The sequence below is a fragment of the Mustela nivalis genome, assembly GCF_964662115.1.
Source record: "Mustela nivalis genome assembly, chromosome: 11".
Lineage (NCBI taxonomy): Eukaryota > Metazoa > Chordata > Mammalia > Carnivora > Mustelidae > Mustela > Mustela nivalis.
In genome coordinates, this window is record NC_139030.1 from 44,952,587 (window position 1) to 45,096,765 (window position 144,179).

At 43.4% G+C, this 144,179-nt stretch overlaps 1 protein-coding gene and 2 long non-coding RNA genes across 8 annotated transcripts; 1 reads left to right on the forward strand and 2 right to left on the reverse strand.

Moving 5' to 3' along the window:
- Window positions 1–4,093: 4,093 nt before the first annotated feature.
- WIPF1 (WAS/WASL interacting protein family member 1) lies at window positions 4,094–120,794 on the forward strand. 6 transcript variants are annotated; one of them, XM_082689541.1, is made up of 9 exons: window positions 4,128–4,276; window positions 93,549–93,702; window positions 94,144–94,232; window positions 99,030–99,159; window positions 104,203–104,370; window positions 107,180–107,950; window positions 112,705–112,917; window positions 113,648–113,761; window positions 117,733–120,794. In XM_082689541.1, exons 3-9 carry the CDS (start codon window positions 94,182–94,184, stop codon window positions 117,786–117,788), a joined length of 1,503 nt encoding a protein of 500 aa, XP_082545667.1. In that variant the 5' UTR covers window positions 4,128–4,276; window positions 93,549–93,702; window positions 94,144–94,181; the 3' UTR covers window positions 117,789–120,794. The 6 variants fall into 6 exon arrangements, with proteins under 6 accessions (XP_082545664.1, XP_082545667.1, XP_082545662.1 ...); XM_082689539.1 differs by lacking the exon at window positions 4,128–4,276 and adding an exon at window positions 45,871–45,959; XM_082689540.1 differs by lacking the exon at window positions 4,128–4,276 and adding an exon at window positions 79,036–79,235.
- LOC309843800 lies at window positions 68,981–83,704 on the reverse strand. The gene is made up of 3 exons (XR_014300345.1): window positions 83,223–83,704; window positions 70,124–70,334; window positions 68,981–69,694 (listed from the first exon to the last, which is right to left on the reverse strand). It is a non-coding gene; the product is annotated as an uncharacterized lncRNA (long non-coding RNA).
- On the reverse strand, window positions 107,217–111,470 carry LOC309843801. Its single transcript, XR_014300346.1, has 2 exons — window positions 109,402–111,470; window positions 107,217–108,298 (listed from the first exon to the last, which is right to left on the reverse strand). It is a non-coding gene; the product is annotated as an uncharacterized lncRNA (long non-coding RNA).
- Window positions 120,795–144,179: the final 23,385 nt, after the last annotated feature.

A 144,179-nucleotide genomic window follows, 5' to 3' on the forward strand; every position in this document is an offset into this window, starting at 1 on the left:
TGGTCATGGTCGCAGAGTCCTGGGATCGAGCCCTGCACTGGGGAGACTGCTTCGCCCTCTATGCCTGCCTCTCTGCCTATTTGGGATCTCTGTCAAATAAATTAATTAAATCTTTAAAAAAAATGTGGATTATAAAAAACAAAACAAACAAACAAAACAAGCAGATTCATAAATATAGAAAACAAATTGGTGGTTGCCAGCAGGTAGAGAGGCAGGAGGACAGGCAAAATAGGTGAAGGGGATTGAGAGGTATACACTTTTCTAGTTTGAAAACAAGTGAAAGGGACGTAAAGTACAACCTAGGGAATGTAGTCGATAATATTGTAATAACTTCATATGGTGACAGATGATAAACATACTTATCATAATCATTTTGTAATGTGTATGTCAAATCACTATGTTATACACCTGAAGCTAATATAATATTCTATCTAACTATATTTCAATTAAAAAGAAAATAAAGTGGCACCTGCATGGCTCAGGCAGTTAAGAGTCTACCTTCAGCTCAGGTCATGATCTCAGGGTCTTGGGATCAAGCCCTGTGTGGGGCTCAGTGCTCAGCACAGAGTCTGTTTGTCCCTCTCCTCCCTTTCTAAACCTCCCCTCACTTGCACTCTCTCTCTCTCTCTCTCTCTCTCAAATAAATAAATAACTAAAATCCTCAAAAAATAGAAATAAATAAGATAAAAAATAATTTGTAAATTTGCTGTCCCATACTAAGATTTGAATTTCATCAGATTCAACACTTTTTAAAGTTTTTTTTTTTTTGGAATAAGTTATGATACAAATAATCAAAATATTCAGCTTTTAAGAGCTGAGTCCTTTCAGGTCTGGAAACCAGTAAATCCATTAGATATGTACTGACCACCCGCTGGGTGCAAGACTTTCTCCTCCCCATGCACACCCTGATTCTCAGTACCATCCCCTGGCCTGTCATGGAGCTTTTGTTCCACATAGCATTCCATTTCCTCCCTGCATTAATTCAGAAGTGAGAACCCAAAACATTCAAGGTAATGTAGAGCCTTTGACCAGATTTCAGGTCTACCTGAACCTCAAAAGTCCTCTACCAAAATAAAGATAATATTTTCTTCTTTTGATATTTGGCACCAAGGATGCTAGAGGCAAAAACCACTCAAACTATTCAAGCCATTCACACCAGCAGAAGCTCAGAGGCAGAATAAATACAGAGGTCAAGTCAAGAGATGGTGTGCATAATGTTGGAAGAAGGGTGTCAGTGTCAAAATTATCTGGGTTCACAAGCTGAGTGATCTTCAGCAGGTCTGCTGAGCTCTCCAAGTCACAGTTCCCTCATCTGTAATGGGGGGTGGGGGGGGAGACACAGAGCTATTTCCTAAAGTTGCTGTGAGAATTAAATGAGATTCTATATGTACAAGGACCTAATCTGGTCGCGGCATTCATTTATTAAGCAGCCATGAGTAATAAGGACGTGTCAGGTGCTGGCAACACTGTGGTGAACCAGGCAGACAGCTCCCTCGTGTGCCTCCCCCCTCCCCCAAATTGGGGCTACTGTCTCCGGGGGAAGACAAGCATTAAACAAGTACCTACAAACACAAATAATTGCTATACAAAGAGAAGTTCTAAGTCACCACAGCCTCGTTTAGAGTTCCCAAAATGGTAGCTTATGAAATGGTAAGCAAATATATATATTTCATTATATTCTGCTCTGGTAAACTTGTCTTTATTTCGTCATTCTCAACCTCCTTCTCTCTCTCTCTCCCTTCTCCTTATTTCCCAGTATCATGACAACATTTCTAGCCTACCTTCATATTCAAACTATTCAATGGACCATTTTTTCTTATTAACTCATTTATATCAAGTATACATGACTGAAACGATTTAGCATAGTACCTCAGCCTGCAACTAACTTCAGTATCATTTTAAGCTATAATTTGGCATCATCTGAGAGGCAGAGTATATCTGTGATAGAATTTTAGGTTGTCTTTTTTTTTTTTTTTAATTATAAGGTTTTTAAAACTTTTTCAGCTTCGGGGCGCCTGGGTGGCTCAGTGGGTTAAAGCCTCCGCCTTCCGCTCAGGTCGTGATACCAGAGTCCAGGGATAGAGCCCCACATCGGGCTCTCTGCTCAGCAGGGAGCCTGCTTCACCACCCGCCCCCCCCCCCATCGCCTGCCTCTCTGCCTACCTGTGATCTCTGTCAAATAAATAAATAGTCTTAAAAAAAAAAACTTTTCAGCTTCAAATTATCTAAAATTTATAATCAAGTTGCAAAAACAGTAAAAAATGTTTCCAGATACTCTTTACTCATCTTCCCCAAACGTTACCATTTTATATAATGGCAGCCCACTTACTGAAACTAGAAAACTACCATTAATAAAATATTATCCAGGTTTTGACTTTATTGAGAGAAGTGTTGGGATCTGAGGAGAGAGAGCCAGAGGCATTCTGTAGGACTGATCACTGATCTCATGGGTGATTTAAAACAGTGGACAATTCAGCTTTCCATTTATTTTGGGCTTCCAATGATGAAATGATGGGAGGGAGCATGTATATTACCTTTCTAATTTCCTCTTGTGTATATGAATGCTAAAACTTATGTGGATTTTTCAAAGACATAAACTCGAGAGTTCTTTTTCAGCAAGTATTTGATTCCTTAGAAGGTCCAAGGAACTCTGATGAACTTTGGGGAATCAAAGATCCAACCCTGTTCTGCCTACGTGACACTACGCCCCACATCTTTAGAGGGATTATCACATTTAATCTTTACAACAATCCTAGAAGATAAGATCTGCTGTTATGTCTGCCTGACTGAAGCAAAAAATAAGGCTCAGAGACCCAACCAGCAAGGAGACCAGGCAGCTCCTCACCTTAACTTCCGCACCACACTCTGGTAAGTGCTAGTGAAATGTTCTCAAGTCTGGAATAATATGTTGCTATATGAAATCACTTGTCCTTTTTTTTATATAAAACATAACATGGACATACTACCATAGAAATGGCTTAAAAAGAAGAGCAACTATATAACAAACCTTAAAAAGATGGGTACACTTAGGAACAAAGTTTGTCAATAGGAAGGGTTTACATCACACTTAACCTTTTTCCAGAAGTGCTGTTGTCCCTGTACCTCAGGATACAAATGTGCACAAGGGAATGGTATAGGCAGAGACGGCTTCAAGTCATGGGTGAACAATCTCCTCAGCCTAGAACATCAATACTCCAGCGCCCACATTCCCACCCTTTCTGATTTTATTCAAAGGGATAGACAGCCTTGGAATTTCAGCATATGATTAAGCGGTGATTGCCCTGATCATACCTTGTTGTTGTTTTCAAACGCACACGTTCTAGTATCTGTGTCGTCCTGGTGAGTGTTAACTTTTCTTTAGGTCCTGGGGCCTCTGAAAAGAGCTGGTCCGAGCCTGGTAATAAGAGCTAGCTTTGGCAAAGGAGTAGAACCTTCCCTTTCTCCAAATGTTTGCTGCGATCCTGCGGTATCTGAGGACGTGGGAGGCTGACAGATCCATCCCCACTAGAGGCAAGAACTACTCGAAGAACCCCGCCCGTTTTGTGGGGAGGAATGGCATCTCCCCGCGGGAAGGGCGGCCCCGTTGTCCCCACACTGTGGACGGGGGAGACAGACGCACATGCACGTGGGCTTCTGGGGGTTCCACTCCATCTTGAAGTTCATTTTTTAAATGAATTTGAACTTTAAAGTGTCTCAAAGCTCGACCCCCTCTTTTGAGAAAAGGGGCGAGAGCGATGGGGAAAGGCTTTCCCTCGGGTGAGGGGAGGAGGCGCCCCAGCGGCGGCAAGCGGCCGAGGATGCGGCGTCTGGGTTAGGGCCCTCGGGGGTACACACCGTCCAGATCCCGCTCGTCTGCAGACGCTCGTCCCGGACCCCACGGCCGCGTGCTTCACCGCGCAGGGGCGGGCACGGAGGAACCCACGAGCCCCGGCCCTCCGCTCTGCACTCTCGCCACGCGGCTCTGGGGGACCCGAGGCGGCGGGGCGCAGAGCCTCGCAGGCGGGCAGGCGGAGCGGGCGCGGCGCCCGGAGGAGAGGGCGAAGGGCCGGCGGCGGCCTCGCGGCGCGTCCACATGTGGCGGGGCCGCAGGGGCGGGGGGGGGGGGAGCCGAGGGGGAGGGTTTACATCTCCGCGAAGTTCCCGGATGGTCGCAGCCTCCCGGCGCTGAGCGCTTTTCCTGCCCGGCAGGCTCAGCCCTGCAGACCCGGGAGAAGTTTCCCAGAAAAAAATGCCCGGCGCGCCGCAGGGCCCTGGAGCCGCCCGGAGCCGCTGCGCGGTAAGGGACGCGCCGCCACCGCCGCCTCGGACCGACCGGGGCCCTGGGGGCTCGGGGCGGCGCCCGGGGAGACCCCCGCGGCCGCCGGGGACGCCGGGGAGGGGCAGGGCTGGACGGCGGGGTGGGGAGCGCCGCGCGGCAGCGGGCGGGGGCGCCCGGGGACGTCGGGGCTGCGTCGGCGGCGGGCGGTGGGCGCGGGCGCGCGGCCTCGGGAGGGGCGGAGTGGGGAGGAAGGGGCCGCCTCCCGCCTGGGCTCCGGCGACCCCGGGGCCGCCCGCGGGACCCGTTGCCGCCGTAGTTCCCCAGGCAGGGGCTGAGTTGGTATGTGCTGGAGCCGCATCTACGCCCCCCGGCTCGGGGTGCTTTTGGGCATCCGCGGGCCAGTTCATGCCCAGGAGCCGCCTCGCCTTCTTCGCCGGAGGAATCGAACCCATCCCGCGACTAGGCTCCCGCCTGTAGACTGAGGCTGCTCTGTGGTCGGTGTAGACGGCGCGCGTTAGCTGTGGTCATTGACTTTACAGGCACTTCCAACCCCTGTCAGCGCTCCCCGCCAACCCCGGGGCCTTTACCGAACTTTCCGGGCAGCCTCATTTCAGCCTCATTCCCACTACCTTTTTCTACTAACACATTTTTCTTTCCAAAAGAGAACTGTTGAAGAAAGTTGCAAGCGTAAAAGAAACCGGCTGACCCAGTCGAGGCGACCCAAATCTTCAACGGGTGCTTAGTTAGACTTTCAACTCTTGGAGAGTAACAAAGGGTGTGTCTGTGTCTCTAGTCTTCTGGTCCTGTGTTATCCCAGAGGAATATTCCCTCCTGGGCCCGGGTTCCTGGCCTTATCTCAGTTCTCCGGGAACCCTCTCAGGTTGTTAGCAGTGACTGGGTGGACTTAGTCCCTTTCTCTGAAAATTACGTGTCACTACTGTCCCCTGGATAGTTCCTGGATCCCACCCCCAGTCGCTGGCCCTGTATGGCCCCAGACTCTAGGCAGTGCAGCCGCGGAGCCCCAGGACATAGTCCCACCCTGGGTGGGTTTTCTTTTGCCAGTTTCCCCAGGCAATTTCAAAACAGTACTGTAGCTTCACTTTGAGTCATTGGCATATTTTTCCTCCTCAAAAATGCCTTCTCTTGTAACAGATAAAATAACTATAGCGACTACTGCCTTCCAGTGTTTTGTATCTTTACCTCTTTACCTGCTTGTCATCCCCATAAGGCTGTTTCTCAGGACCCAACCACTCCCCCGCCATCCTGCCCCTCCGTCTGTAGGAGCCCATTACCTGTTATGGAAGTGTGCAGACAAGACTCTGCAGGTGTTATTAATCATATTAGTCCCATCATCGTCTTGAGACCTACTCAACCCTGCCATCACTTTGGCTCCCTGGGAAGCTCTTCTGGGTTTGTGGGGCACGTGGGTGGCAGACTCTTGGTATCGGATCAGGTCTTGATCTGACCATCCTGAAGTCCTGAGTCCTCTGAGGGGTCCAGCCCTCTGAGGGGTTCCACACTGGGCTTGGAGCCCATTTATTTTTTATTTTTTATTTTATTTTATTTTTTTTAAAAGATTTTATTTATTCATTTGACAGACAGAGATCACAAGTAGGCAGAGAGGCAGGCAGAGAGAGAGGAGGAAGCAGGCTCCCTGCCGAGCAGAGAGCCCGATGCGGGGCTCGATCCCAGGATCCTGGGATCATGACCTGAGCCGAAAGCAGAGGCTTTAACCCACTGAGCCACCCAGGCGCCCCTATTTTTTATTTTTTAAAAAAGATTTTATTTATTTATTTGACAGAGCTCACAAGTAGGCAGAGAGGCAGGCAGAGAGAAGGAAGCAGGCTCCCTGCTGAGCAGAGAGGCCCATGTGGGGCTCTATCCTAGAGCCCTGGGATCATGACCTGAGCCGAAGGCAGAGGCTTTAACCCACTGAGCCACCCAGGTACCCCATGGAACCCATTTTAAAAACAAAATAATTGTTTTGGATTTGTGTGATGTAGAGCAAAGGGATTTATAAGCAAGTTAAGATCAAATTCTGGGACATTTACAATGAGATTACTTTGAACTAGAGAGATTCATGCCTTCCTCCATTTGTTCGTTCACTTCTTTTAAGACAATTAAATCTCTAGCGGGCATTCAACCACTTTCTTGTGTCATTAGGCATATCATAGAACTTGAGACTCGTTTAGCTCACCCAAGAAATGGGGTTGACAACATTTGCTTTTTGTGCATCACATGGTATGAGGATCAGATGGGGTGATGGAGTTCACAACAGCAAAAAGCACAGCACACAGCATCAGAGGGCTACCCAGACACCATGCAATGCGTAGCATCAGGATAAAAGACTGATAAAGAGCTGAAGGCCTGAGGGGGACGGTGGTGAATGAAGAGAATTTCGTCTGCTGGTATCTTTCAGATTGACTGTCTCAGGGGCGCTGGCCAGGGCTGAGCTTCCTTTTGTGGGAAGAGTTCATTCCTGAGTCTGGGTCACTGTCTGATATTTCAGGGTGTTCCTAACTATGGTTGTAATTTTAGAAAATAGATGGTTTCCGCAGAGTACACTAGGAGAACAAAACTAAAGAAAAGCACCTTTTATTTGTTACTATAATGCATTTGTCTTTAAGTATCTCGTATTCAGGATTTTATCTCCCAAAGCCATGGTCTTCCTTAAACCTGTGCTTCAATGAAGTCCACCAAATTCCATTATGATTTCCATACAGAGGTCTCTGCCAGTGTGGCCCAGCAGTCCACAATTAGGCCAAGTGTTGGAAGGTTGGTAGGCGTGGCCTTGAGATTAGCCAGGACCCACATCTGTGCAGCAGGTCTCCATTGGACTCCAGCCAGATACTCTTTTGGGATGGAGGGTGCTTGCTAGGGGTCACTGCTGTGCCTGTGCTGTGGCAGAGTGGGAGGCATTGCTGAGAAAGAGATGGGAGTTTGCCTCCTGAAAGCTTACCTCCTGGTAGAGGTAGGACAGGTTTCAAACAGTGGAATGCAAGGCAGAATGTGGCAAAGAAGCTAAAAAAGATATAGATCAAATGCAAGGAATTTAGAGGAGAGTCAAATTACTTCCAGCTGGAGGAAGTCAGTCCTTCACTCATTTGTCCATTTAACAAATATTTGTGAGGTGTGTACTAAGGGCCAGTCATAGGAGGAGAAATAGGCCCGTTCCCCTGGTTCTTCCTTCACTGCCTCAGTGAGGAACAGTTCCCGTTCCGGCTCCCTGTCGCAAGTGAATACTTTCTCCCTCAGCCTCACTGTATCACCCAGCCCAATATTTGGGTGGTTCCTCACCCCGTAGGGATTACTGTCAGGTCAGAAGAATTCTGGCTCTTGAATACTTTGGAATATTTAAAAACTCTGGTCACACCAAAGCCGTCATATACCATCAGTTAGTCGAGTAATGCTGATCTGTTTCTGTACACTTTGACTAATACTGAGGTCCACTGGTCCTTAGCCTTGGGTATGACTAGAAGCTTGTAAAGCCTTGATTCAGCAAATCTGTGTGAGCCCCAGAAGTCTGTTATTTGAGACCCCCCCCAAGTAAGACTGATGAGCTACCAGGTGCAGAGTCCCCTACAGGTGAAAGCATGGGTCAGGGAGTTGGGCAGAGCTTGCTTCCCGTCCCATTTCTGTCTTTTGCAAGTTCTTTTTTTTTTTTTTTTTTTTTTTAAATTTTTTATTTTATTTTTATTTTTGTCATAGAGAGAGAAGCGAGAGCAAGCACAGGCAGACAGAGTGGCAGACAGAGGCAGAGGGAGAAGCAGGCTCCCTGCCAAGCAAGGAGCCCGATGTGGGACTCGATCCCAGGACGCTGGGATCATGACCTGAGCCCAAGGCAGCCGCTCAACCAACTGAGCCACCAAGGCATCCCTTTTGCAAGTTCTTTAACCTCTGTTTCTTGGTCTTTAAAATGAGCGTAACTGCCTCTTCCTACAGGCTTGTTGTGAGAGTCTGATGATGTCATGGGTGTGGATGACTTAGCGGATTACCCAGGACAGTGCTGCTGCTTGGTATTTATGGGCCATTACTATTACTCTTAATCAGTGTTAGTATGTACAAAATACTGTTGTGTCTTTTCAAATGGACATGCAAGAAAAGAGTACATTTAGGAACAGCCTTTAGTAGAAATTAGCGTAGGACGATCCCTCAGTGGTCTGTCCTTGAGTGTTTCACCCCAGTCACCACATGTATCCTCTTAGCAGCGGGAGAAGGAGGACTCTCACAGAGAAGCATCTCAGCAATTGGGGGCGACCAGCCTGTGATCTGCTTACACAATCAGGCCTACTCTGCGGAAGGTATCAGGGCACATAAAGGGTAGAAAGGCAAAGACAAGACATACTATACCTTCTGCCGTGGCCCCTTGGCACCAGTAAGTGGCATTTGTGACAGTCATGGGGGCCATCACCAATGTGGGGGTGGCCAGTGGATGAGACCGCCTGCCCAGGCCAGGCTGCTTTGGTCACAGGCGTAACACAGGCGTAAGAGCATTTGGTGGGGGTGCCCCTGCTTTTGTGTTTTCCTGTGGCACAGGATCAGGAAACTGGGAAGCATGCTCGGCGTTACAGTCTTTAGATCAATCGTATACTTGCTGAGAAGTCAAAAGTAGGCTTTGCTAATACTCAGTAAAAGAGAAACTTAGCTAAAATAGACCGGAGACACAATTACCTACGATCTTCATCAGTTTAGAAACTTCAGGAAACATAGTTCATATTGTAAAAACATGTTGCTGTGGTGCTATAGAACATTTTAGCATTACTTACTATAGATCTATTTTTTCTGTCCTGGCAAGGCATCTTTCCAGTATATCACAGTTTCTTCTTTTTAATTTTCTTTTACCTCTTAGTTTTATTAAGGGAATCAAATGCTTCAAAGCTTTCTATAATCTGGCTTTTAAAAAAAATCTCTCCTTCCTTTCTTCCTCTCCACCTTCTTTCCATTATCCCTCCCTTTCGGCTTGCTTTCTTTAATGTTACTGTTTACTATGTGTCATTTAAGTGAATCATTCAGTAGCTACACAACCCTGTGAGGTAGGTTCTGCTTAGATATGTGGAACCGGAGGCTGAGAGAAGTTGGGTAACCTGCCCAAGGTCACACAGCTAGTGACAGAGTGTGTATTCAGACCTGTGCCATTCTGATTCCAAACTGCACTTTTGATCCTTAACTTCAACTTCACTGATTAGATACTATGTTGCATGTGCTGGGTTCCAGCTTCACTATCCTGTTCCATTCCCAGCTGTATGCTTTTGCATTGCCATTTCTTCTCCACGCTGCCCCTTTTCTTCACCTAATGTTGAATCCCACAACGTGGCCACAAATACTTGCTAAGAAGAAAAATAATCGACTTTGCGAGTGGTTAGTAAAAGGTGACTAAAAGGTGCAGGATACCAACCTCCCTGTAAACTACCACAGATTTCTTTGTATTTGGGGAATAAACAGGTCTCTCAGATAAGAGGTGTCTGCAAGAGAAAGGAAATGGTTAATAAAATGGAAAATTTAGAGCCATCTAGTTTCCTGGGCCAGTGGAATCTATTACGACTTAAAAGTTTATTTTCTATTTTCTTACATAGGCAAAACATACTCCATTTAATATACTTCTCTATAAGCTTACATTATTTAAATATATATATATTTTTCTTTCATGAGCAATACTTGATCACTTTAAGTATGTGTAATATGTACACCTTACCTCATTATAACAGCTAAACACAGTTGGTTATGTTTCTCCTATTCGTCTTCTACTTCCCACCCTCTACTTAACATATTTAAGACTGTGTTACATGGATATTGTTTGCATTTTCCTTGTTTTAACTTTCTGGTAATTCATGGACATACTATATTCTTATTTTTAATATTTTATTTTGACAAATCTCTACACCCAATGTGGGGCTCGAACTCACAACTCTGAGATCAAGAATCGCACACTCTTCAGCCAAGCACCCCACTACTACTACATTCTTAACAGCTGCATAGCATTCTGCTGTAGCGAGATATATGTAACATGACTGGTGCATTATTGGTTGCCCATAGTCACCCATTAGAGTTTGTATTGCCAGTTCAGTGACCATCAGCTCACCTGTTAGCTCTTGCTAATGATGCCCAAACAATCCATTGAGTCAAGTCAAAACAACCAATCATTCACTGACAGAATAAATATAGTCATTTAGTTGGCATTCACAGACCAAATGGGCAGTTGGTTAAATTTCTTGATTTTCGACCACTCGTATATCCCCAGCCCACTTCTGAAACCTTCCATGCCTTTTTCTGTAGACAAATGCAGGAGAGTATGTCTGTGGACTGAAGCCATTTAGGCCTGAGAAGGACCAAGAGAGAAATCTGGCCACATCTTAGAGTGATGCAGTGTTGAAATGTTGAACGTGTTACCAAGTAATATTTCAGGAAACTCTCCCATCCCCCAAGCAGAACAGATTTTTTTTTAATTAATTTATTTATTTTCAGAAAAACAGTATTCATTATTTTTTCACCACACCCAGTGCTCCATGCTATCCGTGCCCTCTATAATACCCACCACCTGGTACCCCAACCTCCCACCCCACCCCCGCCACTTCAAACCCTTCAGATTGTTTTTCAGAGTCCATAATCTCTCATGGTTCACCTCCCCTTCCAATTTACCCCAACTCCCTTCTCCTCTCTAACACCTCTTGTCCTCCATGATATTTGTTATGCTTCACAAATAAGTGAAACCATATGATAATTGACTCTCTCTGCTTGACTTATTTCACTCAGCATAATCTCTTCCAGTCCCGTCCATGTTGCTGCAAAAGTTGGGTATTCATCCTTTCTGATGGAGGCATAATACTCCATAGTGTTTATGGACCACATCTTCCTTATCCATTCGTCCATTGAAGGGCATCTTGGTTCTTTCCATAGTTTGGCGACCGTGGCCATTGCTGCTATAAACATTGGGGTACAGATGGCCCTTCTTTTCACGACATCTGTATCTTTGGGGTCAATACCCAGGAGTGCAATTGCAGGGTCATAGGGAAGTTCTATTTTTAATCAGAATGGATTTTGAAAGTAGAGAACCTTCAGACCTTGGAGAAGATCTTAAGAAAACATGTACCCTAGCTATTTTTTCTCTGAAAATGTAAACAGTGAGATCAGTGTCTTAACCACAGTAGTCTTGTGTTATGGGGATGGATATTTAGATAATGGAGACAGTCAGATCAGCCTGAGATAGAAGAGGGTAAAATGGGCCCCTGTCATAAGCAGCACATGTACGTGCTGAGGGAGGGACTTTCAGGAAGGACCCTGGTGATGCATTTGAGAGAGAAAGGGGTGGGGAGGGAGAATGAGAGAGGACTAGGCCTTATGCTTTCCCAGATCCCAGAAGGCAGGCTGAGGGACATTAAGAGATTTCAGCTGGTACTGAAATTTCTTTTTGGAGAGCATTGAAAAAGGCAAAGTAGTTGAAGGCTTCTTAAAACCTTTTTAAAAAGTAGTATAGCAATTTACTTTAAGCAGTGCCTATTCTTATGTACCAGAGCCAGAATTTACCATGCATGGGTTAAGAAATAACCCAAAGCATTGGTTTAAAAATCAGGTTTTGTGAGTAAAACCTCACCCTGTTCTTTTCCTTAGAGTTTTAGCACTGTTAAAAAAATAAAATAACAAACAAAAAACCCCTCACGTTTTATTTGAGATAGATTCAGAAATTAGATTATTGTTAAAATTGAGGCAAATCTTGGGGCGCCTGGGTGGCTCAGTGGGTTAAGCCGCTGTCTTCGGCTCAGGTCATGATCTCAGGGTCCTGGGATCGAGCCGAGCCCCGCATCGGGCTCTCTGCTCAGTGGGGAGCATGCTTCCCCCTCTCTCTCTGCCTGCCTCTCTGCCTACTTGTGATCTCTCTCTCTCTGTCAAATAAATAAATAAATAAAATCTTTAAAAAAAATAATTGAGGCAAATCTTGAGTGACGTTTTATAGGATATTGGAGTTAGAACCTCATTAATTAAACATCTTTCTCCCTTAATTTTCTCTTTTTTGATGAGGAACTGGGAGAAGTAAAGGGAAAACATTCTCAGTTGGTTAAAGGACCATATGATTGCCATTATGGTATTACTTTAACCACAAAATTCTTTTCTGTATAGAAGTTCTGTATGTATCATCTCTACTTTGCTGTGGTGAAACAGTATGTCTCCTAGAGTTAAGAAGAACCACCGGACCAAATGTTCAGTCTTTGTAATTCAGTCTTTGCTTCTTTGTTTTTGTCGAAAATGTGATTCTGTCACTTTTTAATAATTAAATTGCAGTTTTCATTTTGTTCAGATTATAAGAGTATTATGTGGTTGCTATAAAGAAGACAAAAAAGGTAGAGGTATATAAAGAGAAAGTTAATTTTTCTCTTACTGCTCTCGAATTCCAACTCCTCAAGGTCATCAATATTCTCAGTTCAGGACTGGCCCTTCCTCAACTTTCCTTTTGCTTATGTAACTATACACAAATACAAATGCCCATTTTTTTCCTATTAAAAAGAGAAACATACACATTAGGCCATAAGATTTTTTTGAAATGCAGTTGACATATAACATTGAGTAAGAGTTAGGATACGATGTGCTGATTTGATACAGTTGTGTCTTGTAATATGATGACGACCATAGCTGTAACACCTTCACCATGTTACACTATCAATTCTCTTTTATGGCAAGAACATTTAAGATTTCAAGTATATAATTTCAGGTACTATAATTCCGCTATTGTTAACTGTAATCACAAAGCTATACATTAGATGCCCAGAACTTACTCACCTGATTGTAAGTTTGTACCTTTGACCATCATCTCCCCATTTCCACCACCCCCAGCTCCTGGTAACAAGCACTCTGCTCTCTGTTACTACAAGTTTGGTTTTTTTAGATTCCACATATAAGCAAGATCACAACAGCATTTGTCTTTCTTAGTCTGACTTATTTCATTTAGCGTAATACTCTCAAGGTCCATCCTTATTGTCACAAATGGTAGGACATCCTTTTTCTTGACTGAATAATAAATCCTCCATTGTGTGTATACACCACATTGTGATCCATTCACCTGCCAATGGACAAGTAGCTTGTTTCTATAGCTTGACAATTGTGCATAATGCTGCTGGGAACATGGGGGTACAGCTATCTTGTTGAGATCCATAGATCTTTCTTTTTTTTAAGATTTTATTTATTTATTTGACAGATAGAGATCTCAAGTAGGCAGAGAGGCAGGCAGAGAGAGAGGAGGAAGCAGGCTCCCTGCTGAGCCGAGAGCCCGATGTGGGGCTCTATCCCGGAGCCCTGGGATCATGACCTGAGCCGAAGGCAGAGGCTTTAACCCACTGAGCCACCCAGGCGCCCCTCCATAGATCTTTTTAACATAACAAAATATCATAGACTTTCTCTCCAAATTAAAAAACCCATTTAAAAAAATTAAAAATTAAAAAAAAATTAAAACTAGTAAACTCATTTGTATCATGGCCGCTTAATATTCCATAATTTAACCATTCAGGTTGTTTCAAGTTTTGTGCTACAGCAAGTTTTTCTCTAAACATCCATGTGCATTAATTTGAACATGTTAACATACAGAAGCTTTTATTTTTGTCTTTCAGAGTCCCCAAAGTGGTATTACTTTCCAAAAGTTGTAGTAAGTCAGTTTCACTAGCACTAGCTGAAAATATGTTTCCCCATATCCTTGCCAGCATAATTTATGTTAGAAGTATAAACTTTCTAATCTCGTTTTCCGGTTTTGTTTCAAATGATTTCATTAGGGAGCACTTGTCACTATCTTTTCTTAAAAAAAAAAAAAACAAAACAAAAAACACATTCATTTGAATTATTCATGTCTGTTCTTTTCCTTCATTTTCCAAAGTGCATAAGATTTGTCTTCTAGAGCTAGAGGAGAAAAACTTGAGCCTAGGCTCGCTGAACTTAATCGTCCTGTATTGAAATGAAACGAAACACTTGATTTCTCTTTATAATAAAGTAAATACAGACTTCTCAGTTCCAATTTTCTCCTTCTAAAAGTATATTATTTAAGAAATTGTCTCGGGAAATATAAATATTTTATTAAAAATAGTAATTTCTAAAATACAATGATGCAAAATGTTAAAGGCACTTTAAGCTTGCAAGGCTAACTGTGTTTCCCTCTCGAGTCCAGCAGTCTGAAGACAAAGGTTCTTTGAGAGCGTTAGTTATAAGTTCTACTGGATTACAGCAAGAGGAAAAAGTGAATCACAGCAGATAGGAATTTAAACCTGGAGCTTTGCTGAAAGCCCCTTCCCTGTTGCTCCTGCTTGTTTTTCTGGGAGGTGGGACTAGATTCCACTTCTGTTCTTATAGTTGCTGAGTTCATTATAAAATTATTTGTATATAACTCCAGCAGTACATTGGTTAATCAGAAACATCTGTGCAACTGGCTTCGTTTATATGAACAGAATAACTAAATCAATCAGCAGAATTTCTTGTATTTGGGTAGGTCGGGCCAACATTGTGTAGTCCAGAATAATAACAGTGCTTTGAGCTAACCTGACACAGATGGCAAAAAGATTGTGTCTGGGCAGCAGAAGTTGGAACTGAAAAGGAAGAAATCCTGTGAGTCCTTGATAGCTGCCTTAATTTTTACTCTGTTTTATAATGTTACTGTTTTAAAGGCTCAGATGCTTCAGAAAGGTATGTCCTGTGTAAAAAGAAGAGCCCATCAGAGTCATACCCTCCAAGGACCAGAGTCTCCTGAATGAGGCTGAGTTGTCCAATCAGAGTCCCCTGAAAGATAAGTTTGTGTCTTCTGCCAGACTTCTATAGCTGAACATGCCAAGGGCCTCACACTGGGAAAACACCACGGACCAGAGAGGTGAGCAGACATGTCTGACTGGAGGGAGCTAAACTGGGCAGAGGACACGAGTTCCCAAGAGAGACTGAGGCTGGTGTCCTGATCTGATGTAGCCAGGGTAGGTTCCTCGGGGTGGTGTGTTCTGGTGCAGAGCCCCGAAGGTCCAAGGGAGTGGAGTGGGTTCATAGACCACAGCTCTGTTCATCTGGCTCTCAAGCTCAGTCTTACTGGAGACTTCAGGAGGTCTGATAAGAGCAGGGAATCTCTAGACCCTGAGTTTTCATGTGTGTGCCCCAGCCCTGAGGGACCCTGAACTCTCCACCACTTAAAAGGAAGAGTCATTCTCAAGGCCAGAAATCTACTGGCCCCAACTAGCCAGAATCCTAGGGTGGGATTGATTGGGTTCCTAGTACACGGTTGGCCTTCTATAGAGCTAACCTTGGTAGGCAGATGCATTAGGTTTTAACCAGTGACTGGTGAATAGTGAGAGAGAATAGTGCCCCAGGGGAAGTTGGCAGCTTTTTCTCTTATTATATATCATAGCCTTAGCACTAGGATTTGCAAACATTCCCGAGTTCTTGGAGCCCCGCTCTGCTGACACCTGAGGTCACATGGCCCTCTGCTCTGCCTTCCCTTTCACACTGCCCCTGCATTTAGATGCCCATCAACCTTCAGGGACAGTGTGACTTCTTGAAAGTTAAGTCACTTTCAGGGTAAGTCCAGATACCAATCAGCTCATTTATTTAATGCCTTTTTCATTGAGTCCTCTGCTAAAAGTAGAGTGGGAAAGTGGAGAGAGCACAAGTTGGGAGCTCCACACCTGAATTCCAGTTCCCGGCTTGGCTGCCAGTAGTCATGTGACCTTGACAATAAAAAAACACTGTGTGAAAGGAGAGTGGAGAAATCTGTAGGAGCGGGGAGCTTGCAGCTAGGAGGACATCTGCAATGCTTGTGACGGGACACACGGCATCTCCAAATCGGGCACTGTCTAAACACTGCCGTTGTTAACACTTCAACCTATCAGAGATCTGATGATGCTGAAATTTCACCTTGCCTGTTTTTGACTAAGTATTTGATAAGTAAATGAGAGAAATATATGTCTGTCACATCTCTCCTTTAGTTAAAATAGGATATGTGTTATGTGTAGTATAGAAAATCAAATTTTATTTCAGCAAAGTCATTGAGAGCTTTCTCCTTGAGTCTCATTGTATACTTGCTGAAGAAAAAGCACTTGCTATTCCCCTGAGGTTTTCTTTGTAGTGTTATTTGTGGAGATGGGGTTTGAGCTGGATGCTGTCCAGGTATGCCTAGCAGATCTTGTTTTATTTATAGTCACTGAAAGTCACACTACCTCACTAGATGCATGTACACATCCATTCTACTGACCCTATTCTCTATTAGCACACACATAGTCATAACCCTGAACCACCTGTCCTTGCCATCTGCTATGCACAAGTGCATGTATGTGCAGACGCGCACGCACACACACACACACACGCACATACATCATTTGCTCACTCTTTTTAAGGCGCCCTTCAGATATAACCAGGAAGCACCAATTCCAAACTCACTGGGAAAGTCCATTGCCGGAGTTTTCTGTGCATCAGCCCTCATGGCTTTTTAGAAGGCAGAGGCATTGCCTACCAAAGCGCTTTTTGTGCAGTCTCACACAAAACACCATACGTATGTGACTGTAAGTGTGTGCTTTGGAGGCTGTTCCCTGTGATGCAGTGATTCCTGGGAATGGTTAAAAATACCCACATGGGGCTTCACCTCCTGAGTTCTGCCATGATCATTGGTTGGTGGCTGTGACCGCTGCTGGTTGAGTCTCTTGTTTGTATTTCTTACTCGTGGTCTGAGGAACAACATGTTGCTCTTTTGGCTCAGAGGCAGACCATCTTGGATGTCTTCCAAGAAACTGTGTGCCGCTTTTGCTTCTTGAGATTGGAGCTAACATTACGGGACCTCCAGTTATGCGTGGAGAGATCCTGGGCCAACAGGCTGGTCAGTGGCGTCCCTGTGGACTTTCTGCTTCACAGAGAGGTTACACAAACTTGTCTACCTGGAAAGTGGAACCTTAGGGCTGGTGCCCAAGGGAGCCCAACCACCATTAGATAAGGTTGTGACAAGGAGAAAAGGCTTTTAAGTTCCAACCCAGATGCCCAAGAGAGGATGAAGCTCTGGTAGAAAGTTGCCCTGAGCACTCTCCAGCTCTGGCCCCAGCACCACAGAGCAGGAGAGGAAAAAGGAGGTTTCTGGTGGTGGAGGGAGTGCGGTGGTCAGCAATGACAGCAGGGAGAAGCCCCAGCAGGGGGACAGGGAGGCAGGCAGTGAAGGGAGGGAGAGTCTTAACATCCCCTGCTCCCAGGATCATGAGGTGCTCATGAAGTTGCTGGGGGTGGGGTGGGGGAGGGGTGCTGGAAGTGCAGGGAAGCTTGTTGAGCTGACCTAAGCTGTGGTCTGCCCTTAAAAAGAGCACATCAGGAGACAGAAATAAGAGGATGCCACTCTTCTCATGCTTACAGAACTCAAGAATGAATTATTCCTCCAGATTTCCAGTAGTCATTTTTGGACAAGCAATAATCCTAATAGCATCTAAGGTAGATACTGATTCCTGGGTACCAGGTAATGTTCTAAATTAACTCCCTAAATCCATAGAATGACCCTGTGAGGCAGGAACTATTATCTTCATTTTGCAGATGAGGAATCTGAGGTTAATACTTGTCCAAGTTCACATGGTTAACCTGGCAGAGTCAAGGTTCAGTCCCGGCTATGTGGTTTCAGAGCCCGCTCTGAACCATGATGCCCCCCCAGTGAGGGGCATAAAATTGGAAAGGACCTAAGTGTCCCCAGCTTTTTTCATACAGATGACTAGCCACTAGTACAGTGTTCTGGGGAAATAACTCAGGCTTTCTGTTCCTCTGTTTTCCCTCATGCATCTGGGTTAGGGTCGCGAACCCACTGGGAAAGGACAGCCTCAGACAGTGTAGACCAGCCTGCTCTTTGGTGGTGTTTTGGGTCCAGCATGAGCTTCGTTCTGAATCATCCACTCGAACACCTGGCCCCCATCACAGACATACATTCTAAGTGATCCTCTAAGATTCTAGTATGTCTGATGAGGAAGAAAATCTTCCTAGAGGGTCACAAGTGCTGCCTGAGGCTGGTCTCATTGACTAGTGTCACATGATGGTCTCAAGAGTAAACGAATAACACAAGTTATATTTAGCTGGTGGGTAAGGAGTTTAATACTCAACTCTAAAACACAGAACCTCTTGTAAACTCTTGTCAGAGCTGAGAAGCAGAGTGAAAAGGAAGATTATTTTGCCCATCCTCCCATTTCACAGGTGAAGAAACAGAACCCCAGGGAAGTTCAGTGACTTTCCCAAGGCCAATGCTAGTTGGCAGCAGAGGTGACACACGAACCCAGGCCTGCCGAGTTCCAGTGCCGCTCTTTTCCCTGCCCGAGATTGCTTAACATAGTCCATAAATGATTTTCTTATTAAACTGCAGGTGAAGCATAGAGTGTGGTCTGTTTACGGGGCGAGACTGAGGCCAACATGGCCTTAAAAGATGTGAGGAGCACAGCTGGAAACCTCCTTCAGGTACAGACCCATGTGAGAAACAGGCAAGGCAGAGTTTAGGCACGGCTGGTCCTGTGGGGTTGGTGGAGCCCAACCTCTGCCTTCCAGACAGTCCTGGCCAGGAGAGGAGTGATCTGTCCCCAGCAACCTGGCAGGCTGCCGGTGTCTGGGGTCAGAACCACGGGGGCCCAACAGGCGTTTTTGCTGACAAGGACAGGTGCAGGTCTTCTTCATACCTGCAGAACGGTGGCCTGGGAATTTCCGTGGGCGAGTATGGAGAGGAAGCTGGCTCTGTGTCAGGAGGAGACAAAAGTCTAAGACCAAGAGGACATTCTGGGCGCTACTGCCTCAAAAATGGGCTCAGGGGGGCTCTAAAATAACTTTCGGGGCTGATTTCAGCCCTGGCCTGGTACAGTCCCACCACAGCAAGAGCATTTGGAGGTAATTAAAACTAAAGATGGAAAAGAAGATTGAGGTGCATTCACTACAACCCCTGCAGGGCCTTGACCAGTAGTTCCCGAAAGCACCCTCTTGGTGGACCGCCAAAGAGCGAGGGGCGATTGATTCCTTCCCTCCGTTTGGGCAGTGCAGTTCTGTCAGCTCCCTTGAGGATTCCTCTGACAATTTATTTGGCCATTTTTTCAAGCCCAGGAAAAGACAAAATTTTAAAAAAGCTGCATAGGGAACAGAAGGTAAGACAAAGCCAAGTTCATTCCTAAGCTAGATCTGATCTGGAAGGTTTTGGGGGAGGTACACTGCTCACCAACCCCACAGGGCCTTTCCAGCCTCAAATCTACAGGTCAGAGGGTATCAGGATCTCTTTGCTTATCTGGTGTGGCCTAGATAGAATTAAGCAAGCAACCAGAGGCAGAGCTAGGATTCAGAGTTAGACATTTCACTCCCATGTCTGTGGTCTCCCTACCTTGTGCTTAATTAGATTGACAGTTTGGGTGACATGTCCTGCTTTTGTGCTGTGCCCAAGTCAGACAGCCTCCTGCAATGCCAGACCCCATGGGCTGCTCCTATCCTGGCGCTGCTTCTTCCCCTCAAGCCTAGATGTTGCAGAAAGTAGTTTCCAGCTCTCCCTCTGAGTGGGCAAGGAGTATGGAGAGGGCTGCTGTGGGCAAGGGCCACACCGGCTGCAGAACAGGCCGCTTTCTCCTGAGCTTCCTAGCCCAGCTCCAGTGTAAACTGATCAACTCTCAGGAGACCAGTAAGGGCCTGCTTGCTTGGAGGAACTAGGGGGCAGAGTGTACTGTCACTAGTCCCATTGCTGAGTCAGCCGAGGGAGTTCCTCCTTTTGTCCTCCAAAACCCCCACAAGGTATATCAGAAGGGCCCAAAGCAGAGGAACTACAAATACACTTGGTTCAAATATAGAAGCCACAGGCAAGGAACCTTGGCTTGTATAGACTCTGGGGGCTGGGAAGACAGCATGGTGGGCCCTTCTTCCCAGACTCAAAATTTTTTTTTTAAGATTTTATTTATTCATTTGACAGACAGAGATCACAAGTAGGCAGAGAGGCAGGCAGAGAGAGAGGAAGGGAAGCAGGCTCCCCACTGAGCAGAGAGCCCGATGTGGGGCACGATCCCAGGAGCCTGAGATCATGACCTGAGCCGAAGGCAGAGGCTTTAACCCACTGAGCCACCCAGGCACCCCTCAAAATATTTTTAAGAGGTAAAATTGAAGAGGCAACAAGGGGTGTTGAGGTTAAAAAACAGCCCGAAGAAGCACGCTCAGATGGTAGCCCTGTCCCTCTGCTTGAATCACAGATGTGAAGGGGTCATGGCACCTGGGCAGTATTTGGAAAGAATCTGTGAGTGGTGAGTATAGCATGTGAAGAAGCATTTTCTAAACCAGTGTTTTGAAGCCTTTCTTGACGATGATTCACAGTAAGAAATATATTTTTTTATTGGAATCTAGGATGGATGGATGGATGGATGGATTGATAATAGAAACAAAAGTTTTAGGAAACAACTCCCATTTTTACCAAATGCTGTACATGATATATTTTCTAAGAAGCTGGTTCAGCCCACTAAATTGACTTGACAGAGAATAGGCAATAACTTGCAGTCTGCAAAAGACTGATGAGAACAGAAAGATGTCAGCCATGTAGTCTCATTGTAGCCCTGGCAGATCCTGCAGAAGGAGATCCCATATCCAGGCTGCATGGTCGGGAAGAGGTTCTCCTCACTCTTCTCATCTTGAGGAGCTGGTGGAGCGGTGATGGCCATGAAGGATCAAGGAAGGGAGGGGAGGCCATGGCCGAGGGAGGGAGCGGGAGGCTGAGGTACAGCCTGTTCATAAGGAAACACTTGCGTGTCCATGATATGTCCTGGCCCGGAGAAGGCAGAACCTGCTCAAGGTGCAGGGGTTCTCAAAGTTGAGTGAGGATTTTCATCCACTACGGTTGGTAGTGAAGTGGCACACGGGGAGGCTGAGCCTCCTTCGTTCTGCAGTCCCTACATGAGGGAACCATGGTACAGGACTGGGCTCAGCATGATACCCCCAGTTCTGTTTCTCATTTGTATTAAGTAGTTGAGAAGTGTTTATTGGAAGACCTTGTTATCTAGTTAGTACTTGCAACTAGACCAGTAAGAATCCTAATCACACATGGTAGTACTAAGAAAAGCATTATTTGAAAGGCCCTTTAGCACCCTTGATTCATAATGTCCCATAAATGGGACAGGAAAGAGAAGAAAGGCCCAGGAAAGCTTGGTTTCCATAGTGGAACTGCTAAACTCCATTGGAGTTTTAGGTCCTCCACACAGCAAGCCTTTAAGCAATGGAGGTTTGTCGGCTTTGACTTTGAAGCAGGCCTTGGGACAAGGTGCTCTGGCTCTTCACCTGGAAAGGAGAAGTCCAGATGGTGTGAGCCAAGCGGACCTCGGCTGATCACGGAGCACCCGAGGGAACATTTGGAGTTTCCATGGCCATGAATCTGCCCCTGCACGTAGTTTACCCCCTTGGCTCAGCCAGTTCAAGACGATGTGACTTAGGCCTACATCACCCAAGTTTCTATAGACAGGAAGGGGCTTGGGGGGCAGCCTGTGTTCTCGGTTCTGGACCCACCCCGTACTGATGGAGCGCTGAGCTGACAAGTGTTCTGGGGCCGTGGAAGTGCTGGTGTGGGCCCTGTGCCAGGAGCCCCCCGAGCTGGCTTTCCTGTAAGTGTCCAGCCCCACGTGGTGGCCTTCAGTGCCCGAGCCTGCGGTCTGGATCCCAACTGGCCCTCCTGCTGTCACACGAAATCAGCTACAGGCCCTTCTTTCAAGTGGTGCCGGGGCAAGAGGGGGAGTCGGCAAGGGAGCGGGAATTTGAAGAGAAGACAGGCAAAGACATTATGTGATTTGATAAAGATTCCAATAGATTGGTTTCCCTCCTAAAAGTGGACAATAGAACAAATATAACCTCAAGATGATTGCTGTCAATTTTATTTATTTATCTTTAAAGATTTTATTTATTTATTTGAGAGAGAGAGCACACAGGGGGAGGAGCAGAGGGAGAAGGCCAAGCAGACTCCACACTGAGCCTGGAGCCCAATACAGGGCTCGATCCCATGACTCTGAGAGCGTGACCTGAGCCAAATTCAAGAGTCAGACGCTCAACCCAGTGAGCCACCTTGGCAGCCAGACTGCTGTCAATTTTAGACATGGGTTCAAGTTTCATATGGCCCAACCTCAGAGAAAGTAGTAGGAATGAGTGGGAACTGAGGATAATTTGCACTCTTCAGAAGATCCCTTGGGATTCTGCCATAACAAGCAGGTAGCTCTTTGACTCTAGGGCATGGATGTGGCTGTTGGGACCTTGCGTGTGTGAAGGGCTTCACAGGATAGTGGGCCCACCTAGTAGACTGGGTTCTCAATACATCACCCTTTACCCTTCTTTAAGGTAAAGAACACTCATGGATAAGGCCCAGTCTAAATGCAAAGGAGCATTCAGAATAAAAGGCAGGCAGGGAGCCCCAGGTTCTGGTTTCAGTTCCATCATTGTCTCTGTGACCTTGGGCCTTGGTTTCCTCTTCCATAATTTGGGGGAGGTTGGAGATGCTCCCTCTGACCTCCTTCAGCTTAAACACCCTGTGACTCTCTTCAGCCTGAGAAACATTTTCTGGCAGGAAGGAGAGGCTGCCCAAGGCTTCCTTCTCAGGCAGCCAGTGAGTACATTCTTTCCTGTGCCCACATATGGAAGCAATTTCTAGATTCTCCAAGGCACTTGTGCTGCTGAGCTCAACCGAAGCAGAGGAGCTCGGTGGTGGAAAGTGGAAAAAAGAAAAAATCTGCCCCTGATTTCGTACCACCCTGTGCTTCCCTATCTGCAACGGTCTGTGCAGTCTGCTTTCCCTTGGTACCTCCAGGCTGTGCCGGGGGCTTGGGAGAATGTCACCGATAAAATCCTGATAGAAACCAAACAAGTGCTGAGCTCACGGCTCCTCCCTGGAGGCCAAAGGCCCCTGAGCTCACGTTTTTCTCCCCAGGAAGCTTTGCAGCTGGGGAGAAGCATGAATTCCTTAATTTTGTTCTTACATTTATTGTAATCTTTCTCTCTGGTCTCTTAAAATGAGGACTATTAATGGCTGCCTTCAAGGCCCTTTGTAAAGTTGAATTGGGTAACATTAGCCAAGTGCTTTGAAGGGGAAAATGTTTTATTAGTTCCTTCTCTGCCTAAGCAAACCCTTTACTAACTAATGTTCCTCTTCTGAACTCCTGGGGGTTTGGGGAGCAGTTGGGTAGTAATTCTTGTGAACTGGAGGCACTGGGGCATTTGACTCCTGAATTCAGGTCAGGAAAGTGACATTTCCTAGAACAGGACCTTACTCACAAAGCCTCTTCTGTGGTCCTTGTATCCACCCTCTGGCTTTTCACTCCTGACCTTAATTCTTGGGGGAAGGAGATTACTGAAAAGGACCTGTTTACAGAGAAATGCTTTTGGTTCCCCTTTCAGCCTGTCCCTCGCTTCTCTATCGCCTAACCCCCGACTAACATGAACATTTAAAAGTTAATTTGTAAAGCAGAGATTCTCTTGCTAGAAATGAGGTCTGACTGATTAGGGGATCTATGAATATAAACACCTGGTTAAAACCGTTGTGTCAAGCGTTCTTGTAAAGATCCGCGGTATCCCTTCCACACACTTGCCAGAAGCAGCTCTCCAAATCAAGACAGTAGGCTGAGGAATGCCTAGAGACCCTTAGCAGGGACCCCGTTTTCTTTTTGTTTCGTTGCTGGGTCTCCGGGGCAGAGGCTTCTGATGAAAGCAGCCCTCTCATTCCCTTAGAGAGCGTGTTTAGGACTGGTTTGCCTCACGGGGATTGCCGGCAGGGAGGGCTAGACATCAGACATGACACGAAGATAGAAACACTTATCAGAACCTCGCATATCTGCTTGCCCTATTTCAGGACACTCAGATTAGCTCTGCTTGGCTACGGATATGGTTGTAATTCCGTACACAGACCCCCCCCCACCCCTCCCCGTGGGTTTCCTGCCTGACTGAAAGTGGCTCGACTCTGTCGACCCATACTCGAGAATGTTTCAGCCCCATCTCTGTAGAACTGTGTGCTTGATTTTCCTCAGTGCTGGTCAAAGAACGTTTAACTGACCTGCCTCCTGTTGGCTAGATGCTCTCAGTCTGCAGCACCGGTCCAGGAGACGGGGTCCTGAGGGCAGGCCTGTTCCTGCTACGGGTATGAACACGATCAGCTTCAGGGCCAGGTTGGGTGCTCTGCACCAGCCAGGGTGAAACAGCGCCCCAGCTCTGCCGAGAAGATGAAGACCGTTTGTGTCAACCTCCAGCTCCACCCAGACGCCAGGCTCCCCCTGACCAGGAGGGTAGAACCCACCCTTCCAGGGCAGGTGCCCCCAAACCTCACTCCTCTGCAACCTGTCCAATGTGAAAACCTCCCCTCTCGGAACATTCACGATCGACCAAATTCCAGTTCGTAATAATAATAGCAGGAGCAAATGTTTATGGAGCATTTACTATGTACTTGGCTGTCATTCTATTATTCTTATTTTACCAACGAAGCAATGAAAGCACAAAAGGTTGGACATACAGAGCCAGGATTTGAGCCGAAGCAACCTGACTCTGGCGACCATTTAGAGTATACGTCTTCTTTTTTAAAAGTTTTTAAAAGATTATTTATTTATTTGAGAGAGAAAGGGAGAGAGAGCAGAGTGAGCGAGAACACGAGTGTGGGAGGGGAGCGGATAGAGGGGGAGGGAGAGGCAGGCTCTCTGATGTTTCTCCCAGGACCCCAGGATCATGACCTGAGCTGAAGGCAGACGCTTAACTGACTGAGCCACCCAGGCGCCCCAGACCATACTTCTTTATACTGAAGAAAAATTACGCCCTTGTGGCTTCCACACAGTGGTTCATGTTCTAATCCCTGGAGTCACAGAATGGCCTAATTTTATTAACATAGGACAGACAGACCAACCTGTAATATTTGAAGACTGTTATCACATCTCTCTGGGTTCTAAAGCACTACATCAGGCTCTCAGGGACCAGTTCTAGCCTGGGTCTCCCTCTTCCTCCCAGAAAAGCACAAAGACTGCTTTATAGTTTTCCATCCAAATCCAGACACTTGTGAGAGGCAAGGGAGCACTATTAACAATGGTGCTGGGACAACAGGCATCAATGGGGACTGTCCTGGGCAGACCAGGATGTGGTTCGCCCTACCCCCGGGCCACCACTTGGAATGCCTTCTGAAGCCTGTCCGAGTGGATTATGGGAAGTCGAGCTAACTACACAGAAATATCATCGATGAGAGACTAGGTTTCAGGAGTTAGCCATTAGTCAGACTTCCCGCAGTGGAAAAGTGCTGGGTGTCAGGTTGAGTCCCATAACTGCGAATGTGACCTCTCCTCTCAAGTTCTCAGTTTTCATGGCTATAAATCGAAGTTGGTCGTCTGGAACTCCCTTCCAGATCCTAGCCTCTAATCCCGTGTCAGCCTTCCTGATCCAAGCAATGGTCTCCATCCTCCCTTTAAAGCCACGAGTGTGGATGACCGGCTTTTTCATCTCTTCTCTGTCAGTTTTGCTGCTCTTCTACCAGCATTATTCGCCAAACCCTAGAGATAGATATTTTTTTAGAGTGCCAGGAAGATCCCCTTATCTAGCCTACTATTGGGGTGTCTGTGAAATCGTGCCATGTACTAAGAATCTTCTTTAAGTAATGCTTTTCTTTTGAGACAGCCCTGGGTTCTGTCAGTAATCAGGAAACAGAAAATAGCCTCCATTAAAATTACAAGTTGACTTAGCGAGAAATTTCTTTTTTTTTTTTTTAAAGATTGTATTTTTATTTATTTATCAGACAGAGATCACAGGTAGGCAGAGAGGCAGGTAGAGAGAGAGAGAGGGGGGAGGAAGCAGGCTCCCCGCAGAGGGGAGAACCCGATGTAGGGTCCAATCCCAGGACGCTGGGATCACGACCTGAGCCGAAGGCAGAGGCTTCAACCCACTGAGCCACCCAGGCGCCCCTTCTTTTTTTTTTTTTTTTTTTTATTAATTTACCTTTTATGTTTCCTAAAACCTGTGTCTGTGAAATAATTTCAAAGTATTTTCACATAATTTATCTCGTTAAATCCTCAAAACGGCCATGTAAGATGGGTATTACCTTTGTCTTCAGACACTGAAACAGAGGCTCCAGGAGACGAACAGCCTTGGCTGAGGACCCTTCGCTAGTTAGCTGTGGGACTGCAGTTCCAACTCGGGTCTGCGGGATCCTTATCCAAGTGTCTTTGTGCCGTACCAATAATTTTCAGTTCGTTTGTGTTTTTTAAGCATAGGACTCTTCTTTTTCTTTTTTTTTCCCCCTCCCAAACAGAGCCAGAGCTTTTCTAGGTGACATGGAGCATGCTACCCCACGTGGTGCTCTGTGAGGGGCCCTGCGAACCTCCCCCAGAATGTGGTCTGAACCACCGCGTACCCTTCCGAGGGGCTTCGCACTGCTTTGCCCATTTCAAGGATTCAGGGCGCTCATAGGATTCGGCACAGTTTCCTTCTGCATGAGCATGTTGCTTTAATAAACTTCATTGTCATTGTCAGTCCCTAGGTCTGACTATCACGGGTCTTGTGTCAGTTGCGGAAACATGGCCCTTGCTAGCTGCCTCGTCTCCCTCCTCTGTTCTCTCCTCTAACCTCTGAGACTCAGGACCCTCTCCAGCCTGTCTTCTCACCTTGCCCTGCTGTATCCCATCTGGCCCAGTCCCATTGGGATCACTAACAGAATCCCGTGTCCTTTCTGGATGTGCCTTGGCTGTATTTACCCTTCATCATTCACCCTAGTACCCAATGAACACTTAAATACTTATGAAAATCATGTGAACAGCCTCAACCTAGTGACTGGTGAGCCCCCATCTTTTCTACAAAGCACAGTGCCCCTTCATTTCCTTGTGTCTGAGATGATTGGCTTCACCAAGATAATCTCCCAGGTTCCTTCTTTTGCAAAATCCTATTGCTTTTATGCCAGACTTTTCTCTTCCCTAGAAGGCAAAAAGGGGTGGTTGGGCTCATTTTCACCACCTGTGTATCCTGTCCTCTAAGCCACAATTAAAGCACAGTCCAGTGCCTCCCCCAGAAGTTACCGCATGGGGGAGGAAAGGTTAGAGAACAAGATTTTCCATTCTCTGGTGGTGCTGGGTCCCAGCAAGCCATGGGGCGGTATCTATTTGAAGAACTCTCTCTTATCTAGGGAAGGAAAAAAAAAAAAAAAGAATGGGAAGTATTTCCCATTTTTTAGTTCTTGATTTTGTTCTGTCTCAGCAGTGTTTGAAAGGGGTTCATGGTTAGTCTCACCAGCTGACAGGACATTGACGTTTATGCTGTGAGTTCTTTTTCTCTCACTTGGTGTCCGGAATTCGGCAAACACGGGGAACTGATCCTTCTCTTTCTAAACATAAAACGTTCACACTGCCAGATTTCCTAAATTCCCTTTTTTAATCTCTATCACGTAATTATTAATTAGAGATAGTTTTAGAATATGTGATACATTCCCAAAAAATACATTGAGAGTTTTACCTACCAGAGATCCTCAGAAAATTCCAAGTAGTAGTGCAGTATAAACTGTTAGAATATATCCCTAGCATTCTGGTTTTTGTTTTTGTTTTTTTTAATTTTTACAAGAGACATGCTTTGCTTAGGCCATAGTTCTTATATAATAATCCTTTTTCTTTCTGAAAGAGCAGCAGTTATTAGAAGTAGCAATCCAAAATTCCATCGAGCCATTATACATTTAGCAGTCTTTTTCCTCATTTCTGCAAATGTACGGGTTTTGGTTTTGGTTTGGGTTTTTTTTTTTTTTTTAATAATCTAGCCATATCCTGGATTATGTAACAGCGTGCGTCAGCTGTCTCCATGGGGCATCAATATTTGGTGTGTGTGTGTGTGTGTGTAATTGATTAGATGCCTAGGCTAAAAGCACGAGTGAGTAGCTATTTATTTCTACTAATTCTATTAGCCTACTAGTCAAAAATTGGCCATTCTGTTCTTTGGGTGACTTTTCACACTTAACTTTGATGCCTATTCCAGTGAAGCTGGGAGCCCCCAAAACATTCCAGTCCCCCCTAAACACAGCATCCTGCCTGTGCTTGCCCACAGCTGTGAATCTGCACTACCAGTGAGTAAGAGGAAGTGGAGCAGCAGGATTTGCTGGCCATGGGCTAGTTTCCACTCATGTAGTAATTTCACATTGCACCCTTGGTTGGACTCCTTAAATGTCAATGTCAGACCAGGAATCCTTTAAAAAAAAAAAGTAGGAAAGTCTTGTCATTGGAAAATATCTTAAAACCAAAGAAAATGGCAGAGGAAAATTGTGATGTGCTCTAAATGGAGCTGGTGGTACGCATTCCTCTATATCCTTTAAATGCTATTGCTATTTTCTTGGGTCTGCCTGTTAGAAACTTCGGACTTGCCTCCACATGAAATGTATTTGTGAAATAAATCCGTATTCCCTTTTACTTATATATTTAATTTATTATAGTTACATGCTGTTATGTAATAAACCACCCCCAAACATAGTGGCTTAAAACGATAAGCATTTTATTGCATACAAGGCTGCAATGTGGGCTGAGTTCAGCTGGGCGGCTTTCCTGCTGCTCTTGGCTGTGGTCAGACAGGGGCTGCATTCACAGGGCAGATGAGCTGGGTTAGGGCTTGGCTGGAAAGCAGGGATGGCCAGGCTTCTCTTTTTCTCCATGCAGTATGAAAACCTCTCACTGTGTGTCTGTGTGTGTGGTATCTTCCCACGTGGTCTCTTTGGCAGGGTCACTGAACTTTTTATAGGGTTGTTAGGGTCACAGAAGTAGAAGCTTCCCGGCCTTCTTAAGGCTCAGGCCCAGAACTAGCAGGGTGTCACTTCCATGGATTTTTTTTTTTTTTTTTAATTAAAGCAAGTCACAGGCACATTCAAAGGGAGGAGACTGTACAAGTGTGAATACCAGGAAGCATGCTTCACTGGAGGCCACCAGCAGAATAGAATACACCAGTCATTTTTCAGTCAAATGATACTTATCAAGTGCCTGTTACGCACCAGGCAGTGAGAACACAATGGTGGACAAGCAAAGCATGGTGCTTGCCCTTACGGAGGTTATAGTTTGTGGGGAGCACAGGAAAGGAAGCATCAGAAAAATACCATGGAGAGTCCTGAGTGCTGGGATGGAAGGAGTGCTGGGAGCCTTAGGACCATGGCTTGAAGGATAGAGGAGTCATCCTGGAAATGGTTGCTGGCAAAAGCATAGCATGCTCCCAGGCCAAGAAACAGGAGCAAACATGGTTCTTCTATGGAGCTGAAAGAAGTTCTGGGTGGCTGGAGAACAGTGTAGATAGTAGAGGGCTTCATGCGTGTGTTTGGTAGGGAAGAGGAGGAGTCCCACCTAGGGTTTATGAAATAAAAGGTCTGGAAATTAAGCAGGAACCTCATTGCATATTGAAGTCCTAGTAAGCTGTGTTAAGGCGATTAGACTCGATCTCATTCATGCTGGAAAGAGGATTTTAAGTATATCTGCTTTGCAGAGAGATCACAGCTACAGCAGGCTGAGAATAGAGCTACCTGGGCTGGACACCCCCAGGAAACTGTTTTGGGTCCCGGCAAGCAAGAATGGTGGGTAGGTAAGGGGGTGGAGCTCATGCCCGATTCCAGAGATGCTGGAAGGAAGAACCTCCACATCTTGGTGATGGATTGGTTATTGGAGTGAGTGAGAGGAAAGAGGCAACGGTGAGCCTCAGGATTCTGGCTTGGGCAGCTGGTGATGGTCTCCTCCACTCCAGTAGAGAACTGTGGAAAAGGGGTAGGGTTGGATCCCACTGGGATGGGCAGGAATTACCAACTGGAATGTACTAAGTTAGATTCCTTTGGGTCTAGTCCACTGCAAACCTTTCTCAGACTAATATATTACAATATCCTTGGTGCTTCTTAATTTCTGCTCAACTTCCATGCCTCTCAGACATGCTTTGTTCCTTCTGATTTCTCCCCTGCCTCCCATGGACCTGGTCTGAGGCAGGAGTGTCCAGGGATGTCACTTTCTTGAACCTTTTACTTTGAGGGTGGTGGGTGCGAGACACTGGTGATGGAAAGTTACAGGATTTGGGGTTGGGGCTGGCAGAGAGCAATTCGGGATATAGGGTTGAGAAGTGCAAAGGCAAGAGAGGACTTAAGAAGCAACTAGGAAAAGGAGAAGAGAGAAAGACTCAGGCCACTTATAAGAGAGTTAAGAAGTGACTAGCAGCATAATAAGGGCAAGGAAAATGAGTCATCTGAGGAGTAAAAAAAGGCAAAAAAAAAAAAAAAGGCGAAGAAAGAGAGATGGCTCCACCGGCTGGGATCTCTATCATGGAAGACTCTAGAATCTTTTTTTTTTAATGCCTCCTTTTTACATCTGCATTCCACAAGTTAAAAATATAAAGTAAGCCTTTTTAATGAAAGCCTCAGTGGACCTTCAGATAAACCTTATTCTTATATAAAAAAGGAAATGATCAGTTAATACACTAAGGCAAACTGTAATCCTTTTGTGGAAGAAAACCCTAAGAAAAGGAAGGAACATACAGACTGTTAAAATTTGTCTACTCTCTCCCCCAAAATTGTCTTTTCCCAAATGACAGAGAAATATCTATAGCCTAAGAGAACAGAGAGAGAGCATGTCCCCATGATCAATTTTTAATAAACATAAATGGTATAATAAATTATTCATGGGAGAAATGGTATAAAGCATTAAACAATGAAGAATAAATAATTTAAGTGATTAAAAACTGCCTCTGTCATGTTTGATGTATGAGAACTCTATCTGAATTCCCTCTTCAAGGGAACAGAAGATGATTTTTTATTTTTTTTAAAGATTTATTTATTTATTTATTTGACAGAGAGAGCACAAGTAGGCAGAGAGGCAGGCAGAGGGAGAGGAAGAAGCAGGCTCCCCACTGAGCAGGGAGCCCAATGGAGGACTCGATCCTGGAACCCTGGGATCATGACCTGAGCCGAAGGCAGTCACTTAACCAACTGAGCCACCCAGGTGCCCAAGGATGATTTTTTAAAGGGAATTTTTCAAAACAAATTTTTGTTTAAAATTTTATTTTTCACTGCTCCCTGTAATGGTTCATTCAACCATTATTATTTAAAGATTTATTTATTTATTTTAGAGAGAGGAAGCATGTGAGTGAGCATGGGGGGGTGGCAGGGGGCAAGGGAAAGAGAACCCCAAGCAGCCCTTGATGTAGGGCTCAGTCCCAAGACCATTGAGATCATGACCTGAGCTGAAACCAAGAGTCAGTTGCTTAACCAACTGTGCCACCCAGGTGCCCATTAAAACAGATTTTGAAGGAGAAAATCATGGGTCTGCCAGGAGAGGTTGTTGAGCACAGAAATGCTGACTTCCATGATCCCGTATCTTGTGCTTCTCTGATAAATGCATGCATGGCACCTTCCTGAGAGATGATGTTCCATCAGGCCATCAATGGTGGAGGTACTGCCCATCTAGCAGGCTGAGACTCAAGATTTCTCTTCAGGTATCCAGAGAAACTTGTTTCTATACAGTCTTAAACTTCCTGGATTCCTGGGTGAGAAGTACTGCACATCCACTGCCTCTGGTAAACTCCTATTTCTGTCCCAAAATTAGAGTAACTGGTGGGTTACAACTAAAGAGGCATCTGCAAAGGCCCGCTTCCTTCTTGTGGGCCACCCCCCTATAGTTGCGGGGGGACACAGTCATCAAAAGCAGCATATTATAACATGCAGTGGCTAAGAGCCTAGGTGTTGGGGTCAGACCTATGTACGTATGAACCTACTTTCTACCATTCAACTAGCTCTATTCCCTTTGTGCCTGAAACTCAGTTTCTTTACTGGTGAAATGTGTTCAGTGATACCCCAAAGAAGCGTTGAGCATTAAATTAGATACAGTGGCTTATAATTCAGTGTTTGGAACATAGTAAATGCTCAGTAAATGTTTATTATCAACTGCGAGTGTTTATTTTCCAGTTTCAGAGGAGTGCAAAATCAACCAGTAGGACCAGGGAAAAAACTCCCAAACCTGGGAAATAGTCACCACCAAATCTAAATCAAAGATCATAAGCTGTGGTCTAAGTGCTGATTCTGGAAAGTTAAATATATTTTAAAAAATTGAATTTAGATACCTTAAGGCAAGGGCATGTGTGCTCCGGTAACCCCAGTCCCCAGTATTTCCATTGGCTTGTACCAGCCTGTTTTTCCTTCTCTGCCTGCTGTGATAGGAGTTTCTCACCTCATGCTGAATAGTTAGTTCTACAAAGCTGAATTGTTTCCCCCTAAGTTTCCTAGCTCCTTAAATGTTTTAATTTACCTGGATCATCTGATTGCTATGTAACCATAGTGGAGATTTTTTTTATACCACTGTATAATTTTCATAAGATTAATGGCCAAACATGCCAACAGATCTTCTACCTGCTGTTTATTTTGTTGTTATTCCAAATTAATATTTACCTAACACCTGTGTAGGCATTGTATTGCCCTGGGACTATGACCTCTCCCAATTCAGAACCTGGTTATCTACAGATAGAATTGCAGCCATTTGTGGTTGACAGTCTATAAACACACATGCTTATCAATAATTGTTCAAGTTCAAAATATTGGTGTGCCAGACAGTGGGAAACTGAAGACTCACTGTAGGTGTTTGAAAACATGGCTACAAATACATTGACACTTCTTCAAGTGAGAGATGAGTCTATGTCCTTTTTCTTTGAATCTGTGCGAGTAAGGGGTTGTGACTAATCTGATCAAGGGACTATGACAGCAGTGGCCCCCTGTAACTTCCAAGGCTAGGTCCTAAAAAGCCATACCTCTGGCTCATTCACTGCTAACATTTGCTTTCGGAGGCTTGAGCCACCAAGTAAGAAGTCCACCTAGATGCTGGAGAGGCCACATGTAAGTGCTCTGGTTAACCGTCTTGGCTGAGGCATTCCTTTAGCCTTCCCAGCCTTGTATCAGAAATAAATGAAGAAACCATCTTGGAAGCAGATTCTCCAGCCCCAGTGTTTCAGCCTCTAGTTCATCAGTGATCCCAGCTAAGACCACAGGTGTTATAAAACAGAAAAGGGTTGTCTCCATCATGACATTTCTGAATTCTTGACCTACAAAATCCATGAGGATAATGAAATTGTTGTTTTATGCTGTTAAGTTTTGGAGTCATCTGTTACACAGCAATGCATAATATTGTACTCACCCAACAAGGTCACCTGGCTTTCTATCTTGGGTTGTTACCATATAACACATCATGGTGCTTGTAAGATCTTGATTGTAAGAACCACCTGGTTCCCATCAGAATGTGCCACATTACTGCTAGGTTTTTTTCCATACAAGAAAAACATGGGAATCAGTGAACAGATATTTATTGACTCAAGGGAAAGGTGACAAACCAGGCTCTTCTGTGATTTTATAGTTTGCTCGGAAGAGTGTATTCCCGTTGTTTTTCATTTAGCAGTAACTCCGTGTCACCACCTCTAAAGTGGAAATAACAGCTTCCCTCAATGATGATGAATTAGACAACACATTAAAAAGCACTTAGGTTTTTTTTTTTTTTAAAGATTACACTGTTGGTACACATAAACACTTAATATAATAATTAGTTTAGGTTAATGGGTAACACCAATAGTTTGTACGATTAAGGACATTTACAAAGCAATCTGAGCAAATACAGGAAGATTGAATTATAAGGCTTGAGGTAACTAGTACTTTAGAAGCAATTGAACTGTAACAGTAGTCTTCTTTATACTTCCATCTGGAATCAGTTCAGTGGTCTTCTAATGAACAGATAATTCAGTCTGAATCACACCTTGAAAATCAAGGTGTGGCTGTTTACAAGGCAGGTCCCTTCTAATAGGAGTAATCTTTATTTTTTCCAATTGCTGCCTTTTCAGTCCAGCCAGCAACATAGAAAGCCAGCTCCCTCTGGTCAAAAGTCAAGTTCCGGGACGCCTGGGTGGCTCAGTTGGTTAAGCAGCTGCCTTCGGCTCAGGTCATGATCCCAGCGTCCTGGGATCGAGTCCCATATCGGGCTCCTTGCTCCGCAGGGAGCCTGCTTGTCCGTCTGACTCTGCCTTCCACTCTGTCTGCCTGTGCTCGCTCTCGCTTGCTCTCTCTGACAAATAAATAAAATCTTTAAAAAAAAAAAAAAGTCAAGTTCCTAGGTTAAGGGTAGCGAATCCACAGCACAAGTGACACCAATTAATTAGGTTGTCTCTGTACACATAAGTTCAGCAAGGTTTTGGGTTCTTCCAAGCTCTGTGGCTGTCTCACACAAGTTCCCATGGCAGGCACCGGCGCAGGCATTTCTCACTGACCCATCCTTCTGGAGAGAGCCCATGGGCATGTTGAGCCAGAACAGAAGTCCCCCACACAGGTGTGACCGAAGATAGATTGAGTGCTTTTTATTTGTCAAACTTTCTCTCCCTTTTGGATACTCGTCTCTCTGTTAAAAAAATATCATCAAGAGGGATACTGTTCGTGTTTAATCCTCAAAAGAAAATGAAAAGGCTAAAGAGAGTCCATTCTTTTTGAGAAGAGTGATCAGGGTGGTGTTACAATTCAGTGGAAGTAGAAGGGGCAGGAAATAGTTCCATATACAAGAGATCAGGAAGGAGGAACAATAGGAATTTTATATACAGTTTTAGCCTTAAGATCTATAAATTACTAGACTGGTTAACTTAGAATCCAAATTAGCATTTTTTTTTAAATTTTGAAGCTCTTCTTCTTTGTGCATACACAGAGTGAATATTCTATTTTTTTAAAGTTTTTATTTATTTATTTGACAGAGAGAGACAGACAGTGAGAGAGGGAATACAAGCAGGGGGAGTGGGAGAAGGAGAAGCAGGCTTCCTGTAGAGGCAAGGAGCCCAATGCTGGGCTCGATCCCAGGGCCCTGGCAGCCGCCTAATGACTGAGCCACCCAGGTGCCCCCAGAGTGAACACTTTATATAGCTGGTGAGCTAGACTGTGGATCTGAGATGGAGGGGCTTCTCCAATTTTTCTTGTTTGAGGCAGTAATCTCTCATTCATTCAGTAAATACCTACAAGGTGCCAGGCACTGCCCCCCCGCCCCCACCACCACTCAGAAAAAGATAAGCCATTGAAAGGAGTATGTAGTAGGCAACAGGTACCGTGGAGCGAGGGGGCTTGGCTCTACCTGGGAGGGTCTGGAAGGAAGAGGCTGGCCCCTGACCCAGTGCCAAGATTGGCATCGCAGGAGACAGTGCCATTAGTATCAATTTTCACCACAGAGATGGCCTGAGAAGGGGAGTGTAATTTATTTATTTAGCTGCATATTGTTCCATACTTTTTGAAAAGAGATAATGAAGCCAACTGTGGTGGAGACCCTGTCAGGCGTGGGTTTGGTTGTTGGGGTATCACAATAATGCTGCCAAACTCTGTGCCATTAATGCCCCAAACTTCTCGTCTCCTTGAGAGAGAGACACGAAACTCTCATAGGTGCTGGACAACCACAAAAGGGTTCTGTTCCCCCCCCCCAAAAAAAAATCTGCCTCAGATCTTGACTTTGTCCACTTGGCAGAAGGAGAACGTGGGGGAGGGACTGCGCAGAAGGAGTGGTATCTATAACTGAGCCTTCAAGTCACTGCCACAGCGGCCGCTCTGCCCTACCGTTGTGGGAACTGGAGGAGCCATGTGGAGATAGACTTCTCTGGCACAGGGCCGTGGGGTGAAGTCAAGGTCCCCAGTGCTGGTGAAGGTCGAAATGGCATCTGTTTGGAATTTCTTTCTTTCTTTTTCTTTTCTTTCTTTTTTTTTTTTTTTTTTAAGATTTGATTTATTTATTTGACAGCGAGAGATCACAAATAGGCAGAGAGGCAGGTAGAGGGAGAAGGGGAAGCAGGCTCTCCACTGGAGCAGAGAGCCTGATGCGGCGCTCGATCCCAGAATCCAGAGACCATGACCTGAGCTGAAGGCAGAGGCTTTAACCCACTGAGCCACCCAGGCGTCCCTGGAATTACTCTTTATCACTGTTGCCTTGTTTGACCTTCAGATGAAGCGGTGGTGGTGGGGGGACTGTCATTTATGGCCCCTGGCATGTGTGAAAACTACATGTTTATAAAGACTGGAATCACACCCATTGGGACAGTCTGGTGACAACCACAGATTCATGTCCCTCCTCTTCGGATTCCCCAGAGGGTCGGGGCTGGTGGGGTGGTTGCACTCCTGCAGAATGGTGGATAAAAGAAATGGTTGTCACTGTAAAAATTATTTTCTAGGTGTTTCTCCTTCAAGAATAAAGAGTTGGCTTTAGGTAAGTAAAATACACTGCTCTACAATTGCACAAATGAGAAATGTAATCCCCAGGGGTGTCAGTCCACAGTTTGCATGGTTTGGTTGGGAGTTCCTGGAGTTAGTTAGTTAGTTTCTTTCTTTCTTTCTAACAATTTGGATAGCATCAGGCAATTTATCATTGATGACAATGCAGGGCAGAGCGCTGGTGGTGTTTATTTGCTTGCTTGCTTGTTTTCATGTTTTGGTAACCTTAAATCCTTGTCTTTAATCAAGAGAGGTGAACTTTTTAAAAGCTAAATGTATGTATTTAGTTGTACATTAACGGCACACTACTTGTCACAACTTCTCTCCCCCTTATAGAATGCTCCTTGCTTAGGAAAGCTTCATACCTATAAAGTCCAGTTACTAAGAATTTCAGCTTGGTTTAATGAATATTACAGTTATGGTGGTAATTTTTCAATAAAAAGGGAAATACAGTTTGCATTTAAAAAGTCAGCTCATTGGGGGCACCTGGGTGGCTCAGTGGGTTAAGCCTCAGCCTTTGGCTCAGGTCATGATCTCAGGGTCCTGGGATCGAGCCCCACATTAGGCTCTCTGCTCAGCAGGGAGCCTGCTTACCCCTGTCTCTCTCTCTGACTGCTTCTCTGCCTACTTGTGATCTCTGTCAAATAAATAAATAAAATCTAAAAAAAAGTCAGCTCATTGTAATATACCGTTTACTCCTATTTTGCCTACAATTCTATTAGTGTTATTAATGATCCACACTGCCCCAAGATTAAAATGCAGTTTATATAAGATGTTAAGGAAACATATTTCGATAAACACCCTTGTGTTATCAAATACAGGCAATTTGAATGTTTTTGCACATAAATGTGCCTTGGAAGTTAATCGGTGGATACTGTGTTGCTTTTAGTACTGTGAGTAAGTCTATCACGGGGAGATATGTAAGAGTAATTTAGTAAATGGCATCTTATTTTATATTAGGTACTTCCCAGAGTACAGCTTTATTTCTAGAAGTTGCTCAAAGGCAAAGAAAAGAGTAGATACCAAAATACAGAATGTAGTGTTACCTGTTTCAAATGACTGTGAGCAAAGTAATTAATAAAATCTTGGGAGATGTTTATCTTTTGAAAGTTTGCTTCCTTTACAGAATCATGCAATTCAGCCTGTCTGCAGGCACTTTAGAATCCAAATCATAATCCAGAAAATATGTGATAAACACACGTGGTTGAATTTGATGTTGCTCAGCTGGGTGTTACCAACACTCTAATTGTAACCTGAATAAATCTCAAGACTCCGCTTGGACCAGATTCTGCTGGAGTCTCATTCAAAGAAAATATCAGAAAGTCAGAAAGCCTTGAAGAATGATTTATCTTTTTAATGAAGTTTTTCTAAAAGGCATGACTTAAAGATTCTATAGTTCACGCCTCATAAACAGCTTCTCCAACATTCCATGTAGACATCTGTTCCTTTGCCTGCACTCATGGCTGCTCTGAAACCTCTTTGTCTCTCTCATCCACATAGTTTTTCCCTGGCCATGAAACTTGGCTCATTTTTTAAAAATATGGAGATAAAATTCACATTCTGTTTTTCTTCTTATTTTTGATCAGACACAAATACATCCAACTCTTTCAAATTTAGAAGCATGAATGCTACATCATGAGTCCAGGCTCAAAGTAATCATAGAGATTTTCCATTCCTCTTCCTGTGTTGACCATGCCTCTCTAGGATAACGGGATGACCTGTGGCTCTACTACCCCGAATCCTGAATTTTATTTCCTTATAGAATGCCTAGCAGCATTCTCAGAGATAAAACTCATTGCTTGACTCCAACTGCATTCCTTATGAGAAATTCTACTAGAATGCTCTAATAGTAAAATTTCCACTTACCAACAGTAATAGTAGCCACCATTTACACACTGCCCTGGCTAAGCTCTTTGCATGTGGCTTCACATTCAACACGCATTAAACTATCCCCATGTTACATATGAGAAAACTGAGATCCAACAGCATAATTCGCTGTAGCTAGTAAGTAATGCATCTTCAATTTGAACCAGGTGGTTTGATTCCAGCATTCCTTCTTTTATGAGTGACATGAGGTTATTTACCAGTTCTGCCCTATTGTGTGTGCTCTTAACTGTAGAAGGGAGGGATGCCTCGGAATAGGAAGATGTGCAAATAGGCAATTAACTGAATGTTCTCTTGGCCACATGTTGTGTGTGTGTGTGTGTGTGTGTGTGTGTGTGTGTGTGTGTGTGTGTGTGTGTGTGTGTAAAACACAGATTCTGATCGGAGCCACAAATCTGTTTAATACCCATTCATGATCTCTTCCAATACCCTTGGTACGCTTCTGAATTATTTGTACTACCTTGTATTCTTCTAGTTTCTATTCAGCCTGAAAGAAAGGAGCAATGAATATGTGAGAGTATCTTGGTTCTCTCTACTACTTCTGGAGTTCTGTATCTACGAGGCTTCTTATAACTCATCCTGGGTGAATAGCAAGGCTTTCTATGTGTCCCTGGCTCGTCTTTTTATGAACAAGGGAATTTGCCAGATCCTTTCAGTGTTTTGATCAACAACAAAGATGAGTGAGGGGTTATTTGAAATTCAACTGCATGATGTTGCAAAGGGCCAGTTTCATTGTTGGCACCAGGCCCTGTATGCCAAAGAAGAATCACTATGCTAGGTAGGGCTCTGGGTTTGAAGACAGCTGGCCAGGGGTCTTGATCATTCTGGCTTAGATTACGTTATGGTGGCATAAACAAATATACCAAAGTCAATGCATCAGTGAGAGAAATTTCTTGACCTTTCATCTTCCTTCAGCTGCTCCAGTGGCTCAGAAACATGAGGCATAGTATCTCTTTGTATGATTGCGAATGAGGAAAGCCTTTAGCATGACATAATGCTCCCCAAACCCCCCAGAGTCAGTGTAGAAACAATTGCTCTGGGGTCTGGCTGGACTGTTTGACCTACATTCTGAAGCACTGACTGCCAAGGGCGTTCCTCACCGCAGTTCCTCCCTGAACAACACACATGTGGTGTGCATGGGTTTGAGTTTCTCTCGGAGACAGAACAACAAGGACACAGTTTTGATGGATACTGGAAATGACACTGGACTTGCAGTCATAAGCTTTGGGTTTAAATCCCAGTTCTATCATTTATTTACTTGTTTGAACAAATCCTCGCAACTCTTGGAAATGTGGTCTCCCCTTCTGTGTTATGAAAACAATTAAAAATAATATTTAACTTATAAAATGTTTCTGAACTAAATTAAAAAGTATATGTCTTGTTAAACAAGACATAGAAGAATAAGAGATATAAATTAAAAAAGAGTCAGTACTAAAGAACCTTTATGCACTGAATATTTTAGTACCGAGGTAGATAAAACAAAATCTGCTAAAAATACAAATAAATTAATACAAATAAAAATATAAATGTAAATAGATAAAAATTTCAAAGCACCAAGTTTTTCATAATCATAGTGGGAGACTTTAACAAAATAGCTTTCAGAATTTAATCACAGGCAAAAATACATAGGGACAGAAGAATTTTTTTTTTTTTTTCTTTAGAGAGCACAAGCGAGTCTATGCAAGTGGGGTGGGGAAGGAACAGAGGGAGATGGGGACAGAATCTTAAGCAGGAGCCATGCCCAGCACAGAGCCTGACATGAGGCGGGATCTCACAACCTTGAGATTGTAACCCAAGCTGAAATCAAGAGCCAGATACTTAACTCACTGAGCCACCCAGTCACCCCAGGAACAGAAGATTTTAATAACATCATTATCATTATTGATCTAACCCAACTAATAGGAAATACACACAATTGTTTTTTTTTAATTTCCATATCCAGTGGGGTTTTCTTCCTACTCTTTTTTTTTTGAAATATACACAAATTTTTTAGAGAACATAAACCATTGACAAGAATTGATGAAATACCACACCACAAAGTAACTTTTTAATTAACCAAGAAGTAGATGTACTAGCCACATGTAAAAATAACATAGCATTAAAAATTAACACAAGGTGGTTTCTGCCCCACCTCCATCCAAGCACTTGGAAACTGAAATATAATCCTTTGAACTAATTCTTAAGTCAAAAAGGATATTACCACTGAAACTGCAGACTATTCTAAAATTAACAGTAAGAATATGATGCATCAGGGGTGCCTGGGTGGCTTAGTTGGTTAAACGTCCAATTCTTGATCTCAGCTCAGGTCTTAACCTCAAGATCATGAGTTCAAGTCCTGTGTTGGGCTCTCTGCTGGGCATGGAGCCTACTTAAAAAAAAAAAAAGAAAGAAAGAAAAGAAAAGAAAGAAAGAAGGAAAGAGAAAAAGAATGTGATGCATTTAAATGTGTAAAATAAGATTAAAGGTATACTTAGATGAAAAGTTAAGGGTTTTATTTAAAAGGACTGGAAATCAATTGTAATTTAAGAAGCTAATGAATGAAAAATAAACACAACATGAATGAAAAATAAGCACAACAAAGTAGCAGAAGGCAAAGGGTGAAGGGACATTATTTACCTTTATTAGAAAAAGCCTGAGTTTTCTTGGTGCATGGGTGGCTCAGTTGGTTAAACATCCAATTCTTGGTTTCAGCTCAGGTCTCAATCTCATGCATCGTGAGATTGAGCCCCATATTGGGCTGCCCACTCAGCAGAGAGTCTGCTTGAAGATTCTGTCCTTCTCTCTATGCTTCTCCCCCTACTCGTGCTCTCTCCCATTCTTTCTTTCTCAAATAAATCTTTTTTTAAAAAGTCTGAATTTTCTAATGAATTAGACATAAATTAGGTAGGCAGCAGGCAAAAGTACAGGGTTAACAGGAAAGCTGCTGGGAGGAGCCTGGGAAGCTGAGTTAATGGGATAGAAGACAACTGTCCCTGCCCTCACTGTCACTTAGGTTTGGTCAAGGTGAAAAGCATGTGCAAAAAATAATTAGGGAACAGAATTGTGTTCAGCCAAGTGTCCGTTTATGAGGTATAGCTGGTGCATCTGTCGGCATCAAGAGTAGCCATAATCCCTGAGTCTCTGGAATCAGCAGCATTTGCATGTTGGCCTCAAACTTATCAAGGTTCTCTGGACAGATTATTTAGCCTCTTCTACTTGGCTGGCTTGTCTGTAGAGTGGGGATCTGTAAAGTGGCAGGTAGAAAGGGCTTCATCAATGACTCCCTAAATAAGTCAGTGGAGCATCTCTTCCAGTCTCGTCTGGAGGATCATTGGGGCACTATCAGTATCTTAGTACATCTTACACAGGAGTGGGACAGAAAATAGAATAACCAAGTTGTGCCTACCTAGATGAAAAGATTGGGCATTTCATCTGTGACTTTGTGAAACATGCCCACAGTGAATGCTTGAACAAGTTTCCATCCATTAAAAGAAATAATCTGCAAAGCATGATATGCCCCAAGCAGGCATGGTTCATGGGCTGGAGAGAAGATCCTTACCACAGAGAAAGGAATGATCAGTTCTACCCTGCTCGCAGTTGGTTGGCTTCCCGGAGTAGGAAAGGCAGAATCACAGAGTCCTCCTGACCTCTCTGATCAGTAAGCACTGTTACCCCTCATCAACACAAGTGAAGCCTCGTTCTCAACACCCTTCAGCATCAGCATTGGGCTCCTCAGGAATGATGATGGGTTCAGAGGACCTTGAAACCATGACATGGTAGACATCAAAGGAGTTAGGGTAAACCCAGAACAAAATAGAAAGAATTGAACACCCTTCCCTCACCGTTTGTCTATATTTAGGGCTTGATGAGAGTTTGTGGTTTGAGGTAAAGTAAAAATGTATCCAGGAATAGGTTAAAAAAAAAAAAAACTTGGGTGTTTTTTTTAATGTCTGTAGATGTTATATATCAAATCACTTTAATCAAAATATTTGTTCAATGGGGGAAAATCAGTGAAAATAGTTAAATGATATCTGCGGTCCAAACAAGAATTAATTGATGGCTCTACTTCCTCCATTCCCAGGACAACATCAACTGTAAGGTGTACCATCAAATTAATGACAGGGAAGGAGAGGAAAAAAAGACATGATACTAAATGTACACCCTGATTCCGGGAATGTTAAAATATGAAGGAGAAAACCACAACCAACACAAACATGCATTTTGGGATTAAGGAAATGTAAACTTTCACTCAGTTGGCATTTTGGTGTTTTCTTGGTGGTAGAGGCAAAGACTAATGTTATGAAAGCGATTAAAAAAAAAAAAAGATTTTTAGGGGCGCCTGGGTGGCTCTATGGGTTAAAGCCTCTGCCTTTGGCTCAGGTCATGATCCCAGGGTCCTGGGATTGAGCCCCCCATCGCATCGGGCTCTCTGCTCAGCAGGGAGCCTGCTTCTCCTCCTCTCTCTGCCTGCCTCTTTGCCTGCTTGTGATCTCTGTCTGTCAAATGAGTAAATAAAAATCTTAAAAAAAAAAAAAGATTTTTACAAATACATGGGGTGGAACTAATGAACACTGAAGGCGAAAAGTGTTTTTCAGGTCCATATATTTATCTTCTTTCATTCACTTGTCAAGACAGAAAAAACAATCATGGGCAATTGGAGACAAACCATAAGTGACTCTTAATCTCACAAAACAAACTGAGGGTTGCTGGGGGGAGGGGTTTTGGGAGAAGGGGGTGGGATTATGGACCTTGGGGAGGGTATGTGCTTTGGTGAGTGCTGTGAAGTGTGTAAACCTGGTGATTCACAGACCTGTACCCCTGGGGATAAAAATATATGTTTATAAAAATTTAAAAAAAGAAAAAAAAGGTACGTGACATGATGAGCCCTGAGCATCTTGTAATGCCGGGAAGTAAAGAAGGGCTGAAAAACAGAATTCGAAAAAATATTAATAGGAGTGTGTCGAGGAGCACAGGAATCAAGGGAAAGAGCTCAGGAGTCGAAGGCGGGAACACTTCCATCAACAACATAAACTGAGTAGTGTTGAATTGTAACCCAAAGTGTGCACTAGATAGCTCTGAGGCCATAATGATCAGTAAATGACTGAGGAAGTTAATAAATGGGGACAAGGGAAAAATCTTTTATGCAGAAGAACTCCAAATGATTTCTGTAGATAACTGTGCCCTCGAGATTTTCCTTCCAGAGAAGGAGGAGAAACCTTTGGAGAAAGGAGGAGAAACCTAACGAATAACCCGTAACTCCAGTCTTATCGTGAGAAAAACCTCAGAGAAATCCCAGTTGTGGGACATTGTACAAAAAAACAGTACTCCTCAAAACTGTCAGGGTCATCAAAAATAAAAGTCTAGGAAACTGTCTCAACCAAGAGGAGCCTAAGGAGACATGATGAGTAAATGTAGCGTGATGCCTGGATGGAGTCCTGGAACGAAAAAAGGGCATTAGAGGAAAATACTAAGGACATCTAAATAAACTGTGGACTTCAGTTAATAACACTGTATCAACATTGGTTTGTTAATTGTGAACTTACATATCACATATTTATTGCATAAATATAAGATTTTAATAGTTAGGAAGACTGGGTACCGGTGGGTGGGAACTCTGCTCTCTTCTAGATTTTTCTGTAAATCCATACCTGTTTTAAAAAACAAAGTCTGTTAACATTTTTAAAGTGCCAAAACAAATGGAAACGAAAATCTCACAGGCCAGGTAATGGATTTTAAAGGAAAATTATAAAGCATTTTGTTAAGACCATTAAAAATTCCACATGGAACGTGGCTTAAGTAGGACATACATCACCACGTAGTTGAAACCTAGAACTGGCAGTTTAACCCAGATTGTGACCCTTCTTTTTTTTTTTTTTTAAGATTTTATTTATTTATTTGACAGAGAGAAATCACAAGTAGATGGAGAGGCAGGCAGAGAGAGAGAGGAAAGCAGGCTCTCTGCTGAGCAGAGAGCCCGATGCGGGACTCGATCCCAGGACTCTGAGATCATGACCTGAGCCGAAGGCAGCGGCTTAACCCACTGAGCCACCCAGGCGCCCCAAATTGTGACCCTTCTTAAATGTATTCAGATGGAGTCATTATTATTTCTTGTCTTTGTAGTATTTTGTTTTTCAGAGATAACAAAATTTTACCAGTATTCCTATTTTAAAGCGAATGTCATGCTTCTAGCCATCTTGACTTAACTGGCTAGTCTAACTGGACGGTTCTATCAGAATACCAGCCATCAGCTGTCAGGCTGGTGAAACAGTTCTGCATGTTTTCAGAGCCAGAAATGCAGTCATGTGCTGAGACTACAGAGCTCCACTGTTGTCCAGAGTCCTGATCTGAGGACTCCTTTCCTTACTCGGTGCTCTCACACGGAAAACTTCATGGGGGAATGATAGGGTAGTATTTTCAAGGCTTGGAACAGTGGGGCTGTCTACAATTACCTTTCCAAAAAACAAAAACAATAAAAAAATCCCTTTAAAAGCACTTTTAAGAAAAGAATTAGGCTAGAGTAGCCAAACAGAAACAACTTTGGGGTTTCTGCCCTGAGTCAGGTTGTACAAATTGTGGAATATTCCCGTCCATCCAGGACATGGTTTTACTCCCACACACCACTTCCTCCAGCCACAAATTCCATATGTGTGGGCCTCCAGAGAGCTAGCGGAATGGCGAAAGGAGAGAGGAAGACACTGACCACAGGAACAAGAAAGCTAGGAACAGCACCCTGCCTCAGCTCTTCTCGTCTGCCTGCTGCGGCGGGCACAGAGGGACACAAGGGCACTCCCCTGGTGCTCCTGCAAGGCCAGCATCAAGGCCCCCCACGGCCAGGGCTTGCTCGCATGCCTCCACGAACCCACCAGCATCCCGCAGGGAAACCAAAACCTGGCATATTTTGGACACCATCATGGCAGGGAGGCAAGGGCGTGGTAAGAATGTCTACCAGCTAGTTAGCCAGGGACGCAGAGCGTACAGCGGCTTTGTTTGCTGAACCGAGAACGAGGGCGCACCGTCTGACAGCAGGACTGACTAGACTGGAGGTGAACTTGAGCCTGGCCGGGGAAATCCACGAAGAGTGGCTCTGGTCACTGCAAGATCTAGAAATGTGAGCTAAGCCCTTGGGTGTGCTTCTCTGTGATGGTGCCCTCCAGAGGAGCCTGGGGACCTCCTGGGCGCAGTGCCATGGCCCAAGCCCGTCTCTCCCGGGCAGTCCTGAGAGCGGCAGTGCCGGGGCCTGTCCAGGTGACAGCAGAACACCCAGGACTGTGCTGGGAGCAACCTGCCCCTTTTCTGCTGCTGCCCCAGCCCCATGATGGGGGACCCAGGGGCTCCAGAGGCCCTGTCTCTCCCTTAGCCCCACCCCTGCGGGCTTCCTGGTGCTAGGAATCCGGACATTCTTCCTGCCTTTCTACCAGGTCATCACCTCTTTACCTGTGTCCCGGGGATGCCTAAAACAAGCCAGGGGACCCCTTTCGGGTGACAAAGATTCCTTTGGAAGCAGGGTTCCCCCTGTGGGAAGCAAGCAACAAGCCGATCCTATCACATGCTCTGACGGCTTAGAGAGGTGGTCAGAGACAGAGCAGTGAGGAAGTGTAATGTCACATGCGACGTTTACAGGAAACCTGCTAGAAGATTGCAGGGGAACTTGAGAACTTGTCGTTTCAGCGGATGAAAACACAGGTTAGTGCTTTCCTTTTCCCTCTGAAAAATCCTTCAGGGCCTCTCTAAAATACCTAACTGGTTCTTTTTCCTGAAGCTGTCTCTCTTTCTAATGTGAAGAAACTGGCTCTGGCTTGGATGTGAGAGCTGGGGCTTCGCTGGGAACCGTATAGTTAGAGGAACAAACACTGGGCCATTATTGTGAAAATGAAATTCTCAGAATCTCTTGCTTCCCTTTTTGCCTTTTGAAAAACAAACCTTCAGATATTTATGAACTTACTTACTCCATGGAATTCAGCTAAGCCTCCTCTCATGTTTACCTATTAGCCCATATCTGAAACAGGGCAAATCAGCTTGTGTTCGCGGGGCATTCAGAGGGCAGTAGAAAACACTGAAATATTGTGTGAAAACACGCTGCAAGTGTGGACGCAAACGTTTGTTGTTTTTACATACTTTTCATCTGATAAAACGAATCTTTTGGCTTGTATTTCCTCTTAAAGTAATTTCTCATGTTTTTATAAATTCTTAGTTCCCTTTTGTATTTTTTCTCCCTTCTTCCTTCCCTTTTTCCCCTTCCCTTCTTCTACTAACATAAAGCAGGAGTAGAGAAAAGGCGTAGGGAGCAGCTTGAATGTGAGATGAGGAAGTCCCCCACCCGCACCCTGGCGTAGGCCAACCACTGTGGGGGCCCCCGGGCTCCAGCAGTACAGGGCCTGAAGACGCCATGCGGTGCGGCCCTCACTCGAGCCTTGGCTCTTCGGTCTGTGCTTCCTGTGTGAAGGGAAATTGGAAGAGTCTAGAGCAGAACCAAAGGAATGGTTCAAGGGTTGGAAATTAGAGCCCAGAAACAGCTAAATAAATGCTCGAAGGTTACTCATCCTCTGGCCAGAGAGGGACAGTCTGATAAAGAACTTCAAGTGAATAAAAGGCTTTTCACACAATGGCCTGCTACTTTCAGACGTGTATGGAAAAAGGAGAAGGTCTCAGATCTGAGTTTAGCAGGGTGGGGGTGGGATGGGGGCACACTACATTCCTGGACCATTATCAAGCCCTGGGACAGGTAGCCAGAGAGCTGGTTGAATGTCTTTATGGATGTTTTTGAAAACACACTCGATTTCTTCTGTGGCCGTGTTCCGGTGTTGATCAAGGTGGTGGGGGGAGGTGGAGAGGTGGAGACTGGGGGCTTCTCCTTCCTTCTCGTTGTGCCCACCCAGTGTTCACCAAGGTGTCTGCATTGAGCAAATGACAAAGGGATCAGGGGCCAGCGGGCTCACGTGTTGTTTATATCCCAGCAATGCAAAATAACCAGGGCAGTGATGAAAGAGAAGAATCATTGTTGATTAGATCGTCAGATGGCCGCATTTTTTTCCATTTTTTACAACCACGTTGTGCAAGAAGATGGAGGGGAAGCTGACAGAGTAAGGATGGCTTCCAAGTTGGAAATCTCAGCCCAAGTGGTTTCAGAAGCCCTGCACTGGGCCTGAGAGAGGCAGTGGCATTTCCATAAGGGGTAGCCGCAGAGGAGAGGTTGGCCTCTCTTGGTGTTTGGAGCCCTTGGCACAGATCACTGCATGGAGTAACACACACACACACACACACACACACACACACACACACACAGCAGGGCACATGGCACCAGGCGCGCCCCTGACACCAGGAAGAGGCTCCCAACTTCATGGTGGCTGGCCATCCCTAGAAGGAGCTCTCCTTTTGGTTTTGTTTTGCTTTTTTAGTTGGTCATAGAGCTTTGTTGTTCAGGGAGTTTTGTAATCTGCATCGTAGAGAAGGGCTTTTTAGTCTGTTAGAATACTTTCCAGATGGACCCAATGTCTCTTTATTAATGCAGCTTTCCAAAAGCTGTTTCCATTTATTCTGGGGGCATCTGTTCTCTCTCTAGCCATTTCTCACCCCCTTTTCCAGCTTTCTGCCTTCTCTGTGGTCCTTTGTGTTTGAGATACAAGAGAAGGTTTATAAAGTGTCCTTATTTTTTGGTGCCTCTGGGCCCTAAACCTGGAAGTATATTCTGGAAAACAAAGGACATGGGATGGCACAGGGTGGTCGATCACGATGGATGGTGGAGGGCACCTCAGATACTAATGTAGCTTGTGCTTTTTAGACAGGAATCACTGCCAAGTTGCAGTGAGCTCAGTTTGAAGGTCAAGAGCAGAAAGAGATAAGCAGTCACCTTTTCTCTGGAGACAACATTGTGAATTTTAGGGGGAAGGGGACTGTGTGGGCATGTTACTAAACTCTCTAAGTAAGAGGAAGGAGGCTGACTTTGCTAAGTCCTCTTCCTGGACCCTGACATAAAGGCGGGCCTCCTGTCCCCAGAATCCCAGAATCCCAGCCAACACTTCAGAGCGGCATCCACAGATCATGGGGTTGTCTGGGCTTCAGAAGGACGCAGTGGGGAGATATACAAAACACGCATGGTAGTAGGGGGAAAAAAATGAAACTTTGATGAGTGCAGCTTTTGCAGTTGGATTCATCACTGGTCATCTTCTTGGGTTGTCATCACCAAGTCTGGGGGCCCAGCTCTCTAGGCTTCTCAGACAGATGTTTCTGGACCCGTGGGATGTCTTAAGAGTTGTCATCACCATCTTAATGGGAAATACTGGGAAGCACAGGTTGTCATTTTTTATATTGCATTAAAATAGACATAACATAAAATTTGCCATCTTAACCTCTGAGTGCGTAGGTAGTTCAGTAGTTGGGAGCTCTGTACCCATTAGACAACTCCTCCCATCCCCGCCCCTGGAAACCACCATTCTACTCTCTGTTCCTGAGTTCGGCTACTCTAAGTTCCTCAGATAAGTGGAGTCATACAGTATCTGTCTTTCTTGTGACTGCTTTATTTCACTTAGTATCATGCCCTCAAGGTTCCCCCATGTTGTAGCAGGTGTCAGAATTTCCTTCCTTTTGGAGACTAATATTCTATTACATGGCTAGACCACATTTTCTTTATCCATTCATCTGTAGATGGCCTTTGGGTTGCTTCCATCTCTGGCTGTTGTGAATCATGCTGCTGTGAATTAGATCTGCAGATATCCCTTTGAGACCCTGCTTTCAGTTTTTTTGTATGCATCCCCCAAAGGATATGGGGGGATCAGATGGTAATTCTGTTTTAAATTTTCTGATGAACTGCCATCCCATTTTCCCTAGCAGCTACACCGTTTTACAGTCCCACCAACAGTGCTCGAAGGTTCTATTTTCTCTCCACCCTCGCCAGTACTTGTTCTTTTCTGATTTGTTTTTTCATAGCAGCCATCCTAGTGGGTCCAAGATGTTATCTCATAGTTTTGATTTGTATTTCTCTAACAGTGAGTGATGGTGAGCATCTTTTTAGATGCTTGTTGACCATTTGTATATGTTCTTTGGGGAAATGTTTGTTCAGGTCCATTGTCCATTTTCTTAATGAGGTTATTTGGTTCTTGTTGTTGAATTGTAGGAATTCTTTATATATTATTGCTATGAGAGAACCATAGATTTTTAAAGTATGTGCGGGTTTTAGGGTCCACATCATCTGCTATGAGCCAGTTGCCTCCTGTCATGTACCCCCTTGGAAAAGACCATGAGTTTCAATAATGTGATTTTTTTTTTCAGCAATAGGATTTTTATCTTGACTCTGAAATACTTCATGAAATCTCAGTCACTTCCACTTGACAAGAAGTTCAGTTTTTAAGAGCTGACAAGGGAGAAGGCAAGGAAGAGAAAGGGAAGAGAAGAAATAGCATGAGGTAGTGCTGTTTATTCCTTCCAAGATTTGTACTTTTTAGCTACACAATCTTCAGGAAAAAGGCTTCTCCTCAATTCTTTTTTTTTTTTTTTAAAGATTTTATTTATTTATTTGACAGAGAGAAATCACAAGTAGATGGAGAGGCAGGCAGAGAGAGAGAGAGAGAGGGAAGCAGGCTCCCTGCCGAGCAGAGAGCCCGATGCGGGACTCGATCCCAGGACCCTGAGATCATGACCTGAGCCGAAGGCAGCGGCTTAACCCACTGAGCCACCCAGGCGCCCCTCCTCAATTCTGATGACTAAAACCAGACTTCATATGGGAATAAACACCCTTTCTGAGGTTCATCCAGTAACCGTGTCTTCCCCTACCACCCTCCTTCCAAACCCACAGACTGGACGATACCTCAGATTAGAAGTTCATTACCATTTTCCTTCACGAATGCGTCAAACAAAATGTTTTCTTTTTCTTCTGAGTACTGAGGACCCAGAGAGCACGTGGGCCATTGTGCTGGAAAAGGAGCAAGAGCAGTAAGACTATTCTGCTGTTTGTTTAGATTAGAGATTTTCTGGAAGGAAATGCTGGGGAAGAGGTGAGGGAGAGCCTGACATAGTGCTCTGTGGTTCTTCTTTGCCTGGAATTGTTGTCTTCTAAATAAAACCTCATTAATGCTCACGTGTACTCGGACACTTCCCAGGAAGCGATTGCCCTGTGTGTTTGATGGAACTTTCACTCTGCCTTTTTTTTTTTTTTTAAGGTTTTTATTTATTTATTTATTTGAGAGAGTGAGTGCACATGCGTGTAGGGAGGAAGAGTGTAGGGGGGAGGAAGGGAGGAGGAGACAATCTCAAGCATATTCCACCTAAGTGCAGAGTGGTGGGGGAGTGGGGGGGCTCGATCTCATGACCCCAAGGTCATGACCTGAGCCGAAACCAAGAGTCAGTCACTCAACGGACTAAGCTACCCAGGCACCCCTCATTCTGCCCTTTCAATTTCCTTCCATTTTCTGTATCAGTTAGAAGGTTGGTGCCGTTTCCCCCAAAAAGCCTCTTAGGGTTCCTTCTCCACCCAAAAGGCATTTAGACAAGAAAATGACAAGAGCGGTTGCATTTATTTGTTCGTTTATGAAAGGACAGAGAAGGCTTTTCCTCAAAAACAGTAAACTGGGAAAAGATGAGTCCTTGAATGGAACCTGATAGGGGGCACACTTGAAGAGGCTTCCTGACTTCCGTGGCTATGTCAGTTCCACTCGGAGGAATTCCTCCATTACTAACACTGTAATTTCTCAATACTAATTAGAAGTTACTGCTTTGACAGTAACTAGCTAGATGCTTACCAGAGTCTGGTCTGTTTTGATACTTTCTGGTACGAATTAGGCTTCCTTTCTACTCTTGTTTGTGTCTGGATTTTAATAATATGTCATATTTTAAGCTCTCCCATTGTATTTTGTAATCCTAGTGTGGCTTAAAAACAAAGAGGTGTTTTTTTTTTTGGTAGTAGGATTCATGTTTGTATACACATGTGCATGAAAACATACATACATATATATATATATATATGTATGTATATATTTTTTAATAGGGTCAAAATTCTTTAGGGCATATATTTTCTTAACTTAAAGTCATTCATTAGATGATATCCCAGAACCTACAATTCTCTGGACTATGCAGCTAACTCTAGGCTAGGAGGTTCTGCATCTATTATACCTATAGTTTCATTTGGACGGTTTGCTAATGAAATACTACTCTTTCAGTAAATCACTGATTTATTTCATGGGGATTTCTGTGATTCCCAGGCCAGCTGTAAAAAGATTTGGTCTTCTTCAAAGACTTTTAAGACCTGTAGCAGGATCCTGCTAAGTCCTAAACACTGGGCGTGGGAGCAGCATAGGGCCACTCAGTCCCTTACCCACTTGCTGTACGGAGGGCCGCACGGGGCACTGTTCAAGGAGGGGAATCATGTTCAAGTCCACCTTCTCAGTGCAATGTGGCTCCTTAGGAAAGTCCAGTTCCAGAAGTCGTTTCACTTAATGAACATTCTTGATGAACTGCCGCCAGGACTTCACCTAAAACCTCTTCCAAAACCAATGTGTGTTCACTCTTTCTCTCCTTCTCTCTGCATTTCCTCTCCCTTCTGCTCTTCCCTCTTCTGCCAGTCCTCGCCCATCGCCCTGTGAGAGGTCAGGGCCGCCGCTCACCTGCATGGACAGTAGGCTGCTGCCTTCAGCCCTGTCTTTCAGCTTTTTGGTTTCTTCCCCCGAGCAGTCAAAACAGGGGCAAATCAATGAACACAGCTCCCAGAATAAAAATGTTAGAGAGGTTTTTATACGGGAATAATAACTTGGGGGGGAGGGTGGAGAATGTTGTTCCAAGATAAATCCTGACATATCAGGAAGAGTCGATAGTTTACATTTTAGAAATTTCTTTTAAGGATTCCTAAGGAGGTAGCAGTAGGGGAAAAAGAACTGAAAAGGCCAGAGGATATTTCGCTCTGAAAGATAAAAATGCTGAGTTATTCAAAAACTATTTTTTTTTTTTCTCCTAATTTGGTGCCAGGAACATCTGGCCTTGGGAAGAGTTTAGGAAAAGAGGCTTTCAGATTCTGTTGTCATTTAAAACTTAAAGAGGTAGGGAAGTGTTTTTCTATATAGAAGGGACCTACCAGAGTCCATTCTTCTCCTTTTTAGATTTGGAAACTGAGGCTCATAAAGGTTAAGAGGTGATTTGTCTTTGTCAAAATAGCTAATTAGCAAGTGTAGTGAGCATAGACCAAGGCTCCTGACCTAGCACAGGTCATCAGCTGCAAGGAGGAGAGGCCGAAGGACTGGGAATCTGGATATAGGAGTCCCTCTGAGGCAGCACCTGCAGGGGCCAGACTCATGCTAAGAGAGAGACGATCAAGGAACAAAGGGGTTTATGAAGTCCCCAAACTCCAGCTAAGTGACCTTTGTGTCATTCCTGGAAAACAGCACAGGAACACAGACAGTATACAGATAAGTGTCATGTAGGTATTATAGCACAAGTAGTATTGGTAAGTAAACCCCTAATCCAGCCTACCTGGAAAATGCTTCTGCACAGTGAACTGTGACAAAAATCCGGAAAGGGAAACTTCCCAACAGTTGCCAGGGATTGGCCTGGAGAGGGTCCCTGAACTGTGTGGACATGAATAGGGATTGAGGGGGGCTGGCTGCTGTTGTGAAGTGTGGGTGAAAACCAGGGCTTATCGTGGCCCCAAATAAGGAGCCCTCAAGCGGCTTACCCATCCTTAGCCCTGATTCCAAGACCTGCACACCACCTTCTGCACACTAAGTCAGCTTCCTGAGTACCATTACCTCAGAAGAGTATATTCCGGGGAGGAGACCTGGCCACTGGAAAGAAATGATATTATTTAGGAATTCTAGTGTGCCCAGCAGTCTCTTGTGGATTTGTAATGTGGGTCTGTCATTTTGAGTCTGATCCCTCTGGCTCCCAGCTAGAAGGGAGGTTTTAGGACTTTCTTGACCAAGTCTCTGTGCTCAGAGTGTGGTGATCTCCCTCTCCCCTCTAATGCCACTCTTCAGGGTCATTCCTGGGCAAAGAGCAGCCTCTCCTCTGTGTCGCTCCTCCTAAAGGAGTGCTCCATAAACATAAAAAGAAGAAAATGGTATATAATACGTGGGTTCTGTTGGACATAATGAGGCCCTTTTTGGATACTGGTAGTTTTATGGTGTTTGCGGGAGGGTTTTTTGGCCCTTTTTGTGGGGAGGGCATTTTCCCTGAATTCAGAAATACTATTGAGCACCTTCCCTGTGGATCTTTCATTCCAGTTGGGGATGTGGGCAACAACAATACACTTAACAAAACAATATGTAATGTGGTAGACTATGAGGTTAGAAAGAACTGAGTTCTGTGGGAAAAGAAGTACAGCGGGGTGGGGGGAGCAGGAACGCAGTGGTGCGTGTGGATCTCGGTGGTGGTTAGGGTGGCTGTCTTGGCGAAGGTGGTCCTCGAGTGAAGACTTGGCCGAGGTGAGAGAATTGGCCTTTCACATAGATACCTGAGGCAGGAACATGTCTGGTGTATTCAAGGAATAACAGGGGCCAGTGTGATGAGGACAGAGTGAGGAGGAGACAAGGGGAGGGTGAGACTCCAGAAGGCCGTGGAGCCTTTATAGGGCGGAGCTTTGGGAGGACTTCAGCAGAAGAGAGGCGATGAGCTGACTTTACGCCCGGGGTACTGTATTGAGGATAAACTGTAGGAGAGCAAGAGTAGAAGGTGAGACCAGATGGGACGCTGTTGCCGTCCCCCTGTGAGAGACAATGGCGCCTTGCGTCGGGGTGGCAGCACAGGCTGTGGTGAGCAGTAATTAGAGTCTGATTATTTAGGAGGTCAAACCACAAGAGAACTATTGGATTGAACAATAATAAGCATTAGAGAGGAGCCAAGGAAGACTCCAAAGAAGCAAAGGAAGAATGGAAATGAATGGAAATGGCAGAGTTTCATTTGGGATTTGTTGGGTCTGAGCTGTCTGGTAGACACACGTCACACGGAGCGGTTTAGTGGGCAGCTGGATATACAAGTTAGCCTCCTCGAAGAATTCGTCTTTCTTAATGGTCTTAATGGTTTCATAGTACTCCTGAATGCATCTGTAGCTTCTAAAACCCCTACTGAAAATGCAGAATGGGACTCTGCCCAAGGGCTTATTTCTCGATTGATTTCTGGGACTGAAATCAGAGAATGTTCACGTGCGTAAACAAGAGTGGAAGGGTCAGGATTTTTGTTTTAGGCCTTGCCTTTCACTGTTTAAGCCTCAGTGATCTCATAATTTTTTTAAAGGAAAAAAAGTTAGCAAAGTGGGCAAAAGCGAAGGTAATTTTTTTCAAATGCTCAGTATCTAAACAAACCAAGTTTTTCTTTGCATATATGTCAAGGCAGTTGGGGAAAGTATTGTGGTTGTTTTCATCTTTTAATGTTTATTTGAATATTATCTTGAAAATTAGAATTGCATTTATTGTAGTTGAGACAGATATTAGCTAGTTAGACTGGGTGGCTCAGTCGGTTAGGTATCTGACTTCAGCTCGGGTCATGATCTCAGGATCCTGGGATCAAGCCCTGCATTGAGCTCTCTGCTCAGTGGGGAGTCTGCTTCCCCCTCTACTTCTGCCCCCATCCCTGGCTTGTGCACTCACTCTCTGTCCAAGAGCCTCCCAAGACCTCAGCTTAGGGCTCAGGAAGGTGAGTTAGGCTCTGTCCTCCTAGTATAGGCCACATGGAGGGCTGAAGGGTGACAGGGTCAGCTGCCACACCAGTCACCATCCATGGGGACCCTGAGGAGGACCAGCTCCCAGCTCAGCAGTTGATACCCAGTTTGTTTGCACTGGTACAGCCACACTGGTTACTAAACTGCTGAGAAGCTTCAACACCAGTTGGTGAAGCATGACCGACCTCAGGCACTGAGTGCACTCCCGGACCCCTAAGACCTGTGTCCTAATTCAACAACTAAGGTTTCTAGCACAGCATGGGGTGCCCCAGGACTGGGAGACATTGTCCCGATTGGTTAATGACTGTGTCTTTTTTTTTTTTTTTAAGATTTTATTTATTTATTTGAGAGAGAGAGAGAATGAGAGAGAGAGAGAGAACACAAGGGGAGCATCAGAGGGAGAAGCAGACTCCCCACTGAGCAGGGCCTGATGTGGGACTTGATCCCAGGACTCCAGGATCATGACCTGAGCTGAAGGCAGTAATAACTGTGTCTTAATGGTTATTAGATATTTTGACTCTAATCCCCCAATAAAATGAAACACTGAAGGCATTTCATTGAGTGGGTGATGCCAAATTTCATTTGGGGTCCAAGAGGGCAAAATTTAAGCCTCTCCTTGTGTCCCATGGTCACTGCATCTCTGATACAGGCCTGTTGATAGCATCCAGGCTATTTTTCACTATCTAGAAGGAAAATCCCTAAGTGGTTATGGATGGAAAGGTAACAATAAGCAGAGGTCAGGAAAGTAGCCCTGGAAACATCATTTTGATTCATATATTTTCACAGGGTCCAAGTTTAAGAAGATTGAATTTTGCAGGAATACAGTATCTCCCTCTACTTGCTTTCTACTCCAGTCCCACCTATCATTAGAAAAATGTTATCACTTCAAAACATGGCTTGTTTGTTCCCATAGTTCAGTGGGTGACCACCTGCCCAGAGGAGGTGAAAGGTTCATTATAAGCAAAGCTCCACTAATCCTGATTTATTAGTGCCAAACACTTGCCTTTTTGCAGCTGTGGGAATGGTTTTTAAAAGTCAGTTTATTTCCCAGCTGGACTAACAGTACCTCATGGTTTAAAAACAAACAAACAAAAATGGAATCTTTTGTAAACACAGTAAATGCCCACACATGTTGGACTCCAGGGGTATGTGAGGAATCCTTGTGCCCATCTATAGAGCATCAAACTGATTTTTACATAGTACAAGTTAGCCTGCATCCTCTAACACGGGAGTTTTTAACCTTAAGTCCGTGAGTGGCATGGGGAAAATAGAACATCTTTATTTCCCCCCAACCTCTAACCGAAATTTGCATTTCCTTCTTTTGTAAATGTCACCCACAAACTGCAATAGTATTAGCAGCACTTGAGGCATCCTCACTGATTAAAGTCACCGATACTTGATGTCATTAGGTGGTGGGCTGCTTCTAAGATGGCCCCCAGTGATCCCCATCCCCTGAAATTCACACTCGTATTTAAATCCTTCCCTTTAAATGTGGGCTAGTTTTAGTGATTCATTTATAGTGAACAAGATGCACCAGAGAGGACAAGGTGTCCATTCTGAGATTTAGTTATAAAAAAGCTGCTGTCCATCTTGGGAGCTTTATGGCACTCTCTCGTTTACAGTGAAGGAAGCAAACTACGAGGTGCTGAGCTGCCATATAGAGAGACCCACATGGCGAGGACCTGGTTATTGGCCTTTGACCAATAACCAGCAAGGCACCTTGTCTTACCAACACATAAGTAACCCTAGAAGCAGATTCTTCCCTAGTTGAACCTTCAGATGAGAACACAGCCCCAGCTGCCACCTTAATTGCAGTCTTGTGATAGACCTTGAACCAGATTCTCGGCCAAACTGTGCCCAGATTTCTGACCCATGGAAACTGTGATATAATATGTCTGTTGGTTGAAACTACTTTAGTTCTGGTGTAATTTGTTGCATAAGAATAGATAACTTACACTAGGACTAGTAAATAATCCTAGAGATCTAATATACAGTATGGTGAATATAGACAACAAGAATGTATTATAATTAGCAAACTTGCTAAGAGACTATAACTTAATTATTACATCTACTAAAAAGAAAGGGTGATTATGTAATGTGATAAAAGTACTAATTATTGCTATAATGGTAGTCATATTATAATCTATAAATTAGCATATTGTACACCTTAAATTTACACAGTTCTATGTCAAAAGTGTTCAATTCAAAAAGAAGAAATAACATACACAGTTTAATTTCAGATATCTCCAAATATTGTTTACCCCTATTATTACTTTAAAATTATAGTAGTTATTACACTAGCCACTAGATCTTACTGTTTAATTAATAAACAAGTCATATATTAATTTATAATAAATCTCTTTTAGCCATACTAATGCCACGCATCCCGATCTAGCAGTTCGTATCTCTTAAAGTATTCAGACTTTTCAAATAGTTCATAACTGAAAATTAACCAGTTAACAAGAAATACAACACCTCTCAGGAGGACCCCATGCTAGGCGTTATAATTGTTTCTGCTTTGTGATGTTGAGAGTCAAAAGCTTAAAACCCAAACTTATCAGCTTTATAACCTCTGGAAAATTAAATGAAGATAATAACGTCCTTATAGGCAGGGCTGATATTGAAAATATCTAACAGCTGGTGGGCACAAGTGTAACCAGTCAGAATAACAGCCAGCCTGAAAAGCCATCTAGTGACTATCGGTCTGCTTGTAGGAGAGTGGGGGTTCAATGAGCGGAGACGGCAATCACCGTGTTTCAGCCCCATCTGCTGCGCAGCCTTGCGCTCTCACTACCTGTGATGCTGTCCTCCCCACTCTGCCCAGTAGACTACTTTCAAGCACAGGCACAACTCATGCATCCGCTGCTCCGTGAAGTCCTCCAAGTCCATGGCTCTACCACTGCCACCATACCTTGTGCGCCCCCTCCCCACCCAGTCAAGTGCATTAGGATTTGTTCACACGCCTTCCTGCCCACTATCCCCCAGAATGAATCCCTCATCTCTCTTCTTGGTTCTCTTCCTCCTGCTACCCCAGCACCTGGCCCAGCACTCAGCCACAGTATATTCTCAGTGAATGCTGGCTGGATGGGAGGGTAACAATGCAGAGTATTTTAATGGTTCCAGGAAGAAAATATCTGTTCTAGATTGGAGCAGGGATCTTAAGAATAGAATGGTATTCACATGGGACTTTTTGCCTTTGTCTATAAAACAGTTTATTCTTACCTATGTCTTGAAGATAAAGCAGAATTTAGAACACTAATGTTTTCTTTTCCAAATATGTTCTTTTTTAAAAAGATTTTATTTATTTATTTGACAGAGAGAGATCGCAAGTAGGCAGAGAGAGAGAGAGAGAGAGAGAGAAGTAGGCTCCTGCTGAGCAGAGAGCCCAATTCGGGACTTGAGCCCAGGACCCTGAGATCATGACCTGAGCTGAAGACAATGGCTTAACCACCGGGCCACCTAGGCACCCCTCCAAATATGTTCTTATGCTGTTTTTCCCTGTATTTTTTTTTTCACTCTGATAACAGTGGTTTGTTGCTTCCATCAGGTTTTCAACCCATTCTAAACAAATGACTAATGGCTCAAGACAACTAGTTCTAGTTCAGAATCGAATACATTACCTGGGTCACTTAACCTCTCTGAGGTTTGGTTATCTTATTTATAAACTGAAACAGTTTGCTCAGTGATCTCTAAAGTAATTTCCATTTCTAAAGTTCTGAGGTATTTTAAGGCTTCAAGGGCTTGAAGTTTGGGACTGTTGATCATAGGCTTGTTTTGCTCATTTGTAAGTGGCCCATCTAAAATTTTACAGAGGAACACAGTTTAAATACAGGCTCTGTTCTGACCCACTGAAGAAACCAAAATAAGATAAAGATTTTCTTTTTTAAATTTATGATGTATTTATTTATTTAAGAGAGGGGGAGAGAGAGAGAGAGCAGGAGCAGGAGGGACAAGAAGGAGAGAGAGAGAAACTGAAGGAGACTTCACGCTGAACACGGAGCTCGACGCAGGGCTCCATCTCACGACCCTGAGATCATGACCTGAGCCAAAACCAAGAGTCAGGACTAAACTAAATGACTGTACCCAGAAGCCCCAATAAAGATTTTCTAAAACTAGAGGTGTCTGGGTGGCTCAGTCATTTAAGCATTTGCCTTCAGCTCAGGTCATGATCCCGGGGTGCTGGGATCAAGCCCCATGTTGGGCTCCCTGCTGAACAAGGAACCTACTTCTCCCTCTCCTGCTGTCCCTGCTTATGTTCTCTCTTTCTGTCAAATCAATGAATAAAATCTTTAAAAAAACAAAATAAAATAAAAAAGATTTTCTAAAGTTATAATATCCAGTGTTGGTGAGAGTGTGGTAAAAGAACATTCTTTCTTGATGCCAGAGGGATTGTAAGCCTTCCCCATGGCCCATTTGCACTGTGTATCAAGTGAGTTTAAATGGTTCAAACTCTGATCCAGTACTTCTTTTTCTATAATTTTTCTATTGCATAATCCCAGTTGAACATAAGGATTTGGGTATAAGGATATTGATATTAGCACATTTATAAAAGCAAAGCGAGGGGTAACTCATGACCTGCAATTGGAGAATATTCAATAAATTTTAGTGTAGGAAATCATGCAGTCATTAAAAACCATGTTTTCAAAGAGTATTTCATGGCACAAAAGGAGCACCAAAACTGGATTCAAAACTACATACATTACATTCCTAATTTAAAAACATTTTATATGTATCAAGACTAGACAGAACTATTCCAAAAAGCTAACAATATGTATTTCTACCTAGTAGGATTATAGATAATTTATTGCCTTTAGACTTGAGTTCACCATTTCCCAAAGTAAACTGGTACTATTGTAATACTGTCATAAAAGAATCATTTAAAATGTATTTAAAGCCTGTCAGATGCAAAGCAGGTGCTGGTGCTGTAGGTTTGGAGAGATGCCAAGACGTGGCACCCGGTGTCTGTGAGCACCATCTTGGGAGCACTGTAGACGTAAATAACACCTGTGTGGCGGGAATAAGGATCCATGCCGTGAACAAGTTGCCAACACTGAAATACAGTGGAATGGAGGAAGAGGCCAAGGCTCATGTTTCTGAGATGCCTGCAGGCTTGGGGAGCTCCATAGTACCACCTGTGCGCAGATAACTGGTCAGAGCTGTTTCCAGCCAGCGCAAACTTGACTTGCTGCCATCCCCTTAGGCTGACTTAGACGTGGAATCCTAGGAAGAAGACCTTCGAGAAGCCATCTTTACCATGTCTGTCATTATTTGGGTAATTTTTAAAATGTGATTTTTTAGACATTATTTTAACAATGAGCTGAGGATACAATCAATATATTGCTATACAAAAACAGGACACAATGTGTACAAAGATAGTACAAAATCTATATCAGGCATAAGGTCATGGAAGTATGACCTTCCAGTATAAAAACTGACATGCTGCTCTGTGCAGGCCCAGTCCTTCTCTACGAAGTATAAGGTTCCTGAGAGCTGGAGAAGGGCTTACTCTTTTGCTTCCAAAGCTCGTACTAGTTCCTGGCACAGAGTAAGCATTACATAGTTCTTGAATTAATAAATACATACTTAAGTTACTAAGATTCATAATGAGTAGAGCCAAGAAAAACGCTAGTTGTGAGGCAGCAGGGGAGCAAGAAACAGACCCCCCTGTCGGGCCTCCTTAATAGGGGGTCTTTATCATAAGGATGGGCAGTAAAGAACATAGGAAACCTGGGATTACCCCACAGGGAGTCGCACGCTGGTTAGAAGCCTGGGCTCCGGAGCCATTGGAGTTCCAATTGTGTCTCTGCCACTTACGAGTTGTGTAGCTTTGGTCAAGTTACTTAACTTCTGTGTGCTTCAGTGCTGCCATCATCACCATCATCATCGTCTTCTTCATTATCATCATCATCTACTTAATAGAGTTATTGTGAAAATTGAATGAATTAATACTCGTAAAAGTGCCTTAAACGATCCTTAGCATGTAGTAAGTGCGTAATAAATGTTAGCTATTCTTGCTGTTACGGGTAGCATTGCTACTGTTAGAACGTTGAACACTGCAGTGCAGTTTAGGTACCTGGAAAGCCATGATGTGCCCTCGGGCCCAGGAGATGGATCATTCCCTCTCTTATGTCCACCGATTAAATGCCCAGCTCTTCCTGTCTCCTCTCATGCCTCTGGTGTGCCTGACTGACCGTCTGGCCCCATGATTCTCAGTTCATACATCTGAAACGAGGAGGAGCCCAACTGGTTTGTCTGAGCCGAGTCTGGTATGTATGGCCAGCCCAGTGTGCTCTCCAGCAGGAACGCTAGCCTCTCTCGGGCCAGGGGCCTGCCCTTGTCCAGTCGGCCTTGGCTGGGGTGGGCTCAGCTGCAGCTGATCTCAGAAGGGAAATGTATGCACAAAGAAGGCTCTTGTGATCATGGAATTTTAAATTATTCTTCAAAGAGGACTCAGAGACCAAAGAAAGGGTAAAAAAGCAAAATGAAAACAGAAGCAGTGTAATCCTTTTGGAGAGACAAGATGATGACTTTCGGCATTTTCCTCCTGGCGTACCGATTCATTTTCGAGGGGCCATTCGTTACCATTCAGAGCCACAGAGGACGCCGTGTGACTAAGCGCTGTGAAAATGAGATGAAACCTCAGAGGCCTTCATGGAAACCTCTGCCTTTCTAGGCCATGACCTTTCCTCTCCGCAGCACCTCGTATGACAGCTTGTCTGCTTCATGGTATCTTATCCAAGCCTTTCTGTGCCGTGGACCAGCCCACCTAAGGTGGTGTGTAAATGCCACATAGAAATGCTGATGGGCCTTCTCATCATTTTCTGTAGTTGAATGATCCCTGTGGGAAAGCTCTTATGGAGGACATTGCTGTCACCCGGTGTGTGTTCTCAGAGACCAGATTTCTTTCACGGGTCACTGCCACGGATCTGCATTTCTTCACGCCTGCCTGTGTCCCCAAGGTGATGAGAACAGCAACCTTTCCCTTCCTGGAGCAGTAATAATAGCTAACGTTTATTGTGCCGTTACTAAGTGCTAAGGATCATTTTGGCATTTTTACTTTCACTTTAAGACCCGCCCTAGCGCTTGAGTTGAGTCATGTCTGGTAGAAATGGCTGTTTGCTCCAATGCCTGTATCGCTCTGTGTGAAGCACTTAGCAGGAAATAAGTAGATGAACCCTTGGATGGTGGGGAGGGTCAGTGCTCACAGACTGCGTTTAAGATCCTTGTCCTTACTGGGCCATCTCTTGTTTCTAGATGCCTATGATTTGGTGTTTCTTTGGGCCAGAAAATAATACTGGAAACAGGAACAGAATGCATCTATCCCTTATTACCCAATGTGTTTTTTCCAGAGCAGCCCAAAAGGTTATGTTGGGTTTTATGAGCTACAGAGGACTCCTGACGGGGGCATCACCTAAAATGACAGATGGCAAAAATGGAGGACTTGGAGCTGCCTTCTGAGCAGGGTCAAAATCTCTGTTTCCCGTCCCCAGCCTGAATATGATGGCCAACAGTTGAAGAAGGAAAAGCATCATTTAAAATATTGTAATTGTCACCACATGTGATCTGGGTACTAATGTTTTGAACTAAAAAAATCTCAGGGCCCAGTTGAAGGTCAACAACACACACTTCTGATATTAAAGACCAGCACCCTTTCCTGTCTTTCCCCTCGCAAAAATGAAGATAAAATAAAATAAGTAGATGTTCTGCTGGGAGGTGGGTTTCCTCGAGTGATCAAAAACCAAAGGGATTTGGGGCTTCCTAACCCAGTTATCAATAAAGACATCCAAATAGCCATACAAAACAGGACTGAAAAAGCAATTTAAGACTTCTTCTGACACATCTAGTGATTTTCTCAACAAAAGTTTTTTGAAAATAAAATAAGGATTTTTTTTTTTTAAGACCTAGGGAGCAATCATCACCTATTCTCTTAGAAAAGCAGCTGCTTTTGTAGAAAACTCCAAATGGTTTTTGAAACCAAATACAATGTGATCTTTGGTGATGATGTGTCCACTTAACTTGGAGAATATTTTTCAGTGCCCAGAAGTTGCAAATTCAGTATTGGTCATTTTGAAGATTGTAGATGAATTTCAGCTTAAGATGAACATAGGAAACAACTGGTTTTCAATGTCCTTCTCCTCTCTTAGTTCTGTAAAGACAATATTGTGGAAAGAAGAGCCACGGAAAGACTTCAGTGATGGAGAGACCATGTGTTAGAGACTCAAAATTAACTTCTGATCTACCAGTGGCTTCGGGAAGGGACATTAGACTTGTCATTCCAGCCAAGATCCAGCCCCTCTGTCTCATGGAGAGAGCAGTGCGAAGTTCTTTTATATACACATCTTTCTGTGTCTGAAGCGTCGCGGAGTGGGGTATCTTCTGTAATTCCATCCTGACCCCAGGATGGATAGCCCTGCCCTTTCTTCCCCTTTGGCACAAAACCAAATCACTAGATAATCACCAGCCTTCAGTTTTCCGGCATGTGTCTGTAGCTATGGCCAAGGTAAACTGGTCTCTTGGGTTTATTTTGAGTTGAAATTAGCTGAGCTGTTTGTTTCCTCTGAGCCATATACAGATGCTTTTTGAACTATCTTTGTGTTTGAGGGGTTTTTTTTTTTTTTTCATGATATCAGCACACCACTTCCTCCAAGTCATTACTTTGAAATAGTTTTGCAGAGGGAAATATTCCTGCTGGCCACCAGCCTAAGCAAACAAAGCAATGATTGTGGAGATGGCGGCAAAACTTTACTAGCGTGTTTCATGTTTGTGCATGACTTCATGAAGTGACTTCTCATCTGCTAAGTTAGGCAGAGAGGGTGGGCTGGCATTTGAGCTCACTAGTAGGAAACTGTGCTTTGTCTGTATCAGCCACTGGCTCCCCCGTGTGAATGCTTCTCAATGTTTAGGCTAAAAGAATGTCCTCACATGACCCTTCGCCTGCTCTCTTTCTGAGAAATCCATGGAACTCTTCTGAATGTGGATTTCTACTTAATCTTGGACACTTCCAGATTCTCTCGTTCTGACAAATTTTGGAAAACGCAAGTTTGTGTAAAGCCATTCTTAACCTTCCTTTTATTAGACTTTAAATATTTTTATTAATGACCTTTGAATGTTGATATGCAAACATATACAGTGCTTACACTAACAAGTTTTATAGATATTATTCCCTTTTTCATAAATTCATACATTTCTTTTATCATGAAGGTCGTGATATGCTATAATATCTCAAAACTAAATCCTAAACCTTTAAGTACTTTTGTATTTATGTTAAAGAAAATGTAAGTAGAAAAAATACAGAGCCTTATTAAGTTTACAGTGATTTTTATATCCTAGGTTTATTGCTTTAAAAAACTGGTTTGACTTTTATTAAATGCTGATTTTATTTTAAAAGTGTACTTGCTTTTGGGAGAGTAGGAGGAGGTGTTACACTTAAGGAAAATAACCTCTGAGTTGACCTAGACTTTCATGGATTTTTTTTTTTGGATATATATTTTTTTTAAGATTTATTTATTTGAGGGGCACCTGGGTGGTTCAGTCCTTAGGCATCTGCCTTCGACTCAGGTCATGATCCCAGCATGCTGGGATCGAGCCCTGCATAGGGCTCCCTGCTCAGTAGGAAGCCTGTTTCTCCCTCTCCCACTCTTCCTGCTTGTGTTCTCTCTCTTGCTGTCTCTCTCTCTCTCTCTCTCTCTGTCAAATAAACAAATAAATAAAAGATTTATTTATTTGAAAGAGAGCATGTGAGGGCAAGCAGGGGTGGGGGCGGAATTGGGGAAGGGGCAGAGAGAGAGAGAATCCTTAAGCAGACTTCTCACTGAGCTCAGAGCCCCACGGGCTTGATCTCAAGACCCATGAGATGATGACCTGAGCTGAAATCAAAAGTCAGATGCTTAACCTACTGAGCCATATGGGCACTCACCCTTTTTTACATGGACTTTATTTTTGTAAAAGACCAAATTCTAGCAACGTGGTAATGAGGACCAGTCACTTCCCTGAGTTAATATAGTATACAAAGTCTTTGAGCATTCTAGAGAAGAGTCATATTATAATTTAAAAAAATTTTTTTAAAAAGCTGCATGTTAATTTTTCACTTTGTTTCAAGATTTTAAGTAATCTCGACATTCAAACCTACAACCCTGAGATCAAGAATTGTGCATACACCAACAGAGCCAGCCAGGCATCCCTTAAAAGCGGCATTTTAGAAAGTGGTGATAACACATGTCACAGATGGTAATCTCCAGTGCGTCCAGGGTACCATGTGTGTTGCTCTTGTTCTCCATTGCTTAAACTTTTCTAGGTAGCTTCTGTCTCTAAAGATTTTGAGATACTTCATTTTTTTGTATCTGCCAGCATTTTTAGAGACTCTCATCTATATTTTCAAGATATGAGGGGGAGAGAAAGCAGAAGATGAAAAGCTTATCTCTACATTTGTGCAGTCAGAGATTGAAGAGAATTCAGCAGATACCACTAGTGGAGAGTTTTACAAATGTGCCCCCAACAGAGTATTTTGTATCCGGTAGTCTTGGATGAATAGAAAGTTCTATGTACAGGAGCCTTTGTTTTTTGTGTATGTGTGGGTTTTTTTTTTTTTTTAAGATTTTTTTTTTTATGTGAGAGAGAGAATGAGAGAGAGAGAGAGCATTAGAGGGGGAATGGTCAGAGGGAGAAGCAGACTCCCTGCCGAGCAGGGAGCCCAACGTAGGACTCAGTGCTGGGACTCCAGGATCATGACCTGAGCTGAAGGCAGTCGCCCAACCAGCTGAGCTACCCAGGCCCCCAAGAAGCCTTTGTATTTTGGAAAATGAACTTTCCTGTTGGTCATCTTCATACTGGTTTTCCATGAATTCCCTGCCAATGAGTGTTGGATACTCAGAGTGTTTTCTGTGTGGTATTCCATTTTGCTGAATCCTTGACTCTTGGCACAACCACCTTTCATATCCGAGTGCCATCATCTTGTGGTGACTGAACTTGGGCATAATGATAGGAATCGTGGTTTTATTTTCTCACTTGCTCGGAGAAATCAGATCTTGCCTCAAAGCCTGTTTTCTCTTGGTTCATTACGTGCTACCTCTGAAAACATTCACAAACAATTAGTGTTCTCTTTGCTCCTTAACCACTAGAATAAAGCAGCCATGAAAATAAGCTCTGCCTTCCATTCCCTGGTTGAGAGAGACCACCCCAAAGGGCTTTGGGGCATTGTCTTGGTGCCCTGAAGAAAAGTCCTGCCTTCGGCAGTGAAGGATTTTGAGTCAGTGGCCTCCCAACCTCCTGCTGGGATAGATGGCAGTGAGCCAACGGACTGGCAACAAGGCTCTCCAGGTGAATAAAAACAAATCAGTGAGCATAAAATCTATTTACTAATTTCCAGTTCTCCTTAACTTTTAGGAGAAACTGTTTTAGGAAGTTTCTGAGGCATTTTTTCTGAATTTGTGTTCATTGAATCTGGTGATACTTGGAATTGCATAAAATGCACGGGTACTCGTGAGTGTGAATGGGACCAGTACAGATCGAGTGGACCAATGACAGCTTTTTGAAATTGTCCTAAGTAGATTTGAAAATGAGTTGTACAATGATATAAAATAGACTCTGAAATTACTAGTATTCAATTCTTCTCAGTTGTCAAACAGTAAATTCTTCATTCTCATATTGCATTGAATTATCCTTCTATAAACAAAAAGAACCACTTTACCAGCTGTTTCCTCCTTTACCAAGTAGCACTAACAGAGGACAAGATTAGCTCACTTAGTAACGATAGCAGACACTGTTGAATGTTTCGTATGCTCTAGGCACATTTACCCCAGAGTGGCTGCCTTTCTACTTAGATGCATCAGCCATCTTGAGTTCAGGAGAGGGAACTCTAGGAAGTGAGGAAGACCCCTTGACGTGGGAAGACCCAGTGGAAAGGAGGCCAGAGGAGGTCATGTCAGCCCCGGCCCTCAGGTGAATCATCAAATAGAGAATGAGAGTTACTTTGAATGACCCATGCTCAGAAGTGATTTTTATCACCAAGTTTTTAATCATTAAAAAAAAAAATTCTAAATTAGATTTTATTTCTTCCAAAATATTTGCTTAATAGCTAGTGAAGACAGCGAAGATAATGGAAGCTTGGAGACTCATTGGATCAGCCCACATTACTCCTTAGTTCCTGGGAACTTTAGTCTTGTGAAAGGTGGGACGAGGTGAGTCAGGGTCATGATGACTGTTTTCCGTCAGACTTAAGAGGTTCACACATGGATGCATGTGGGTAGTAACAATCAGGGCATTCCTACTTCTGTGTTTGAGATGGGAAGAACTGTGGTAAGATGGGCCCAGACGTCCCGCATGCACCCTCCTTCTGCCATGGGATGGAGACCTTTCTTAAAATGGTAAAATTCTTACAAGCTGTGCAAAATTAGTCACAGTTGCCTGCTCAGAGAATTCTTTTGTAAGCGTGTATGTGCCAGACCCTCCTTGATTTATGAAATTTGCTTATCAATGCCCAGAAATAATCACTGCTTATACACTCAGTCCCCCAATGATCAGGACTTTTTATTTTGTCTATGAAAAGTCTTGGAGATTTGAGTAATCTTTAGGTTCAGAAGTGGAAGAAATAAAGAAGAGACTAAAACATTGTGATAAAAAAGAATCCAGGTAATAGTGAATCAATAGAGAAAGGTATACTAATCACGGAGAGGACAATAAATATATGAAACACTGCCAGCCTCACTAATAATAAAAGAAATGAAAATCAACATTTTCATCTATCAGATTGGCAAGGATTTTGAAAAGTGATAATAATAGCACATGTTGAAAAGAAATGAAGCGGGAACTAATGAGAGAACAAATCCCACCATTTTGAGGAAACAGTTTAACAATATGTATCAAGATTGTTAGAAGAATAAACTTCATACTTTCCATTCTAGTAATTGTACTCTAATACATGCGTCCTGAGGAAATAATCTGAAATGACCACAAATCTTTAGACACAAGTCCATTAACATGACAGGATTTGTAATAATGAAATTGGAGGCAGTTTAAATGTTTAACAATGAAAAATAGTTATATGGGTCACAACCACACATAAAATAAAACATTCAACTATTAAAATTGCATTCGATGAAGATTTAATAATATGAGGGAATGTTAAAAAAAGAAAGGAAATAAATCTACATATATACCGTATGATCCCATTTTAGATATCTACACAGTGAAGAAGGAGAAACTGGAAGGAAATTCCAGAATGTTAACTGGTTTTCTCTGAGTACTAATGGGTCATTTAAAAAAACCATTTATATGTTCTAAATACTTCCATGTATGACTTTTTAATAAGGAAAAAGATATATTGAAGTGAAAGAAGGAAACTATAAACAGTAGGAGAACCTTAAGGATGTTATCCCCAGACCATGGGACTCTGCTATAGTCTCTCTGTCCAGCCCAGTGTATTTTTTATCTCAATACAAAGTCCGCTAACTCAACATCATTTGGGTTAACAACTACTCTTTCTTTCAAAACAATCCAATTTCCTCCTTCTGTGTGGGTGACATCATCTTATCCTGGGGAAGGGAATTATGGCCTTGGGACAGGAGCCGCTCAGGGTCCTGAGTGGGGTCATGGGAAATCCCAGGGCCACCCAGGGGAAGGGAGTAGAAGCTGAGGCTGGAGCACCCCAGAGTAATGATCCCCCCACCCCCACCTCTGAGTCCTTTCCTTTGAAGACTTGGGACAGAACATACAGTTTAGTTACATTATGAATTAAATAGACTCTTATGGGCTGGCCTGGCAGCATACCGTCAAGTATGTTTGTATGGAAATGGTTCTCCCATCAGAATGCCCCCCCCCCGCTCCGCCCCCCACCCCACAAGGACTCTGGAGCACTGCACATTTACACTGGAGTCAGCCTGAACTAGCCCTTCTTCCCTTGGTGATCTTTGTGAGGCTGCTGTTTGAGATGAGCTGGACCAAAATGAACACACATGCTGCACAATACAGAGCCTAAATTCGTTTTCCTTCCATTGTATCAACTCAGATATGAGTGTAAACTCCACGAGGTGGAGAGCTTTGTTTGTCTTTGTTGAAGGACGGCTGTGCATAGGAGCCCAGGAGTGGCCCTGCTCCCTAGTTAGCCACAGAGTCAGAGACACACAGCGTAAGCCGATAAAAAGATCACAGAAAATATTTTCATTTCTGGAAAGCAATTCACTGCTTTGTGTTTTTCTTTTTGGCTGGAGCAGACTGGCTGAGAGGTTGAGTGGGGCCAGGTAGAGGGTAAGCAAGGCAGCAATGGCAGAGGGTCAAGTTGGAGAAGCTCCTCTGGAGGAGGATAGCGATGGAGAGGCAGTGCTCAGGGCAGCAGGGGCTGTGGGCCCAGGTGGAGGGTATGCTGTCAGCTTATTCTTGACCTTAGCCATGGTCCCCAGACAACTACTTATTTGCCTCATCTAGGACACAGCTGCCTTCCAAAAGCCAGTAGTAACACCCAGCCTACACTCTGTTTAACTGTTTAGTTTTATTCTTGTTTTTTAATTTTTATTTTATTTTTTAAGATTTTATTTATTCATTTGAGAGAGAACATGAGAGCTGAGAAGGTCAGAGGGAGAAGTAGACTCCCCAAGATCCGATGCGGTACTCAATCCCCAGACGCCGAGATCATGACCTGAGCTGAAGGCAGTCGCTTAACCAGCTGAGCCACCCAGGCGCCCAGTTTTTTCATTTTTTTAATGGTGGTCGTGGTGAGGAGGGGAGAGGCCATTGAGTTTTGTTTGTTGTTATTGTTGTTGTTTAACTATGTCCACTTATCTTCCTGAGTGTCCTACAAACATAAACCACGTGTCAAATCTTTGTGGGTTGGTATTCCCAAACGCGTCAGTATTTATTTATTTATTTTTATTATTAAAGAATAATTGGCTTGCGTTATTGTATTAGTTTCAGGTGCACAAGTCAGTATTTTAATGTAGTCATGGAGTTGCTTTTTATGTAAGCCACTCACTCATCATACTGTCAGAATGGTTCTGGAACAGAATAAAATTGTCCAAGGCTGAATTAAGCAGCTTCCAAGAAGCAGGAGAAGGAGACATTTAGTCAGCAGTGAGCAAAGAGGACAAAACCAAAACCAAAATCCAAACGCACACACACACACATACACACACAGTGCGCTTTCCTGGGATCCTATTGGCCCTGCACCCATATTTGGAGTTGAGGAAACTACAGACATGTACTTGGTCCAGTAGGAAACACTTGCCATTATCTTTCCTGTGTCCTGGTAGGGTAGCCATCCCATCAGACAATCTGGAAATGTTTTTCCAACAGTCTGTTTTCCCAGGCATTTGGAGAATCCATAGCAGCCAAATGGGAGGCAGAAATTTCTTGGAGTAGCAGAGTCCTCTGGGAATCTTGGGTCATTGAAGCAGAATAAATTGTTTCTGCCAAGCTGCTGAGAGAAGCAGGGTCTGCTAAGAAACAGGAGAAAGAAGCACCATGAATCTGTGACCTGTTTGGAAAGAAAGTACAAGACTCCCTCCCAGGTTTGTAGGTGAGCAGCTGTGGTCCCCAGGGCTCTGTTCTACCCTTCCCCGACTAGATGCTCAGAGCCGTTCTGTAAGCACAGAAGCAATGGCTCTCAGCCTTGTCTGGCCCTGTTCCCACTCTTTTCCGGTGCGCACTTCACAAACTTCAATGAAACTCCCATCAGTGAGATAATCTGACTTTACAAATAATTTCCCCCAAAATTGATATAATTTTTATCTGTAATAAAAAAAAAATATGGGATGCCTGGGTGGCTCAGTGGGTTAAGCCTCTGCCTTCAGCTCAGGTCATGGTGTCAGGGTCCTGGGATGGAACCCTGTATCAGGCTCTCTGCTCAGCAGGGAACCTGCTTCCCCCTCTCCCTCTGCCTGCCTCTCTGCCTACTTGTGCATGCTCTGTGTCAAATAAAAAAATTTAAAAAGAAAAAAGAAATAGGGCACTTGGGTGGCTCAGTTGGTTAAGCCTCTGACTCTTGATTTTGGCTCAGGTCATGATCTCAGGGTCATGGAATTGAGTTCAGGCTCCCTGTGGGGCATGGAGCCTGCTTGAGATTCTTTCTCTCTCCCTTGCCCTCTGCCCCTCCCCTCCAAGAAAAAGAGAGAGAAACAAAAGGAACATAATTTATTATAAAATAACTTCAATTTGTAAGTGATCAGCTACAACTCATTAGCAAACAGAACTAAGTAATTGGCTGAGTAGTTGCTTCTCCACCTGTAACCACTGTGAACAGGCAGGTGCAGGATCACACTAAGTGGGGTAAGAGGGAACTACATACCTGGAGTGGAATGTCTTTGGGCAAATTATCTTCCAGAAATGAGAGACCAACTGTTAGTAAAAATCTTAGCAAAACATAGTATTTCATTTATATGACAGTTGCATTACTGGAAAATTCAGGGGCTCATAAACAGTGCAATAATTACTTTGAGTTTATATTTAAAATGGAGCCAAGGTCTAATATCAGATAACTACCAACAGTTTTTTTCCTACATCAATCTCTAACAGGACCTTTGAACATCACGTGGGACTGTTTTTTACTGAGTGGGCCAGTCTGGTACCCTGCAGGTCGTCTAGCATCTCCGGTCTCCGGGTCTGAATGCTAGGAGGGCCCCCAACTGTTGTGACACCCACAAATGCCCCCATTTCCTGTCCACATGCAGAGTGGTTGGGCCTGCCTCTTCCAGGTAGCAGCTGCACCAGCCAGGCCTAGCTTCCGTGCAGTCAGGGGTCCCAGGGGAAGTCTTGGGTCACTGAGCCCTTCCTGCAGCATTCAGGTGGGTGATGTCAGGCCCAAAGGTGCAGAGCTGTATAGACTCTTGTTTCCTGAGTACTCCGTAGAAGGACTCTCCTGTCCCCATAGTTTCTGTCCTCCAGTGAGAGACACCAGGTAACTGTATAGAGAAGTCTGAACAAGGAACAATATTGCTACTGTTTCCCCACCCCAGAAATAATTGCAAACACCCCATCCTGGGCTTTGTACCTAATGACTAGCAATGGAAAGGAACACACAGCTATCCCTATGCCAGCACTTTCTCCCTATGTGTGTGCACGAATGGATACATGTGAAAATGGGGCTTTCCACCAGTTTTCCCCTTGAGCTGAAAGAAACTTCTTTCTGTTTTTCACATGGGCTTTCCCCTGGGGGCAACTTGTATTGGATGTTGGTGACCAACTGGGAAATTTCTCCATTTTTCTTAAATTACCGAAGATAGGACAGTGCTTTCAAAGGAAACATGAAAAGTCTTTCCACACATAATCAGCATTTGTCCCTCCAAGACACAAGTTAGTGACGTTCCGACATCAGCATTTGTTGTTTGTTGTTTGCAGACTGTGTGTAAAGAAACAGGGCTCTCCACTGTGTGCTCAGAAACCAGCGTCCTGGACGTCCGGCCCTCGGGGATAAAACACAGACTGGTTGACTGTGAAGTGTGAACCCATTATGGGACTGTCCTTTCCCGGGGTCTCCTTCTTCCCACTCTGGATGTGGGCCTCCTTTTCTCTTTCCAAGCGAGTCGCCTCATCATTTCCTAACTTAAGCAAGGCCCTGTCACATACCCAACGCTAGCAAAGAACCCTGCTTGAGCAGTTGTTAGGTGTGTTGGCAGGTCCCCACGTTGTCACTCTGAATGGCTGTCCTGTGTCAACAGCTGTCAGGAGAAGCAAGACCTTCCCGGGTCCTGTTGGGGGAAGAAATCCAGCACGTACCTCCTTCACTCTAGCACCCCCCCACCTAGAGCCAAGTGTGTGGCCTCCTCCCGACCTCAGGTTAAAGGAAGGATGAAACTCAACTTGGAGTTAGAAGCTTTTAAAATCCATTTACACCCATTTCTCAAGCCCAGATGACAACGTCAGACACTGATCTAAAGCAGCTGGGGGACAGAGTGAATAAGGCAAACTATGCCCTCGCGGGGCTCCTCCCATAAGGCATGCGCAGACAGGGCTCCTCCTTTAGAGCATGCGCAGATAGAGCACCTCATAGAGCATGCCCAGACAAGGCTCCTCCTGTAGACCGTGCACTGACCGCGTGGAATGCGAATGAGCGCGAGGAGCGAGCCACGAAACCAGGAGAAAGCTGTCCTCACAAACACGCCAGGGCAAAGGGAGGGGCAAGGGGTGAGGAGAAGCGGTGCAGGAAGTAGATCAGAGGGAGACTGCCCGATCCCACTGGACCTTGCTAGTCCCAGCAAGGACTTTGGATTTTACTTGGTGAACACTGGAAAGCCACGGAGGCTTCTGAGTCTGTGAATCTCTTCTGAGCCCCAGTTTGAAGGTATTCTATCCTGTTTACCTTGACTGAGGATTCATGTCTTGTGCTACGATTGTCAGCATTATGACTTTAGGAAAGAGAAGCCAATTTGGGTCTTTAATTCTACCGGCCCCAAACCCAAAACTACCTAGCCAATGCCCCGTTTTAAGAGGTGGCTCCGAGCAGGACAAACTCTTCGTAGCCCTGAAGCTGTAGCCCAGAGACTTCCGCAGGACTGCCTGCTGTTATGTGGAAGTGTCATCGGTGTATCCTGCCAGAGGACAGGATGAGTAAGGCGGGGCTCCATCCCCCCAGGGCCAGGCCATCCAGAGTTGTGTTGTCCGGTATGATAGTGGCTCTTGGGCACAAAATGTTGCCATGAGTAAAATACATACTTATTTTTGAAGAATCAGTGTGAAGAGAAGAATGCAAAGTGCCTACTGAATACCCTTCTATTGTGAGGACATGTTATAATGATATTTTTGAAAAAGAGTGTTAAATAAAACATAGTACTGTAATTTCACTTTTTAAACTCTATTTTTTTTTAAAGATTTTATTTATTTATTTGACAGAGAGAGATCACAAGTAGATGGAGAGGCAGGCAGAGAGAGAGAGGAGGAAGCAGGCTCCCTGCTGAGCAGAGAGCCCGATGCGGGACTCGATCCCAGGACCCTGAGATCATGACCTGAGCTGAAGGCAGCGGCTTAACCCACTGAGCCACCCAGGCGCCCCTTTATTAAACTCTTTCTAATGCAGCTAGTAGCAAACCAAGAACTGTACTTAAGCTCCTGTATAGTTTGACACCCAGCATACAACAGTAGACTCAGAACGTTAGAGGAATTTTGTGATTAAACTCCCATTCCTAGAAGAGAATGAGATATCAGTCAGCAGTCTCTAGCATATCTTATAACCCACTGGATGGGTCTTTGAAGGGACAATGGGGTATCGGCTTCTCCTGTATTCCAAACATATTTCCTGAAGTGGTTCTTACATTTTTGACCCCACTTTATCTGATGTTAGTGTAGCATAGAAATTTTGACTTTTCCAAACCACAGGTTTCCAGATTATTTGACTCTCAGCATCTTGATTGCAGATCATAGGCAAAAAAGACCTCTAATAGAAAGCTGTATTTTTTTTTTCTCTCTCTCTGTGTGCTTCTAGTCACTTTCAGTCTAAATTATCTCTTTTCTGTAGTTCTTACTGAAGACCACAAGAACTGGCCAACACATGCCAACATTCTAAATGTTTCCTCCAAATCCTTTAATGGTGCACCATCCATAGGCTTATGGGCTTAAGAGGCCAAGGATTCAGTAGGTGGTAGCATAAGCATCAGTGGGGGTACCACATAACAAGGTCGCCAGTGCCCTAGCCCAGGAGAGCCTGCATTAGCCTTCACTTGACTTAAATCGGTCACTTGCACATTTTAGAGTTAGTCACATTCAACACTCACTTCTAGTACCAACTTTTATGTCACAGGGGTGTTTGTATTGCCAATGATAGAAAACCTGATTATACCAGCTCAAACAAAATAGAGAATTTGTTTGTTAATGTTAATTAAAAGTCCAGAAATAGGTCTAGCCTCAGGTATAGATGGATTCAGCCAACGAAGCCTGTAGCTGGTTTTTCTTGATCACCACCCCTCCCCACCCATTCCCTACTTTGTTGGTTTCAGTTTCAGACCCCATGTGGTCAAAGGATGAGTGTGTCCATTTCAGTGCCGATATCCTCACAGATCCCATGCCAGCCCATCTGGCAGAAATGTCTTTGCCTCAGGCCACAAGTTCCCTTGGTTCTAATGAGTTCACAGGCCATCGCTCAAAAAATCTGTGGGGCCCCATGAATGCAAGGCTCTGATTAACCGGCCCTGAATCACATGCTCTTTCTGTACTGGCAGTGGGAACAAGAGGCTCTGGACCCTCAGGTCTGAGAGTGAGGAAGAAATGGGTCCCCAAACTGCAAATAACCACAGAAAGACGTCTGCCTCTGACTCAGTATGTCACATTTAACAAGAGGCCAGAGCTTGTCTAAAATGGCTGTCCAAAAAAGACCCCACACTTGGGTTGGAAGATGATGCCTTTTTCTAGTATAAGTAGGCCGAATTAATGCTGAGCTGCCAAAACAAATAGAAATAAATTTCCAGTTTTTCCCCATGTAAGATTATACCAACTTGTACTAATAGGACATTGAATAGTACAAATTTGTTTTCAATTTCTCTGTGTTGCTGAGATGATGATGATGATGATGATTGAAGAGAGAGAGAAAGAGAGAGGGAGCGTGCAAGCAAAGGGGCAGAGGGAGAGAGAGGATTTCAAGCAGACTCCCCACCCAGCATGTAGCTGGACACAGGGCTCAATCCCACAACCCTAAGACCATGACCTGAGCCCAAATCAAGAGTCCGCTGCCCAACTGACTGAGTTACCCAGACACCCCTTTCTGAGATTATTTTTAAATGACCAAACCTCTGTGTAACTGTACTGATTATTTTGGGGGGAAGAGGGAAATTACTTTGTTTCTGCTCCTCCAAATCACATAATTCCCATATTTTAACATTTTGAAAGTAGATTTCCTCATATACTAAATGCATATATTTCCTCTGGCATGGTTTCTCTTTCCCCCTAAAAAGCTATAAGGGAGACATTTTTGCTACTGAGGAAGGTATGTTAGAACTGAGGAAACCCTATTCTAAAATATCTTTCTAATACCAGAGCAAAAACCAGGCTCTTAAAGGTAGTTGTGGACACAACTTGGAAAACCAGAATTATAAACGAATAAATCTTTTCATATTTTATACATTGTTGATTCAGTCTCCATTGTTGGGGTCACCACAGGAGGGTCGTAGGCTGTGATCTTTTACCACTTTATCCAGACTGTTGAGAACTGTGCTGTTTTATAATCTTCTGTCTGCTCTTGGTTTTGTATTTCTGTACATTAATATGGAGGATTTTTTCCCTGATTGGCCCAAGAGCTTACTGATTATTGTTTTACTCTATCATTAAGCTCAGATTGGTCTGCCAAGTCCCTTCTGGGCTATCGGGCTTCACTGCTGATCTGTGCCATCCTTTCTCTGGAAAAGTTCCCTTTAACTTAAACTTTCCCTAGAGGAGGGTTCAAGTTTAGCCTTGGCATTCCTTATTCACTTTTTGAAAGAAAACAATCTTTTTTTTTTTTAAGAGTTTATTTATTTATTTGTTGAGGGGGGGCACATAAGCAGGGGAGGGTTAGGAGGGGAGAAAGAGAATCTCAAGCAGACTCCCAGCATGGGAGCCACCTAGGCACCCCAAGAGGAAATAGTCTTAAGGTCTTTTTTTTCCCCTAAGATTTTATTTATTTATTTGAGACAGAGAGAGACAGCTAGAGAGGGAACACAAGCAGGGGAGAGGGAGAGAGGAGCAGGCTCCCTGCTGAGCAGAGAGCCTGATTCCGGAGCTCCATCCCAGGACTCTGGGATCATGACCTGAGCCGAAGGCAGACACTTAACCAACTGAGCCACCCAGGTGCCTCCAGTCTTAAGGTCTGAAGGGAATGTTATATTATGGAAGAATTTTTAGGCGATATAATTTTCTTTTTCTTTTAACATATTAATTGAGCACCTACTGAGTGTCAGAGGCAGTTCTAGATGCTGAAACAACAGCAGGAAAGAAGGTCCCCATCCTCATGGAGCTTGAATTCTAGTGGGGACACACAGTATACAAACCATTAAACTTGTGAAAAGATTGTTGAGTGGTGACACGTGCTGTGTATAAAAGAGAACAGGCACAGAGATGGGGCACGAAGAGGGGCCTTTTTGCTGACGACTGAAGATGAGAAGGAACTAGGAGATGAGTGTACTGGGGGGAGGGCTTACAAGTGTAAGGCCCTGAGATGCAAATGAACTGGATGCATTTAAAGAACAGAAAGGGCTGGAAGGTAAATTAGCAAGAAGGGACGTTACTTGAGATGAAGTCAGAGGGCTAGGGCGGGGCCCGATATTGTGGGTTCTTGTGGGCTCCTGGCAGAGTTTGGACTTTTTAAGTGGAACAAGAAACCACTGTAGGGTTTTAAGCAGGGGAGGAATGTTACCTGATTTATGTTCTATGGTGGCCAATAGACACCTCATCAATGTTTCCAAAGTTGGCTGTATTTATACGTTCTCATCAAAGGCAAAAATAGAACCAAACTCTAGACCACTGCTCCCTTGTGTGTCTTGGGGGCTACAGCCTTCTAAATGATTCTCCCTCCTAACTGAGCCATCCCTAATGGAGGGGGCCGACATGAACTGCACGTGTACGGCATGGTGAGGTTGTTTTTGTGTGTGTGCATGCATTTGCCTTACTCAGAGAACTTCAAAACAACTATGGAAATACAGAGAGAAATAATCCCATTACCCATGTTCCCTTCTTAGAACTAACTAGGTTAGACTTCTCAAAGTTTCACTTTGTGCATTCACTTGGTAGTTGATCAGATTTCCTATTTCCTTGGGGTTAGTGGAGGGGGAGGGAGATGCTAGCAGCAGGCCTCCACTTCTGTCCAGTGCCCCCCACCGGCACGTCAGATGGCAGGACTCTCCATTTCTAATCCTTCAGTGCTCTGCTTCCAGGAATTTTGCCGTGGCCCCACATCATAAAACTCTACTCATTCAGTTAGATTCATAACTCAAAGAATTTAGAGCCTGGAAGAGTCGTAGACATCAACTATCTCAGTACTCCTCAGGAGGAGTACTGAGGAGTCAGTATTTTGGGCAAGACTATCCAAAGCATCATGGGAAATTCCACATTCCTGGCTCCACCCCTAAAGAATCCCCCATCCAACCCAACACTTTTTAACTGCCAACTACAAATGAGTCCACGCATTTCCAGCCGCTGCCCGAATTGAGAACCCCTGGTCCACCCAGTCCTGTCATTTTACAGGGAAGGGAATATGAGACGATGTGTGGGAGCTCCGTTCCTTTTCCCTCTGAATCCCGCACAACCAAGACCCAGAGTTCTAACTTTAGAGTCAAGTTAGTTTCTGAAATGTGCCTCTGTTTTTCATTCTTTTGGCTGATACTTTTTTGTCCTTAGTTTTTCTTCTGAGTTACATGTTATGTGTTGCAAATCTGAATCTTTCAGATGGCTCAAGAAAAAATGATGAGTGTTTTCAGAATATTTGTGCATAGCTCAGGGTTTTGTACAGGTAGTCCATTGCCTCTTCCCTTCTTAGAGTCCTTTAATAATTAGAAATCTGCCTTTCCCCTTTCTACACTCATATCTCCATGCTTTTGTCAAGCATCTTCTAGGAGAGTTATTGTTATCCTGTTAAGTATGGAGGACAGAAACAAAACATTCTGGCATAGAAAGTTCTGGATCTTCATATGACTTGAGCTGTGTGTAATTTATCCTGACTTGGGCACCAAAATCACATCTCAAAACTCATTTGCCTTCATACACTTGACCGGCTCTCTTCACCTGCATCTGTGACTTTCTCTCTACATACTTGAATGCTCTGTAGAGGAGGAAGAATCATTACCCTATTTATTGGTGTAGCTGAGAGCTTTTTAGTCCTTGGTAACTATTTTCCTTAATACTAAATATTCTAGTCAATAGTATTAGTCAGTTAGCATAGTCAGTATCAAGAGTGATAACTTTCAAGCAGCATTTTCCTGGAAGGAATCTCAGGCTCTGTGAACTATTATTTCTGCGCAGGTATCTAGAATAACTTTGGCCTGCCAACTGGATGGACATCCTGATTTCCTCTTGTCACTGTACCAAACAGATACATTACACCTTGAGGAAAAGAGTAGCATTTAATTTTTTAAATTAAGAGGTTTTTCCTTGCTTGCTTCTAAAGTAAAGCCAATCTAGTTTCTTTTTGTGCAGTAAAGGAGGAAGGAACAAACAACAAATTAATCAGGCAGGAAGCGAATAACCACAGAAAGACGTCTGCCTCTGACTCAGTATGTCACATTTAACAAGAGGCCAGAGCTTGTCCAAAATGGCTGTCCAAAACCGACCCCACACTTGGGTTGGAAGATGATGCCTTTTTCAGGGACAGTTTTCTCTCTGGGCTCACATCTTGCTGGTCTGTCTTCTGTGTCCCCGATCATGCCTTCCTACGGTGTCCTTTAACGGTAAGAAAAGTTCTATTCAGACTAAATGTATTTCCTTTATCAGCTAGAGGGAAGAACGAAATGGCTTTTAATGGGCCAGAGTATGTTGAGATAGTTTGATTTTCTTCAGCAGAAGACCGTGTAACCTATTCCTGTTGCAGAGAATGCTAGTTTCAACACTGTGGTGATCGTGGGCAATTCATAACTTGTGTTTTGTACCAAAAAGTAAGCAAGATTTTCAGTAGAATTTTTCCTGACCACTCGACAAGTTTGGATCCACAGGAATTTTTTTTTCCACTTAAAATGGGGGTTTATGTCTGTAAGTACAGCCTTTCAGTGTGTTATCCACACACTGCTTTTGAACTTTCCCTTTGGCAAGTAGCAGTAAGTACTTTTAAAGTAAAGGGAATCATCAGAAACTTCAAAGGAAAGTACCGGGGAACTAAGGTGTTGCCTTTCTGTTGCTACACATATGTCACTTAAGTTCAAATCCCAAATTAAACCATTTCTAGGCAGAGTATTTTAGGAAGAAGACAGTCTGTCTTTAAAATCTTTCTAGTCAACCCCCTAACAGTGCAGCGCATAGCCTCTTTGCTCATCAAATTCTGTAGCATTTGTTATAAGTGTTTACAGCTAATATGACTAACTTTTTGTCATAAAATATTGTAACTTAAAATTTTGAAGCAATGTACCCAGAGACCTACATATTAGGACTAAGGAAAGTTGTTTGTATCAAAAAAAAATTTTTTTTTTGCCTCTGGGGCGTGTATGAGAAAGTCACTTGGCATATTCCTTTTTCCCCCATGGAGAAATATAAAATACAGCTTTAAAATATTAAGAGAGCGCATACAAATTTAGTCAATAAGTGTAAGTTCTTTTAAATAATCCAATGGTATAAGTAGCATATACACTAGAAAATGGAGAAGTGGTAAAATGGAGAAAAGTCTTCAAGAAGATTCTGAGAAACAAAAGTAAAACATCTTGGTAAAAAGAAAGACAGCTGAGTGAAAAGGCAAGAGAAAGAATAAGACAAGATAGGGCGCCTGGGTGGCTCAGTGGGTTAAGCCGCTGCCTTCGGCTCAGGTCATGATCTCAGGGTCCTGGGATCGAGTCCCGCATCGGGCTCTCTGCTCAGCAGGGAGCCTGCTTCCTCCTCTCTCTCTGCCTGCCTTTCTGCCTACTTGTGTTCTCTGTCAAATAAATAAATAAAATCTTTAAAAAAAAAAAAAAAGAATAAGACAGGAGACAGGATAGTGTGGGGCACTTGAGTGGCGCAGTGGGTTGAGCTTCTGCCTTCAGCTCAGGTCATGATCCCAGAGTCCTGGGATCGAGCCCCACATCAGGTCCTCTGTTTGGCGGGGAGCCTGCTTCTCCCTCTCTCTTTCTCTGTGTGCCTTTCTGCCTACTTGTGATCTCTCTCTCTGTCAAATAAACAAAAAAAAAAAAAAAAAAGACAGGCTAGCGAGAGAGGAAGGTGAGAGGCTGGGAAAGACGGAAGGTCAGCCCGTGTGGAAGCCGTGTCCATCCTCATCATTGGAATTGCGGATCTTAAGTATCATCCATTAACTTCATAAAGTTGTGTTCCTTCTGAACTGGAACTTCATCTAGTCAAAACTCTTCCTTTTGTAGTCTAAAGAAGTTTAAATGATTTCTCTAGAATCACGGTCACGTTTTCACTATTCTTTTGAAAAGTTCAGACACAAGTTAATTGTTCATAGCTCCTGAATTACTCTATTTAAACTTTAAGGATTATATGGATGCTAGATTAACGGCAATATTTAGAGAACTCCCCAGGATAAAAATGATTTCCTGGAGTCCAGCAGCAATTTCCACCCTGCTCCCTGAAGAAATTAGATTCTACATCGGGCCCATGGGCTAGAAGTTGCCCAACCTGTGCTAAAAAAAAGGAAGTGAGCTCCTTAATTTCTGGACCTTTCAAGTTTTCTGCCCTTTTGAAGTCTGATTCACATTTCATGAACATGTCATTTACTTTGTAAGTTTCTGGCTGTTTAAATTGTGGAACATTTCTGCTTTACGGTTGGGCTCACTTTTGTTTATCCAAATTGCTGTACATTTACTTCTTGTTGAGAAGGGTATTTCCATTGAAATACCATAAATACCTCTGTCTGTAATTTGCAACCCTCACTCCTGAAAATTAAAATGGAAAAAAAATAGTAGAAGAAGGAATGCCTTAATTAGTATGCTTTAAAGTGCACTTTATACGCATCTCCATTCTCCATTCATCTGTAATATGGAGGTTTGCATGGGTGTGAACATGTGGGCCAAGGTTTAAATCAACTTATAGTTTCTTTCTCATGACTAAATAGCAAGGGAAGACAATAACATTTATTGAGGACTTGCTACTTGTTGGGCTCTTTACTTTTACTTATTTTTAAAAATGGCTAATACTTATTAAATATTTGCCTCATTTAACTCTTGAGTAACCCTATTGAGTAGGTACCATTATCCCCTTTTTATTGTGGGAACTGGACTTAGGCTATGAAATTTGCCCAAGGCCACTTAACAACTAAGTATAAAGAAGTTTTCTATATTTTCAAGAGCTTGTTTCATAAATGCAGTGGAGAGGGAACTGGATGTCCTCTTCCAGTCCCAAGACTCTGGGATTACAAATGCTTTATTTTAAATGTTACAGCAACATCAAGTATCTTAAAGCAAATAACTTCAGGGAAGACATTTTCCTTCCTACGTCCTTTGTCCTTTTCAGAAGTAAATTTGGTGGCACTTTTGCCTCTATTACAAGACTACACTTTCAATATAAAATGAATAAAATATATATCGTGTATATTAATATATATGCTGGGAGCATGGACACGGGGGTAGATCTTAATCCTCTGGTAAAAAGAAATGTGGTGCTGAGGATTTAAGAAAACTCTAGCTCTAAGGTTTGATCCCCTTTAAGAGAATACTTATAAGAGATGGGAAGTAGTGGGAGGAAACGCTATACTTTTTAGTTCCGTGGATAAGGTAGAGAAGGAAGGGCTTCTTTTTGCCACAGCTAAACAATGACGGGGTGGGGGGGCATTCAACGTGCCTTCAGTGTCTCACTTTTAAAAGGGTTTGGATGTTAATTTACATTAACTTCTTTTAATAAAGATTTTATTTATTCATTTGAGAGAGAGAGAGAGAGAGAGCACTCGAGCCGAGGGAGAGGGAGAGGATCTCCAGGAGACCTCCTGCTGAGTCCAGAGCCCAACTTGAGGGGCTGGAGGGGCTCGTGGGGCTCAGTCTCAGAATGCTGAGATCAGGGCCTGAGCGGAAATCAAGCATCAGATGCTCAACTGAGCCCCCAGGTGCCCCTATAAATTTGCATTAACTTTTAAATTAAATGTGTGACAGCAGATTTTTAAAAAATCATTTTACTTCACACCCTTTAATTTCCCAACAGTTACTCTTACGGTAGAATTGTGTATGTGTCTGCTACCCATTGTAATGACATTGCAGATGTTTCAACATGTCTTCTCTGAAAAATGCCTTTCCCCTTCCCCCTGCCCCAAATTAACCAACTGTTTATCGAAAAGAACTCTAAAAGGGGTATTTCTGAAATAACCACGGGTGCTGTAAATACAGCAAGACACAAATCCTTACCACTGAGAAGACAGCCTAGGATGAGGACTCAGTTCAGTTATTGTCTTAAGTGACGGTTAAGAAAAGAGCAAGTACGGGGCACCTGGGTGGCTCAGTGGGTTAAGCCACTGCCTTCGGCTCAGGTCATGATCTCAGGGTTGGGGATCAAGCCCCGCATCAGGCTCTCTGCTCAGCAGGGAGCCTGCTTCTCCCTCTCTCTCTGTCTCTCTGTCTAATAAATAAAAAAAAAATCTTAAAAAAAAAAAAAAGAAAAAGGAAAAGAGCAAGTACATTTTGAGAAATGAGGGGTTCTGTGGACAGAATACATGCGTTCCAGCCCCAGTTGAGAATTAAGTGACCACTAACCCGGGTGAGGTTGCTGTTTTGCTTACAAAGGAAAGCTTGTTTGTTTCTCTTCTCTACCTTTTGCTTCCTCTTGGGTTGAGAGCATTCTTCTGTTTTTCCTCTTCTTGCTGATTGCCTCCTTGCCTGCAGCCCTCTGAGCCTGGGCCTGAGGAGAGGAAGAATAGCAGTAATAGAAGCCGACTTCATGCAGAGATATGAAGAATTTCTAAGATGGCCAAATGTGACAGGCTGGGGGTGGGGTGGGGGGTGGGGCACAGAGATGTCGCACTGTGACTTGTATCATAAAATAGAAACTACAGGCAAGTGCAGCTGTGAAAAGATTGTGCTGAAGAAACAGGATGGCTGTGGTTTGCTGTGAGCATCAATTTTCCTGTTGAGCATTTTTACAGGAAGTTGAAGAACAAAGCCAACTTCATCTTAATTAGTTCTAATGGTTTTCAGATCTTAAAGACATTCACTAACTGCATCATGCAGAAGTCTCGAAAGAGTGGAATCTGTCAGAATTAGGAGTGGGAATCCCAAAACTATGGGCTTTTTTATTTTTTAATTCAGGATTTTAGTAGCAATTTGAGTTTGCTAAATGATTTTATTTTTATGGTGTAACTTGGAGTGGATTCATTGCCTTTATAATGAATGCTTCTGTAGTAATTTTTTTACAGTTGTAATAACGCAATATGAGTTTAGGAGCCTTTTCTTATTAAAACACCACTGAGTTATATATATTATAGATTTTCTTCTGTTAGTATTTATTGGTCGAACACAAATATGTATGTGTGTGTATATATACGGAAGGGGTAGGGGTGTGTGTGTGTTTATAAGCTGGAAGGATATACCTGAAAATGTCAAGGATATTTCTAAATTATTTCTATTATTATTAACCCCGACCCCTTTTCACCTAAAATTTAATTATTACTGAATGCTTCTTTCAGTGACTAAATACAACCATCATGTTTTATTTTCATCTTTGTGCTGTCAGTCTTTAAAATACAACAGCCAGCTATTTTACCAGCAAATTGGGTTTATCTAGGAATGGCAGAAGGATTGCAATTCAGGACAAGCAAGCTATGGTAAAATCAGAGGCAAACCCAGAGGTCAAAGAAGAAGGTTACTTTACAGAGAAAAAGGAGTAAGTTGGGACAGCTTTGAATGAAAGCCCATTGGAGGAAAGTCAGAGTTCAGGTGGTGAGTTTCTCATTAGCTGAACTGTGATGGTTTCTCATTGGCTGGGCTATTGCTGGGCAAGGTGAAAATCTGCCTTCCTCCTTCCATGGTAGTAAAGTAGGCTTTTTCCTATTAAAAAAGGCAAAGTACACTTCTTCCTGTTGGGATCTGCAGTTGAGGACAAGTTAGTAGGATCTGACAGCTCCCTTTTCTGGACTCCTGACTTCATTTTAAATGAGGTTTCCATTATTTAATTCCACATTTCCCCCTTTTGATCCAGATCTTTCCTTAAAAGTATCACTGATCAAGAGTGGGCTCATCCAGGGGCACCTGCATGGCCTAGTCAGTTGGGCATCTCCTTTTGACTTGGGTCATGATCCTGGAGTCCTGGGATTGAGCCCACATCACATTCCCTAGTCAGCAGGGAGTCTGCTTCTCCTTCTCCCTCTGCTGCTCCCCCTGCTTGTGCTGTCTCTCTCAATCTCTCTGTTAAATAAATAAATAAAATTGAAAAGAGAGAGAGAGAGAGAGAGAGAGAGAAAGATTTGGCTCATCCATAGCTCTCCCTGCTAGGAGGGACCTTTACTGGGTGTCCTGTCCCATATCAGAGGGTAAGCCCATAGCAGTTGGAAACCATTTAAGGTCCTATTTGAGTAACAAGGGGGGTTAAGAGGGAGAACCCACAGGCATTTCCCATCTAAAGTCGGTATCTCGTCAAGGTTGTACACACTGGAGATCATCCTGAAGCATTAGGTTAGCATCAGCTTATTCGGTATTTTTTCTATAAAGTCTGGACAGGCAACAGATACACAACTTTAAAATAATTATACAAAACATAATTAAAAACAACGTGACAATTTCAAATTGTATGATGCTTCTGAACTGTGATCTTGGGTCTGAAGGTAGCCAACCAAACAAATCAAAGGAATGTGGAGAATTAGATGAAACTTGTAGCCAATGTGCCTGTTCCCTAATTTTGTGCCATTGGGTTTCTACTTCCCCAGAGGAGATTATCCCTGTGTTTACTATCACACAGATGCCTCATGGCTCAGCAAGTAGGTAATTGAGGCCTCTGTGATAATCCCTAACTACTTTAGCCCATGAGTTACGTGGTCATTGTTGGGCTGCTCCTGCTTTGACTATGGAATGGGCCAACTCTCCTAATGTTAGGGAGAGATGTCTAATCATGTGTTCATTAGGCTGAAGGGTGAAGGCTCTCTCTACAGAGGCAAACCCGAGTCATATGCACCTCCCAGAAGTTCTCATTGAATGCAGCCTTGAAGATTTAGGTGAGGTGAGGACCGTGGTAAGCTGCTGTTTTGTTATGAGGAGAAAATAGAGTGGTGAGTACAGCAAGAGAACACCATCCTTTCATCCTCTAGCTGTCGGGACAGTGAGCTGCCCGAGTGTAGGTGCCATTACCAAAGCCTCCACATACAGAGGAGAAGCCAAGAGCCACACACAGGGCTGCCTCAGAGTATGGGCCTTTATGGACCCATTTGTCTGTGTGGAGGCCTTAGCATCATACAACTCAGACTCAAATACCATGTTACCACATATGGAAAGTCTTCCCAAACATAGAGATAGGACAGCCAGCTTACAGTGGTCTCACTTATACTGGCTGTGCACAATGTCTTTTATATATAAGTATATTCAAGAGAGTTCATTTCTCCAACCAAAGTTTGGGTTAAATTGAGCCAGGGAACAAGGGTGGATGGATATAGTATTCTAGCCTTATGAAAGGGCCCTGAGGAACAGTTTAGGCATGCAGTAGCATATGGGATTCCAGCAAAACTACTAATAGGATGAGCTAAGGGGTCACTGTTTTCCTGGATGGATCAAGGTTTCTGGTGACAAAATCAGAGGCGTTTCCTCTTTTTGTAATAGATTGGGAAATGTAGATAAGAGCATTATCCATCCAAGGAGGAGAGGGAGAAAATAAAGTAAGAAGTAACAGGGAGAAAAGGATATGTAGGCATGGAGCAGTGATCTTGGGAAAGCTGTCTCCATTTAGATGCCACTTGCTTCCATACCCCCAAAATCTTTACTTTCAGGCCATCAGTTGGTACGTACATCCAGTCAGGATTTTGTTCCTTCCTCAGATGTGACATGTGAATCTAGAAGTCTATTCCCGGAAGTTTGATGGCACAGAGGTTGGTTAACAGTACCAAGAGGGACCCTTCCAATGAGGTTGAAGACACCTTTTGGAGGTATCTTTTCCAACAGATGAAATCTCTGGGTTGCAAGTATGATCTTTAAGGTCTTCCTCTCCCAGGAGCTGTGAAAATATTGCTCTGTTAAAGCATGGTCCTTTTTAAGAGAAGCAACTAGGCTTTTACAATATTGGAGTATATTTCCTTTCATCAGCTGTCAAAAGGGTGGGAACCAGATGCATCAGGCACCCTGTGACATTTCCAAAGGATGAGAATTTATGAGCTCCAAAGGATTGGATCTGAGATTTAGAAGAACTAATGATGGGGCTCCTGGGTGGCTCAATCGTTAAGCATCAGGGTCCTGGGATCAAGCCCCGTATCGGGCTCCCTGCTCCACAGGAAACCTGCCTCTTCCTCTCCCACTACACCCTGATTGTTTTCCCTCTCTCACTGTCTGTGTCAAATAAATAAATAAAATCTTCCAAAGAAGAAAAAGAGAACTAATGGTAACGCTTTTGCCCAGGTTATTTGAAAGGTCTCTACAAATTTTACCAATTGAGTCTTTCTTTTTCCTTTTTAAAGATTTGTTTATTTTGAGAGAGAGAACACACGTGCATGCATGCACGCAGAGAGGGAGGGGCAGAGGGAGAAAGAGTGACTTGTTCATCCCACCTCCCATCCTACAGTGGATATATTCTCTCTGCTTGAGAGACTCTCAAGCAGCCAACCTGCTGAGCTCAGAGCCAGACATGGGGCTTGATCTCACAACCCTGAGATCATAACCTGAGCCAAAACCAAGAGTCGATGCCTAACCGAATGAGCCACTCAGACATCTCACCAACTGAGTCTTAATAATGCTGTTTGTGCGTTGGGATAGCCCTAGAGATTGAAGGTGGGAAGCTTAGTGAAAGGGCTACAGCATCAGCCCCACAGCACAGACCTGTCGAACTACTTGATCCGTGAGTGAGCTTCTGGGTCACCGTGAAGCTCAAGAGGGGGTCCTCAGGTACGAATAATCTTTTCTAATAGGATTTTAGCCACAAAAGCAGCAGTAACTTGTCTAAAGGGAAAGCTTCCAGTCCAGTGAGAAAACATACAAACCATGACTAAAAAATATTTTTATCAGTGAGATGGGGGGGCGGTGAGGAAAACCTATTTGCCAAACCTCTGATGGTCCATTGGGCAATTTAAAATGCCTGGGAGCTGTACAGATGTGTCTCCCAATACTGTACTTTAGACAGGTAGGACAAGCAAGGTGTGCACTTTTGCAGCCTTAGGAATATTTCCCAACCAGTGTTGTTTCATAAAGTCTCTCATTTCATCAGTAGTCCAAGGATTTCATGCGTGTACAGCGGTTAGTAATGGGAAGTTTAGAGCCTTTGGCCGGACTGTATTGTTATTTGGTTCAAGCCAGAGTTCTCTTTGTTTTATTGAACCAACAATTATTAGATTTCCAATATTGTTTTTTTTTTTTTTTCTTTTCCTCCTCTGGGGCCAACTGTTGAGCATCTCTTGTCAGTTCTTTGAGATTTTCTTTTAGAGGAACATCCTTTTCGACTATGACTGAGGTTTTGGTTACTGGTTCCTTAAAGAGTAGAGTTTTTAACAGAAACATCAGCAAGGTGGTTTCCTTTGGCCTCCAGGAAGTGAAGTCTCAAATACCCAGGGACTTTAACTCTAGGTAGAGGAGCTGGCAAAAGCATGGCCATCTAATAAATTTTGGACAGAAGAGCCATTTGTAATTTTCTTCTGTTAGAGGTAAGACATCCAACTCTTTCCATAACATCCCTGTAATGGGCTGCCCCAAAACCATACCAACTATCAGTGTAGATGTCCATGGTTATGCCTTCGGCCAAAGTTCAAGACCGAGCAGGAGCCTATAATTGAGACTGTTGGACTAAAGGTGAAGGAACTCTTTTAAAAAGAATTTTAATTGTGTGCCCAGCATATTTACCACTTTCATCCTTTGAATAAGACCCATCAGTAAACCATGAAAGATCTGCATTGATTTGAGTTTTCTGTAAATTACTGCAGGGAGTCAAAATGTACTGTGTTTGCATCAAGCAGTTGTGAGAGGCCTTGTCAGTGAAGGGGGAGAGAAGAATGGCTTGGCTCAGGATGTTGCAGGAAGAAAGCATTGCAGGATGGACAGTTAGTGGGGGTATTTCCCGGGAGGTGAAGTGACTGGCTGAAAGGTGTTTAATGTGGTGAGAATTCCAGAGGGCCTCTACTGCAAGGGACACAGAGATGATTGGGGGTGGTGGGGATGATGGTTTCTTCAGTTGGCTCAACCAAAAAGGCAGTGGCAGGAATGGCTCTGAGACAAGAGGGCTATCCTTGTGTTTCAGGTTCGGGTTGTTGGCTATAATAATGCCCCATGGCTTGATGATAGTTTCCATATTTTTTAGTGAGTGCTCCAAGGGCATTCCCTTCCCTCTCACAAAAAGGAAAAAAGGAACCTGTTAGTTGGGGTACCCAAGGAGCGAGCTTCATTAAGCTTTTCTTTAAGGCCTCCAAGTCTGTGTCATCTTGGTCTTCCCAAATAATAGGTCACGATTGTTGTTTTTCAGTAAAATATGTAGGGGTTGGGCCAGAAGAGAGAAGTTTGGAATCCAATTTTAACACTAGGCAGCTAGCCCAGGAAAATTTCATCATTGGTGCTTCGTTTTAGATTTTGGGAAGTTTAGGATACCACTCAGCCTATCTGAATCTAAATATAGCCCTTTTCCAAACTCAGGTGCCCTAAATATGGACCCCAAGTCAGAGCAAACTGCGATTTTTCCCTGGAAACTTTATGTCCCTTTAAGGCTAAAAGTTTTAACAGGTGGCTGCTCAGTGAAGAGGCTTAGGGAAAGGAGCAGAGAAGAAACCCATCTACATGTAGTAACAAGGTGGAGCCTCCAGAAAACTTTATGTCATCTACGTCAGCTTTTAAGGTTTTCAAGAAGAAGGACTCTCCGTAAAACCCTGGGACATTACTGTGCAGATGTATTGTTTTCCTCCAAGAGAAGGTGGACAGGTATTAGCAGACCTTATCGACCGATGTACCAAAGGTAGCACTTTATAAGTTGGTGACAGTGAAAATTTGGCTTTCAGTGGGGATGGAGGTCAGTGAAATATGAGGCTTAGGAACAACGGGGCGGCGAGGGATAACGTTATTGCTAATGGCTCGGAGGTTTTGGACAAGCCTCCATCCTCAACAACTGGGTTTTCTCACGGGTAAAATGGGGGTGTTACAGGGACCAGAGGAGGGCATAGTGAGGTACTGAGCCTCAGAATCTTCTGTTATGAGTTTAGTACCTTGAAGGGTTCCTTTATTTATGAGGTATTAATTCTAGGGAGAGGTGCCAAGTCAATCCCTCCTTTGCCAAGTGCCCCAGAAGCACTCACACCAGCAGACCCATGCTTACCTTCAAGAAAGACAAATCTAGACCCATCTGTTGGTCGTTGACCCACCTGGAGGCTTGCTGTGTACCATTCCATTCATCCTCCCACAACTCTGTTCCACACGGTGCAGAGAGGGTAGTCTCTTACCCCAGGTGGGTAGGTATGATGGCAAAGAGTCAAAATGACATGTCCCTGACCCTGGTCTCATGTCCTCAGAGGGATTCTAGCCTTTTTCATCCATAGATCACACTAGTGTTTGATAAACCCCAAAAGACACCTTCTCTGGCTGTTACTAAAGGCATAAGACAGAGGCACCTGTGTGGCTTAGTGAGTTAAGCCTCTGTCTTTGGCTCAGGTCATGATCTTGGGGTCCTGAGATGGAGCCCTGCTTTGGGCTTTCTGCTCAGCGGGGAGCCTGCCTACTCCTCTCTCTCTCTCTCTGCCTGCCTCTCTGCCTATTTCTCTCTCTCTGTCAAATAAATAAAATAAAATCTTTAAAAAAAAATTAAGGCATAAAACAAAATACAGAGGATACAAAGGAAACTAGTTATACTGAAGTGTGTACAGTAAGATCTAGCAACAGATCCAAACATTGCTGTAATTTCAAAAGAGATCTGCGACGATTGTAACATGATGTGGAAGTATGATGTGAAAAACTGTTCGTGAAAAAGTTTTAGGTACTGTGGTTTTCAGCCTACATTTATAATTGAAGGAAGTGCTAGGTTTTAGTTAGAGCTTAAGGGAACTAAACAGGTCCTTTTTTTTTTTTTTTTCTATTCAAGTTCACAGACCCTACAGGTGTAAGGATCCAGGTTAGGAATGCTGGGTCCATTAGGATCTATGCTGCTGTGCGGTCCTTCGGGAAGGTCCTTTTCTGGTTCTGATGTGGCCTGTCAACTCCATAAGAGGAGGGAACACTGACTGTCCCAAGGCTTTGGGTTCTGCTTCACTGGTGAAGTCAGACTGCCAGGACAGCCGGTCCCAGGACTAAGGGCTAGCAAGCCCTTCTGACCTAGGGCTCATTCTTCGTTCAAACCTCAGAATGCACAAGGGGTGACTCTGGGAGCTGTTGCAGTGGCCAGCACATGGCTTGCTTGTGCGATTACCTGGCTCTTTCACTCCGCACATATTTAGTGAGAACCCTGCTTTGGATCAGTGTTCGGGAGAGCTGGTAAAGTTCTGTCTGGTGGGGAGACAGCCAGGAAGAAGGCTGGCAAGAGGGACATGAGTTGGTCTTCTTTGACCCATGAGGTAAGGTGGCAAGATTGGAGTCTGGGATTTCTCAAAAGCTTCCCTCCAGGTTCCGCGCTGAACAAGCCCAGATAAGCAGGAAGGGACAGAGAGACCCCTGAAGTCAGCGCCTTCGAGCCTTCAGGTGGGAGTAGTTTGCCTGGAGAAAGGAGGCTAGACAGGGACTGGGGAAGAGGAGAGAATGGTGAGGGCGCTCAGCCACAGATCCTCCTCCCGAGGTTGAGCTGGGGCAGGGAGGGGTGGGGGGAAGGCCGAGCCTCTGTGGTCCACAGGCTTATTTATAAGTTAGTGCACAGACAGAACCATAACAGCCACAGCAAAAAATTATATAACTAGATTAGAAAGGCCTGACAGGTGGCAGCCCCCTGAAAGGCTCCCTGTACCCCAGTGTGGCCCCTGAGCTGTATCAGACAGGAGTTCAACCTGATCTTTGCAAGCGGGGACTGAGTCATGAGAACCGGGCCCGTAAGAGGTTCCTGGTGGTCGACCAGAGCCCACTCCTTCCTGGTTCGGTGTTAGGATAATGGGATGGCAGGTTAGCTGGTGAAGTGGGGAGTTCGACTCCGTGCATAAGAGGGTTGAGGCGGTTTCATCATCGGCACAGGGATGCTCTGTCCCACGGAGCACACCCCTGGGGCCCTCCAGGCGCCCTTGGCCACCCCCTCCCCTGGTAAGCTGCCTTCTCCAGCTCCGTTAGTACCACGGCTCCAGCGGCAGCGTCTTTCCCAGTCCGTTGCGCCTGAGTCCCGTTTCCGATGCCCGTCCTTGGTGCATGCCACAGTGCATGGTCCTGGTCCCAGGATGCATGCCACAGTGAGGCCTCGGGTGCCTTCTGCCGCAGGACAGGCTTCATAGCACAGGCCTGCCCTCAGCACTGGTCACACTGCCCATGCGGCCCCACAGGTGACGGGCCGGTGTCATGCAGGAAAGGCCCATTTAAGGAACACGTTTTAAAAGAAGCTTCATCTGAGACAGTCTCTCAGGGAAAAATGGATCGAGTTGTAGCACTATTTCGCTCTTTACTGCCCAAAAAGGCTTCTCGAAAAAGACCAGGGATTCAGAGGACTTGTGAATGAATTAGGGTCTTTCCGTGAATTGCTCAGTTTCTCTGATTCCCAGTGTCCCCTGTGAAATGGGTGGAATCATGCTAGTCTGTGGCATCCCTTATAGGACTTAAAGACCCTGGAAGTGACCGTGATCAAATTGATCGTTAAGTGACAGCAGCTGTGCTGGGCGGTGTTTCTGAAAATTCATTTTTTTGGCAGTCCCCTTGGAATGTCCAACCTGTCTTAATTCCCATCTTCCAGCAGCTTTGACAAGTCCAGACATGTCCTTTTAGATTTTGCGTTCCCTTTCTGTTAACAGAAAGCAAGCCATCTAACAATACTTTAATAGAAAGTAGTTTCACGGTGTAAGTTTTCCCACATTAAATGTTCATGGTTGAACTTAATTTTTTAAAATTCTAATTGTTTTCTTCCCTTAAGAGAAGTGGAGAACAAGAGAAAGATAATTCTGCTATTTGAGAGGCCCCTGGGTGACTCAGTGGTCAAGCATCTGCCTTCGGCTCAGGTCAATATCCCGGGATCCTGGGATCGAGGCCCACGTCTGGCTTCTTGCTCTGGGAGGAGCCTGCTTCTCCCCTGCCTGCCACTCCCCCTGCTTGTGCTCCTGCTCACTCCCTCTCTCTGTCAAATAAATAAATAAAATCTTTTTAAAAAAAACTCTGTGTTTGAAATTTAGGACACATGTTCCGTGTGGTTCAGGTGGGGAGTGTCCCAGGCCGCCCACTGGCTTAAGACTCAGATTCTACAACAGGCAGCTCAAATTTTAGTGCCCACGAATCACCTCAGGATCTTGTTAAGGTGCTGAAACAAATTTGGTGGGTAGAGGGGCTGAGATTTGACATTTCTAAGAGCTCGGGGTGACGCCCCTCCTGCTGACCCAGGACTACACTTGAGGAGCAGCGACTGGGTGGGAGGAGCCCAGATTACTTGGGGGGTGAGAGCACCTGGCCCTACACCGGTCCTGGGACCCAGGGATGGGACCCTGAAAACGGAGCGGGGAGGCGGATTCATGCCTGGTGGAAGTGCTGGGAAGCTTCCTCGTCCAGTAGGTTCTTCAGCCCTGATGTTTGCCAGGCTGTCCGCTTCCCACTGCCATGGGCCGGGTTTTCCCTGCACTCTCCCAGCCGGCCACCATCTGGCTTCCCCTTGTTCCCAGAGCTGTCACACTATTCAGAAAGCCTTTCTAATGAAGTGTATTTCCAGTAAACAGCTTGGGACTCTGAAGTCTGGACCTTGTCTCTTTTTTCCCCTTTTTTAAAAAACTTTGTTCCTATAAGGAAATGCCCAGTAGCACAAAGATGGGCATCTGGCTCCCTTGCCCATCTTACCTGCCTGCCTTACCTTATTCCTGCCTTCTTTCCCTGGAGGACTGTGAGACCTTTGAGGGCAAGACCAGAAAAATATTCGTCTTCGTGTGCCTACAGTTCGTGCCAAGTCCCAGGCGAATGCCAGGCATTTGCAAGAAGAAAACCACCTTCCAGCTTACGCCGGCTCTGGGTGTTGTTTCCCAGACCTGCTCTGGTGGGTAAGGGAATTGAGCAGTGTGAGGCACCAATTTTGCTTCCAATATCTTAAGGCATTTGGGCTCAGAAACCTCCCCTACTAGGGCCCTTTCAGAAGAGTCACATCTTAGCAATGTTGTAAAGATGATTACACCCCTTGCGGGTGCCTGGGTGGCTCCGACAGTTAAGTGTCGGACTCTTGGTTTTGACTCGTGGTTATGATTTCCAGGTCCTGAGATCGAGCCCGGTGATGGGTTCTGCACTCAGCAGGGAGTCTGCTTGTGATTCTCGTCCTCTGCCCCACCCCAACCCCCTCTCTCAAAAAAAAAAAAAAAAAAAATCTAATCTTCGTGAAAAGCTGTCCCTTTGGTGGGAAGGAGGGAGGAAAGATTAGAACAAAGTATTACTAAAAAGTCTAATCCATGACCAAGTTTTATTTGTTTTTGCTTTGTTTTTACAGAGTGACCAGCAAGACTGTTGAACGGGTAGCTGTCCAAGATGCCTGTCCCTCCCCCTCCGGCACCCCCGCCCCCGCCAACATTTGCTCTGGTGAGTGGCCCCTTGACGACCCCAAATGGTGCACCAAGCAGGCCAGATGAAGTCGAACCTGGACGCCCATGCATTTGTTTTGCATGTATTTGCATTATGGCATGAAAACCATGGGGCAGGTTTTCCCGCTGCAAGTTAGCCAGCCCCTGAGACCCAGGGGGCTGGTTGTCAGAGGCTCAGGCAGTGCAGAGGACATGTGTGGGATGTGCATTCGTGAGGTTTCCTCTGTCAGGTCCATCAGGGAAACATCCTGTTCCTTCCCAGTACTGGGGTTCTGCCCGGCATGCTCTGTTGCCGTTCAATGGACTTGACTTCTACCCTTTAATTTCTGGACAAAACAGCCCAGAAACCCTGGTCTATGTATGAAATGCAGCCGTTCGCCCTCCTGCAGACTCACTCTTTCTTTTTCTCTGACTTTCCCTTCTTTCCCGCTTCCCTCCTTCCCTTCTTCCCACTCTTCTTTTTGGCAAATACCACCCACCACTCCCTGACTCCCACTTCCCCCACACGCACACCCTTCTTTAAATCTGTCCTTGCAGGGGCACCCAGGTGGTGCAGGCAGGTAAGTTTCCAACTCTTGGCTTCAGCTCAGGTTGTGATCTCAGGGTCATGAGATTGAGCCCCAGATAGGGCTCGTGCTCGTGTGGAGTCTGCTTGAGATTCTCTCCCTCTCCCTCTGCCCCTCCTGCTCATTCTCTCTCTCTCTTTCTCTCAAATAAATAAATAAATCTTTAAATCTTTAAAGCCCCTTACATTTAGATGTCTACTTTCCAAAGGAATTTCTTCACTGGGCTCCTCCTGGTCTCTTGATAGACCTATCCTCAGAAATTAGTGTACCTTCTTACAGGAAAGCCAGCAGCCCTCCCCGTGGTGACACAGAAAAGGCTCCCAGATGCACCCCCTTGCCCCACTACCTCAGCATGGGAAGGCTTCACTGCTGATGGGTCCTTTTCACTTGGGGAAACTGAGGCTCAGAGACGAAAAGTCTCTTGTTCAGGCTTCCACAGAACACATTTATGTAGCCCATCTGTGGTCGGAACCCAGTTAGAAGAACTGGGTAGAACCAGCTTGTTGCTACCCAGTGTGGTCCTCCAGCTGCTGCTTAGCGGCCCCAAGGAGACAGTACAGAAAGAATAAGCATTAAGAAACACAGCAATTTGACAGTAGTGTTATGTCTGCTGTTCCTAAGATTGTATTTCGTGGGTCTCTTTTTTAAGTAATTCATTATTCTTGTTAAAAATATTTACTTACTTATGTATTTTTAGAGAAAGAGCGAGAGTGTGCACGTGCGAGCAGGAAGGGGGAGGGACAGAGGGAGAGAAGGAATCTTCAGCAGACTCCTCGCCCAGCTGGGAGCCTGACATGGGCCTTGATCTCACAACCCTGAGATCATAACCTGAGCTGAAATCAACAGTCAGATGCTTAAGTACTGCAGTAAGTACTTAAGTACCCAGGTGCCCTCTAATTCATTTTTCTAATAATTAATTGTCATTTTACAAAAGTATCAGTCCAAGGTGAGCTGGGAAAAAAAATTTTGAAACCGATCCTTCACTCAGATATGTTTGAAAAATCCTGATCCAGAGGCGTCTGGGTGGCTCAGTCGGTCATGCATCTGCCTTCAGCTCAGGTCACAATCTCAGGGTCCTGGGAGTAAGCCTCACGTCAGCTTCCCTGCTCAATGGGGAGTCTGCTTCTCCCTCTCCCACTGCCCCTCCCCTCACACATACTTTCACTCTCCCTCAAATAAATGAAATCTAAAAAAAAAAGAAAAAGAAAAAGAAAGTTCTGATCTAGCTAACATAGCAGGATTTATTTATCTCTATTTCCCCAAAAGTGTGGTTTTATACCACTAGCTAGGTAGTATGTGGATTTTTTTTAAATTTTAATGCTCATGTACTTATTTTAATATGTTCTAAAATTTGTAACTATTACATTAAACTAAGGGTTTAATAGTGAATTAATTTAAAAGAAAATATTCACTGAAAAATTGTATAAATAATATCGTGAACTGACTTAATGAAAAATATTAAATAAATAGTAAGACAGCTGCAAAGACATTCAGGTGGTACTGCAGTGACTAAAATTTATCCTATCAACTCATTTCTGTACTTTATTTATTTGTTTGTTTATTTATTTATTCATTCTATACATTTTTTTAAAGATGTTATTTATTTGACACAGAGAGAGAAATCACAAGTAGGCAGAGAGGCAGGCAGAGAGAGAGAGAGGAGAAAGCAGGTTTCCTGCCGAGCAGAGAGCCCGACGTGGGGCTCGATCCCAGGACCCTGGGATCATGACCTGAGTCGAAGGCAGAGGCTTTAACCCACTGAGCCACCCAGGTGCCCCCATTCTATACATTTTATGTGACCTAAAGCAAGATCCTAGAGAAGTAGGATACAGAGACGAGCAAAGGGAAAGGTGGGTTGGTGGCTGTCACAGGGCACTGTCTGGTGGGACAGCTCAGTGAAGGGCTCCGGACTGCCCACCGGAGAGGAATTAGCACCCAAGGAGATCAGGCATCAAAAGACATTTGGGGGCACCTGGGTGGCTCAGTTGGTTGAGCAGCTGCCTTCGGCTCCGGTCATGATTCCAGGGTCCTGGGATCAAGCCCCACATCGGGCTCCCTGCTCAGCGGATAGCCTGCTTCTCTCTCTCCCCCTCTCCCTGCCGCTCTGCTTACTTGTGCTCTCTCTCTAGCTCTCTGTCAAATAAACAAATAAAATATTTAAAAAAAAAAAAAAGACATTTGGAGGCATCACAGGAGGCCGGTGAAAATTGCTGCCCTTCATCCTTAAAGAAGACAGTAGGTAATCTTAAGAGTTCACTCCAAGATGTCCAAGATGTGTCATCAAGTTGAAAAACTAAGTTTCAGAGCAACAGAAGATGACTCCATTAGCATACAGGAACTGTGCATGTAAGAGCCCTTCTGGAATGATCAGCTGCTGATATTAACAGGCTCGCTCAGGGCAGTGTCGCAGGTGGGTGGGGAAGGGGCATTTTGTTACTTTTCTTAACTGAGGTATAATTGACATTTAGGGTGGTGGAAGTTTAAGTCCTACCACATGTTGATTTGCTACATTTTTATACTTAAGGTAATTACCATCTGAGCTTAGCTAACGCCTCTTTCACATCACGCAATTATCATTCCTTTTTCCTGGTGAGAACATCAAAGACCCAGTCTCTTAGCAACTTTGAAGTTTATAATACAATATTGTTGACTCTCATCACCATGCTGTACTCGTCCAGGACTTGCTCATCTTCTAGTTGTGAGTTTGTACCTTTAACAGCCGCTCCCTGATGTGAGCAAGGGGCATGTTAGATCCCACGTTTCCCCTTCTGCAAGTTACAGGGGAGGCTCTGGAATCACGCTGCCAGGGTTTGGATCCTAGGGTCCTCCTCTAACTGTCTCAATGACGGGGGCAAAAGATTTTACCTCCCTGTGCCTCTGCTCTCTTGTCTCTAAAATGGAAATAATGAGTCACAGGGCTGATTAGGACTAAATGAATTAATACACGTAAAGGAGGTAAAAGCAGTGCCTGACCCATAGTAAACGCTATATAAAATGTTAACTGCTGTTATTATGAGCAAGTAATACCTTATAATTATTCCAGGACCCTTTCACCTTAACAGAGAGCATCTGTGTATCCTGCTTCAGGGTTTTTCTTAGCATTCCCTCTGCCTCTAGCTCGTAATAAATCGCTGGGTGAGGTAGCAAGCTAAAGGGTCCCAACTTTACCTCCTGCGCCCCCCACCAGCTCCTCTGGAATCAGATCCTTCCAAAAGGGCTAGGACCAGCCTGAAAGGCCTCTGAGGTCTGCTGGAAGGACCACTGGGTTTGGGGAAGTCACCTCTGCCTAGGGCCAGGCCAGACCAAGCCAGTTTCCCCGTGTGACAGACCCAGGCACATGCCTACTACTTCCGAGTCCTGTGCTCTAGACTCACAGTGTCCCTGCTCCCTAAAATAACCCTGAGGAAGCAACATCCCGGTTTCATAGTACAGATCTTTCCCAGCCTTTCCAGAAAAGTGAGAAAATACCTAAGCATTTTAAAGCAGCACCTTTGTCCACTCTGCATTCTCTGTGAGCTAAGCTTTCAAAGGAATTCTATGTGAGAAACACCCTGGGCAAGGGCATGCGGGAACTTCGGGGGCTTATGGACGTGTTCTAGATCTTGAGTGTGGTGGTGGTCTCATGACTGTATCCTTTTCAATACCTGTAGAACTTTACACTAAAGTAGTGACTTGATTATTATGGAAATTATACCTCAAATGCCCTAACTTAAAAAGAAAAAAATCTTTGTCAATATAAACAGAGGGAATTATTTTCTAAAACTTGGGGTGAATTTAAAACACATGCAACTGACCCTTTTTGCTAGAGACAATTTTCCCCTTGCTCCAGGTTAGCTCCAAAAGATAGGAGAGAGAAGCTGTTCTTCAGAACACATTCTGGAGTATGAAGCCTTGTAGTATCTAGCAGAATCTCAAAATTCCCTTCTTGTTTTGAGCCATCCAACCCTGGCTCTTTTGGTGACCACCAGATTGTGGTCTGAGTTTTTAGAGACTTTTATTAGGGACTGACTCTTCCTGCATTAAAAATGAATGTAATTTATTGCTGCATCTGTTCCCAAATGTCTGGGTCTTAAAAAGAATGACATCGGATCTAAAACTTGTGGAGAATTTACAACCATTGCCAAGAACCTCAGTAACAAGCTCGCAGTACTCTAGCTGTCCCCTCTGAGTGTTGTGTTATATGATTTTAATTCAAGAGATGACTGTAAGTCTGCATGGTTTCCTTTCAGGCCAATACGGAAAAGCCTACCTTGAATAAGTCAGAACAGGCTGGGAGAAATGCTCTTCTCTCTGACATCAGCAAAGGGAAGAAACTGAAGAAGACAGTCACCAATGACAGGAGTGCGCCAATATTGGACAGTAAGTGAAAAAAGCTGTTTTCCATGGAGATAAGTGATTTATGGCCTAACAATCAGCCTTACCCTTCCAAATAGTGTTTTGTTTTGGGTTTGTTTGTTTGTTTGTTTTTGGTGGGTTCTTTTTTTTTTTTTTTTTTTTTTTTTGGTTAACAACAGCTGCAAAGCTAGCAAAATAAGGGACTGTATCACTCATTGTGGCCACAGCTCCGGCTTGGGTTCCCTCTAATGCTGCAGGAAGCCAGTATAATAATTCTTTGTCCAAGACACACACAGCAGCGATTCTCTGAATTATTCACCACACTTTCTGGAAGTTAACCCGTTACTCTTTGCACCACAGATCCAAAGGCTGCATGAAATATGGAAAGAGCCCCAGCCTTGGAATCAACAGGTGTAGGTCCAAGTTCTGCCACATCCATCCCTTAACCATCTCCACACCTTATTGTCCTCAGGTGTAAAATGGAGATAATGGCTGTTCTGCTGCCCTCACAGTTTGCTGTGAGCAGCAGACGAGACAATGCGAAAGTATTCTGTGGGCTGGGATGTGTCATTCAAGTGTAAGATAAGATTTTCAGGAGCTGGGAGAGAGAGAGAAAATGAGATCACAACTTTGCTTATCTACCCATCGTAAGTTGGAGGAACTTTCTAGAACAAGCCAGGGGATGTAGAATCAAGCAGGTACCCACAACACAGAACTCCTGTTAACATTTACCACAGAATGAAAATGTATCCATGACTTGAATCTACTGGTAGTTAATAACTAGGCCTTGAAACTGTCTCCACACATTCCTAGACCCTTCCACTGCCGGCTACCCATATCCTACACCCAGATCCCATTTGGACTCAACAGGAAATAGCCTGACTTTCCAAAAATCACCCCAGGGAGCTTTGTAGAGGGTGACCAGTGGATGCAGGATTTTGGCCAAGTCGAGGAGTAGAAGTGTTTAGGAAGAATTTCTAGGAAAATTCTCTTAGTAGAGAAGAAAGAAGGCTCAGAGTTAGGTGAGAACATTAGTGGGAGGAAAATGGAAAAGAGGAAGACCAAGACAAAGGCTTTTGCACATTGCTCTGCTGTGTCAGGTTGTGTGGTGCAGGGGAGAGAGTACACCATTCTTCAGAAGAAATTATGAGGAGTTTTAACCTTGACTGCACACAGTTACCTCTTTGTCAAAATGTCCATGAGGGGCGCTGGGTGGCTCAGTCGTTAGACATCTGCCTTGGGCTCAGGTCATGGTCCCGGGGTCCTGGGATGGAGCCCCACATTGGGCCCCCTGCTCGGGGGGAGCCTGCTTGCCCACCTCCTCTCCCCCTGCTTGTGTTCCCTCTCTCACTCTTTCTCTTGTCAAACATTTTTTAAAAAGCTTATGAAACTGATCGGGTTCTTTTATAATCCCTTAATCCTCCTGATTGGTGTCACAAAATTCTCCCTAAGGGGAGCCCAGCACCACTTACCTCTGGGGAGCCTTGGTCCAAAGCTGTTGACTCCCAGTGCAAGGTATGGAGCCAGAGGTGCTCCGCACACTGCTGATGTCGGGGACACAGCTCAGTCGTCCTTTCCCCCAGGAGGGGGAGCCGGAGGCTCAAGAGAGGTAGATGTGAATTCCCCACTGATACTGAAGAACACTGGACAGTCTGTGGCCTGTTCCTGAATCCACTATTAGAAACTCACTGTATTCGTCAAGGTCCCCTTCGCCTACCATTCAATGGAAAGAAATATTAGCTCTTCTCCCTTCCAGCAGTTCAGTGATGTTTATGAACATGCTTTGCTTCATGGACACAAGATGCAACCCAGCTCATGCCCTGTTGTCCGTGCACTTAGCGGACACTGGCACCGTGGCCATGGGCTCTGTAAGTGGCATGGTCCACCCATAGCTTTATATTTGTTTGCAGCTGAAGCCTCCCTGGGTTCTATGTCAAAATGTTGACCGTGGTTATGCGGGATAAAGCTTTTACTTCAGCCTCGTCCTGCAGTGTGATTCCTAAGGAAGTGATCAGGAGCCAGTGAGAGATCATCAACTACTTTAGCTTTTCTCTCTGAAAGATGCTCCAAAGTTTCGGGTTAAGAACACTGATGAATCATGTCTGATAGTGCATCAGTCTCTTTGAATGTCTGCCGCCATGTAAAGGTATCCTATTTAAATGCAGCATTCCAAAATGTATCATTAATTAATGAGCAATATTTGAGTGTCAAGAGCATATTATTATTATCAGTAATAATTAAAATTAGTAAAAAAAAAATGTGATTTCGTAACAGGAGCCATTTTGCATATACTTCTGGAAATTGTTATTGTAATTTGATTTGTTAGGTGAGGTGATCCTTGTCAGTTCATGATCAGGTTATTTCTTCTATCAGCAGATCTCCCAAAGGTATCCCAGAAAGCTCCACCTCTAAAAAAAGTGCAGAGTTAACACAGGCTTAGGATCGGTCTAATCGAGAAGAAAAGAAAACACAAATGAATAAAAGTAGGACTCAGCATAGATTAGTGAGAGATTTAACACAGGTTTTTTCAAAATTAAGGATGCTGTGATGCATTTATATGCTAAAACATGTTAAAATCTTAAAGAAATTAATGTTTTACAAAAAGCATAAATTTACCAAAATTCACTCATGAAGCTTCAACGAGCAAGGGGAAGTTGAACACTTTTTCTAGCTTTCTCTCTAAAAAGCTTTAGAGCCAGATGACTTTATCAGTGAATTCTTCCAGATTTTAAGAAACAGCTTATTCAAAGGCTATACAAATCATTCCCAAACATAGGAAGAGAGGAAAAGCTATCTGATTGATATAATGGGATTCACATGGCCCTAACCTCAAACTTGACCAAGGCAGCACAAACACAAAAAGAAAGCTATCTATCAGTGTCCCAGGGGACCTGTGGCAATGTCTGGAGGCATTTTTAGTTGTCATAACTTAGCCAAGGTGGGGTTCCTACTGACATCTAGTGGGTGAAGGCCAGGCATGCTGGAAACATTCTACAGAGAATAAGACAGCCACCCACAAACAAAGAACTATCTGCTCTAAAGTGCCAGTAGTTCCCAGGTTAAAGGCGTGCTCATTAAAAGCAAACTATGGTTGCCTGTAGCAATATTAATAATTTATATCATATGGAAGTTCAGTCATCAAAGTAATTACTTATATAAACTAGAACAAAAATAAGATACAAGAGGAAGCAAAACCTTTATTATTTGGAGACCCTATGTCTAGTAGAAAATCCGAGATAATAGTTTTTTAATAAATTTTAATTTAGAAAATATTAGCAGAATGGTTTATTAGATGTCAAATGAAATTTTCTTTCTTTTAAGGATTTTTTTTTTTTTTTTTAAATTTGACAGAGTGAGAGAGATCACAACTTGGCAGAACAGCAGGCAGGGAGAGATGGGGAAGCCTGCTCCCTGCTGAGTAGAGATCCCAATGCGGGACTCGATCCCAGGGCCCTGAGATTATGACCTGAGCTGAAGGCAGAGGCTTAACCCACTGAACCACCCAGGTGCCCCAAAATTTTCTGATGCCAATGATAACCAATTACAAAAGGGGCAAACACCCCTTTCACAGTTTCAACAAACAAAAATGTATCAAAGTAACCTTAACAAGAAGCATATGTGACCCATATCAGGAAAAATTATAAAACTTAACTGAATGTAGCAGAAGACATGGGAGAGTATACCATGTTTCCATATAGTCTAAATATCATAAAAGTGTCAGTCCTCCCTTATTTATTTGTAGATTTCATACTGCCTGTCAAAGACTCTAGAAGGTTTTCCAGGGATAAAACTTTAAACAATGTTAAACCTCATAAATACAAATATACATACATACATACATACATCATAAATTGTATGAGACAATTCTTTAAAAAGGGTTATAGTCATGGCTCTCATATAGATATAAAACAAACATATGTCAAATATTTTATTTAAGTCATTAACTACTGAGGGAAGTAGTATACTGTTACCAGTGCAAAGGAGAGTTCAAAGTACCACATACATCAGAGCTGAAATGAATTTATAGATAGGTAAACCTGTGTGAAGTCAATTGCATGCCGCTGAACACAACTATTTTACATTTCTATGGACAATAAGTTTCTGCAACTTAACAGAGTTGTAAAATATGTCACAGACAAGGGAAATAACCTGAAAGTCTAGACAGGATACTTAGTAATCTTCTTTTTACTTTCTTTTTCTTTCTTTCTTTTTTTTCTTTCTTTACATTGTTTTCTATTTACCATTTCAGGATCCTCCACAGGCTTGGGGAAGTAAATACAAAATAAAACAAATTCTTTGTACCATCTTCAACTGCAGGGAGTTTTTAAAATGTTCAAGCCTACTGTTGGGCTTTATGCTATTAGAAAATTGAGATCAAACCATAAGGTCATCAAATAAGTAAATGGTCAAAAGAACCACAATATATTCATGCCCTACAACACAATGTGGTCCCTTAAACTCATGTTTTCAAAGAGTATTTGATGACATGGGAATGCTAACAATAAAGTGTTAAGTGAAAAGAGCAGGCTAAAAGCTGTTTAGTGAATTTGGTCTTAATTTTGAGAAAAAAATAAATAAAATGAAAAAGTACTAGCAGGAAAAAATATCCAAAGTAGTGTATAAATTTCCAAAATTACGGGATATTTTATTTTCTTCCCTTTATTTTTACAATTCTTCTTTTTACCACCTTTTATTATATCTCCCCCTCCTTTGGGACTTGCTTTCTTTGAAGATTCTTTTATTTGCCAAATCTTAGGATACAGGTAATAACTCATACAGCAGCTAGCCAAGCAGGGAGCATGGGGGCAAGGCATCATCTATCACTAATTCTCCTGCTGTGGGGTCTGGGACAGCCCTGGAGTGAAAAGCAAAACCCTTCCTTTTCTGACCAGGGGTAGGGTGAATTGTTAAAATACTGCTTTTTCATGAAATCCCAGGAGTCCCGCACAGGCCCAGTTGGAGCCAGCTCCCTGTTTGACCCGCATTGTTTATTGTGTACTTGGGCTCAGGCTGTACTCTGGTGCTGTTTTCATACACAGTGAAGAGAGTGTTTCCTTCCTTCTGCAGAACCTAAAGGAGCCGGTGCTGGTGGCGGTGGTGGTGGCGGTGGCTTCGGTGGTGGTGGCGGCAGTGGCGGCGGCGGCGGCAGTTTTGGGGGGGGTGCCCCACCTGGCTTGGGAGGACTGTTTCAGGCTGGGATGCCGAAGCTGAGATCCACAGCCAACAGGGATGGTGGTAAGGAGAGTTTCTTTGTCTCTTAGCAACAAGGTGAGGCGAGTTCCATGGTTTGGAGGCTTGGCATCCCCTCGAAGGCACTGTGCCCTTTAAAACATTTTAGATCGCTTGAAATGTAACATTGTTTTACAAGAAAGACTCTATTTAGCATCTTTTTTTTTTTTTTCCTTAAATCAAAATCAGACCACTCCATGGAGCTGTTAAATATTTGCCCTGTGTCCTCGGGGTAACTTGTACTTTTTTGTTCTTTTCTAAAGGGTGAGCTAGAGTGGGAAGGAAAAGGAGGAGCAAATGGAACTGGCCACTGCTGGAAGGGCTGCCTGGTGACCTGGCAAATTCACCTTTTCTCTGGGAGGCAGCTTGACCCAGCTATTGTATGGAAAATACCTGTGAGCCACTTTCCAAAACACTGTGGAGCATGTTATACGGAATGTAATTACATGTCTCACTAAATCTAGAAAGGTGTTTTGCATGACAGACTTCTGGCATTTGAGGGCCAGTGATTCTAAATATTGTCTGCACAGACACATGGAAACGAGTCCTGTGGGATTGTCTTGAACCTAATGGCAGAGAGAAAAATGGAACCTGGTCATGCCCAAATAAAAAACTTTACACAGTACGTGAGGCTCAATAAGTTTTACCATAAAACTTTTGGTATTAATGTTTGTTGTGTTAGAAGACTTTTATTTCTAATTCTGTGATCGTTTCGTGTGTCTCCTGGGAAAGTGTGAAATTCTCACGGTCATATAAAGACAAAAACCACTGAATCCTCACGGTTAGTTGACTATTTAGTGTTGGATGGTCAAAATCTAGAGATACTTAATTTGAGAGATTCTGTCTTGCCAGACCTACATTCACATTTACATTTACTGACTTAAAACCCACCAGAAGGACTGAGGCAGCTGACAAATGAAGACATTCAGTGCTTTAACAATAGGTGAAGAAATTAAGGCAAAAGACAACTGGAAATAAATTCATAACGTGAAAAAGGAATTATGTTCGTGCACAAAATGGTGTATGAGATGTACGCATCAGCCTAGTGTACCGTCCACATAGTGACCACTGTCCGTGTGATGTACACATGGCGAATAACCCAGCTTCAATCCGATACAATTCATCACAGTTTGATGACCTAGAAATATACCACACAGTCAAGGGAAACACAGCTTTCTACTAGTACTGAAGTTGAAATAAATTCTCTCTAGAGTTCATGTTACTCCGCTGTATGAATCCATCCAAATGTCTCTCACTGCGCCTTGGGTGAAATCTGAAGTCCTCTGGGGGCACCTTGGGGCACTCAGTCCTTTAAGTGTCTGCCTTTGGCTCAAGTCAGGATCCCAGAGTCCTGGTTCCTGTCTCAGCTAAAAGTCTGCTTCTCCCTCTCTCTTGGCTCCTTCTCCGGCCCCCCGCCATGTTCTCTCTCTCACACACTCTCTTTCTCTCAAATAAATAAATAAATAGTCTTAAAAAAAAAAAAAAAGTCTGAAGTCCTCTGCTTTATAAGGAGACCTGGCGCTTGCGGCCACTCAGGGTCCGCTTGTAGCTTCTCCAGCTCACCGTGCCAAGCGCACAGACCTCAGTTTTTCAACTTGAAGCTCATTCCCACTCCAGGGCCTTTGTACCTGCTGGCCCTCTGCCTAAAGCACCTTCTTCCCTATCTTTCTACGGCTCACCTCAGCTCAAATGTCTTATCTTCGGAAAAGCCATCCCCAGCCAGCCACCCTATCTATCTGGTCTCCCCATCTCAACGTATTTCAGCTTCTTTTTAGTACTTAACAACTATCTGCAGATGTTTATATGTTTGCCGGTTTATTATCTCTCCCACAAGAATGTAAGCCATAGGAAAGCGGGATTTTTTTCTTATTTTGTATATTCTTCTGGGGTTAGCATCTAGAATAATGGCTGGTATATAGTGGTACTCAATTAATATTTGGTACCTTAATTAACTCACAGTTGAAGTGGTAGAAGTTTCCAGTGTCATCATTTTTTGAGAATTACCTTAGGTTCCAAGAGATTTTGGAGTGGTGATTTGAATTTTTCCAAAACTTTGGTTCCTTCTGTTGAACAAAAGCAGTTTAATATTAATACATAATAGGGTTGTTCTGTTCTGCCAGTGTTGACGTGGAAGGTGATTCAGTGAGGAAAAGAACTTGTGTAGTTTGCCTGCTTCTTTGCAGATTAAGACCAACCACCAGTGTCAAGTCTTTCAATCAAACTCTGACCATTTCTTTTTCCTTTGTTAGTTCTTTCTTATTTCAGTTAACGATTCTTCCATGACATTTTTCCACCTTCTCTTGGGAAATTTATTCAAAGGGACTGGGTAAGCCCTCCCCAGTGGAGAGTTACCTTGAGATAACTAATTTTTCACCTATCATGGCTATGTTATTTTTTCGAACCTGAGAGGTACAGCAGGGGGACAGGGATGTTTGATAGGGAGGAAAGAAAATCATTAGCAGAAATCCCATGTGCCAACACCATCTATCCTTTTCTTCTCATGATGAATGGGGAGCTCTCCTGAACAACTTAATCCTGGTTCTTGTCCACACCTAATGCCAAGAGGGCTCTCCGGCATTTTTTTGCCAGCCAACAGGCTGTAGGACCTGGAACTAGCAGGTGCACAGGGATCTGTGATCTGTTCTTCAGTCCCCTGGAAGGACCACTAGAACCTGATTTATATAAATAATAGCTATATTCTTTAGAGCATCTAGGAAAGGACTTCCATCCAGTAGTTGAGAATATACTCTAGTTCTCTGATTCCTTTGAGAGGGGGTCCTAATTTTCTAACTGGATTTTTTTCCCTGTTCTTCAGATTCTGGAGGAAGCCGACCCCCAATTTTGCCACCAGGAGGAAGAGCCACATCTGCTAAGCCTTTCTCACCCCCAAGTGGCCCAGGGAGGTTTCCTGTGCCTTCTCCCGGCCACAGAAGTGGTCCCCCAGAGCCTCAGAGGAGTCGAATGCCTCCCCCGAGGCCCGACGTGGGCTCAAAGCCTGATAGCATTCCCCCTCCAGTTCCCAATACACCAAGACCCATTCAATCAAGTCTGCACAACCGGGGCTCCCTACCAGTGCCTGGGGCCCCCCGGCAGCCCAGTCCTGGGCCCACCCCTCCCCCCTTCCCTGGAAACCGAGGTGCTGCTTTTGGAGGAGGCTCCATCCGCCAGACACCCTCCAGCTCCTCCTCGCCGTTCTCCAACAGGCCTCCCCTGCCCCCGACCCCCAGCAGGGCCTTGGAGGACAAACCGCCCCCTCCACCTCCTCCAGTGGGCAACAGACCCTCCATCCACAGGGAAGCGGTCCCACCGCCTCCCCCTCAGAACAGCAAGCCCCCCGTGCCTTCTACCCCGAGGCCTTCCTCCTCCTCACAGGCCCCACCTCCACCGCCGCCACCAAGCAGGCCCGGCCCTCCTCCCCTGCCTCCAGGTTCCAGTGGCACTGATGAAACCCCAAGACTCCCACAGAGGAATTTGTCCCTTACGCCGTCTACAACCCCCTTACCTTCACCAGGACGATCAGGCCCTCTTCCTCCCCCGCCCAGTGAGAGACCTCCTCCTCCGGTGAGGGACCCACCGGGCAGATCAGGTATGTCACACGGGGGTGGAGTATGTCTTCCTACAGCCCAGCCTGTTCCCGTGTCACTAATCATCATATAAGCAAAGGGAGCTTGACAGAAGCTTAAGTAAACTCTCAGACTGCTCTAATCTTGAGTGACACTTAGCATGGCTGACTTCACCCTGACCTCCTGTGAGCCTCTGAGGAAAGTGGGATTACAATTTCTGTCTGCATTTTAGAGATGAAGGGACTTTTTTTTTTTTTTGAGAGAGAGGGAGAGAAATTATGAGTAAGTGGGACGGGGAAGAGCAGAGCGAGAGGGAGAAGCAGACTCCCCACTGAACAAGGAGCCCCACTGTGGGACTCGATCCCAGGACCCTGGAATCACGACCTGAGCCGAAGGCAGATGCTTAACCTACTGAGCCACCCAGACACCCTGACTAACTTATAAGGCAAATGATCACCAGCTAGTTAATAAGAAGAGACCAGAACTTTGACCTCCAATTCTCAAATGTGCTCGCCACGCTACTGCCCTGACTTCCCTAAAGTGAATATCAGCTGTCTTAATTGGGGAACTAAATTCATGTCTCCTGTAAGAGCATCCATTATTCCAACAAGAAGGGTAACTATCTTAGAGCCAATGAACTTTTCTTGTACTGCTCTCTCCATCTGTCAAGCTTTGAGGCCATGTCCCTAATCATTAAAGACAAGTGTTAGAGCCCATTTTGCTGTTTGTTAACAGCTTTGGCACATAAATCCCTTGGAGAAGCAGATAAAGGTAAAGGCCTTGGAGGCAGCTGGGTGGCTCAGTGGGTTAAGCATCTGCCTTCAGCTCAGGTCATGATCTCAGGGTCCTGGGATTGAGCCCCGCATCGGGCTCTCTGCTCAGCAGGACGCCTGCCTTTTCTTCTCCCACTCCCCCTGCTGTGTTCCCCCCACATTATGTCTCTGTCAAATAAATAAATAAAATGTTTTTTAAAATTAAAAAAAAAAAAAAGGTACAGGCCTTTTGTTCCTGAAAATGCTCATAAGAACAACTCAAGAGCTGCGTGCTGTTTCACGGACTGAAGGCTCTGCTGCGCCCCACCCCCCGGGCTGAGAAAGCTGGGTCGAAGAGAAGAATTTTGAGACTTTATGAAATGCAATGAAGTGAGAATTCCCTAGAACTAGTACTCTCTCCTAATTATAATAGGTGCTTTTTATTTCACAGTGGTTATTGATAGGTATAGTAGAACCATCTATGTTCTTAATTTAACCTTATTATTGTTATATAAGATGCCTGGAAATGGGGTGTCTTTTTCTTTAGGAGAAGCTAACCTTTTGCCCTGTGACCACAAGAACCTAATAAACACAACTTTTTTTTTTTTAACATTTTATTTATTTATTTGACAGAGAGAGGGAACACAAGCAGTGAGAGGGGCAGAGGGAGAAGCAGGCTCCCCACTGAGCAAGGAGCCCGATGCGGGGCTTGATCCCAGGACCCTGAGATCATGACCTGAGCTGAAGGCAGACGCTTAACCAACTGAGCCACGCAGGCGCCCCTAAACACCACTCTTTAAATCAGTAGTCCTCAAAGGTGACCATGGGCTAGAATCTCCTGGAGAGCTTTAAAAACCGTGCTGGGTCCCTTCCCCAGGGTTTCTGGTTTTATTGCTCTGGGTTACAGACTGGGCATCAAGATATCTGGAGGCTCCCCAGTGATTATAATGTGCTGCAAAGTTTGAGAAGCACTACTTCAAACTGCTCTGGCCTCAGACAATAGGCAACAAATATAAAAAGCTAGTACCAGTCATTTCAATCCAATCCCTACACATCATGGCATCTCATTAAGTAGTCTTTAGAGAACAAACGGAAACAGATAGATGAATGAAATGCAGTATTTTCTTCTTATCCAACAGCTAGTGGTATTCCCCCCAAGTGACTAAGCAGCAGTTTGCATGGTTCTACCAAATGGACAAGTCAACAGATTAAATCTTCCCCAAAATAGGACAGGCTGTGACATATAGTTATAATGTTATTTATTTAGATTGTATAAGTCATGTTCGTTTATTATGGAAAATACAGAAAAGTATAAAGAAAACAAAAATGATCTATAATCCTACCACCACCACTCAGAAATAATCATAACATTTTTTATTATCCTTTCAGCTTTTTTAAAATGCATGTTTTGAGAGGGGTGCCTGACTGGCTCAGTCGGTAGAGTATGCAATTCCTGATCTTGGGGTCATGAGGTCAAGCCCCACTTGGGCATAGAGCTCACTTTAAAAAAAAAAAAAAAGAAAAAAGAAATGACAAATCAAAAAAAAAAAAGGGAAAAAAATAAGTAAAACGTGTGTGTGTTTATATATTCGCATATATATAAACATATATTTATGTTTACAAAATCAGTATCACAGTATACATACTGTTTGGTTATTTGCTTTTTATTTATCAATGTCATTAACATCTTCTGATAGGATTATAAACTATTCTTGTACAGCCTGACTTCTAATGACTGCATAATATTAGATTCTACACATTTACCTTGATTTATTCATTCAAACCATCTCTAGATTTTTACTGTTGCAGATAATGCAAGGAATATATTCTTGTAGCTAAATATTTTTGCACATTTCTATGTATTTCCTTTGGAGTAATTCCTCGAAATGGAGTATTTTGGTAAGCAGGTATGCATAGTAATCTATAAATTTCATAGGTACTTCCAAACTGACCTCTAGAAAATTCCTACCAACTTTCATTCCCACAGGATCTTATGAGAGGTCATCAAGGGCCATCTGTATTTTGAGAGGAGGCCTGGCTTTATTGCTAGGAGTGTGGGCTTTAGAATTTGACATATTTGGAGTCTTGACAAAACCTGACTTGAGGTTTTTACCCTTCCAACACCAGCAGCCTCTTCCGTGTCCCTTCACCTCTCAGGGTTGCTGTCAGAATTAAGCGAGACAAGTGCGTATAGTGGTTATCTTAATTCCTAGCATGTAACAGCATTCAATAAATGATAGTTTGTTGCTATTATTACAAGAAGTTGAAATCTGAGGGTGCCTGGGTGGCTCAGTCAGTTCAGCATCTGTTTCTTGCTTGCGGCTTAGGTCATGTTCTCAGCCTTGTGAGATCGAGCCCCGCGCTGGGCTTCCTGCTCAGTGGGGGAATGTGCTTGAGATTCTCCCTCTCCCTTTCCCCTTAGAGAGTTCTGCCAACTCTCTGTCTCAAAAGAAAAAAAAAGTGTAATCTGCTTTCTTATCTATTATGCTTGCCTAGGTTTGGAGCAGGGGTCCTGGAAGGTTCAAGAGTTAGGAGCATGGACATTTACTTGAAGAGAGAGAGAGAAAGAGAGAACAAGTTGATCAGGCCCCATAATACTGGAAGTCTAGTTCGCGTTTGGTGACAGCTGTGCGCTGGTAGTACCAGTGAAATTAACCCACAGCATGTGAGATACTTTCCCCCCAGTAAATCAGCTCCTCCTGAATGGGAGCCCAGCAATGGCAAACAGATGGGGCAATAAATAAACCCTACCAGGAGAAGCACTGAAGACTCCTTGAGAGACCAACCAACCAGGGCCTCTCACCAACCTGATGCCTCTCACCTCCATCAGCTGTCTGGGCCAAGACTGCCAGGCAGGGATACATGCAATGGGTGGGTTGTTCAGTTTAAGGTCCTTTAGGTGGATTCTGAATCTGTAGTTAATAAAAGACATTTATATTTATAGTACCATAAGATGTTGTATTTACGTAAAATGTCAGCATCTTGCAAGAGAAGCACACTGCTGAAGACCAGGAATAATTACTAAGGCCATTTTGATTTGCATGGGAAGATTCAAGTTCTTTTTTTTTTTTTTTTTTAAATTTACTTATAATCTAAATAGCCTCTGAATTTGGAAGATGGGACAAGGAGGATAGGTTTCTTTTGTATTATCAAAAAGAATTTCCTTTTTTTTAGGAACTTAAACATTTCTAATTATACCATACCATTGCAATTTTTTTAAATGGTTTCAGAGACTTAAATTGTACTTTTTATTTGCTTTTTCACTACTTATTCCTGGCAAGAGTGCTGTGAGATGACTCTCTGGTACTCTTTTGTATATAGAGAGTTTCATTCCATGTGGTAACCAGCTTGTTCGGGGTCAGGATCAGAGTACACAGCCGTGCACACTGACTAATCCGCCTCCCCAAAGAGGAAGAACCAAGAAGGAACTCCTGCCAATCTCAGCACGATTGATAGTGGGTTTCCTGATGCTGCTTCTGCCTAGAAACAGATCGCATGCATCACAGAAGCATGCTTGTGTAATTAGCAATACTACCGTGCATTTAAAGAGCCTAGTCCTTCTGAAGACCTAAAATAACTTCATAACTAGCTTCTTCCTTTTTTTAAAAATTCTTTTTCTAAATGGCATTTATTCCTAAGTATCATATCACAGTAATTCAGTAGCTAATTAAGAGGATTATAAAATGTTTTTAAAAGGATATAGTTGTCCGTATAAACAGATTATCACCCGTTCTCAACCTAACCATATCATCTCTAATCTCAGTACAACCAAAGCCAAGACAGCCATTTAGCTATCGATATCAACATGTGTACATATGTGCAGTTCTGTGTTTATCTGTACTTATTCCTTGCTTGGCCAAACCTCTTAGAAAGTTTCCACTATTTCTCCATAAGCTCTCATTACAGGGTATACATCCAGCAGGTGCTCAATAACTGCACATTGGCAGTGACATGATGATAGTAATGTAGGATGTAAGATACTGCCCTAAGTGTTCCTTTTTTTTTTTTTTTTTTTTTGGTCCCAGGCCCTCTCCCACCACCCCCTCCAATAAGCAGAAATGGCAGCACATCTCGGGCCCTGCCTGCCACCCCCCAGTTGCCTTCCAGGAGTGGAGTAGATAGTCCCAGGAGTGGACCCAGGCCTCCTCTTCCTCCTGACAGGCCTGGCGCAGGGGCACCTCCCCCACCTCCACCATCAACATCGATTAGAAATGGCTTCCAAGACTCTTCAGGAGAAGGTAAGGTGGGGTCCGTCCTCTGGGGAAGGGACCTTGGGAACATTTTCAAGCTACAGGGCACCCACTAAATGTTAAATTTGTGTGCATCGTGTGTTGGCATTAACATTTCTTGTTTCTATGACCCTCGAACACTGCACTGCTCTGATCTAAGTATCTATCCATTAGAGACTGCCATGATTTCAAATTCAAAGTAGTAATCCTTCCTCCTCCACTTTTCAAAAAGGCTGATTGTTTTCCTCTCTCACTGTTGGAGTCTCATTTTAGTTAACTTTCTAGAAGATTCCAAAACCCTAAAAAAATGTCATTTTTGTCTTTTATCTTCTTATTACCTACCTTACCTGCCTTTCTCAACAGTGTGCTGGGGCAAGAGGCCTGATGATCTACAGGTATTAAGCGGCTTTCCTCCACCTTTTTTTATGAGAGGGTCCAGTTATTCCTGGGCCTGCTGGTGGGAAGAAAGGTATCTCAGACTTTAGCCCCCGGGTCCCAAGAGGGACCGGCTGGGTCCTAATCATGCTAGTTCAAGTCACTTAGATCTGTCTTTGCTTTGATTCGAAGACCAGCGTATTTCACTGATGCGCTGATCAGTGACATTTGTTGCATTTCTGGGTTTTCTCTAAACTTCTAGGCATAAAACTAGAAGTGCTCTCTGCAGCTCTCTGTGTCCTTTCATTATGTAAGTCTTCGTAGCAGATTGTTACTGAAGATGCTGTTTGTTTCTCTCCCTCAGATGAGTGGGAAAGCAGATTCTACTTCCATCCCATTTCTGACTTGCCACCTCCAGAGCCATATGTACCAACAGCCAAAAGTTATCCCAGTAAACTGGCAAGAAGTGAATCCCGGAGTGAGTATTTCTGCAAGGGCTTCAGGTGGCTTCATTCTACTATCGCCTGGGTTATATACGAGAGAGAGTTATATAGGAAATCCAGGCCTCCTGCCTGGAGTGGGACAGAGAACCCCATATGGAGCCATCTAAATTCTGGTAAACTGTCCTTCCACAAGTGATGAGGAAAATGGGATACCCAGAATGCATATGAGAAACGATTACTTTAACATGTCATCACAAGCTCAATGTAACCTTGGTTTGCTAATAGGTTAAATTGTATTGCTTTGCTTGTTTGGACAGACATCCCCATTTTGGCATTCCTAAGATAGGATAAATGTCTTCTACTTGTTTTGAGACTAGTCAGATGTCTTAATGATTATAACAAAAACTCACTGCAACTGCCTTGATATTTTAGATACATTATGATCAGGGGCACCTGGCTGGGTCAGTCAGTGGAACAGGCGACACTGGATCTGAGTTGTGAGTCTGAGCCCCACCTAGAGTGTAGACATTACTTAAAAAAATAAAATATTAAAATAATAACAAAGTCATAAATATATTATGATTATAGATTTTAGAGCATTACATGAAAATTTTAAATATACCCATAATCTCTCCATATAATCTCCATAAAATCACCACATGTATTCGTTTTACCAGGTTCTCTGCTCATTTTTAATCCATATAATTCTTATTGATTTATCATTATTAAGTAGAGTGTACTTTCTTGGTGGTGGGGTTTACATAACTTTGCTTAGTAAAATATCTTCCCATTTTATCACATGATTTTTATTTTATAGTATCCCATCAAGTCGACATACAGTGATTTAGTTTACCATTATTGGACATTTAGATTTTTTCTGGGTTTTGCTAAAATATATAATGCAACCATAAAGAAGTGAATCACTTTTCCTCTATTGAAACAAAAATGGGAACAAGAGGAGGAAATAGAGAAACTGAAATTTCATGACAATAAGTGGTTAGAACAAAGAAAAAATCGGCACAAAACACACATAGATCACTGAGGAGGCTTAGATTTGTAACAGCTTTAAATTTAGAACCAAATTCCCAAACCAGAAATGGGGGGTGTGGGATTTGCACATGTCCGGTAACTGTCCCTAGCCTTGTCCTTACTCCTTAGTCCTACTCCAGAGTCTCCTGACTCTGTAGCGCCCAGTTCTTCAATCCTTTGTGGCTGGATGTTTCCCAGCCATAAATCATAGAATCATAGCTGCTTCAGTTAAGTCTGGTGAGAAGCAAAATTAGTGGCTTCAGGGAGATGAGACAGGTGGCAATCTTAGGTCAAAGAGACAGGGATACGGGATTGCACTCTGTATCACAGCACGGGACAACACAGGAGTTTCTGTTGGGCTGTGAGGACCAGGTCACATTGTGCTCTGTGCCACTCCTAAAGAATTCAGAACATTAGAAGCTGTTTTAAGAAAAATTTCCACAAACAAATGCCAGAAGGAAACAGAGCATTGCTGCTTGAAAGGAAAAGGGAAAAGTTTAATTTCTAGAGAAACTCATTTATGTAAAATACTCCATTCCTAGGGGCGCCTGGGTGGCTCAGTGGGTTAAGCCGCTGCCTTCGGCTCAGGTCATGATCTCAGGGTCCTGGGATCGAGTCCCGCATCGGGCTCTCTGCTCAGCAGGGAGCCTGCTTCCCTATCTCTCTCTCTGCCTGCCTCTCCATCTACTTGTGATCTCTCTCTGTCAAATAAATAAATAAAATCTTAAAAAAAAAAAAATACTCCATTCCTAGATGATAGCTGATAAAAAAAAAAAAGATAGAACTATAATAAGGTTATACAAGTGAAAGAGTGAAAAGTAAGTCTCCACATGGGACAGATAGCTTCAAGGGTGTGTGTGTGTGTGTGTGTGTGTGTGTGTGTGATGAAGAGGGGCTTCTGTCTCTTCCTTTTTGGGCATTAACAAATGAATTCACTTTAAGGACTTGTTCATAGGGACTCTAAATATTTTTCCTGGTTTCTTAAAAGCATTCTTAATCTATTGTAAGTACTGTTTGTATATTGAAATCCGTAACAGAATCATCCCCCTCGTCTAGATTTTTAACTTCATAGCTGAACAGATTCCCTTCCCCACCCTGCTGTCTCTAAGACTAAAGGCAACTCGAGGACAGGAACTGCGCCCTCACTACTCCAAACCCCAAACCTGAAATACGGTGGGCATTTAAATATATTTCTGAAACTGATGAATTAATGTCCACTGTACCCAAAAATGTTTTTGTGGAATTGCTTTAAATATTTCTAGCGCTCTGTGTGTTTAATAGATCATCTCTGTAACAAAACTAAAATACTGTCGAGTGGTTTTGCTCTGCTCCTGTAGCTGCCTGGGCCTCTGGGTGGGGTGCCCGCCTGACGGGGCCCCCAGGCAGCCCCAAGCCCTGCTGTCTCACTGCACCTCCGCACAGGGGAGCCTGCCTGGTGCCGACTGCTGACGGTATGTCAGCCGTGGTCAAGGCCCCACAACGCATGACTGGTTTTTATCCAGATGCGTCTCTCTTTAGGTGTGGGACCAAGAAAAGATACGGTTGGGGTGGCAAGAGGAAGAGGCAAGGTAACAAGCTGACAGTGTCTTCCTCTAACTCCTCCCCTTGCTCAGAGATTTTGTTCTGTCTCGGAAATCCCTGTTGAGATGCCTCCTGATGAATCTGTCAGTGCCAGCCCACTTCTGAGTCCCCCCAGAGCAGCAGCCACAGTGGACCCAATCAGCTGACATATGTCCCTACTACATCTGCTCACAGTGTCTGAGTACCCGGCTTCATGCCTAAAACCTGTTAGAGCCTCAAAAAAAAGTGATGTGGGACAAATGAACTTAAAAAACTGTGAATGGATTTTAAACCCAGTACTTATACCCATGAATATGCTTAGTTTTTAAAAGAATACTATCAACAGAGCAGAGAGACAACACACGAAATGGAATAAAATATTTGCAAGTCATATATCTGATCAAAAAGTTATGTCCAGAATATATAAAGAATTCCTGTGATTCAACAACAAAAACCCAATTTTTAAAATGGGTTGATTACTTGCATAGACATTTCTCTGAGGAAGATATCCATATTGCCAAAAAGGCATATGAAAAGATGCTCACTATCACTGATCATTAAGGGAATACACATAGAACTACAGTGAAATACAGTGTCACAGCCATTAGGACGGTTAGTCTCAAAAAAGCGTTATTGAGAAATTAGAAGATACCTAAATGTCTGAAAAAAGGAATTGATTAGATAAATATAGCATACTTATGTAACAGATAATTTTATGTATCAACAGTAACAGCTCTGAAAAATATTCAGACTGACAATACATGATCCTATTTGGGGAAGAAAAAAGGGGAGCTGTTTATATATAGAAGATAAATGGAAAGTATTTACATCATGTTTTTTGGTTATCTCTGAGTGGTACAGGCATTGGTGAGTTTCTGTTTTGTTTTAGCTCATCCATATATTTTTTTTAAGATTTTATTAATTTATTTGACAGACAAGAGATCACAAGTAGGCAGAGAGGCAGGCAGAGAGAGAGAGAGGGAAGCAGGCTCCCCGCTGAGCAGAAAGCCCGATGCAGGGTTTGATCCCAGGACCCTGAGATCATGACTGGAGCTGAAGGCAGAGGCTTTAACCCACTAAGCCACCCAGGCGCGCACCCCCCCATCCATATTTTCTAAATCTGTAATAAACACGTACTATGTGGTAAGAGGAAAACAAATTTTTTTTTTTAATTTTCTTAACTTTGGGTAAGTACTTGGGAGCCAGTGGTGGGTCATCCGCCTCTAGAAATGTTCAGTGAGATCCTTCCTCGCTTGCCTTCATTTCTTAATTCTCACCCACGTGTGCCTGTTCTTCACAGCCTTGGTCATAGAGGGTGACATAGTGGGTACTTTTGTGACCATCCTTTAGTTTGTACAGTGAGCTTTCTATAAAAGCTTTCTAACCAAATTCATATTTTGTCTATTTTTTCATCAAGGTGGATCCAACCGAAGAGAAAGGGGTGCCCCACCACTTCCTCCCATCCCAAGGTGATCTTTGCCTGCTCTACTCCAGCCGAGCCCAAGAGCTCCTTCTGTTGTTGTTCTCCAAGGGTGCAAACCCTCCTCCCCTTGTCTTCACTTGTCCCCTTCATACTGGCAGTAGGGAAAGGGAGGGTGATGTGGGAATATGTGTGCAGGGGGTGGGAATGCAGTAAAGAAACGCACCTAGCTTTTTAGATTGTGTATATTCTCAAAGCTCGTGCTTGCTTCAGCTACAGCCTGGCTACAGTGCTGGCTGCTTAGGGGTCAGGAGGCTTTCGTGGCAAGGTGGCAGACATGCATTGTGTCCTAGCTTTCAACCAACCAAGTTCAAACATTCAGTGCTAATTTGCTACAGACTCTAACATTAAAGTCCTGAGAGCTATTTGCTTCCATGACTTTTTTGCATGCTTGGCTTTCTGTCTGATTCCAGGAACCACAGTCCACCTAAGAAAGTTGCAGCACTCAGGGCTCACATAAAACTTTTCAGGTACAGGATGTCCAATCTTTGGCAGTCTGATATAAGCTCTAGGACAGAGCTGTCCAACAGAAATACAATGTGAGCCACATATAACGGTGTTTGAATTTCTAGTAGCTACCTTAAAAAAGGAAAATAGGTGAAATTAATTTTAATATATTTTATTTAACCCTAACACCCAAATTATTACCATTTCAACCTGCAATCAGTATAACAATTATTAATGAGCTATTTCACATTCTGTTTTGGTACCAAGTCTTCAAAATCCCATGTGTATCCTACATTGATTGAGAGCACATTCCCCATTCAGACTAGTCACATCTCAAGGGCTCGACAGTCCTGTGTGGCCGGTGGCTACCATGTTCGGGCAGCACAGGTCTAGAAGATGTGGACTAGTGCAAAATCTCTTGTTTCAAAAACAAAAAAGGCGAGATGAATTTTAGCAATTCAAAAAGTAACTAAAAATCAAGTTAGGACCAAACACCTTGTTCAACAGATAGCTTGACCTTCGATTTTGTTGCCCTATTTCCCGTCTTTCCTTGATGTGTATATCTAGGTGTTGCTTGACAGTACCAAGGTCAGAAATTGATGTAACAGGGTTTACAGTCACGTGGAATAAAGCCATTAGAAGGAAACCGAAAGCCAGCTGAGGCTTGGGGCCCCAGAGCCCGCTGCCTTGAGCTAACTGTCCACTGGACCCCTGCCTTGACTTCATTTCCTCTGCTGCCCAGCATGCGTCTCTGAGCGGGGGAGGCTCGCAGGCTCTGTAACTGTGGGGGAACGTCAGGAAAAGGTAGCCAGTTGGAAACGTGGAAGGAAGCAAGCAGGTTTGAGTTGATGCGCGAAACTCTAAACATCTAAATCTGGTGTTTAAGGGGGTTGAGAGAGATTGCTACTACAAATTGAAGAGAATTTGTTTGGACTCCATTGGGAGAATCCCTTGCCTTGGATCTATGCAAATCAAGCTCCGTGAAAGGACCATAGGAATGAGCCAGGCTTGCCCTTTTATTTGTATGATTTTGTTTACAAAACTTTACTGGGACTTTTAAATCTAGCTATAGATTTGGGGGGAAATTTTTCCATTTTATATGGTTTTATATGGTTGATTATGTTTAAAATTACCATTACTTATTTTTAAAAAGCACACAGCCACATATGTATATGTATACTTAAACTTTGTGTCATGGTTTCAGTGTATTGTTCATGTATTACCAGGAGATGCTAACAAGAAATCAATCCAAAGAAAAATTTGAAAGAAGGATTCCTATTTATAGAATAAATGTTTCATTTATATAAAGGCAAAAGAACTTAGAGTTCTAATAAATGGGATATCTAATAAATTATGAAGTTGCCCATTTGGATATATTGTATTTTTATAACTTTCCTTGCCAAAGTCCTGGGCTTACTTAGTATGTTAGAGAACTTGGTTTTTCCCCCTCTCCTCTATCATTCATCTGTCTTTCATATAGTTATTTGGGGCCCTTTGCCCAAAGGGAATCAAGAAATATAAAGGTATAACAAACTTGGCTAAGTATTTTCCAAAAAGAATTTTTCAGGTTTTATAGCAGCATCATTTTATTTGGGATTCTTTGAGCAGATATGACTGGTTGTTACAAATCTCTATGATAAAGCCTAATAAGCCACCTCACAAAAGATGCAATCTGGCCTTCCCAGCAAATAATGGCAGAGAAGTCTTATCCAAAGAATTTGGATCTGAATTTTGTGAGGGCTAGTAAGCATGGCCAGTTTCTTTGTACATCCCAGCTTTGTAGGTATTATCCTAAAGTCTGAAACAGTCATAGCTCAAAGTTGCTGTTCATCCAGGAGAGAGAAGTTTTAGGATGTAATTAAGTCAGTGTTTCATTAATACACCTATACCCTTTCTTTGAAAGTTGGCAACCTAATTGCATCCAAAACTGAATAATTTCTATGCTAAAATCTTCAACTATGGCAAATCACAAAAATGAATATTTTCTTCCTGAAATCAGGGCTTACATTTGGGGTTTTCTTCCATAATATTTCCCGATAAATGTATTCAAGATGCAATACAGTATTTTAACATTCACATATCATTTTATATTGAAATGTGTTACAGTATTAAAATTCAGTGTTCCATATTTATTTCACTATGCATTTTATTTAGTAGAAACCAAGAGAAATGTTTAATCCAATGGTGCCTTACTTTGTGATTTGAAAGAAACCGACTTTTTATGTCTAAGCAGCAGATTATTTGCATATTTGTAAAAACTTAGGCCTTTATATTTTAACTTGTAATACCAATTTTGTTATTTTAGTAGCAGAAATGGGATGGTTGTTAAAGCACCCAACATTTTTTGGCACAAAATTAATTTTTCCCTGTTTGTAGTAAGGGACAATAAAAGAAAACAAATGTTTTTCATACCACTGCACTATGTAAACATGCACATTTTGGAATCTATATCATCAGGACAGTTTAAATGGTGGGGTAGAGACTACCCTAGACATGTGTGTCTTTGTAAGTTAGCCAGACAATAAATAAAAGCAGAGTGATAAGAGTGTCAACTGGTGGTTTTTATTTAAGTATTATCTAGTAAATGCAAATGAAAAGGCAAGTGTCTGTTTTCTGTTTTCTACTCTGGTAAAGAAAGACAAGCTCTGGGGCACCTGGGTGGCTCAGTGGGTTAAGCCTCTGCCTTCGGCTCAGGTCATGACCCAGAGTCCTTGGGTCGAGCCCCACATTGGGCTCTCTTGCTCGGCAGGGAGCCTGCTTCCTCCTCTCTCTCTGCTTGCCTCTCTGCCTACTTGTGATCTCTGTCTGTCAAATAAATAAAACCTTTAAAAAAAAAAAAAAAAAGAAAGAAAGACAAGCTCACAGCAAAGAAAAAGAGGAGGAGGTGGCAGCAGTCCATGGTGAGGGTTCCTCACACCCACTTTCTAGTCCTTTATTTGTTTTTCCTGAGAACCTGCATCCTAGTCAGAGTCTGCTGTCTGTTTCCTTGAGGCAGATGCTTCTACTCTAAGGTAAAGATGGATGGTGGGAACAATGGGCAAGAAAACTTCCAGGATGAGCACTGACACTGATAAATACAGGAAAGGCCAATGGGAATGTAGGAGGCCTGATAATTTTTTAAATGATCTGTTGTGCATGCTGGAATATGTACATACCTTTTTTTTTTTAAGACTTTATTCATTTATTTATTTTAAAGATTTATTTACTTATTTATTTGACAGAGATCACAAGTAGGCAGAGAGGAAGGCAGAGAGAGAGGAGGAAGCAGGCTCCCCGCTGAGCAGAGAGCCCGATGTGGGACTCGATCCCAGGACCCTGAGATCATGACCTGAGCCGAAGGCAGTGGCTTAACCCACTGAGTCACCCAGGCACCCAAGATTTTATTTATTTATTTGACAGAGATCACAAGTAAACAGAGAGGCAGGCAGAGAGAGAGAGAGAGTAACAGGCTACCACTGAGCAGAGAACCTGATGTGGGGCTTGATACAAAGACCCAGGACCCTGGGATCATGACCTGAGCTGAAGGCAGAGGCTTTAACCCACTGAGCCACCCAGGCGCCCCAGTGTACATATCTTAATACAGCATACGGGTTAAGAGATTAGGAAGACCTGCCCCCACCTCTTACCAAGTTGCAAACTTCTCTGAGCTTCAGTTTCCTTACCTGCAAGGTAAGTAACTATCTCACAACATTAACAAATGCATTAAATGAGATAATGCAACAAATGGCCAACAGACACGTGAAAATTGCTCTGCATCACTCGGCATCAGAGAAACACAAATCAAAATCACAGTGAGATACCACCTCACACCCATCAGAATGGCTGAAATTAGCCAGTCAGGAAATGACAGGTGCCAACGAGGATGTGGAGAAAGGGGAACCCTCCTACACTGTTGGTGGGAATGCAAGCTGGTGCAGCCACTCTGAAACAATATGGAGGTTCCTCATAAAGTTGAAAATAGAGCTACCCTACAACCCAGCAATCGCACTACTGGGTATTTACCCTAAAGATACAAATGTGGTGATCTGAAGGGGCACCTGCACCCCAGTGTTCATAGCAGCAATGTCTACAACAGCCAAACTATGGAAAAAGCCCAGATGCCCATCAACAGATGAATGGATAAAGAAGATGTGGTATACAGATACAATGTACACTATGTGTTCATTCACTGAATTTAAGTTTTTAAAAAGTGAGATCATGCACTCAGTACTTAGCCTGACTTACTGTAGCACTCAGTAAGTGATAGCCAATCTGAGTAAAAGCAGGAAACATATTTATCTAATGATCCCAGATTAACAGGAGCCAAACTGACTGGAAGGGAATTTCCTAGTGTACTTGTAGAGGAATGAAGCAACAGCAGGCAGGCTCTCCGTGCCAGAAATGCACAGTAACCTCCACACAAAGGTCACCTCACATGATGTCAGTCCCTTATACCTTGTAGGTCTGGAAAATGAAAATTCGTGCTGCTTTAGTCGTCAGAGAATTATTAGATTCCATTTGAAATCACAAGAAGACCTGGAAAGAACCTTCTATATAGGGTCACTAATAATTATTGCTTTGGCACAATGGTGCAAATCAGAGCAAACTGGGCTGGGTCACCCAAGCAAACTGGGTCACCCCAATGGCAGGTCACCTAGACCCATGTCTTGGTCTGACAGATGAGTAATGGAAGACCGCAAGTCCCAGAGCACTGACAAACAAGCAGCATCCTGGTCACCTCACCACACTCCCTTCTTGACAATCCTTTCCACCTCTAGCACGAGTCTTGGCTTCCTTTGTCTTTCCCAACTGGTGGAAAGAAAAGGCCAAATGACACGTCCCAGAGTTAGAGGACAAGCCCAGGACACACAAACCTGGATCTGAATCCTAGCTCTGCCACTTGCTCCCTGTAAGGCCACGGACAAAGTGTTTTAAGCTCTTTGGGCTTAAGCCGCCTCAACTATAGAATGGTTCCAAAGATCAAATAAATAGAACATCAGGCAAAATAACAGGCATAGGCCAGGCTCCCATTCCATAAATTTTCATTGAGCAGTTACCACATCACACCTCACCACAATCAAACCAGTGTCCCACCCCCCCAACCTCCGTCAAACAGTCTCTAGGTGGCAGTTAAGGACGCAGCCCCCTGCTCCCACCAGGCACAGGTGCCCAAGTGACAGAGAGCTTTGTATTAAGAAGGGAAAGGAAATATGTTATAAGCCACCCCCCACTTGAGGAATTATTTGGTTTGTTTTTATTCTTTTATCTCAATGGATGAATTAAATTGCTTTTTTTCCCTAGGGGCACCTGGGTGGCTCAGTAGCTAAGCATCTGCCTTCCGCTCAGGTCATGATCCCTGGGTCCTGGGACTGAGCCCCACATCAGGCTCTTGGCTCAGCAGAGAGTCTGCTTCTCTCTCTCTCTCTCTCTCTCTCTCTCTCTCTCATAAATAAAACTTAAAAAATTTTTTAAACCTACATGAAAACTGGGGGCAGGGGAGTTTTTAGAAAAAGTTTTGATGGCCAATAAATAATGTCTTTTTGTTTTTTTAATGTGTAAAATAAACTCAAGAATTCCCCATTTCTTGACATCCCAATTCTAACTAAAGGCTTCTTGGGACACATGATTTAGAAAGGCCCCTTCTCTCTGTCTTCCTCATAGCCTCGCTTTCCTGCACTCTGAGCCCTTGATCCTTTGTGTCTGTCTCTAGAGCTACGGTCAGCTGCAGATTTCCCCCACTACCCGAAAGCAGAGCACGCCTATGAAAACTTTCCTAAGCCGAAATGGCCTAAAGCAAAGAAACAATTACCAGTAACTTATCTGGAAAAATATTATGCATTCTCAGACCCCAAAAATAACCTCTCTTAGGCTTTTCCGGTACCTGAGGACACTTCTTGCTAATGGCTGCACAAAATAAATGGCGATGAAACACAGATGCTCTCAGACACAGTTGAAAGCTCCAGTGGCTTGCTGCTGAGATGCGGAGTGTGGTTCCAGGAGAAAGAGCTTGGCGGGGCCACTCTCACTGTTTTGGGGTGTGCACTGCTTCTACAATGGATTGTAGCAAAACAAACACAGACTACTATTTTCACATTTTGCCCTTTTTTTCCTAAAAGCAAAAATCTTCAGATTTCTTTCGGTTAACAAAAACAGGTACTAATGTAGTTCTTGCGTAAAAGTGAAGTGGTCTAATGCAAATTTCTGGAAATCAGGAGATGCCTGTATATGTTTCTCTTACTGGTAAGTGTTTGGAAATGCCCCGTTCATCGACATTCTCTCACAAATTCCTTAGTCTTAAAATTCTGCTCCTAATATTCCAGAGCCACATTTACAGGTAGCCAACAGAGCTTAAGCTTTGGGACCTCCACTTACGAGGATCCCTTCCAATAAGTACTCATTTTTACATCAAAGTTTATGTTATTTAGGATTTTATATTAACTTCCTTAATGTAGCACCTAAATTATCTAAAGCTTCAGGCCCCACATAATCTGTCCTTGAAGGGTGCCTGGATGGCTCAGATGGTTACGCATCTGCCTTTGGCTCAGGTCATGATCCCAGGGTCCTGGGATGGAGTCACACAGCCTCACCTCTGGCTTGCTGCTCGGTGGGGAGTCTGCTTCTCTCTCTGCTCCTCTCCACCTCCACTCATGCATGCATGCTTTCGCACTCTCTCTCTCTCTCTCATGCAAAAATATATAAATAAATGCTTTTTAAGAAAAATAAAACCGGCCCTTGCATTATTGCCCTTCCCAGCTTCCGATACAGAAACCAACCACAGTAGGTATCTTAAAAACTTTCTTAAGCCACCAGCTTTCTGTAAGAGTGACAGGAGAGTCCCAGACCAATATAAGACAGCAGAAGGGTTTGCTCTTTTGTACTCCCCGAGTGGCCTACAGACAGTTCTAAAATAATTCAGTCAGTCACTACACTGCCCACATTGTGTTAGCATCGGTTAAAGGCCCCACAGTGTGACCTACCCAGATAACATGTCTGACCCCTGAGGGGCCTGGGAAACAAGTCTGGATGTTATTAGACATCTAGCTCAAATTTAACTTAAATCTTGACCAGGAAGATTCCTGCCAGAACACCTGGCATATCCATCAACATAAATGTGTTTTAGTCATGAGAAACTCCCACCCTTTTCCTGTTTTCTGTCTCCAAGCAATTGAGTAAGTTAAAGGTCACCTGTCAAAATATAATCTATTTAAGATAGGTACCTGAAACAAACAGCCGCAGACGACTGGGAAACGCTAATGCTTTATGGAGCTATTGTATTCCCAAGGTTCATTTTTACATTTATTCATTCAAGTAATCAAAAAACACTGAGTAACTACAATTTATTAGCCATTGTAAATACGAAAATACATATTATACAATAGGAAGTACTAGTCCTAGAACCAAGGGTCTGGGTTCTAGATCTAATAAGAACTTCAGCCAGTAGGCACAACCCTGCTCTGCCACTGGTTCTAGAATGCTCCCCACCACCAACACAGACTGGTTGGCTGTGTATATGAAATGGAAATTCTCCCTTGGTGCTTCCTGCTTAGACAGATTACTTTTAGGGCAAAGGCATGGATGGGTCCCAAATGCGACTACCAGAGAAAAATGGAAAAATATATCTAATATAGTAGTGCAAACACAAGGCCTACCACCTAATTTACCTATCTAGATGAGAACATAATTATTGTTTCCATTTTTCATGTAACTGCCACCAAGTCTTAATCATCTATGATGTACTACAAATTGTGCTAAGGTCTTTGCAAATATTATTGCCTATGTCACTGTTAATCTTCGTGACTTTACATGTGAAGAAATCAAGAACTGAATGGATTAGAAATTTGCCTCAAGCCACTTGCCTTGAATGAATCCAGAAAATAAATAAATTTGAAAGGGAAGTAAATAAATTTGAATGGGAAGTCATAATATTGTCAACTTTCCATTCGCCAGTTTAAAAAAATATTGACATTTCATAAAAACAAGGACATTTTAATCAGCCAAAACAAGGGGAGATCTAACCTTAGAGTAAAAGATGGTAGACCCAATTGAATAAACATAGCTTCACGGAAAATTTAGTATACTGCCTTTATTTTCCTCACTGGGCTATGGACTGACTCTAGTCCCAGACCCAGTATTCACCAGCTGGGGCAAACTGCCTCTTATAAGTGATCTAATTTTCTTCAGTTTCTTTACAGTTTCTTCAGTTCTTTACACCTGGTGGGGTGGTCATAACCACTATTTGGACATTTTTAAAAGGATGTACGTGTATTTTTCAGTTCATCCTATCAGACAGTTATTCCCTTGTCAGGTGATCTTAGTGGAGCCACTAGAGTTCAGACATCATTTTACTAAACAACGGATTTCTGGAAGTCCCAAACTGCAAGGTAAAGAGTGAATCTGCTTCCCAGTCTATCTCCCTTCCTCTCTACGATTATTTGTGGAGTATTTCTTCCTTCATATTATAAATTTTTAGTATTGAATTTATTTTTTACTCTTGAAATTGGTAGAATCCTGTGGTTCTTTTAAATTCCAACTCATAGAATTTGCTTTCTCACAAGGACCAGAAGTAAATTTGGTGTTCTCTGCCTCAGTCATACAACCCAGCACTTATTCATCGGAGAAATAGAGCAAAACAAGTCATGTTCAAATGAAAAACGTGGCTCTAGAACTTCAATGCATCTTCACAGACAGTCCTTCAAGGGTACCCCTCAGTATTCACACGAAGGAGAGAGAAACTGATCTCCTGTGTTGCAAACTGGGGGGCTGAGACACTAAGGGAGAGAGTGACCCCAAGGTCACAGACTGCTGGCCCGCAAAGGGGCCAAGACTACACTCCAGACTATTTCAGTTACAATCTTCAAACTGCATTTTTACCTTTCTTGTCTTCATTCATCTGACAATATTATTGAGCACCTTCTCAGGAATGAGGCGGCCAGGGGAGAGTCCCCAGCTGAAGATGTGAAGGTCAGTATTACCTAATTCCCACACTGCAGGGAGCTCACAGTCCTTTGGGGGTGGAGGCAAGCACAGAAATAACTTAGAACTAGGCAGAATACCTGTCCTGCTCAAAAGCCTCAAGTCGTGCAAGACAAGGACCCAAAGAAGGTACCACTCCTGTGGATGGATGGAGCCGTACCACCTCACACTCAACTGTGTTTTCCTTCCTCATCTTCTGAATTAGATTTGCAGTGTTCCCCAAAATGAAAGTTCTGGACCACTGAGGCACTTAAGGAGTGCTTATGAAATCCAGATTCCTGGGTTCCACCTCAGACCTTCCCAAATAAAAATCTCTCAGAACCCAGGAATTTTTTTTTTTCCAATGGAAACACTGTGTGTGTCACCCTTGCACAGGGCCCTGCCAGTCTTCTCTATGTCACTCGAATTTCAGGACATGTACTGCTGAACCAAGCTTGAAAATTTGTATTTTTTTTTTTTGAGAATTTGTATTTTTAACAAGCTTCAAGGTCATTCTGAGGCACATTCCAGATTCAGAATCTCTGTTCTAAAGTTTTACTCCTGCATTTGGGCCTTTGAAAGAATAAAGTCATAGACACACACACACACACACACACACACATAATTTACATATATAAAATAATATTAAGATAAAATCATAAGATGTCATCTACTTTTTGTCATACTAAATACTCCACTTACACTACCCCCTGTGTACTGATTCATCAGAATGCTATTTGTCTCTAAAATACTTTTAAAAAATTAGCTAGCTAGGGATGCCTGGGTGTCCAGTCAGTTAAGCATCTGCCTTTGGCTCAGGTCATGATCCCAGGACCTTGGGATTGAGCCCCATGTCAGGCCCTCTGCTCAGTGGGGAGCCTGCTGCTCCCCCTGCTTGTGTGTGCACGCGCTTGCTCCCACTCTCGCTCGCTCTCTCATTAAAATAAATAAATAAATAAATGTGGGGGGAAAGTTAGCTAGCTAGCTAGTTTATTTCAAAACTCAGTGATACATTTCCCTCCTAAGAGCTGCCTTATCTTCTAAGCAAAAGAAAAACTGTGTTAACAGCACTGCATAGTCCTGGCCAGTGAGCATTGGTACCCCTTACTAAATGTATGTTCTACTGTGTTTTCTTGAGTTAAATATGCTTGCAATGTGTGGCCTCTTTCCATGCAACTTTCTGGTGAGTTCTGGTTCATAATTTTGATCCAGAGTGCTGTCGAAAGATGACAGCCCAGGTTAATCCCATCAAGATACACAAAAGAGTACCATGTTGGATGCTAAATTTTTTCAAGGAGCTCAAGGTGACTTTAGGGAAATGGTTGTAATACAGAAAGAAGATCAGCAAGGATTCTGGGTTATGGAGATCTTTAGACATTATAAAAGGTATCATAAACATCTCTTCTATCAGGGAGGATGAACTAACAATTATGACTACTGATGGGAGGACACTATAGCCTGTGACCTCGGGAGACTGAAAGAGAAGATAAAAGCCACTTAAGAGGAACCCCTGGACTCAGGGACTTGACCAAAACAGCCTGTTCACTTAAACTCCCCTGGAACACATACCCCTGAAAAGTGAAGGGGGGCATGCCTACGTTGATGCTGGGCTTTGCAGCCTCTAATACGCCAGTGTTTCACTGTAGCCAGGGAAAATAGTCACAATGTGCTAGAATAGTGGCTTCAAACCTCAAAGAATCACCAGGAGGGCTTACTGAGACAGGGTCCTGTGCCCCACTGCTAGGGATTCTGTTTCAGCAAGCCTAAGGGAGGGCCTGAGAACCTGCATTTCTAACAGACTTTTATGTGTTGCTTTACCGTGCTGGTTCTCAGATCACATGCTTAAACTGGCCCTGATCACTATCCGTAATAATGGAACACATTCCTCTGCATTAAACTAATATGTATATGTAGCATCAAACCTAAATACTGTGTCCATTACGTGCATCATGGCTTAAGAAACTTAACTAAGTAGGAAGTCCGTTGGCATGGCACTGTGCTACCTGAAACATAATTATGTCTTGTGATTTCCCAATACTCTTTCTTTGACCATTAATCACATCCACTAATCTTTTGTTGTTATTGCCATTGTTGCCTTGCCTACAATAACATGGGGGGTGGAATCCAAATGTTAATAAGTGTTAATTATGGAGTTTTAAAAATCAAATCAAAACAGCAAAAATCACGAAAAAATAATTCACGAAAGCTGACAAGCCTTCACCCTTAATCATCATCTCAAGGTTAAATAATGAGCAGAATTCTTTCAGTTGAAATACTTATGTTGCATATTGATGTTTGACTATCATATAAATATAACTGTGCTATTAGCCTCTATTTTTCATTGCAGATGAAATTGATGCATCTTTGTGTGGAGTCTGACATAGTAAAATTGTTACTCTCTAGGTAGGATATTCATAAAAATGTAATTATCGTAATCAGAACGTTCGTCTTTAAGCTCATGAGAGGGGATTGCCAGATTTATGATTGGCAGTTTTCAATCACCTCACGTATAATAAATAAAGAAATTTCTTAAAGCAGCCTTGGGAATCGCTAATGTCTTACAGAAGGAGACTATTCTGATCAAATAATAAAGGGTACTGGGAGACAGTGATGGGAACTCAAGTTGGCCTCCTCTGCCTGGCTTTGGGCAGGACTGGATGGAACTTTGAACAGATTTCATTTGAAATCTGTTCATTTAAATCTGTGTAATTTACCTGGGGGGCAGGTCTGTCTGTTCCTTTCCTCCACCTAGTGTTTCCAGCTGGCTGCTGCCATTTCACTAGCCATGGTTTGTTCCTGGGTCAGGGCAAGCAGAGGGAAGAGAAGCAAGCAGGAGAAGAGGGAGAAAAGTTCTTCCTTGACTGATCATGTCTTAGGGTAGGAGCTAGACTGTGAAACGGAAAGCTGCCTCCTTCTGGTGAGGAGTGCTCTCTCACGGCCTCAGAGACCCATCATGTCCTATGCTGGAGACCTCTCTCCTGAAGAAGCTCCTTCTTCAGCTGAAGCTCCTTCAGCTTCCCTTCCCAACTCCTGCTGCTCCCTGCAGAAGCCTAAGAGCTCCTCTAGGTGGCCCTATTGGACAGGAGCTAAGTTTCTTTCCCCTTTCCTCGCCTCTTCTCTCTCCCTCTCCCTCCTCCCTTACCCCTTCCCTCCTCTTCTCCTCCCTTCCCAGTGCCTCCTCCACTCCTCTCCCTACCCTCTTTTCTCCCTCCTTCTCCCTGCCCATCCCCCAGTGCTGGCCCACTCAGTCACAAGTCTACTCCAAGCAGCAGATGTGTGTAAAGCTCTCTGAATTAAGAATTTTCAGTGAGAAGGCAACTTTGGGGTGAGAGAGGCTTTTAGACTACCCTTCAGAAAAACCCTCTTCACCTATCTTCCAACCCAATCCTTAACCCCCTGATATTTTGTTATGGGCAACAACTGTTCCCCATGCTTGTGAAGAGTCCTGCACCCTGAGGCCACTACTAACACTATTCACTCCCTGGGAAAGCTTAGCCTGGCCACCCACCCACCCCCCACCCTTCCTCTGGCACTGGTCCTCCCATCAGCTGTGTATCTTTTCTGCTCAGAACTTCAGCCTGGGGTTCGGGGACCAGCTGCCCTTGGTGCCACACTAAGCCCTAACCTCCAGCTCTGTGTCTTCTAGTAACAAAGGGGAGATTCAGGCCCCTAGCTGCTACCTTTCATTTTGTGTCCCAGTTTGTTCAGAACCTGGGTGGGGAAGATGGATGCTGTGTATTGAGCCCCTCTTTCTACCTAGAATGTAGGCAAAGGATTTGAGTCATGTAATCACTTTTTGGATAATCCCTTTGAAGATCTCTATCCCTTTATGGCTCCTTTCTTTTGCTTGTCATATATTTTATCTTGATGGCTCAGTGAGAACTTCTTATTTAACACCTTGAAATGTGTCATATGGGAAATAAGTAGCTAAAAGCTCTTAGAGTTTTCTTGAGGAATAATTTATTTTACAACTATTTGGGGACATACATATAGCCCAGAAATGAAAATCTTTTAGATAAAACTTTAAAATACTTCAGAAAGGGGGAGCCTGGGAGGCTCAGTTGGTGTCTGACATCGATGTCTGACTGTTGATTTCAGCTCAGGTGATGATCTCAGGGTCATGGGATGGAGCCGCATGTCGGGCTCCATGTTGTGTGGAACCTGCTTAAGCTTCTCTCTCTCCCTTTCCCTCTGCCCTGCCCCACTGCTCACTCATACACATGCATGCTCTCTCTCTCTTAAAAAAAAAAATAATAATTTTTTTTTTAAATTAAAATAAATACTTCAGAAAGAAAAGTGGCTTTCAGGGAGACTCAAATTTTTTCTTGACTTTGCCATAGATTAGCCATATGACCTTGGGAAATTTGTTCCATCTCTCTAAACATAATTTTTTCACTGATGAAATAGAGTCTGGCCTAAAAGTCTCTCAGGTCCTTTTCTAACTCTTCCCATGAATCTGTCTGTGAGGCCTTGAAAGGAAGTGGGAGACCCTTTCTGTTGCTAAGTAAGCAACACTGCTGATATGGCACAGAGGTTCACACACAGGCTCCCATGGTTTTCATGATTGTGCCCCTCCTCCACTCACTCAGGCACAAACATAAAGGGCAGATATCTTTCAACCATGAGATAGCTGGGTGCATAAAATTTAATCCTTGACCCAAGAAACTTCTCAATATGAAGGAGTAGTAGACTGTTCACAAATATTGTTAAACAATATATGATGCTTTATTTACCCAAGAACCATTTATTGAGCACCTACCATCGTATGCGTGTAACACTGTGGGACGGTGCTTGGGGTGCATGGGTGCAGTTTCCTTCCAGAACGCCTCCTTGACGTGTGCGGGATGTACCTACGCAGAACCCATGATCAGGACGGGTTGAAAGTATAGCTATGGGGCTATATGTCCCCATATGGCGCTATGTCCACAGCCCCAAATCTGCCCTCAAACCCTAGGTCCTGTGCTAGGACCTGTGCTTCCAAAGACAAAAACAAAAGATGTTTCTCTTGGGAAAATGGCGGTGCTGCTGCTCTTCTCCTCCATCTCTGGCTTTTTGAAGGCATGATAATCATTCAGGATTCACTCTGTTTACAGTTTGACTACTTCATAGAAAAATGTGTCTATAAAACACCTGCTAGCTGTAAAAAGGCTTGGGTAAGGCCCAGGGAGCCAGATAAATAAATGTTATTTATTCAGCTGTCCAAGCCATCACCAGTCTCCTTACACCCAAGGATTGTCTGTCTTCTCCTAAATTTTATTTATAATATTCTTGCTACAAAGTCAGGTTAAAAAAAAAAAAATCAGGAAAATCAAAGCCCTACCTCCTTGAAAAATTATCAAGTACAGACATTCTTTGTGGCACTTCAGGCATGCTTTGACACCCCGAACTAGAAAAGATGGTTGCAAATGCTTTTATCTGGTGTAGCGGACACAGTAGATCCAAGTAAACGTTATTTGTTGATGCAGTTCAGCAAATGTCTCCTAAGCACTTCATGCATTAAGTACATAGAAGACACTAGAGATTCTAGCATGTTCTCCAAGTCACATTGTCAGTGAGTCCATCACCTGGTCTCCACCTGCAGACAGCACCGCAGTGGGCTCTGAAGTTGCTCTTTGCTGCTAATCTCTGAGACTGAACCCTAACCCTGACTTCTTCCTTTCAGTGGTTTTCCAAGCTATGTTTACCTGTTCAAATGCATCACTTTATGCATTTTTAAAGGCTTTGATCTTTATTCCAGTAATAAACATTTAACTCACTCAGAATTAGTAATCAGGCAGCTTTCCACAGAGAGGTAGGATTCTACTTGACTCATTTTAGTCTAATTTTAGTATGGACTGAGTTGGAATCCCTTCTCGACAGGATCCCTAAAAAGAGGATATTTCCACTGAAGACACATGTGGGAATTTTGCTTATTGGCAAAGGAGAAGGGACACCACCTAAAGAGGTCTCCAAAACAATAAGACATGCGGGGGAAAGTTCCAAGTGGGCAGAGAAGTTAGAAGGGATTGTGCCATACTGAAAGCGATGATATTTTTCTAATCAAACACCAGGGCGGATAACCTGACAGGTGGTCCGAAAACAGAACAGATTACTTGAAATCTGGGATGTCTGATCACCATCTTCACAGTAAGTGAAGCCAGCAGCTGTTCAGAGTGAAAGTCATTAACAATGTGTCTCTGTACGTTGAGGGATCCAGAGGAGTGGATGGGAAGCCGACTGATGTCATCCATTTATAAGCCAGAGCTTCCTCACACAAAACAAAGAGCGTTTTGTTTCGATAGGGTTTCCTGGAACCCTTGCTGTCAGCACCTCGTCTGCAAGGACAAAGGTGTAATCCACTTAACCAAAAAAAAAAAAAAACACAACAATGAAGCTTTGCTTCCAAACAACACAGTCTGGGAATGCAAAATACAAGAAGTAGGGGCAAGCACAGGACAGACTGTCAGCTGTTCAGTTCAGTTACTTGTTCAGGTCTATGACTGCTTCCTCAACAGAATTCAAACCTCATACTATTGTTTTTAATTAAATCCTCATCACTCTGCCTTCTCATCTGGTGTATTCAATTTGAAACTTGGGAATTGCTTTGTTGCAAAGGAGGAGATTCAGAAATTCCAATTCTCCTACTTATTCAGAAAGTCATGTTCAGGGTAATGTAATAGGAGGAAAGCTTCCCTTTGTTGCCAACACTCAAAGTCAACTCTTAGTCACGTATTTGGAGAATAATCCTTGGAAAATAGTCTAACTCCAGTTCCTATCACCAATAGAGAAGTTTCCAGGCTTCCATCTGTACTTTTAAGTTGCTGTGTGCTTTTTCAACTTAATCTTAGCAAAAGCTGATTTTCCTTAAAACATGACATCATGAGTTTATTTTAACCATTCAGTGTTTTGAGCTATCTGTATCATCATTTTAGTTCTAGGTTTATAGTTCTTTCTTCTTTCTCTCTACAACAGGACTTTAAGTGGAAAACAGAAACATAGAAGATTCATTTGAATGTAACTGGTGTATCAGTTGTTTATGGCTGCAAATGATCAACTAAAAATGGGTTAAATTTACAACCTCACAAGATAAGTTTGAGAGGTGTGGCATTTGCTTTTGGTTGGCTAGTTCAGTGGCTCAATGATTCATGGAGGACCTGGACTCTTCTCACATTTCCATCCTACCATCCTAGGTGCATTGGGGTCAATCCTCAAATTTGGCTAACACTCAGCGTATAGAAAGTACAGGAAACAGAGGAACTCATTAAATACCACCACATGGGAGCAGTCAGTAAAATCCAGAAGTGATCAAAGGAAATTTAAACCTGACTGGATATTTGATGATATTAAGGAATTTTTGTCAATATTTCTAGGAGTGATAAAGGTATTGTAGTTACATTTTTTAAAAGAGTCCGTATCTTTTAGAGACACATGCTGACGGACTTACAGCAGAAATGATATGATATCTGAGATTTACCTCAAATGCCTCAAAATAATCCAGGTGTGAGTAGGGAGTGAGGTGGGGGAATGATAGGCTATGAGTAATAATAACTGGGAAGCTGGGGGATCTGTAAATATGGGCTCATTTACAATTCTGTTTTCTGTCTTTTAATAGTATTTTTTTAAAGATTTATTTATTTATTTATTTGAGAGAGACAGAGAGTACAAGCAGGGGAAGAGGCAGAAGGAGACGGAGAAGCAGATTCCCTGCTGAGCTGGGAGCTCAAGGTGAGTCTTGATCCCAGGACCTGAAGATCAAGACCTCAGCCAAAGGCAGATGCTTAACCATCTGAGTCACTCAGGTGCCCCCTAGCAATTTTTATGTATTTCATTTTAAAAATATAAAAGAAATGAGAAAAGAGTAAAAAGAAGGAAAAAAGGAGGGGTCAGGTAAACAATTCTCCTAACTTAGTCAACCATTTGGACCACTGAACCTCTACTGGGCTTTCACAGTCGAGGGCAGGAACTGACTGATGGTGACATGCACCTAGGTCTACTGGGAATGGACCATCTGCCTCTTCAGAGTGGCCTTGCCAAGGATGTCTCAGAGCATGCTCACACCGGCAATCTGGAATTAAGTACTCCCACTATCTGCATTATTATTTTCAGAAAGTGGAGAAAAGCCTTCCTGACTATTCTAAACTAAGTACTCCCCCCAAAAGCAATGCCTTCCCATTGAAATAGTGTTATCAGGTCATAGAGTGTTCATTCTAGCCCATGTGGTCCTAAACAAAATATTTTTAGACAAAAATAAAATTCTAGTGATGTGTCGTTGACATTAAAGTTGGTGTCTGAAGCCTTACAGTCATATACTCATGTTCAGTAAAGACTCTGTTCATTTTGAGAAGGTATCAGTCTAATGCCCTTAGAACCAAGAAACCTACTTTTTGAGCTTCATTTGCTTGCTGTAAATGACAGCAAAACCAAATATCAAATCTCTTAACAGGTATAAGCCAGTTTTGCTCCAAGAGGACTTTGTTATCTCAACCCTCCAAAAAAAAAAAAAAAAAAAAAAAAAAGCAAAACACACCCCCACACACGTACATACATACTAAACAGCACAGGCCAGTATTCAAACTTCCTTAAAAAAAAAAAAAAGAGCATTGAAGACTTGTCCAAACTCCAGACTGCCTGTAAAAGATCCGTAAGCATGGCTCCCTATAAGGCATCTAGACAATATAAGACAAAACTGTAGTCTGATACATTTAGCTATTTTCCTGGCTATATCTAAGCAGCTCCTAGACTTCTCCTTGAATCATATTAAAACCAGCTCCAAACAAAACATGCAAAAGACCAAAAAACTAGTTTGGCTCTCAATTCAACCAGGATGAAATAATGACCCGAGGTGGAGAAAAGTTGGGATGTGAATTGCCCAGCAAGACCCATAAGGTGCTGAAGGAAATATGGTTTCTTTTCGGTATCTTTCTGCCTCCACGATCTTCTTGCTTTCTGGCTCTGTCCCTCTTCACTCCCTACCTAGGTTGTACTATGCTCATGTCCCTCTGGCTTCCCTGAACATTTCTCCATTCTGCCCTCTCTCTAAATTTTCAGTGCTCCCAAATTCAATTATAAATTCCCAAATCAAGCTTTTGATTAAACAACAGGTAATAAAACATAACTAGAAAGGTAGATTGTTCCATCCGCCTCCCCAAGCCATCTTCCATCAAAATTTGAATTCCCATACTCTCCATGTGCTGATCTAATCTAGCATCTAGGAAAGACATCCTCAGTTACCAGTTCACAGTCCAAGGGGTCTATCATCCTCATATTCTGTCTCATCAGAAGGCTCAGAGGGTACATCTTAAAGAGGAAGGTATTAAAATGCCTTCAATAGCAGAAACTAGGGAGGTGATACAGGAAAGAGAAAAGGTTTCAGGCATGCCTGATCATCCTAATTTACTTGAATGTAATAAAAACTCCCAATTAAAGGTGTAGCCTAGTAAAAGTGTTTTGGAATGAGGATGATACCAGTTACTCAAACAAGGTACTGGTAGGTTTTGTTCTTCTTCCTTGATGAAAATTTTGTCATGGCAAAAAAAAAAAAAAAAAAAAAAATTCAAGCTTTACAATGTATATGACAAAGTTTATTTAATCTAGACAGTTCCACAAAAGTTTTTTTCCTTCTGGATAGGCAAGGTGACCATGAATTTCCCTGTCCTCTTTTTACGCCCCGAGATAATATGGAGATATTTTAAACTATTGGACTTTCAGACAGAAATATATCTTAGAACGGTAGCCTTCAAATCTAACTGATCATCAGGGGACTTTATATCTTTTTTTATTTGTTTTGTTGTTGTTGTTGTTGTTGTTTGGGGGGTGACTTTTCTTTAATAAACGTTTTCATCTCCCCTGCCCTACTGAATCAGATCTTCGGCCAGGGTGGGAGAAGGTAAGGGACCAGGGTAGGAATGTTTTCATCCTGTGCATATAATTCTAACGATCAGTCAGGTTCAGACACTACCACTGAGAGCACCAAGGTACCATTCAGTACCTCCTAAGTCATACCACTTACCTCCTCGGAACCATGGAGGAGGGGAGGAAAGCCTCTGTGAGCCCTACCCTGCTTCCCACCTACCTGGCAAAGTGCATCACTTCCCTAATCTCAGAGCCCTATAATCTAGGTCACCTAACTTAAGATATTCATACTTCCGTATAAGCAATTCCTCCCACAGACAAAAAGAAAACACACTTATGAACACCCTATGTATCAAGCTCTCAGATAGCTACTTCCATTTACGAATGACAATGCCCTTTAAGGCTGACATCATCAGCACCATCTTGTCATTGAAGAAATGGGCTGACACTACGTGTAATTTTGCCAGGTTCTCCGTGATTAGTCACAGAGGGCGGATTAGGAATCCCATGCTGTTGGGACAGGATGGATTATGGGCATAGTCACTTGTGCCCTGTTTTTGTTTCTGGAGAGGCTTATTTGATAGAAAGAAAGGTGATATTCCCCTTCTTGCCCTCTTTGGAAGGAAACGTAACCTTTTTGTTCTGAGACTCAGAATGGTCTTGTGCTCAGGTGTCAGAGCTTTAAAAATGTCTGTTTCAAAAGCTATCCTAGAAAAGGTCACAACCAAGACTTTGAGAGTTCTTGGTTCTTCAAGAAAAGAAACTGAAATTATCCTCAAAAGGGAGAAGATGGAAGGCAGTGTTTCCCAGGGAAGACAGGTCCCCACGCTGAGATGGCTTCTCCAGAGGCAGGAGGGAGGTGTGGACATTTATCGCACCCAAGTGAATAGAGCAATCCAAAGTGTGCCAGGGCACCACAGCAAAGAATGTGCCACCCTCCACCAAACTAAGGTTTTAAAACCCATTTTAAAACCTGGCTCATGGGGAACCCCAGAAAGAGCAAAGGAAGTAACATTCACGTTCCACACCAGGAAAGTTTACCCCGGGGGGTCCGGGGAGTCCCGAGAATCTTCACAAGGCATTGAGCCCATGGCAGCTCTACCATCCAGAAGCGCAGGCGTCTCCTCTTCCTCCTCATACCCCACGGCTGGTACTGAGATGCGCAGAACGCTGTACTCATGTATGGAGGCCCTGGAGGGTCATGTTGGAGATCGTAGCTCTCTGTCCACAGACTGTGGTCATGTGCTCAGATTCACGGCCTACAATGCAACTGGCTCTTTATCAAAATAAAAACCAAACAGAATGAGTAAAAGAAACCAGACAGGAGAGGGCCCAAACGGTTATTGTCCATTTACACGAAGTTCAAAAACAGATTAAACTCACCCATAATGATAGTAGTTAGTACAACAATTACCTTTGGCCAGATATTGACTGCGGGTGGGCACAAGGGAACCTTCCAGAGGGCTAGAAACCTTCTGTATCCTGCTCTGGATGGTGATTACACAGGTGAGTACATATGTGAAAATTCATTGAGCTGTACACCTAAGATATGTCTACTTTACTGTTATGTAAATATTACCTCCGCAAAATAAATAAATAATACAAGCAAAGAAGCCACCAGACACAGACACTAAACAATAACCTACAAAATTCTGCTAGCTCCAGCTTGCCTATTACTGGTCACTTAGTGTCCTCTTACTGACTCAAAATTAATCTGGCTCCCTATGCTATAAATGCACACAGAATTTAAAGAGCCAAAGAAGAGCATTCAGCCCAACAGTGCTCTCCCAGGAGGAAGCTGCTGCACTGTGTAGAGATGCTGAGTTGACAGAGCCAGACTGCCCAGGTTCAAATCCCAGCTCTGCCACTTACTTAAATTCGCTATTCCTCAGTTTCCTGATCTGTATAATGGGCTTCAAAATGAAAATTAAACAAGAGTAAGCCATATAAAAGCACTCAGTAAATACGCCATATTATTATATGCAAAGTCTACAGTAAGCACTTTACCAACATTATTTTCCTTGAATCCTTGCAGGAACCCTATCTGATAGATGGTATTGTCCCTCATTTTACAAGTGTAGACACTGAAGCTCACAGAAGCTAAATTTGCCTAGGTTACACAGTTGGCAATGAGCAAATCGGGTTTTGAATCTGGATCTGTCTTTTCTTTTTCTATTAAGAATTTTCCCTATGGCCCCCCTGGGTCCTCCCAACCCCTGTGCTCCATCTGCTCCCTCCTGGATTTCCCTAGAGCTAACCCATCATGAATCTCCCTTTCTACCAGTACTTGCTGCTGAGACTAGACTATATAGCCCACTCTTTGGGGAACTTTCTAGTCTTTTGGATTCTGTCTGAGCCCCAAGGACAGAATAATCAACCTACATAACAGGCAATGATTGGATCAAGATGGTGAACTGAGCTCATAAGACCATGTTCCCTTCCTCTCCAATTTTCTTACAATGAAAGAGAAAAGTGTTTTTAAAGAAGAAATCCACACAGCTCTAGTCAACGAGGATACTATTATCAGAAAATATTTGAAATATCTGGAAGATAGAAGTTAGATGAAATCAACATTGCCAAGCATGAAGCAAAATCACATCCCCAAACTGGCTGCAGATTACAAACCAAATAAATTATTAAAATGGGATTGAGAAGACAAGAGCAAATCCAGAAAGATTCCACACTCAGAGGGACATTTACAATAGTAGAGGAAAACGCTCTGTATCAACCATGAGGATAATTTACTAGAGAACTGTATCCAGAACAAGGGGCCCATTGCCTTCTTATGTCCCAAAACTGTGGCAGAAGGAAAACATCAGTAGTGTTTGGAAAACATCAGTAGTAGGAGACGGAACGGCAGGAGGAAGTGTTGGGCGGTGACAAGGTAGCTCTGCAAGGAAGGAAATGTGCCCAGCCAGCCACCAGAGTAAAACCTTCCTTACTAGAGCATCATGGCAGGGAAATAGCACAAATGTGTGGTGTACTGGTTTTCCATTGCTTCATAACAAATTTCCACAAACTTAGTGGTTCAAAACAACACAAATTCATTATTTTTACAATTCTGTACAACAGAAGTCCCAGGCTAAAATCGTTCCTTTTGGGAGACGAGGGGAGAATTTATTTTTTGCACTTTCCAGCACATTCCTTAACTCATGCCCCCTTCTCTACCCTCAAAGACAGCAGTGCCGCATCTCTCTGACTCTTCTTCCATAGTCACAGGCCCTCTGATCACCTCTTCGACAGCTTCTCTACTTTATTAAGGAATCACATATTTGGACCCACCTCCATAATCCAAGATAATTTTCTTCTATCAAATTATCTAACTTAATCACATCTGCAAAATTGTTTTTGCCATGTAAGTGAACACGTTCACAGGTTTCAGGGATTAGGCCATGGGCATCTTTGGGGCCATTTTTCTGACAACCACATGTGGTTACTGGACACCTGGCAGATGACCCTGCTTTGTGGCTTGGCAATGGGAGTACTAGTTGTTCCACCAGGAATGTGATTCCAGTAGGATACCAACAAAGGCTGGCAGCTATGACCTAACCAGACTGTTCTAGCAGAGTATCCTTGGCTGTGGCTCCTCTGGTTCCTAGTTCTTCATTTTTCCAAGCCTGATGTTCAACCCTCAGATCAATTCTGCAAGCTACTCAAGAGCCAGACAATAAGTGATCTTGCTGCATAAATTATCCAGAGCTAGTTACTGTTACTTATAATCAAGAATTCTGACTGATAACAGACTCTTAAATACAGAGTACAAACTGGTGGTTGCCAGGGGGAGGTCAGTGGGGGATGGGTGAAATAGATGAAGGGGATTAAGAGCTACAAACTTCCAATTATGAAATAAATAAGTAATGAAGATGAAAAGCACAGCATAGGAAATATAGTCAGTAATACTGTAATAACGTTGCATAATGACTATATTTACTGTGTGGGGTATGCATTGAGTAAAGTATGGGATTGTTGAATCACTATGTTGTATACCTGAAATTAATATAATATTGTATGTTAAATATACTTCAATTAAAAAAAAGATAAGCTAAAGCAATATGTTCCTTTCTGAAGCTAGAATTTGCTTTATAATAATACATTTCTAGAGATCTACATGAAATTTGGAAGGAACAAATTCAAAGTAGTTGTTAAAAAACTTTCTGGGGATGCCTGAGTGGCTCCATTGGTTGAGCATCTGATTCTTTTTTTTTTTTTTTTTAATAATATTTATTTATTTATTTATTTGACAGACAGAGATCACAAGCAGGCAGAGAGGCAGGCAGAGAGAGAGAGGAGGAAGCAGGCTCCCTACTGAGCAGAGAGCCCGACGTGGGGCTCGATCCCAGGACTCTGAGATCATGACCTGAGCCGAAGGCAGCGGCTTAACCCACTGAGCCACCCAGGTGCCCCGAGCATCTGACTCTTGGTTGTGGCTCAGGTCATGATCTCTGGGTCATGAGATGGGCCTCTGTGTCCGGCTCTGAGCTGTGCGTGGAGCCTATTTAAGATTCTCTCTCTCTCTTCCTCTGCCCTTTCTCACCCTGCTTGCTCTCTCAAAAAAAAAAAAAAAACAAAAAGCAACTTTTTGAATGTTTCCTATAAATATAACACAAATATTATTTATTCATAACACTATATGACTTCTAGATTTGTAGATTTAGTTTTTAAGGCTTTTATTTATTTGAGAGAGAGAGAGGAGCATAAGTGGAGGGAGGGGGAGAGGGAGAGGGACAAGTAGACTCCCTGCTGAGTGCAGAGCCTGACATGGGCTCCATTCCAGGACCCTGAGATCATGACCTGAGTGGAAGTTAGACACTAAACCAACTGAGCCACCCAGGTGCACCTAGATTTGTAAACTTAAAGTGATATAATTCAATAAAGGTATTCGTGTTAAAATCATTAAACACAGAGAATAAACTGGTGGTGGCCAGAGGGAAGGTGGGTAGGGAAATGGGTGAAATAGATAAAGGGACTTAAGAGGTACAAAATTCCAGTTATGATATAAACAAATCACAGAAATAAAAAGTACAGCATAGGGAATATAGCCAACAATACTGTAATAATGTTGTATGGTAATGGTTGGTGACTACACTTATCGTGATGAGCACTGAAGCGAATATAATACTGAAGCGAATACAATACTGTATGTCAATTATACTTTAATAATAAAAATAAAGTAAAATAAAAATTTGTAACCAAAAAAAAAAGAAAAAAGAAAAAAGAATTCTTACTGATAAAAAATATTCTACCTGCCTGTTCTACACCCATTTATCTTTAAGCAAATACTTCCTGGGGACAGTCCCTACATACCTATGTAGAATTTATATCAGATCTTGCATTCAGAGGAAAGGCCTGTCAGCACACTCACACAAAAGCAGATAAAATCTAAGCCTCTTATGAATAATAATTGACCTAGTTCTTCATTTGTAAAAAAAAAAGGATAACACAGAATCACCACACATGAAGGAAAACCAACATCATGCGAGTCAAATAGATGAAAAAAACATAACTAAACTAAAAAAACAAACAGACCTGACTGGAAAGAAAACAAGATCAGAAAAAAATTCCACCTTAAGAAAAAGAAGGTGGTGGTTCATTTGTTATATTCAGGAATATGTGGGAATATTTTGCCTACATACTGGAAGAGCATCCAGAGAGTTAAGAGTTACTGGAAAGTAAGATTCCAGTATTAAACTGCATTCACCACTGAATCTCAGCATTTAAAATAATACCTGGACAGCAGGAATTCAACTCCCTAAAATCCTTATAGAATGATCAATGGAACCTGTACACAACATTTACCACAGTAACCATCTGCAAGTGGACAAGTCCACAGCATCTAGTACATTCCCAATGTTGGGCAACCACCTTAACTGTCGAGCGCCAGAACTTTTTTGCCACCCCAGATGGAAACCTCCATTAACCAGTCATTCCCTGTTTCCCTTTCCCCAACCTGGCAAATACTAACCTACCTTCTGACCCTATAGATATGCTTATTCTGGCTATCTCATTTAAATGGAATCCTTTTGAGTCTGGCTTCTTTCACTTAGCATGTTTTCAAAGTTCAGTCATGTTGAGCCTCTATCAGTATGTCATTCCTTTTCATAGCTCAATACTATTTCATTGAATGGGGATACTACATTTTGTTTATCTGTTTGTCTACTGGTGCACACTGGGTTGTGACACTTACACACACTATTTTCTTCCACTGCCCTCATCGTCTCCCTCCCCAGCCATCTCTATCTCAGCTGGTACCACACCACTTACCCAGTTGTTTAGGCCCCAAACCTAGGAATCCCCCTTGCTCTTCTCCTTCCCTTGGCCACACCCCTGTAACATCCAAGCCATCAGCAAGTCCTGGTCTAGCATCCACATGCACCCCGATTTTGGTCACATTCACCACTTCTCCAGCTACCACCTAACCCAAGCTACTGTCCCTCTGATCACAACTAAATGTCTTTTTGCTTCCTTTACCTCCCCCAGTTACTTCCCCACAATAATCAAAATTACCTTTTGTAAGTATAAATAAGATCATGCCACATCAGTGCTGAAGACCCTCTATGGCTTCCCATCACAATGTAACGAAATCTGAATGTCTTACTATAAGCAACAAGGCCAGCATGATCTAATTCCTACCTACCTCTCTAAGTATCAATACTACATTCTCCAGCCATGCTGGCCTATCTCTGAGTCTCTCCCACACCAACCACTTTCCTGACCCAAGGCCTTCACACTCCCTGAGCTTCTATCTAGAATATACCTTCCTCTCAGATTTTGCTTGGCTTCCTCCTTCTCCTCATGAAAGTCACCTCTGCGGAGAGGCTTCCTCCTTCTCTCCCATGTGAACTAGAGCCCTCATCCTTAGTCTCTCTCTGATCCCTTATCTTCCTGGGTTTTTCCTTCATGCAACTTAGAACCCTATAAAATATTATTTTTCTGTTTATTGTCTGTCTCCCTCCCCCCAAGAATGTAAGCTCCAAGAAAGTAGGTATTTTGCCTTCAGCCAAATCCCAAGGGCCTAGAGCAGTACCTAAAATATATGAGGCATTCAGTAAATACTTGTTGCTTGAATAATGAATGCATTGCATTATATACACACATAGAAAGAGGACTCTGTGCTCAATAAACAGAATATCCATTCTTTTCAAACATCCTTGAACATTTACATGCATAGGCCATGA

Coding starts and splice junctions, on each gene's coding strand:
- WIPF1 (XM_082689538.1), top strand. CDS start 94,182: ATGCCTGTCCCTCCCCCTCCGGCACCCCCGCCCCCGCCAACATTTGCT. Junction 104,371..107,179: donor CACAGCCAACAGGGATGGTG/GTAAGGAGAGTT, acceptor CCTGTTCTTCAG/ATTCTGGAGGAAGCCGACCC. Junction 112,918..113,647: donor CCAAGACTCTTCAGGAGAAG/GTAAGGTGGGGT, acceptor TCTCTCCCTCAG/ATGAGTGGGAAAGCAGATTC.